The sequence below is a fragment of the Anoplopoma fimbria genome, chromosome 1, assembly GCF_027596085.1.
Source record: "Anoplopoma fimbria isolate UVic2021 breed Golden Eagle Sablefish chromosome 1, Afim_UVic_2022, whole genome shotgun sequence".
Lineage (NCBI taxonomy): Eukaryota > Metazoa > Chordata > Actinopteri > Perciformes > Anoplopomatidae > Anoplopoma > Anoplopoma fimbria.
The window spans coordinates 22,576,274-22,720,452 of NC_072449.1; the positions used below are offsets into that span (position 1 = coordinate 22,576,274).

At 41.0% G+C, this 144,179-nt stretch overlaps 7 protein-coding genes and 1 long non-coding RNA gene across 14 annotated transcripts; 3 read left to right on the forward strand and 5 right to left on the reverse strand.

The window, feature by feature from the left end:
• Positions 1–24,976: 24,976 nt before the first annotated feature.
• On the reverse strand, positions 24,977–28,629 carry socs9 (suppressor of cytokine signaling 9). 2 transcript variants are annotated; one of them, XM_054605700.1, is made up of 2 exons: positions 28,485–28,629; positions 24,977–27,244 (listed from the first exon to the last, which is right to left on the reverse strand). In XM_054605700.1, the coding sequence occupies exon 2, from the start codon at positions 27,079–27,081 to the stop codon at positions 25,399–25,401; it is 1,683 nt and encodes a 560-aa protein (XP_054461675.1). In that variant the 5' UTR covers positions 27,082–27,244; positions 28,485–28,629; the 3' UTR covers positions 24,977–25,398. The 2 variants fall into 2 exon arrangements, with proteins under 2 accessions (XP_054461675.1, XP_054461758.1); XM_054605783.1 differs by lacking the exon at positions 28,485–28,629 and adding an exon at positions 28,248–28,456.
• A 177-nt stretch (positions 28,630–28,806) lies between these two features.
• LOC129096828 (protein Smaug homolog 2) lies at positions 28,807–43,080 on the reverse strand. Of its 2 annotated transcripts, none has more exons than XM_054605540.1 (13): positions 42,744–43,080; positions 40,530–41,046; positions 39,901–40,371; positions 39,450–39,692; positions 39,197–39,306; positions 38,786–38,872; positions 38,202–38,475; positions 37,820–37,905; positions 37,393–37,508; positions 36,936–37,134; positions 36,304–36,430; positions 32,745–32,828; positions 28,807–31,753 (listed from the first exon to the last, which is right to left on the reverse strand). In XM_054605540.1, the coding sequence occupies exons 2-13, from the start codon at positions 40,723–40,725 to the stop codon at positions 31,725–31,727; spliced, it is 2,022 nt and encodes a 673-aa protein (XP_054461515.1). In that variant the 5' UTR covers positions 40,726–41,046; positions 42,744–43,080; the 3' UTR covers positions 28,807–31,724. The 2 variants fall into 2 exon arrangements, with proteins under 2 accessions (XP_054461515.1, XP_054461591.1); XM_054605616.1 differs by lacking the exon at positions 42,744–43,080 and adding an exon at positions 42,077–42,165.
• A 470-nt stretch (positions 43,081–43,550) lies between these two features.
• On the forward strand, positions 43,551–46,029 carry gmfg (glia maturation factor, gamma). Of its 2 annotated transcripts, XM_054606107.1 has the most exons (8): positions 43,551–43,863; positions 44,107–44,223; positions 44,639–44,735; positions 44,872–44,921; positions 45,010–45,059; positions 45,170–45,252; positions 45,483–45,556; positions 45,847–46,025. In XM_054606107.1, the coding sequence occupies exons 2-8, from the start codon at positions 44,221–44,223 to the stop codon at positions 45,916–45,918; spliced, it is 429 nt and encodes a 142-aa protein (XP_054462082.1). In that variant the 5' UTR covers positions 43,551–43,863; positions 44,107–44,220; the 3' UTR covers positions 45,919–46,025. The 2 variants fall into 2 exon arrangements, with proteins under 2 accessions (XP_054462082.1, XP_054462003.1); XM_054606028.1 differs by lacking the exons at positions 43,551–43,863; positions 44,107–44,223 and adding an exon at positions 44,296–44,503 and having other exon boundaries at positions 45,847–46,029.
• A 114-nt stretch (positions 46,030–46,143) lies between these two features.
• Positions 46,144–51,111, reverse strand: paf1 (PAF1 homolog, Paf1/RNA polymerase II complex component). The gene is made up of 14 exons (XM_054605907.1): positions 50,881–51,111; positions 50,147–50,179; positions 49,933–50,025; positions 49,723–49,844; positions 49,542–49,608; positions 49,354–49,455; positions 49,159–49,264; positions 48,932–49,000; positions 48,561–48,664; positions 48,352–48,468; positions 48,113–48,241; positions 47,777–47,882; positions 47,140–47,224; positions 46,144–46,980 (listed from the first exon to the last, which is right to left on the reverse strand). Exons 1-14 carry the CDS (start codon positions 50,925–50,927, stop codon positions 46,553–46,555), a joined length of 1,608 nt encoding a protein of 535 aa, XP_054461882.1. The 5' UTR covers positions 50,928–51,111; the 3' UTR covers positions 46,144–46,552.
• A 151-nt stretch (positions 51,112–51,262) lies between these two features.
• On the reverse strand, positions 51,263–54,817 carry LOC129097356 (uncharacterized). Of its 2 annotated transcripts, none has more exons than XR_008531514.1 (4): positions 54,745–54,817; positions 53,387–53,523; positions 52,842–52,886; positions 51,263–52,738 (listed from the first exon to the last, which is right to left on the reverse strand). It is a non-coding gene; the product is annotated as an uncharacterized LOC129097356 (long non-coding RNA). The 2 variants fall into 2 exon arrangements; XR_008531513.1 differs by having other exon boundaries at positions 54,716–54,806.
• Positions 54,818–55,215: 398 nt separating this feature from the next.
• Positions 55,216–69,340, reverse strand: taok1a (TAO kinase 1a). The gene is made up of 20 exons (XM_054605175.1): positions 68,800–69,340; positions 65,817–66,066; positions 65,226–65,297; positions 64,994–65,095; positions 64,842–64,887; positions 64,634–64,730; positions 64,416–64,529; positions 64,228–64,319; positions 63,898–63,991; positions 63,705–63,786; positions 63,445–63,612; positions 63,082–63,282; positions 62,699–62,827; positions 62,111–62,347; positions 61,887–62,015; positions 61,556–61,759; positions 61,197–61,436; positions 60,642–60,854; positions 60,226–60,408; positions 55,216–59,233 (listed from the first exon to the last, which is right to left on the reverse strand). The coding sequence occupies exons 2-20, from the start codon at positions 65,946–65,948 to the stop codon at positions 58,703–58,705; spliced, it is 3,066 nt and encodes a 1,021-aa protein (XP_054461150.1). The 5' UTR covers positions 65,949–66,066; positions 68,800–69,340; the 3' UTR covers positions 55,216–58,702.
• A 2,023-nt stretch (positions 69,341–71,363) lies between these two features.
• Positions 71,364–79,833, forward strand: tsr1 (TSR1 ribosome maturation factor). The gene is made up of 15 exons (XM_054605288.1): positions 71,364–71,556; positions 72,608–72,711; positions 72,795–73,023; positions 73,227–73,361; positions 73,519–73,973; positions 74,403–74,547; positions 74,883–75,070; positions 77,193–77,410; positions 77,526–77,685; positions 77,783–77,893; positions 78,021–78,153; positions 78,865–78,981; positions 79,135–79,275; positions 79,390–79,464; positions 79,558–79,833. Exons 1-15 carry the CDS (start codon positions 71,430–71,432, stop codon positions 79,734–79,736), a joined length of 2,517 nt encoding a protein of 838 aa, XP_054461263.1. The 5' UTR covers positions 71,364–71,429; the 3' UTR covers positions 79,737–79,833.
• Positions 79,834–89,312: 9,479 nt separating this feature from the next.
• Positions 89,313–99,564, forward strand: hic1 (hypermethylated in cancer 1). 3 transcript variants are annotated; one of them, XM_054605347.1, is made up of 2 exons: positions 89,313–89,574; positions 95,563–99,564. In XM_054605347.1, exons 1-2 carry the CDS (start codon positions 89,368–89,370, stop codon positions 97,804–97,806), a joined length of 2,451 nt encoding a protein of 816 aa, XP_054461322.1. In that variant the 5' UTR covers positions 89,313–89,367; the 3' UTR covers positions 97,807–99,564. The 3 variants fall into 3 exon arrangements, with proteins under 3 accessions (XP_054461322.1, XP_054461394.1, XP_054461331.1); XM_054605419.1 differs by having other exon boundaries at positions 95,579–99,564; XM_054605356.1 differs by lacking the exon at positions 89,313–89,574 and adding an exon at positions 90,916–91,042 and having other exon boundaries at positions 95,579–99,564.
• Positions 99,565–144,179: the final 44,615 nt, after the last annotated feature.

The window sequence follows — 144,179 nt, forward strand, 5'->3', positions numbered from 1 at the left end:
AATTAACAATGCTGCAGGTAATCAGTGGAGACAGGATCCTATGGTCACAAATTCCAGATGTTGTCTGTTGGGATATGACCTGAATTTTAAAACGATCATCATCATTGCACTGTCGCCACGAAACAACACAACTGTTTGCTTTCGGGATACCATGTGTTTAACGCGAAGAGGAACTGATTCAATTTTGTTTGTTGGGGAAAAAGCAGAATGTAGTGCCTGCATTTCCTCTCGACACCAGAGTCATTTTTGCCAAGTGAAATCAAATCTATTTCTCATTACAGAGGCACTGTTTGAAAAGCACAATGTTACATATCCATGGGATAATGTTGGTCTGTCTTGAATAAAAGCAATTGTCTGATATTTGCTTTCCAAGATAATAAAAGAAACGAAAAAAACTAAAAACTTTTTAAATACCAAGCTGCACATCCTCGCTGTAATAAACATATTTTTCTTGGGTTAAATGATGTGACCAATCACACAAGTTAAAGGCTTTGGATACTTCTGTTTCAACAGCAGTTAAATCCTCAAATGCAAAAATAGAACATAATAATTGCAGTGTTATCAGTCTGAAGATCTCAGAAATTCTTCCCAGCGGACTTGAGTCTTTGGGAGATTTGTTCAGGATTTAAATAGGTCAGAGGAATATTGGAATCGTGTCTTTTCCCCTTTTTTGATGGGTGTTATATTCAGTCTAGACAAGAGCCACTCTCAAGTGCCTCTTGCTGAGCCATGAGGAAGGTAACCTGCGGAAAACGAGCCCTCCATTCCTCCCAAAATAGAAGATTTGTGGTTGCTGCAGATTAAGGTGTCACCCACTGAAAACAACGCACTCAATTTTGTTTCCATGGAGGCCCTGTATCCTCAGATAGAAACGATTTAGAGCCACTTCTGTTAACATCACATTTATTTATCCGTTGACCTTTCTTGTAGAAGGGACTACTTCTTGAGAGTAACTTTTGCTCTTCCAACTCTAAATGTTTCTAGATGCTACACGGTGTTATCCATTAACTGCTTTTGTAGTAAATGTTTAGTGCAGACATCCCATCAGCCTCAAACCTAAAATGAAACCTATGGCCTCGTCAATGTCATTATTGAAATGCAGACACATCTGTATTTGTGTTTTTTTAACGATTCCACACAGCAAATACCTTTTAGGTCATTTAACTGTGAATGCAGATGAGATGACAGAATTTATGAAGCAAAGTGCTTTGATCTTGTTGTGTTGTCCTCATTTTCCAGGAAACACCTGCCTCAAACACATTTACAGAGATTAGGAGTGAGCTTGTTATCTTTCCACTCCACGTTTGTGTCTTTTACAGGACTGGAATTTCAATGCAGGACCAGACACTGTGAAACTGTTTCCACAACCGGCAGAACACAGACGTCGTTCATTTGTTGCTGAAATGTTCACGTTGATAAAATCCCAGCAGGGCTTTTTTCTTAAAGAAATCTAATATAACAGGTCATCAGTAGTGACACTGCAATTAAAAAAATCTATATTATCTTTAACCTAACAGGAGTATATACAAAAAACTCAACCCTGATAAAGGGGTATTTTCTAAGTAAGAAGATTGATTTCTATGAAAATCAAGTCAAAAATGTAGCTACAACTACATACTACATTTTGTGATTCTAGCATTCATGCCTCAAAAAATTTAAATCATAATAAACATGCTTCTCTATTTTCATCTTCCAGAGATTTTCTCGAATGCCCAAGATTTCTTGAGAGCCATTTTTCATTGGAAAAGGGCATTATTGCCTCACAATCCTAAAGTTTACACTAAATAAATACTTGAAGCACTCAACATTGTTTTATTGATGTGCAGAATATACATGAGTCGGTGGAAAATACCAAACCCAATTTCAGAGAGACGGATTGTAATCTCATCATCAGGGAAAGGCGATGGCGTGGATTGATTGTGCTGCATCTTTTACAAAAAAGGAAAGAAAAAAATTGGCAGCCCACATTGTGGATTTCTCATAGGAAAATCTCTGTTTGCTCTGAAAATATTACATCTGTGGCTGTGTACATTTGCTCCAGGCTAGTGTGTTATCCAACAATCTTAAAAGCGTATGGCGTTGTGTTATGGTGACAGATCAACAGTGATGTAGTTAAACTCTCTAAATTCGCTGATCTACAAAGCACCCTGCCTGTATGTTAATGTGATTTGTCATTTATTTCATGTCTAATACACACACACTCCTACCTTTGTCACCATGCAAAGCGTGAGGGAGGTGAAACAAATCTAAATGAAAGGGATAAAGTACAAGAAGGACATAAACAATCAGCTATCTCATCTCTCAGTCCTATCGGTCCCTTCACACTACAACGCTGTTAAGGATATCTCACTGGACCCTGCCAGTGGTTAGAGCACATCAGCCCAACTAGGCCCGTGCTTTGTAGATCTCATTTGATTTTCACTGCTGATAGTGGATGCGGCAATTTATGCCAGTGCTCATTCAAGTAGATGGAGATCAAAGAGCCTCGTCCTACCCCTCCCTTCACTCCCATCTCTAGTTTCATCAGATCTACAACAGGACTCTTTACTGAGGCCTCCTGATTCACCCAATGAATCTCTAGAGTGAAAAAATCCATTCCTGCAGAGTGTGTACTGATAATCTAAAGTTTAACAGAAGCATTTGAGAAAATCTGCATGTATTTACATGTTTATCAGGCATGGCAAAAATTTGCTCTTCGTATCTTTTCTGATCAGATCCGCCTGGATTGACAAAAAGATGCAGTGTGTGTTGCGTGTTATTTTCCTCTCCAAAACAAGAAAAGACAGACTGAGTATTTTTCAGGTGTTGCTACGCTGAATGAATGATTGCATCACTTTATACTGACAAACACTCATCAACAGTGCAACTCTGGAAAGGGTTATCTAGCCTTAAAAATCAGTTTAGGTCAACACCTAATGCATTAAAAATCCTCAGGGAAGAAGAACTCGTTTTATATGCAATTTCTGTTTTCCATTTCATTCATGAGTAACACGTATGTATAATGTATAAGATATCAACCAATTTGTTTTGCAGTTTCCCTGACAGTCCATTCATTATTATCCATTTGCTTTATCTATCCAGCGGCACAATAAGGAATTAAGAACATTACTACAAACAGCTTTTACTAAGTAGTTAAAAACACGCACATTCAAATAATGGAAGTGAAGCATATTTAATAGTCAGTATGACTCGTATATACTTTTTTTACTTTAAACTTATATTCCTTTTTGACCAAGAATGTGATGCTTTCCCATTATTAACGTCAGTCGTAAGTCACAAGACAAGACTTAGAACAGATATTTTAATATATGAAATAGGTTTGAAATGAAAAGGCAATGTCAGATGAACTATGTAGTACTGTATGTAGCACGTAATACACTGTACAACGTTTGAAATCAGTGGTGAAACCAACTTTGGCTTGTTAACCTTTAAAAATAAAGGTAACTTGTGGTCACTAGTTTCACGTTAATGAGCTTCAAGCATCTTAGCATTTGAAGAATGAATTTGTGGTTGAATTAAATATAGTCAGAGGAGATTTAACAATTCTTCAGAAGAAACATTTATCCGAGCAGACTTGCTGTGTCATTTCAACAAGAGCTCATTACAGCTTCACCATGACAAACCTGATTCCCTGAAGAGAGGAAATACCCTCCAGAGCCTGAGCTGCCAAGAGCAAACACTGACTGGTTGTTGTCAAGCCCCCAGGAACAGCGCTGGGCTTTGAGGCCAATATTCGTACTGGCCAAAGGGTGGAAACACAACTTCCTGGTCCGTCACGTGATGCCTTTGGGCACAAGAAAGACTTTTCCCCCTAGATTAACAATCGGAGAGACACATTTGTAAATCAGTGGATCATTCTTTTGAGGGAAAACTATTTCCCAGTACGAACACTTAAATAGCCCTTACATTAAAGTTTACAAATTCACTAATAGCCAAATCCATGGGCTCATGGTTTCAGAAGATCAGGGTAATTTCAAACTCGGCAGTCAAACGATTTTGGCTTCATGCGCATCAGCTTTCTTGGTCATTACAGCGTGTACTGAGGCATTTATTGCTCCAATTAGCTACGTCTAACATCAACACTGATTAGACATCCACATATTAGTTGCCAAATTAAACCTCTAAAAAATGCAAAAAACATTGCATTTAATTAATAAAATTGTATTCATTTTTTTTTTCTGTTTGTATGACGGTAACAGTGAAAGACAAACAGTGAAGTTCTTGCACTTTTAATCAATTATTTTATGCAACCAAGGAATAAAACAAATGGTCTATAACAGCATTCATGGAGGTTCCATTAAATCCACACTAATACAAACAAAACAAAGCCAAAAATGCAGAAAGAGGATGTTCAGCATCACCCTAATTACTGAAAGTATTGCTTATGGTGACTGCTGCTGTAAATTATTAATGACTGTCAAAATATGCAGATGAATATTCATTAATGCCTTTGTGATGAAACACTAATAACAGCTGTTAAGTCTTTTACAGTTGGGCTAGTTAGTCTTTAGAGCAGATGCCCAAGCAGTTTTGTCAACAAAGCACACCTCAGGAAAGAAGAAAAACAAAAACAAAACAAACAAATGTGCCAAATGTTTATCAGATATTCAATAGGAGAGCATATAGAAAGCAGCAGGGGTCTTTACCAGACAAAGTGCAGCCAAAGAGTCTCATTGGACAGCAGAAAGGCTCCAAAACTACCATCTGCTGAGGTAATTCACAGAGCAGTGATGAAGACAAGGCACCATGATTTAGCTTCCCATTAGCACACACATGCACACACCCACGCCTCTGCACACATCCATGGTTCAGCATTGAAGAAAATGCACCTTACCCACGGTACAAAATGTGCTCTTTTTGATCTCTGTAAATGTGGCCGTTTATGGCAGGTAATAGCATTGTTATTCAACTCTTTGCCGACACTAAATGGAGCAGCTCTATCATAATTTCCTTGATTTCTAAAGAATACAATGTGCCTCTATTAGAGGAAACCAAATTCCAACCCACACTATGAACAGTTAACTGACAACCTTAGCAGAGCTTCTCTGTTGTTTTCCAATTTCAACTGATGCCTCAGACTTATTTTTCTTCTAGATACAAACTTTTCCATCTCGCACCTACTTCAAACAATATCGCAATGAAGATAGACGTTAAACCTTACTTTAAGCTACGTGGCATGATGGAAACAACAAACAATATGGTGGGAAGATTTATCTGTTTCTCTTTTTTTTAAAGTGTGAAGAAAAGCCTGCGTTTGACTTTTAGGTCTCTCTCTCTCTCTCTCTCTCTTACTTGTTCTGAGGTGTCATATACAACTCAACCTTTTTCAAATGTCAGGTGTATGCTGCAGGCCACAGTCAAATTAGAATTCATCAGCTGTTTTTCTCATACACAATTAGTATTTTTTTGCCTCTGGTTCATCTTGAATAAATGAGAGGTTCTTATGATTAAAGTTGCATACAAAGTAAAAATTTTAGATTTGTCATGATCATTTTTTGCGAGGACATTACACACGGATCAACATTATCTGAGCCAGTGTTGGCTTCCTGCTAATTTTCATCTGTTGTCCGTGAGCAAATAACAGAAATAGTAAAAAACATATATAACACTTATCAGGGGAAAGTAGATCTATTCAAAAGAATAAGAGCTTAGCAATAGAGAGTTTTAATTGATTTTCTAATTATGTTGTTCTAGATTTATTTAACAACAGTACATATGTCTTGGGCTGAATTGAAACACGCGTTTACTTTTTTTTTCCATTAACTAACAATAACCTGGGCGTTCCGTAACCTTTGCACTTTCCAAACCAGACCCAGTATTACCACCACTGACTATTGGCCTAGAAATTTGTTGGCTGCCATATTCAAAATTTTTATCATTATAGGAATTGTTTTTTTTTCATTGCTGTCAAAATGAATTCATTGAAAAACAGACTACTTTGGCTCTGTTGCAGTCCCTTCTCTCTCTGTCTTGAGTCACCACTCTGTGGGCTCATCATAAACATTATAGTTTATAAAAATCCAGTACTGTGAAAATAGACATTTCATACACAAGATGTACATTCAACCCCCTCTGGAGCCGTACATATGAGTCAGCTGACACTCTGTCACAGTTAGCAGCAAAACCAGTGTGCAGTGTAGTTCAAACACTTCACTGCTGATAAACCAAAGAATCTTACAGTAACTATCGGCTTCATGATCAAAGAAAGTTTTTGGTATCACGTCTACACTTCAGTCCGTTCAACTAGCATTTGAGGTCTGTGAAAATCCTGTCCTACCCTGTCCTATCATCTCACCTGCTGGAGGGCATTTTGCAGCTGCAGTGCCGAGAGACTCCAACTGTGTGCTACATTTTAAAGCAGGATACAAAGCAGCTCAATGAAGGGGTGGTCTGTGCTCTCACTGTCAACGTGTGGTGACCTGTAAAACATGTATCATAACTGATTTCCCTTTTTTATCCCTCTGGTTATCCTTTCCTGAAAGCTGTAAATGATGTGCGGGACCAAGCTTATCCAGATCCACATCTAGGAACCGACCAATGCAACAGGGCTTATGGAGATAGTCAAGGGTTTTGATTCCATTAAACCACCTAAACTAAGCTTATCTGGCTCTGCAGATGCTGCTATTAAAAAGCTATCATTCTTACTTTGGTTCTGTATCCTTAGCAGGTTCTAAAGGGTGATGTAGTAATGAGAAGGTATATGTGACAGTCCAGGTTACACTAGTTTATTTTGGAGTTTTCAGAAAAAGGTAAATGTGACCATAGCCCGCCCACCCTCCATGATTCCAACATAGCAGGTGCAGGACTGGATTTTAAATAATACATTCTGTACCGTGCGGTAAAGGAACAAACAATTATTATTATAGATACAAGACGTCACACTATAAAATATGGTTACATCCATGCAGTGTATAATAGAGGTTATTATTCAATTAACTGCGGTTGCATCCTTAAATGCACAATTAAGAGCAAAATTCCTAATGCATGTATACATTTATCTAAATCACCCTGTCAGATAGCTTTCCACATAGGATTTAGACTGTGGATAGTTAATGGTTAGTCTACACTACTAATAACTCAACAGCAATTTGCAGTAAAACGGTTTCATGTGCTGTTGACATCCACAGTAATGAACCTCCTGCATTTATGTAGACGAATTGATAACAGCTGTTTTCACAAAACATTCACTGGCAAAGGTACAAAGACATTTTAAGTGATTATGGTGCAAGATGATTAAAATAATAAACCTGCTTCTTTTACTCTTCTTTTGCAATCTAATAGCCAAAGGCCATTCTTAACCATTGATTCCCTTTCAGCCCATTAAGTGTCCAGTCCGACCAATTTGTTTTTCTTTGGCGACACTGTCTCCTCGGTTAATACTGCAATCATTTTCTTTTAAACTTTGTTGTGACTTTACAGGAAGGGACGAAACACTGAATTAGCTACCAAAGTGCTAAAGTAACGGCCCCCACAAATTTAGATTGTGCATGGTGGTTGCTCATTAATGACCAGGTTTAACTATTAGAAAAAAATGGTATCTATGATGCCAGTCCATGATAGGCTAACTTTTATATAACATGTTACTGTATCTTATTGATTAAAAACCTATTTTGCATAAGAAGCCCAATTACTTAATGTTCTTAACATTTATAAATAATGTTGTATTTTTTTTTCAGGGTAGAAGCACACAAACATTAAGATAAGATAAGATAAGATAATCCTTTATTAGTCCCGCAGCGGGGAAATTTGCAATTTTTATTAAGTAAAATAATAATAATTAATTAAAAATAATTAAATTCCTCCAATAAAATCAAACAATTCTGAAAATCAGGCAAGGAGGAGATTGAGGCGACTGTGATTATATCGCCCGTTAACTGAGCAAAGTGGTGATTATAAACATCATATTGCTGGTTTCAAAGTGTCTCAGAACTTCCTTTCTGATTCGACTGGTCTCAAATCAAAACACAGCATTTGATATTCCAGCTGGGGACACGCCGTGGGCACTCGCAGTAGGTTGTGATGTGAAAGGGTAGAGAGAACAGAGAGAGAGGTAATGGATGTGCACAGCAGAGACCTAACTGCAATATTGTTTTACTATTTAAGCACCACTGAAGCATGATACAACAGTTTATTCCATTTCAGTACGGTGGTGTCCTCATGAAAAGAAGTAGCTCCCGAGTCTGGGATTTATCTTGATCACACCAAAGGTTAACATCACCCGGTTCATTTCCTCCGGGCAGAGAGTTAAAATTGTTACAACAATGACGTGAGTTTTACAAAAGGGTTCTGGGTGTAATCACTTTAATGAAAATATTAAATGGGAATGACATGAGGTCTAAAACTGGAGGCTCAGATGCCTCTGACTCACCGATGTAGACCAGGGCTCTGAGTCCCTGAAGCTGTTTTGGTTCTGTCAGAGTACAAAGTTTGGGAAGCAAACACTGTTTTCCTGTTTAGGTTTTTATTTGCATCATGAAGTTAAAATGGTAGCTTGGACACTTCAATGATGTAAAATAGACTTTCTATATTTGGTTCCTTCTCATGTAACAGTTTACCCTGATTACTGAACTCTGAATTACTTCTCAGATTATTTTGCAGAGTCAGAAGTTAATTCATAAGTAAAAATGGGTGTGGTAAAAAGAGGTAAAAAACACTTTGAAATAATAAAACAACCGTAAATATGTTAATATATATATATTATTTATTGCTGAGATCCAGGTGACTCAAAAATACAGTTCACTCTCAACTCAAAACAATAGCATGTCTATTTCTAAGCTAGTAACTGTGATTGAATCACACTAAATTTAAATTATTGGGCAGGCTACTAGTTCCAAAACACTTGTAGGTCTATACAAAAAACAAAAACATTGTGATATCTTAGGTCCCCGACTGCACTGCCTGTAGGATATTTAGTCAGGTTCAAATTATTCCAGCAGTCACCAAGTGACACGTGCAGAAATGAATTGCAAGACAGGACTGAAAAATTTAAATATCATACATTTGTAGTCTAGTTCTGTACTGGTGTTAGGTGTGTTATTTGAGCACAGTGTGCTTATGAATTTAAATAGTATGAATATTCACTTCTAGAGAATACTAATCACTGCAAACGCTGATTCTGAGGGATTAGCAGCGCCCCATCATGAGTTATTTCCCACTGACAGCAAGCTGATCAAAGTAAAAAAAACATGAGTATCAAGTGAAACGGGGCAAAAAATGATTCTACACATAAGACGGGGTGGAGTCTTACTGGGAGTGAATTATCACTTCAAGAAATCCTGCAGCTATTCTGAGCAATCTGAACTACATTCATTAACGCAGTGCATGACAACAACCCAGTAGAAAGATCATGTTAACTACTGCATATGCAATGCAACATACTGTATATAACTCTGATACTGACAGAGGACATAAAGGAAAGTCTGAAATGTATTCTAGATATTTTGCTCCACACAATGACACAGAATCAATATGCTAACCCAGATAAGGATTGACCTTGCACCGTAGGAGATGACTGGACAGAATTCACACAAGAAGGGCACCGAACAAAGGGAATCTGTTATGCAAGTCCTTCTGATATTCTGCTATACAGTATGAAGCCTATATGCTGTAGCTGGGCAGCACCAAACCTGATTTTAGTGTTTAGGTTTTGTGCGAGAGGCACTCTCCGATTGCTGTGATTTCATCTCTTCTCTGCACCAAACAGTACAATGGAAATGCTGAGACAAGGATGAATGACCTGATCTCATTTTATTTTAAAAGGTTAGCCTTATCCCCATCTCTTTGGCCCTCGGCCAGCCCTGGACCACCAGGTGTCCCATCTCCCCTTTCAAAGACAGGCAATGTGCCCTATTTTACAAGACATTTAGAAATGTCACAGTCATTAACAGTCGAAAATCCCAACCCAACCCATAGTAGTCGTGTGTGTGTGTGTGTGTGTGTGTGTGTGTGTGTGTGTGTGTGTGTGTGTGTGTGTGTGTGTGTGTGTGTGTGTGTGTGTGTGTGTGTGTGTGTGTTAGCAGAGGGTGCACATTTCGAGTGATTTTACAGTACATTACTCAACAACCTCTTAATCCAGAATATTCCAATTTCTTCTGTAACAGCCTTAATTAGCCATCTTTATACAGCATAAGCCATATTGAATCCAGCTTGGATAACATTGTAATTTGGCACAAGCAAGATTTACTTAGTGTTTTGGCAGATGGCCAGTTTAGACCTTTTTCTTTTGCTAAAGAATTCAGTTTTTGGCGTTATGCCCCATGTGAACAATGCTCGTGATTTACGGTGTCCTTCCCTAGGGCGCATGTTTGAACACAATCATTTATACCTGCAAATGGCTTGCTGGTGAGACCCATTTCTGACCATTAATTTTTGCTGCGCTGCTGTAGTCTAATCCTGTTATCCTGCAAGACAACTATTTCACACTAAAACTATCAAATATAAATTTGTTACAGTGCCTTCCATGCTATCGGACTCAGGACTAATGTGTAGTGGGACACCTGTATAAATTCTAGCCCTAGCCACGACTAACATAGACACAGGTGACATATCCATTAAGTCTGCGTCTGAGGTAGCGAGGTGACCTTTGAAATTCATTCTGCTTCTGCTCACAGATTAGAACGGGAAGTACAAATTCCTCCATTTATCAATCAGATGTCCTCCGTGTTTGTGAGGTCTCACTCACCTGAATAATTGGACAACAGGATTAATGTTATACTGCAATGCTAAAAACAAAAGAAGCAAATGTTTGAGCGAAACCTTGCAACCACAACCCATTCTCACAACGCTTCAAATAACTCATTTTTACCAGTGACTGTTTGCTTATTCACAGGCATGCAGTGGTCTAAATCATATTCTATCCAGAGGAGTGTGGGGGACAGATACAGACCTCATGTGCATGCCAGACAGAGTAAAACCAATCAAAGTGAAACAGTCAAATCCCTGCATGAAGCTGCAGTGTGGATATGCTAACTCAAACGAAGTCAAGTGAGCTGTTGCGCTGCCCCAAAAAAAAAACAGTTTACCTTCTTTATTTGCAACCGCTTTCAAATTTTACCATTTAAATCCAAAACTCTCTATATTAATAAGATCCCCGGTGAGGTGAAATATGGTGAGTGTTAAATGGGAATCACATGAATGATATTTCAATGTGAACTTGGCTTGAGGTTTTCACCACCAATTAAGAGGAAATCAGCCACGCACGGGTTTGCTGCATCTAATCAGCTGACTTGAAGGGCTGGTTGTTTTGAGAAGTGGCAGCAAGGCAAAGAGGTAATTTGACTAGACACACATAGGGCATGCTAATGACGCTCTGCGCTTCATTACCCTAGCCTGGGACTACACTGTTGAAAAGAGGATTACTTAACAGATCTTTCTATCGCGCTACCTTTTGAATGAAGCTCTGTCCTGCATTGACTTTCTCTTGAGTTTGATGCACAATATTGTTTGCACGTCTGAGGCCATGCAAATTTAATTTCCCCGATATGATTCTGAGAATGCCATCGCAATGTCATTACTGCTGCCTTCCCACTTCATTTACCAAGCCCTGACTCGACAGTGATACGTTTGGAATGAAAGTCCCTCCCGCCGCAGAGATGGAGATAACAGGATGATTCATAGTCTTTCAAAAGAGGTCACAGCTTCCTGTGCTTTTTACGACGGGAGTTTGGGATTCCCTCGGTGCACGCGGCGAAGGGCAGCAAGCCAAGCAGCCCAGTTGGCATACAGAATTAGTCCCGGTGTGGATAAGGAGCAAACACCTCACAACTCATTATCCTGAACTCCAATTGCAAAGTCTTTTTGATAAGCATAAGTGGAACGAGAAAGTGCCCAAATCCAAATGCAATTTTAAGGAGGACCTTGACTGTGTAAGGGAAAATTGCACAAAGCAAGACATAAGTTGTGAAGGAGGATTACACAAATAGGATGTGGACATTTACTTCTAATAGAACAGGGGAGATGTGAAGGTTAAATGCAAGCTCTTCCCTCCATCCTCCCTGTTTGTAATTACTGGGCAAGAGCCGCGCTCCTGATTGCAGCTGCCTGGTGACTGCAGCAGAAACCAAATATGCTCTGCTGTCTATTATAATGAAAGTGACCAGAGCCTCAGGCACTCTGTCAGTATTTCTGTGAGGAGAGTTGGGCTCCTTGACGGCTTCTAACTTTAACCTACCCTTCCCGATGAATTAAATGCAGTCTGGATTTCTGGATCATAACCAAAGATAGCCCATCAGGATGTATTGTCATGTTGACAATGTGTCAATGTGCAGGGGTTGCACCCACGCTCATCATGACACATGTAATAAACAGACATGATCGTTAATTAAAGCCCTATTTTAATGAGACTGCCATTGCCTCCTGGCTAACAGTCTACGCAATGACGTGCAGCATAATAGTATAAAAACCTTTATCATTGGAAACTGTTGGCCAATGAAACCCTAATGTTTCTGGTAATGATTGCTGGTTACTTGTACTTTCATTTACTCAATCAAATGTATACATCGTAAAACAACAGCAGCTGTTCAGTGGCAATTGTATTGAGTGATGCAGCTTTTGGCTAGATATGAGAAATATGTCTTTATATATTTCATCTATAATACAATGCCTTTTCAAAGCATCACAGCAAAGTGACATAACACAGCAGCTATATTTTCTTGCCCTGAATGACACAAAATTGTTATTAAACAAGGATTTCAAAAGGCAGATGCAAATCAAAAGCTTGCAAATCAGAATTGAAACTGCTGTGTTGAAATGTAATCTTATCAGAGTGTCGGGTTCATGCATCACAAAGTTTTTCAGTAGATGTAATCAGTTTGTAACTCTTGAGATTATTGTGACACCACACACACAATTCCTTTTCTTAAAAATATGACATCTAGTTTTAGTTTAGTTAGAAGCACTGGGCCTCTGTTTACAAGGCGGAATTTCCTTTTTTGATTTAATTGTTATAAAGTGTAAAATATTAAAATTTGAATCAAATTAAACTGATCTAAACTGTTATGAAACAGTAAAGGAATTCCATAAAGGAGCACAAACTCCAATCAGCATTAATTTCCCCTTCAAGTTTATTTATTTTCTCTTCAATAAAACCTAGTAGGTTCACCTTGCAAGACACAGCAAGTCCAGTGTGTAGCTGAGATGCAACAGATAATCATTCAAACATTTATATCTATGGAGCAATTCTAATCAAATCCACCAGATAACAGTATTGTTAGGAAACAACAACATGCAAATTCCACACAAAAGAGGTCAGAGATAAGTACCAAACCTGCCCCGAGGCAGCTAAACACTGAGTCACACTGCCACTATCCCATTAAATGTTACCTTTTATCTGCAAACACCCTGTCCCTCTAATTATCTGCAGTTTGGAGCTCAAACAAAAACAGCTTAGCATCCAGTGTTGGCAAACAAAATTAAATCTCAATAACACATAATAACGAAACATAATTGAATTTACACATTTCAGATAATTATTCCCCAAAAAATACATTATGAGCTTTATTATGAGCTGTTATGGCAAGGCTGGTGTATTGTATTGCATTAGATCGTACCGGTGAACCTAATAAAGTGGCCACTGAGTGTGCAACACTGCTTTGTAGCTCGTTGCAGCTTTCAGCCTCTTTAAGCGTATTGTTTTTGTTCCTGGACAGACAAACTTTGGTTGAACAGGAGCTCAGAGGAGTTCATCTCATGCCATATGTCCTTTGCAGAATGTCAGACGGCCACAGAAAGTCCAAGATTTATCAAGAAAAAAAAGCGGCATTTACCACACTTGTAGCCTTACTTAAGCACAGGTACACACACACACTCACGTTTAGTTGTATTGCTCAAAATCACATTTTGTAGAAGCAAATTCAACCCCATTCCGACGCATATCTATGATGCATTTAACAAACTTCTCACTCTGTCTACGTTTGGCGAAGCATGCAGAAAAGGTCTGCTACTCTTATCACAATACACAAAGAATTATGTGTCACTCTTATCTAATGAATAAAATATTTATCCACTATTCAACATGATTCCAAATGAATTGTTTAATCCAGTCAACCACTGACTTGAGCTTTGACATACCAAAGTGAATGAAAACCTCTCTCTATTCTCTCACTCTAACACAAACAAAAATGTCCAATAAAATGAACGACTGAAGAAGGTGTCCATCAGCTGAATTGAATTTTTTCTGTTGGTGCTGTCGAAAAAGTTAAAGTGTGGGACTGGGTCGTACAACCAAAATCAATATCTCAATATTAATATGAATACTATAAAAGCAATGAACCGTGCTCCGCTGTAATGCATAACATTATAAAACTCTTCGCTCTCCATTTCTTCCAGAGATGTCTACACCTCACACGGTCTCCATCACCACTCACACTACACAACACACTGCACATCTGTATCTTCCCAACTCATATGAAATAACAGTTTCCCTGAAATCACTTTGTTTGGACGATACTTTTTTTTGACACACTGTGGTCGATATATATTTTATCTCATATTTCTCATATATTATGTATGATCATATGATTTGGTTTCCTGCTTTGTTAGCGGTTCTCAGTCCCTGTTGGATTTCATTGTTAGTGAATCTGTATGTTGCCCTTCAATGACAGATTACTGATGAGAACTCACTCACAAGTTGAAGCTCTTGAAACTCACAAACCATTAAATCTCACTCGAATCATTATTTCTTCCACAACACAAATGTAGATCTCCTAGCTTCCTTGTCAAACATGAGGAAAAACAGGTTCAGCTCCTCATTTCTTGGCAGTTGTGTAGTCAGACACACAATGTGCTGACTTTGCTTTGGTTCCTAGCTTGGGGGCAAGATGCCCAACTGTGTGCAACTGTGTGTGATTCAGCTCTTTCAGGATGGAGTCTCGCCATGGATGGCTGGAACATGCAAATGAGTTTCCAGTTCTCTTAGCAGGTAAGGGATTTCTCAGACAGGCTTATGTTTGAAATCATATCTTTCAATATGGATTTTCATAAGTAGACTTTGGGCACATTTTCTCTCAGGATGAAACTGAACAGGCAAAACCTTATTCATTCTTCCCCCCCCTCTTACTCCATATGTTTTCCCATCAGAACAGTGTCAAAAGGAAAACTCAAGTTTGTTATTATTCATTATATTTGTGTGGAATTTGTTATGTTTCTCACTTCTTTGACCTCAAAATAAATACTGCTTGGCATGCTGTCCAGGAAAAAAAAAATCCTTGGACACAGTATTCCTTTACTTGAAAGAAATTCAACATGCAAACATGATGGCAATTCATTAAGTCTTGCATTGCATATGGCTGCATATAACATTTGATATAACAAAGAATTCTGTTTTGATAAAATGAGCTAGCCCTCTATTTTGCTTCTACATCTCACAGGGACATATTATACAGTAGATGGACATGGACTGTCACTGCTCCTCCATTGATATGACATGGGACAGTCAGACATTGGCTACCCTTCAGCTACATTGTGTCAAGTCAATGTGAGCCTCAACTGAACAGGACGTCTGGCTGACTAGAGTCATTTCTTTGGCAATATTGTGGTTAAATACTGTGTTTACTGAACATAGAGGGGTGAATTACTCCCACTTGGATGTTTTTACTGTAAGAAGGTTCTCGGGACAAATTTGCAGTTCTTTAAACAAATGCTCAGTTGTCTTTCAACAGTGAAGCCTCTTAGTCTGTCGACGGGGAATGAGTTATTAATACAAACACTTTATAGTTGTATTCCCTTTAGTTCAAACAGACAGAGAAGGGCTAACAGCAGGCTTCAGCACAAGTGCACTGTGGGACTTAACTTCATCAATGTTTAATACAAATTGTATAAAATCAAAATACAACAAAGCAACTTACAACATACAGTGCTGGGTAAAATCCTTGTTTGAACTTATTGCTGAAAGTGTATGTTCAGGTCGCCTACAAAGGAACCAGATGTGTTCTACATGTTTGAGACAATAGCCTCGACCCAGTCTTACAACATAAGATATCAAGAGTACCCCAAAACATAAAGCACATTGTGGCACGTCCTGGAGCAAGGGAAATAATCTATAAAAAAAATAATAATTTTGATAATATTAATCACTTTGACAAATAGGCTTTTTTTTAAAACTTTTTTTACTTTTACTATCTGAACTCTGTTGCAGGCTGTATTTTCTGAACAGGTAAATATGAAAAGCAGAGCTGTGACAGCTATGCTACACCACACCTACAAATAAAACATAATAGCCTACATCATTGTTAAATTCTCTTTTTTGTTTACATGAAACAAAACACGTCGTTTGTGCCAGGAACATTTGCTGCCACTGGTCCTGTCTGACCACAGGAGCAAGATATCGGCAGCTGGATTGGACTTGTGTTTGTGCCAGAGACATGCCATCATGCCAGACCATGTGATCAAATCTGCCTTTCTTTGCTTTGCCACAACTACTCCGCAGAGCCACTGTACCATTTATCCGTCTCCACCCATCTGGGCATTAGTGCAGTTCCCAAAGTTTTGTATGCCAAAGAACTACAAATTGCTGCCTTGCAGCCGCTGCCCCCCCCAACAAACAAGTCATCAGCTATTTTCCAATTTTGTTTAGAGTGGAGCGCATTCTGTTATGCAAGATTGGTGTTAAATAACAAAAACAGTGACATTGCCTTATAATCTACTTATTATTCAATTAGAATATTCATTTTGGGAGTATTTTACTCTGCCAAAAATTCAGTTTCCTCAACAAAAACCGGCAATAGTCCAGTTCAGCTTTTTTTCCTAATTAATTCTTTGAATCATTTTGTTCTTCCCCATATGCTCAGTATTCGCTGTAGTTACTTCAATCACTGAAAGGTCACTACTATTATAACAGAATTGAATTATGCCATAATGCAGCATTGGCTTCGTCTGGGCTCAACCATATTGCTTTGAATTGGAGGCAAAGGATACCGATAAAAGCCATGCAGGAGAGGCAGTAAAATAACAAGCAAGCAGCCTATTTAGTTATCCTTAAACATAGTCAAACCCTGCTCTTAAATTTAACATTAGCTGTCAATTTTTAGTGAGGCCCTGCTTTGAATGACAAGAAAAGATGTGAGGGAGAAATGCCTCGGTGTCACAACTCTCCCGCCCTCAATTATGTGCTTCAGACATGATGATGATTTATATCACCTTCTTTGGTATTCTGTAAGGCGGGTGAGAATAACATTCTGGCTTTTGTCATTATTTTATGCACTGAAACTACAGAGCCGCATTCCTGTCCTTACTTAGTGTCCGAATGTGATCCTGGATGCTGACCTGAACCTTCACCGCACGTTAAAGGTAGTTGGAAAAAAATGACTTATATAGCAACCCCAGGAACTATTCTAAAATTCACCAACTCTAAACTTCATTAAGATTTTATTGCGATATTTGTTGGTGTCAGACATTCATCAAAAGTTGAATTTGGTTGAAATATACCTGACAGACTCTGACCCGAAAGGATCTAATTGATTAAATCAACTGAATCCTGTGGACTCTGCACCAGCTTCCAATTAAATATTACACAGAATGCAAATACACCGTGTTTATACAGCACAGCATGGCATTGCCTAGGCATAAATTATATGCACCCGTAGTCCCCCACAAGCCTGTATGTACTGTAAGGTCCCACATTATTGATCTATTTGCCATTTCAAGATTAAGAAAAAAACTAATGCCAAACTTCTCTCCCAAGGAGCTCCCTTTTTGTGAAACAGTCTGTCTTCAAAGTTCACCATTTGGCCTTTTTCAACGGCCTTTAAACCTTTTTTATTGTATTCTCCAGCGTCTGTGTCCACAGTGTCTCCACACACACTCTTTTATGATTTTATATTAGGAAAATAGAGACATCTAGGTGACATCCTGCCACTATAGGAGCACAAGTTCATGCCCTAACTTGCCCACCAATCTAAGTGATTCCCCATCCTTAGTATTTATGTTATTTACTATACTTACCCAAAAACACCAACATTGGAATTAAACAAGTAGTGTCCATGTCATTCTGACTACTATGATAAAATAAAATTATGATGATCCATAAATGAATTACTGCTAACTATGAACTACTGAGTGTTTGGTATTTAGGGTGCAGTGAAGGAGTGATTTCAGAGACAATGCCAGATTCCTGCTGGTTTTCATTGTGGGCATAATTAGAGACCATTTCACACATGCTATGCCCAGTGAATGTAATTAATTGGAAGAACTCTGATCTACAGTACATATTCATGAAGACCCTTTACGCTGTGTTGCTGTCGCAAACATAGTTGAGCTGTTTGTAAAAAATAATAAGAAAACTCCAATGACAGGATTATGACAGGGCCATACTGTTTATCTACAAAGTTTACTGAGCCATGCTGTGCCTTTGCATCTGTAGTCTTTTCCACTTCAAGTGAAATTGAAAGTGGTTGAGTCGGCAAACTCTTACATCTGTTTTCTCAGCATGCTGGGATCTTGATTTGATAGAATAAGCTTCAGTTATATATTATCTGGAACACAGAGGTGTAAAATGCTTTCCATAGGGGGACCGTGGTAGTTCACTGTGTAGAGTGAGTACCATGAAGGCTGAGACCCAGGTTCAAGTCTGACGATGGACCCTTTGCTGCACATCATCCCCTCTAAGTCCCTGTCTTTCGGTATCCCTATCTCCGCCACTGATTGACAAGTGTGATGCAAAAAAACATCTATCACTGAAAGAAAAAACTTGACATGCTACACATGTCAGCGGGCAACGGTTTGCTTCGAGGCACAAGTGCATGGTTAGACCTTCCCCCTCCCTTCCGCCCCGCAGTCCCCTGCAAGCCCATTTCCCAACATATGTCACTCATGTCTCATGCCTAACGGAATGGGGCCTACTTTGAGAAACTAACTTTGCCTAAAGCTACCACGGGCACCGAGGAAGAAGACAGATAATACAGGCAATCTACATTCAAAAGCACAGCTGACATTTACCTGTCAGGTCTGCTGCATGTCACGACACCATGGCTGCCATTAATAGTTGTGTAGTGATCTATAAAAAATGAGGGGTGCTTTTATGACATTTCCATTGCATTTTCTACACATTTTGATGGCAGTGCAGCTGAATATATTAAGAACTCTTCATTTTTACACATATTGTGTACCAGTCTAGTAAACAAAAGCTAATCACACGGAATCTGTAGCTTAAACAACTTGCTGCCGGCACACACAGCTTTAGTATGAGGCAGATGTACTACGAACAACTAAAACTCACTCCAAACAGCAATCCATAACCCAAACAAGCTGAATCCAATCCAAAATGTGATGTTGCTCTTCAATCAATAACTACATTTATGATGCTGATGACGAACCAAACCAAGCAAATGCCACACACACATACACACTGTACTCTTAATACTCAACACAGGGATAAAAACAACAAGGTATAAGTTTAATGTAATCATTTACTTTGTCGTTTGAATTCTTCACAGATGTTGCCAAAGGGGGGTCTGAAGGATCTAAGTGGGCCTCTGTTGCAGAAGCATCCTCTTCAGTGTCCCATTATATATATATAGTCAATAATGGGCTCTGAAGCTTTGAGAGTACCTCTCTGTTTGTGCTGATTGTTATTATTTTCCTGTGAGGCTTCTCCACAGTGGCGTTTATATGAAAATCCAGTCCATTAATATCTCGGCTGAGCAAAATGTACAACTGTTACTCAAGCCGGAAGAAAACTCTCATTATTACTTCCGGCTGGTCCAAAGTTCTGCGCCTCAGAGAAGCTACGTCCATTGGTTAGCTGTCCATGCTAACATCCGCATGCTGCTTTTAGCTAGCAGCCTAGGTGTGTTTTCTTGCTGCTTCCAATGTCCTTTAAAATAGAAAAATATTATTATTATTATCAGTTTGTAACTCTTTGTCCAACGGAACTAACGTTAATTATCGCTTTTTTTCATGCATAATAAGCATTCATAACTTTAGTTCAAGTCACAGAGCTAACCCAACAATTCGAAAACCTTAGCAAAAAACATTATCTAACACTTAACTTAACATTTAACGACACCTAAAACGTCAAGTTTGTAACGTTACTAGAAAATTCCCTGGGAAGAATTCGGCTTTTCACCTGTTTTGCCAAACAAAGATGACAGTGCGAAAAATCATATCTCGAGATATGAGCTCTTTGCTCATCTTGTAAGTTAACGTTACCATCATTGAAACACCTAAGCAGACTTTTTTTAATTATCAAGTTAATAAAGCAGGTCATGTATTATACCTTATTGTATTGGGGTTTTTTTCATTTCTAATTATTCATATAATACATAATGTCTTCATGTTTTTCTAGCAGCGTGCGAGATGACAGGTGATATTACATTTCCGGCCTCTCGACAAATAACGGAAATACTATTTTAGATACTTCAAGAACATAGTGTCATCATTTACATTTTGTTACAAAAAAAATGCTAAATGAGAAAATAAATATTGTAGATAAACATATGAAAAGAAGAATCGCTAGAATATCATACTCACTTGATTTATCTGTGACTAAATAACAATTAACAAATATTTTTCCTACTGTGACAATGACATTTTGTGATGAATTATTACAATAATGAGACTCACAAAAAAAAAAACACATCTCAACAAGGTTACCAAATAAAATGTCCTAATTTTAATGAAGTAAAATGGCATGTTATCAAACAACTGTTTTATAGCATACCGCGTTATGCTAAGGACTAAGGGCAGTTATTTAGCAAAATAATTGTGTGCATGATGGGAACAGAGCTTATACGAGTCATGGTTTGAGTGATTCACTTAGAGTCCAGATAATTATTGTGCCTGAGCTCCACCAACATGTTTCCCTGTAAATTAAAGTGTCCACTTTGTGACAAAATGTTGGAAAGTGATTACCTGAAAATATCACTGGGTTTAAAAGGTGCCCTTTGTGAGGAATGACTCTTGCATTAACTAGCTGGAGAGGTCTACACATTCCTCTCTCATTTGTAGTCTTCATTGTAACACTGGTCAATGCAACTGTTGTGCAACTGAATAAATAGTCACAGCAAGCAGGAGTTGTATGCAATTCGATTCATCATTAATGCAATTATACATTTTCCCCTACCTTTTATCAATGATGCATGGGCCCTTTTTAGCAGTCATTGTGAATACGTATATCAATTAACCATACTCCTCAGAACAAACAGTGCTTATCTATAATTATATCCGTTATCTGTAGCTCCATTAAAGTCCGTTTATACAAACACATTATGACACACAGCTACATTTTGGCGTCAAATTACAAGATATGCTGATTTTCACAGCTTCATATACAACCAAACACCATCATTTGTCCATGGTATATCCCTTCATTATTTTACAATAAAGTCCATGGACTGTTGCGAGTCATTTATACTGCAATCCCATCAATCAAGTATCCAATGGCTTAGCTGTAGCATGCCCAACACCCCCATTATTCCATCAACAACCTGTCAGTGCAGAGGAGAGCAAAAAACAGAGGCGGCAAGAGATTGTCCAGGAAAAAACACAAGCATAAAATACTGATGTTTTTCTGTAACTAAGGCCTCATATGAGTTCCTACATGCCTGAGAGAACGGAAGTGCATTTGGATTTTAAATAGGAGGGAAAGAAAATATTGTGTTGTCAGAGGCTTGCTTCCAGGGAAACAAACATCAAACCTAAGCGTGTCACTGTGTGACAATGTACCGCCTAGGGGGGGGAATTGTGGGACTATTAAGAACTGAAACTTTAATAACTCAGGAATTACATACTTGGTTTCGGCAAGAAGTGCGCTGTTTGAAAAGGTGTGACTCAAAATAGGCAAGAATGTTCCTAATCATGTTCAAGGTTGAAATTCAGCTGGATTCATCTACTGACCAAAAATAACTCTCTCTCTCTGTCACAGAAATGTATTCCTGCTCTCTGGGTGGATGAGAAGAATCATATCTAGGTGTATGCATCTTGCAAGAATTTGAAATCAGTTTGATGGGCCCTCCTCTGAATTAATGGCCTAGATACACACTGCATGTCATGGTAGTTGAGTTCACAATCTATATGGGTCTACCTACGGCAGCCGAAAGCATAGACCTGCAAAAAGACTCAGTCACTGAGGCCGATTTCAGTCTCAAATAAGCCAAGTTTGGGCCGTGTCGAGCCCTTTCAGGGCATTTGTTAAGATTATGACCGGCAGATTATTTGAAGAAGTAATTGTCCCCAGGTGTTCTGAACATTCCAAGCTTATTCTCCACCCCCATGATGCTCAACTGTAGAGATTAGGTTCAGAGTAAAAGCTCTTCCCTCCATGGAAGGAAGGGGGAAAAAGAAGACCAAACAGGCACAAACGCACTAAGTATGTGTAGCCAATCAGCTTTCGGCTTTGCTTGAGCATGCTGTCCCTCTGGGCACCTTGATCCAGGGAAAGAAAAGTCCTCTATTTTCCCCCAGGACCTGTAATACCTGGGTGATGAGTGCCACGGCGCTGCCAGCAGCACACACACACACACACACACACACACACACACACACACACACCCCATCTCTAAGTACCACACACAGAGAACACACAAGTCTGAGAGCAGCCAGTGTAAAACGCACTGAAGCTCTTTGCAGCCACCTGCTGTGCTTGATGTAACACAGCATTTTCACATTGATGTAAACGCTTTATAATATGAATGTATTAATAATCTGCATGTGCTGTTTTGTGAAGATAATGTGCATATTGAGCTATATAATTGTTTATTGAATTAATACCACTTTATTTTACAAGTCTGTAATTTACTAATGATGTCCTATTCATTTCACGAAAAGAACTATGTAATTTAGTACTAGGCACAGTGCAAATAGAGACAGAAAACTGACTGTTTAGGTAATTTTGTTGAGTTTATAATTGCAATATAATTTGCAATTCATCTTCTGGAGAAAGATAATGCTATTTAAACAAAACTAAGTATATATTCATTATTAATTATTCATAATTTGACACGTATGTCGATTTGAAAACCTGCCTGCCTAGACTCTAGGTTATACTAGCAATTCATTATAAATTGTTGATCGGAAGAGTAACAGCTGAACCAATAACTAGTGCCAAATCACGCAGTGAATTACAGATACATACCTTGACTTATTTATCAAGGAAATTATGGGAAACTGTGGGACCTGTAGAACAAAGAGTTAAAAGTCTTAAAATGCAGAGCACTGTATTGTGCTGGGAAAAACAAGACAAAAGCTTTGAGCTGTCGAGGGTCTAAAATTGCTTGTGCAGAGGGTTCAAAGTGAGGCCCGCACTTGTGTATGCATGACAGGTCAAATGTCTTCCAACACAGTAAATCTGATTTTATAGCCTAGTTTTTATAGTGACTTAATTAGGTATACAAAGTTCAGGGGTCCTGACTTTGCATTCTGAATGCAGACTTCAATGCTGCCTTGGCAGCGATGTTTAAATTATAGCTGCCTCATTAGTGGATGAGTGCTTGTCATGGATGATTTGCATTCTGCATATCAAATGGCCCATCTCAAGGAGAAAACAGCATCACAGTGGTTAAGAAGATGATCTGGGATCCATTCTCCACGCTTCTCCATTAATACTGGGACGGTTGTCTTTTGTGATTATTACTTAGTGCACACACCAATTAGCAGTGTGGTCTCTCGCCTGTGTTTTAATTAATACAAAATGCTGTTCACAGACAGCAGTAGATGACTCCATCGCATAGGTAAAATTTGCAATTAATCTTTGAATAAGTCCAAGATAATGGGCAAATTAAAGTCTCTCTAGCATGAAATGCATTTTACGTTGTGTTGCTATGGGGATTCTGTGTTTAATTTGTACATTCAAACATGCAGATGTTTCTTGTCTGCCATTGTAGAGATTTATAGTACTATAGTAGACTTGCCACATTTATACCGTCCAAAGATAGTTTTTATTCTATTAAGGTGTATATTTTTAAATTTCAATAATAATAAAATTATTTTATCGTTGCATTTGTTCAACATAACGGATAAGAGTTTGCAGTCTATTGGTGAGTCTTCATGTATATTCTTAGTTTATTTATCAGTACGTTTTAGCTTTGATTTTATCCTGTACTCCTATTAACTGAACTTTAAGCATTTGCTTAAGTGACTTGACTTAGGTTCATATTCTGTATTTTCAGCTTGACTTCTCCTCAGAGTCTTTGGGTTTTTTGGCCTAGGACTGATTCCTTTTTCAGAACGAGTAGCTCTTTGTCTTTGTAACGGACTCAATGTCAAGCTCCAGAAAACAAAAGCTAAAATCACATAATTTCTCCCATCATTCTTTTTGATAATTAGGTTTCATCAGGGCTAATTCATTATGGTAATTTTGTCATTGAACTGCATGAATGGATTAGTGTGTAGACACCCCATCTTTAAAATATGCACAGCAGGAGGTTTAGCAACGAGAGGATTTCTTTTTTCTATAACGATCTTAGTCTTCATCACAATCATTGAAAAAGAAAAGACGGACCAACCCTCTGGACTAAGGAAAGACTAGATATAGAATTGGAAAAAAAACAACAGACAGATTTTGGGCAACATAGGGTCCATAAATGTCTAGGCTTCATCATTTGTATTCCGTGAATACAGCTGCTTCACCTGTTGCTGACAAGTTCATAAAGGCTCCATTGATCCTTTACTTCAAAACTAATGAAGACCGCTGGCACTCGCTGCATGCCTCATAGCAGAAACCACAGATGGTTACATCACGTAAGCTGAAAACAACGCAGCTGGATGATGAAGAATCAGACCATAAGATGTTCATTTACTGCTAGTTGTGCAACATTGCACGTCGCATCTTTACCTGCATTTAAACCACAACGCTGAAAACGAATGCGAGCATTATCATACCTACAATGTGTGATGAATATCTAGAGCAATCCTTCCACTTTTTAATAACAAAAGGTTGCATATGCACCTACCTCTCAACTCTTATAATCAGCCCGGGGCTCAATGTGGGAGACAATGATTCATTCTTCAAACGTGCTGCACTCCAACGCCTCAATAACAAGACGTGAACCGTGTCAGTATGTATTCCACCTTCTCAGCACGTGACTGATGAACAGCTCTATTATAATCATCTCAATTCACACTAGGACACTTTCTCCCGATCGTTAGATAATTAAGCTGATTTAGTCACACTTGGAAACACAGAGGATGTGTGAGGGTAGTTCTCTGAACACCACAGATCTAAATAACTTTGTTTAATTTGAGCATAAAGAACTTTAAGTGTGCAAGATCAGTGAGATTACATATTGTCTCATCAGTGTAGTTTAGTACAATTGTTAAGACATGTACAGCAGGAGTAAAATAAATAACTATATTGCAGTGTAGGTTAACACAGCCAGATAGAGTGATGACTCGTTCAGTTCAGTTCGTGGAGTGTTAAAAAAATGTGTTTAGTAGTTTCTATTAGTCTTTTTTTTTTTTTGTTGTTCTTCATTCCCACCAGGTGTCCATTCGCCGTACACGTACTCTCTGCTTATAGTGGTATTCTTTCAGGTGCTTTTTCAGAGCATTTGGAATGGGAAGCATGTTTATGCCATCATAGGTGGTGCAGCTGCTTATGACCGCTCGGCAGATGTGTTGCAGGGTGAAGGGCTGGGTGCGATGGATGGGGTTGGAGAGCAAGGGCTCGAAGAACATGCAGGAGTTGGGGTCCTTGTAGTGTTCCAGCAATCCCGTGACCGTGGGAGCGTGGAAGACACTGGGGTCGTGCACGTCAAAGCTGAAATTGTGGTTCCATTGTTCAATGCGTGCGTGCAGCGAGCGGCCATAGCGGCGGAAGCTAACGGAGAAGAGGTAGTCTTCCTGGGCGGAGTCACGCAGGAGGAAGGTGCCTTCAGGCTTTCCCTCCAACAGAGTCTCTGCCTCGTAGCGGTCCATCACGCCCCAGTAACAAGGGAGGTTGGTGATCTGCAGCAGGTCTGGAACTAAGCAGTGAATGTAATCAATCTGAGTGTGAATGCGGTAGCCGTCGTGAGATTTTTCATCCTCAGTCGGAGGAAGTGCGGCTCTAGAGGGCACGTTGGTCGCTGTAACCTCTGGGTCAACCACAGGGTCGGGGATGGGGTCACAGGGGTGGACGGAGGATGAGGATGAGGCTGAGGCTGAGGCTGAGGCTGAGGCTGAGGCTGAGGCTGAGGCCGAGGCTGAGGCCACCACCTCATCCAGAGTGTCCAAACAGCTCTGTAGAAGAAGCTGGTGCTGTTCCTGTCTTTGGAGAAGAAGCTGCTGCTGCTGAATAACGGAGGCTCTGTCAGCCCCCGTTAACTCATTCATACCATGAGCCAGCTTAGGGCCATGCTTGTAGAGGGGGTTAATTTGGGCTGTCACCTCAAACGTGTGGATCTCTGCATTGGGTGGTGGCTCAACCCCTTGTTCGATGCTGATGCGCCTGCGCTCTCTCAACCGGTCATCTACGTCCTCCACCACAGTAGCCATGGCTGAAGTAGGGGCGATGCACACTACTGCAGAATCCAGCAAGGGAGGCTGGGTAATGGGGGCTGTGTGTTGCTTAATGAGATACCACTTCTGAGCCAGCTCTGATCCTACAGGGAAGGGGCAGTCGTCCAACATCAGCTCACTGAGATGGATCTTGCGCTTCGAGGAGGCACAGGCGGTTGAGGAAAGAGCCTGTGGAGATGGTGCCGGTACCGTCGCACTGTGTGTCTTTATTGGGAAACACTGCCCCATTGCATCTTGGATTTTTTGCCGGAGAGTGCGACTGCTGCTTGACCCTCTGCCCTCACCTTCCCCAGATGCAGGTATCTCTGTAGCAGAGCTGACTGTTCCCAGTCCTGGCCTGGAAGTGACCCGTTCTTGTCCTAGAAATGAGGAAGCAGCTTCCAACCCCTGCCATCTCCAACTCTCCCTCAGAGGCGAGGAGGAAGATTGGTCCCTGGACTCTAGGTCGCTCAACAGCTCACCATACTCAAAGCCATCGCTGACGGGCCTCTCAGCTGCTAGTTCGTGGGAAGCAAGGCCTTTCTTCTTCCCCTTTACACCTTTCCGTCCACTGCCTGGCTCTCGTCTCTCCTCTGACCGGCTTTGTCTCACCTTTGGACGGGCCCCCCTCTCTCGATCTTTACCACGGTTCCCTGACTCCTTTGGTAATGACATGATGAATTATGTGGTGAAATAGCAACAGCTGTGCCAGTCCAGGGAGTTGCCAATGGATGATTTGTAATTGCAGTTAGCTTTTGGCAGGTAGTTTCCCGTCCAAGTCCCTTGTTAGAGACGTCATTATCATTGTCCCTGCATTCTGGTCATAGAGTTAGAAAACCTGCAAAACAAAATGAGAGTTCCGAATAAATTAACTTTTTCAGATTACATATTGCCATAATAATAGTGAAACGCATTTCTGAAACTGATACAATCCAATCCAACAGCCCTTCTCAAATTTGTTCCTTCTTGAAGGTAATTTTTTTTACAAAAACTGTTTCAGAGAGGTCTACGTTTTAGAGCTGCAACTGATGCGTATAATCCTCATGGTGTAATTTGTTGTTTATTTTCTTTATCAATTAATCTGTAGGCCTAGAAATAGCCAAAAATAACAATCAAAAATTCATTGAAGATTAAGAAAAAACTGTTAATTCACACATGAATGAGCTGGTGTATATTTTTTGACATTTGATCAATCTGTACTCAAAATAGTCAAAGATGAATTGTCTGTTGAAATGCTGCTTAATTTATCAGCGCCAATTGAATCAACTTTATTGTCATTTTGGAGGCCGTCTGTGGTTTAATGTTGCCTGAATTAGTCTTTAGATACTTTGAGTAGTCTCTGTGATGAGGAGAGTTCAAGCGCATACTTTGAATGAAGGAATATTGGAACATATTGAAAACTAAAAAAGGAGCAAACAACTTCAGATACAATTTTAAACATTTGATGCATAACACCCACTGTATTGATTATATGGATGCAACTGTAGAAGAAAGATGTCCGTGCTGTAAAGTTATCCAAGACTGCAAGTTTGCCTATTTTTTTTTTTACTAGAGTCCTATTACACATTACATCATGCCCTAACCAATAAATAGATATAAAAAGTTCTGAAAGTATCATAAGCTGTGACGCTCAGCTCTTCGCTCTCATGAGCTAAAGTTTTCTCGATATGAACCCAGTGGGTTTTGTCACCCAAACATTGTTTCTTTACATTGATGAGGGATATTGATCCCCAGTCACCGGGGTGGAGCGCTGCCACCCTCAAACAACGACCACTAAGAAAGTGAACAGTCGATTAAAAATGTCCAACTTTTACCACTCAACTTGAGCTAACGTCAAATACCTTTGCGACGTCAAATAAATCCACGACTCAAACCCTGCCTTTACGGTGGAAAACACAAAGAGAAAACATTAAGGTTAGCCACGAAGCTAAACTCGTGAGCTGTTTATGTTCGGCAGGCTACGTAAGCAGCTAACGCTAGCTACCGGCTAACTTGGGTTTCACTTTGCAGCAGGTTAAGTTGTATTTATGGCAACTTATATCTAGTTCTCTCAACCAAAACACACACTGTGAACATACCGAGCAGTTGTTATGAAGTTACACGACGAAATAGCTCCCGTTTTCTCTTAGATAAACTAATGGCCTAGAACAAAACGCGGCTAGCTCACATTAGCTCGATAAATTAACTGCTAACATCGCACAACCCGGAAGTAAAAAGTAATTACGAGTAATTTTTTTCTTTTTTCAGGGACGTAAAGGGCGTCTGTAACACGACAGATGAGATGCGATATAAAAAAGCGGATATCGAGTTGTTTCAGCTACTAAATAACATGTTTGATGTGTAGCAAAGTAAATGGACACAAACACAAACCACGAGTGAAGTTGCAAAAGAACTGAACCTCTTTATTTGGGCTGTCAATGATCCGGCGGACGCTGCACTTCAGACCATTCACACATATGGGTGACAGTAAAAAAGTAGAGTAAGCATGGGATGCAAAAGGTTCATAAAATATTAGAAAAATGTCTGGGGAGTCATTAGAATTAAATATAAACTTGTACAAGACAAATATATGCAATGTAGCCTACAGCTGGCAGCATTAATTCAATAATTAAGCCTGGCAGGGACATTGACATGACCGTGGGACCACTTGGTAGACCTCTACATATGACACAGGCTCTGTACCTCCTAAAGGATGCTTGGTATGTGAAAAAACACCAGGCTGAACTTGTGAAGTGCATTTCCCTACTCATTTCATGCCTCGCTGGAATGTAAACATGGAGTAAACATATTCCTTGGCCTGTTATTAGTGTTCTGTTTACTCATAATCACATGATTTGTGGCTCAGATAAGCATTTGTCATCCCCCTGCTGCATCTTCACTATGCACAGACACTTGCAGAAATATGCTGCACTGTACCTCAGTGTCTATTTGCAGTATTATGTAAGCTGTCCAAAGCTAGAGGCTATGAAAAGGATAATCTGAGCCATTTGTAACATAACAGATGTGGTATACAATAATAGTGAATAGTTTTAAAAAAAAAAAAAAAAAAAAAAAAAAAGGATAGCCAGGCCTTAAAGCTGTCTGCATTGTTAACTCTCTGAAGTCCTTTGCGGGCATGAGTGTGATGCTTTTAGCAAGTCAGATCTATCCAAGAGCCTGCTCTGAAGAAATCCATGACTAGAATAGTACTCAAGACCATTAATTCAACATATTGAGGATGCTGGAGCTGTGCATTTCAGGCACCACATGAACAGTTTATCAGGACATGACAGTTAACAGTTCAATAACAAGGCCAGGAAAGATAATTCTCTCACGTCACTGCATTACCAGAGAAGTAGGCGTCACATGCCTCAGATCTCACTTGGAAAAAAACCTACTGAGTCCATGGATTATTTAAGGGGGTAGAAGGCTTTCGTTTTCAGGCTCTACCCAGCCAGCTCATGTGCGAGAAGGCGTCAGTTCTTTAATGCGTTACATAGTGAGACAATGGAGTATTCATGACATCACATAACATGAATCGGGCATTATCCCAGAGAGATGTAAACAGTGACATTTAGGCGGTATAGACATACAACATTAGTTGCAAGATTTCTGCTCTCTAGCTGTTGGCGACTCTGGTCACCATCAACCACCATGTCCTCTATCTACAACAGTGCTGTATTAGTGTGGCAAAACATGCGATTATAGAAAATAAGCATAAGTTATCAATATCAAGGGAGAGTAAAAAATACAATTGGAAAAGATATCTGTAAATAACCATCTTTACTTGACAGACCTCCTATGGCTCTGCTGAAATAAAAAGTGAATGGTTATCCCTGCCTTATGGTGCAACTGAAAGTGATCCAAAAGTTAAGACCATATTACACATACATGCACCTCCGCTCTGCCACATTCAAAGACAGAGGCTGTATAAAGACAAGTTTTTGATTCAACACTGATACCACATGATAATGTTAGGGTTCTGAGACTGAAACACATTGAGACACAAACAGAAAAATATGGACACCGTCAAGCACCTTGAAAAGTATGAATCATCAAATCATCACATTGGCTGTCTGAGGAAGAGGGCACAGAGATGGGTGAGGCGCTGCGCTTTGGAGCATTTATTACAAGATCAAGCTTCATTTTCCAGAGCCAATCATAAGGAGGCCAGAGGGTTGAGATGGGTTTCATTTAGTTTTTCTCACCCAGCATTAGAGCGAGTAAATTGAAAACACTCTACCCTCCCCGCTTTTATCAATTCAATATCAAATCAGCTCTCGCATAGCACATACCTCACCAGCCCTTATTTCTCCCCTCTGGGGTTTCCTCGGCACAAAATGAGATTCATCATCATTTTTGTAGTAGGGCATTAAATAACAGAGACAATTTGCAGCTGGCATAAATTATTCAGACTGCTGTTCTTTAAAAAAAAATAAAAAAAATTATACCATTCTGTTGCAGTTCACTACAACTATCCTTCTCAAATAAACAATCGCACAACCCTTCTCTTTGGCTTTGTAGACGTTTAGAGGAGGACAGTCACTTCTCTTTTGACTATGTGTTCAGGAAAAACAAGCAAGGCGAAGGGCATGTCTGTGGTTGAATTACAAGCTTTTCCTCAATCCTTTTGGTCCTCTCTTTTCTCCTTTTGCCACAAAACATGTCCTCAAGAGCGGATAAAAAGAACCAAGAAAAGCCGTCAAAGTTTCAACCGACACAAACCCTCCCTAGCACTGGTTAAAGAACAATCAGGGTGGTTAGGAAGTGTATTGGTATCTGTGTACAATAGCTGTCTACAAGTAGAACCTCAGTGACTGTATCCTAGGGCCAATTACAGTTTGGTGGCTGATATCAGAGATCATTTAATAAAAGTGCCTTACTTCTGGCTGGACATTTTCTGAATCTACATGTTATGTGGTGCAGGGGCTGTGGCTGTCAGCGTGTTCTGGAAAGAAGCCTTGCTCCAAGGCAGGAGGAAAAGAAGAGTAACTCATAGGGCAGAACCCCTTTAAGACAGCACCAATCCACCGTTTTTTCTCTCAGACCACAGCAAACTGAGCCTCTGCACATCATGTCACAGTCCTGCAGGTGACATGGAGCAGTTTGCTTTTAGTTTTTTTCTGTCCTGCAATATAATAATCATCTGTATTCCATTTTTTAATAAACTTAGTTGTATATAATAAAGTACAAAAATATTAGAGAACATATACACAGTTTTTTTGTCATTTTGTAGTGACTGCTTTGCCTGGTTTTCTTAAGCATACGTATATCTTTGTGCTGGGTGATGAGGAACTGAACAGGCCTCAACTGAAGTGTATTTTTTTCCTTTCTTCTTTTCATATTGTTGATGTCCGGTCTGTTCCATCTGAGGAAAAGATTGGAATAAATATGTTTCAAGACATTTACAATCACAAAATATACTACACCATTCACATTTCGTCCTTTAAAGAGTAGCTCTTCTCCCAAGGCCAGAAAAAGTTATTGATGCCTTTTTATGTGTCAAAGGATTTTTTGCATATATTTTTATGGTGCGTCATTGAAGCCATTGAAGTATATCTTATATTTATTAGATATGTTTCTAGTAAATAGCAGCACTATGCGGAGTTAAAGTACATACAATATCCTCCCAATTACTTTGGATCACAGTCTCCAAAATATGCATTTGTTCATCTGCCAGCACTGTGTATCTTAAAGAAAAGGTGTTAGTTGTAGTGACTTTGTAATAATGAAATAGTCAATAGTGTATATAGCGAAACATTTCAATTAAAACCTCTAATTTAGTGTCAACAGTAATCTGTGGATGAATTCAATTGTGTGCATCCCTACTTTTTAATCTTGGATTGGCTGAAAGTAAGACAAACTAGGCCTAAACGTACGAAAGGAGGGAAAATTGTTTAAATGCCTTGAATTTCATCCAACTCCGGAAAGAATCATGCCCTTCCTTAATCAGTCGCAGAGAACTCTGCAAGTGTTTGACACAAAGATGCAAATTTTGTCATTCAAGAACACCATATGATGCTCAAAGTGAAGCCTGTGTCTTTCTCTCTCTGCAACAGCATCCTAGCTGTGACTTGACTAATGATATTGTATAATTTAGATGTTATTAAATATTAATACCCAAATATAACTCATTAAATATGAATTATAAAAGTCAACACAGTTATTCATCTCCGTTTGCATAGGAGAACTTGTGTGTGAACAGATTAGTGTGTATTGCTTTCCCTGATGTTTGTTAAATCCTTTTCTCTCATGCGCTGGTAATAAAACATAAAAATGTGTTGCTGTCTAGTTGATAGTTTAGTGTGAGGTTTGCAGGCCAGTGGCCTATTTAGTTACGGGCTGCTGAGGACACTTACCCCCTAAGGCATGCTCTGTCATACTGAGGCACAGTGACTCCAGCGTGGGGTTGATCTCCAGGTCAGCACCCGGAACTTGGCATTCTGTGGGAATGAGTAAGATCAGTCTTAGTCCACAGGAAGTAGAAGTGAAATGTTTATTACAGTCAGGGTTGACAGAAGAGTCCATTTATTTCACACTCTAAATTTACAAAAAGCATATATGTCTTTTTTCCCCCCAAATAAAATAATGTTTAACCACAATTTATTTGCCAATTATCTATCATCATTGCACAAGTACACTGTATCTGGTTTAAGGGGAAAATACCCAGTTTATGTGTGCTGATAAACAACTGTTAGTATGCGTGTATCATTTTCATAATTCTTTGACCTGATAATAATAATCAGAACCAGGTGATTGTAACTGCATCGAGTAGTTCTGTTGTCAGCCACACAAACCAAAACAGATTTATCGTACTGTATCTGCCGCATATAAGGAGCAACTGGAGGCGACAGTACTGACACACTAAAAACTGCATGCAACGGCTGTACACAAGTTGTAAAGTTGGTTAACAGTATAACCATATTATTTCAAACAATTAAATGGAAGTGAAAATATTGGTGAATGTTGCTTTATTATTCAAACTGTCTGTTACTAATGTCTATTAGAGTTTGAGGTAACTTGCAAATGTAGGTATAATTTGGCACACACATAGCTTTACCATACAGTTGATCATTATAGCATACCTTCATGGTATGTTTATTATTATTTTATTTAAATAAAGTGGGTGATGGTAGAATTAGTTTGAAAAACTAAACGAAACTACAAAATATAAGACCCCTGAAAAAATATCCTATTTTTTTTTAATAGTGTCGGCCTCAGCGGGGCAAATGGAATCCTCTTAAAATTATTTTTAATAAAACATATTTCTTAATGTTCACTGACATTGATTTTGTGATGATTTGAGCTGACCGTACTATAAACAGCACACCAGCACATATACGACACTTCATTAATCACCATGTTTTCCTCACGTCACAAAAGTGTGATTTAGTGCGAGATGCATTATTGTACTATTCACACATTTCCCGACAATAAACTGCCAGATACGCCTACTATGATGCATAACGACCGCTGAAACATGCTTTTCACCAATGAATAACATGATCATCAGTTGGATCACACTGGGACAAAATAACATGCACCATGTGACATAACGCTTTCTGATGTAAATATAGTCTGAACACATAAGTGGGAGATTATGTCCCCCTGAGGTGAGGCGCTCTAGCTGTATGGCTTAAGTCAAGAGTGTATTCTGTGATAGCATGAGTCACAGTTTACGTATCACTTGCTTACAAACCAAGATTTAATCACAGGCGGTCACTGAAGACCCACTTGAGATGTATTATGATGTCCGGTGTAAACTGTCCCGAGTGGATGCAGACATGATATACAACACTGATCTAAGGAGGGACAGAGCATGAGTAAGCTTGAAAGTGAAACCTCAGTACACAGGGCAGCGATGACCAAGAGGAACCCTTGACTGATAATTATACTCAGTTGCAAGACAGTGATGAGTTATGCCTAGACAGGTTTAAATGGGATCATTTTGAGTTTCCAATAGAACACACAGTTTAACTCTTTTGTCTCTTTTTTGAGGATCACTTATGTAATAAAATAAAGATTAAGGAAGACACTGGAACATTGTTCCAGTATGTCAGTTTGTCTCCATTCGTGCTCTCTCTACACGTGTGTCTACTCCATTCCTTGGTTCACTGAGGGTGAGGGTCTATGATGGTTTTATTAAACTCCATATTACTATTAAATATTTATTTAAAATAGATATTAACAAAGCATTCAAAGTATAAATTAAAAGCCAGAAAGACAGCAAAGTATTCCGTGTTTGCAGGGGATCATTTTAAGTTAAGACAAATGTCAAGGGTCATCCTGATGTCCGAATGGTGGGGGCGCATGCCAGATGGATCTGACACCCCTTCTTAAGTCCAGCCGAGGACCTGTCCCATGTCATGCCCTCCTCTGTCCCCTTGTTTCCTTATTTTTCTATACTGCCCAGTAAAGGCAAAAACACCCCTAAATAATCTTAAAAAACAAACACCATCTTTACATTAATGGTCTTGTGGACGCTGGACATGTCAGTTCTAGTAACTGAAGCAAGGTTTTACACGTGTAATAAACAAAAAACAAACCCAGGCAGAAATGTGGTTAGAATTGTGTTTTTCATATTTGAAAAAATTGCAACGGTACTAAGTAGCTACAACCCCGAGCTGTAGACATGGAAAGTATAACATTGGTGGTTTCATGCATCTGTTTAAGTTGGGAATTTTTTGCTTTCACACAGGATGCTCCGTTATGGAAACATCCTATGTTGACTGAAACATGACAGGACAGATGAATCTACAAAGCTCATGTGTGGCGTGTGGCATCTGGCACACGACACGCAGAAATCCAAATTGATGTGTATTGTACGAGGTGACAGATTGTTTACTGCAACATGCCGCCAAGCTGTCTTGTCAATTTGTTCCTTGGCACAGAGAAACAGCAGCTCCCTGGTTTGGCATCATTATTATTATTGCAAAAACTCACCAACAGAGTCAAATCTGCCGATTCCAAATTATTTATATTCCAATAACCGTTTACAGTTAAGCTTAAAAAAAAGAATATTTTACGTAAAAAAAATGTGTGGAGTTCTAAATAAGCAACATGTTGTCAAATGTAAACAGCTGATTTAGGCTGAATTCACACTCGTCCAAGTGTTGCCGCACTAAGCGCAGTGTTATGCGGCGATGTGGTTGTGTCATTTCTTGGCCCGTTTACACCAAGCAACAGCAACAACAATCAAAGTCTTATTTTCTCTCTTGGCATGGTCGTGAACTTTTGGACCGCCGGTTACGTGATTGGCCAACCCAGCGTGACATCTGGTTGCATTTCACCAAAAGTTTAAACTTTTCATCTGAGGTCGCAGCATTTTTTTTTTCTATGCCACCACCTGCGTCCCCACCGTCGCATTTAAATGTATGGGAGGACTGCCGTTGTCACCACAACGCCTAATTTGGTGTGAATGCAGTCTAAGGGGACGTTCACAAGTCGCTTTTTTTGCGTCCTCAAATCCTTGTTGTCAATATAGATGCAAGGAAGTCGCAGTCAAAGACGAGAGCAACTCGGTTGAGGTGCACGAGCGTCCCAGGGTGCCTATTTTTCAGGGCTTAACAGCTGTGGCCCAAGATAAAAATAGGGCTTTTAGACTTGGCTACAGTGCACACAGCATGTCATGTGACAAGGAAAACCGAATCACAGCTGTCAGATATTGTTTCTTTCTTCCTGAGATATAAGTCTACTTTAAATATATGGAGGAAAAGTCACAACATCAGCTAAATTGACGCAGACAAACTTCCATGTGTTTTTAGACACAACATGCGAACGACCCCTGACTGACAGTTGTTGTAAGGTTTTTACCAAATAATACAGTATATCAAAATGTGAACAAGGACAGGAATAGACTGTTGGTAAGAGCATACACCATGCTAAGGAAGAATGAAAGAGGCTTGACCTCATACATACCTTGCTGCTGGAACATGAGCATGGTTTGCGGGGAAGTGTGAACAGGGAGTGAGTGCGTCCGCTGCACAGAGCTGCGACTCTGACTTGGCATGCTGTTACTGCCCCCAGGGTTGGCAAACCACAGGTTCTATAGTGGAAAACACAAATTCTCATTACGCAAACGCCACTCTTCCTGGTAGGTTGAAATGGTTTGCTTATCTTTCACCTCAGGCATCAAACAGAGGCGCTTCAAGCTATGATAATAAATCAATTCATATCAAAAATGTGATTCCTAACCCCTTGTACTGTCGTGTGTGTACTGATTAAACTGCCAAAGTCCCTCGATTTTTTTCCACTTGTTTTCCTTTGAGAACAAATGTTTACCAAGGCCTTTTACGACTCCTTGGGCATGTCATCAAGCAGGTGAATACATTCAGACATAGTGAACGGACATAATGAAGAAAAACTAAAAAGCACAAACACAAACAAATATAATTGAGACCGTTTCAAACACAAACAAAAAAATCTCCAAAACAATGTAAGAAAACATGACATGACTGACAAATTTGATCATTTTTTCCCCACAATTTAAGGCAAGCTACACGTGTCACAAACTGGTGTTAAAATGCTCATCCAATGACAAGAATACTGACTTGTCTACCCTGGCCTGCCAGCGCAGGACTAGTTAGTGTGTGGCGTGGAGATGCTCCCCCGATGCCAGCGGGACTCAGAAGTCCGATGCGTCCGGCTGGGAGGCCGCGAGGAGTCATCTGGAACGGTCTTGTTCCCCGCCGCCCTACAACTCCACTCACAGAGCCTGCTGTGGGGAGGGAGTTGGACCCATAGGTCCAGCTGGAATAAAAAGAAAACAAACAGTTAGGAACAAACATCATAATTCAATGATAGTTACCAAACTGAATGTTACTTCATACTATGAAAGGGTAGTTATTATTTGAAAGAGAAAGAGAGAATGAAAGAGAAAGGGAAAGAGAATCAAAGTAAAAGTGAGACAGTAGGGACGAGTTCAGGGAGAATGTAACATTCAGCTGGTCTGACATCTCTCCTGCTGCAGACGGAGATCAAAGGTAACGAGGGCCAGCAGAGTCTCACCCTTTCTGTCGGTACACAGGCATGTCCAGCATAGCTTTCCGAGGGAACAGGCGGAGCAGTTTGAGGACCTGCTGCTTCCAGGAGACCAGCCTTTTCTTATGAGTTTCTGTGAAGGCCTGTCACAGACAAAGAGACAGCAGGAGAATACAGGCATTCAATATTCCGAGAGCGTTAACAGATGCTTCTGGAATTTTTGATTTCTAAAAAGGAAAAACCCAGCTTTATTCTTCATTTCAAGAGAAAAAAAAAAAAACTTTAAAGTATTACAAGATTCTCTATTACTAAGAATTCATGTACATTTTTCTTTGTCGTATTGTCATTATTTACTATTTTTGAGGGATGACCTATTGTACTGTTGGACTAACATTAGGTGCACAAATTACTTATATATATTAAGCAAATGCAAACTTAATCTTCAGGTTCTCACCTCATGTGTCAGACACTTCTCAATGAGCTGAAGGTAACAGCTGATATTCTCCTCATCTGGCCTTGACACCAGCAACTGGGTGCACACTGAAACAAAAAGAAGCAAGGGTTTACATATTAATATCTATTAAGTAAATATGAATCTGAGAGATATATGTTCTTATGAGGGTTGATATGGATAATAATTAAGTATCTAGAAGTTTTATGTTGAATGCTGACAAGGGCATAAAATGCCTTAATAGCATTAATACAGTATTTTGATAAGCTGCCAGCTTTAGTGTGAGTCTAAAAAGTTTTATAAAGCAAGGACAAAACACATAAGTACCTCTGTAGTCGATCTACCTGTAATCAATTTTAATCTTGGAAGAAAATCTTACTCTTACCTTTACCCATGACACGGGTGAACTGTCCAGCAATGTCGCCGTCTGAGATGGGTGTGGCTGGGGAGTCTCCGTCACAGGGAGGTGGGTTGTGGGACTGGAAGCCCTCTGAGGCCGGCTCTTTGTCTGCTCCTGTTTTTGTGGCGTCTGAAGGGGAGGTGGCTGTGTCTGGGGCAATCTGTGCTGCACTGGGAGGGCTGTAGGCCTTAATGGGTGTGGTGATGATCTGTTGCAGCTCTTGGAGGGCATTGCGCAGGTTGCCCCCTTCCAAAATATCCTGCCATGAGATGACAACATCATTTTATAAGCTATTCAAAGGTGGCTTTGGGTTTAAGGTTGGTGTCGTGAGCACACAGGAAAATATCAAAGCTGGAGATCTGCGTTAAAGCCGGAGGGAATGCAAATCATTTTCTATGCCTACGAGCAGAAAGGGAATTTCTCAATGCAACTAAATGTGTCACATGATCATCAACGCGGACATACTCAAGTACTTTTCTTGATCAGTACAAGCAAAAACTTCATCAAGACAAAACATTATTGCCCCCTTTTGAAGCATTAGAATGAACAACATAATCCCATTGAATTACCTTTTCTAAAGACTTGAGCACGCTCTGCCTCTCTCGCAGTTTCTGGATACTCAAGGCGATCTTATGCCGTGCTCCTTTAGTGACATTCTAAATAGGAGAGAGAGAGAAACACGATGCCTTGAGAAGCAGACGAGTAATTTCTCGTGAGAACACTGTGCAGTTCATACAGCTACTAAATAACAAACCTAATCACCATTTGTTTCATTAAAGCCAAGGGGCAGAGGCAAGATCGCACTATTTGTATGTGTGACTGGCTCAATATAACTGTAGGGTGCGTCGCTTAATTTCATGCCTCATTGAGAGCTGATGTATCATCAGGTTTGAGGACAGTGATGTTCACAATTGATAAGGAGGGTGGAGTAATCAAAGCCGGGACCCGGTGTACAGTACGTTATAAGGAGGTTTAAAAACCTGCGACTCCAGGTGGTGCTCTGTGAGAATCATCATCTCCTCATAGGTCATCTGGGAAAATAGTGATGCATATTTATGAAGGCGGAGACTCTTCAACCATGCGGGAACATCTAGAACAAATACACACCAAGGGGGGCAGAAAAAAGTAATGTTACATTTTGGCTTACATCACCACAGCTGTCGGCTGTAAGCAGCTTTTACCAGAGCAAAATGCTGTGAGCGCCCTGGGCTCCATTAGGTTATGAACTCTGACCTTTCATGCCACTGCCATCCTCCTGGAAGGTGTTGCGAGTGGAGCCTTGTTCTTCTGTCTGTTCACTGCCGGAGGATGCTACGCTGCTCTGGGGTGAAAGGGGTGCGTGGTCTGTAAGAATGAAGGTCTGCCGGCCCCCTATGTCATCCTGGCTAACCCACTCAGAGACACAAGCCTGGGGGCTGGAAGGAATAATGGACATGGACTTCTTCAGAGGGCTTGGCTGCATTTGGCCACCCATACCTGGCCAGAGAAACAATGAACATATGAGGAAAAAGAGAAATTCGGAGGAATTTGTATGAAAGAAATTTAAAAACATGTGAACACTTTAAGACCTTTAACAATAGGCACACTTTGCACAATATGGGGGATGTCTACAATGGTCTCATATGCCCTTAACAAACTATTTTTTTTAACCCAATGTAAAAAATGAGTCGATGGCAAACATTACCGGTGTTATTGCTGTTGATGGGAGAGGACATCCCGCCTGGGAAAGGCATGTGTCCGTTCTGGCCTGCAGGAGACGTGCTGGATGAGTGGGACTGGTCGTGCCAGGCGTGGCCGGGGTCCAGAGCCTCAGCAGAGCTGGGCCATTCATCTGAGCCCTGGCGTGGGTGGTAGGGGCTAGATGGGGGCCGGGGGGCGTAGCCACTGGAAAGGTGTTCCTCCAGGTGGTTTAGCCACATGGCCAGAGAGGTGCGGTCATCCAGTGTTGTGGCGGGGTGGATGAGTGCGTAGGACAGCAGCTGCCTGCTTTCTTCCACGAACAGGCTACTCTCAATAGTGTGACTCAACACCTTCTGCAGCAGCTTCATGTACTCACATTTGGCCTCACTGTTGCGTGGCTGCAGCAGAGGCAGGTGGGACAGCAGCAAGGACACAACCTTCTCCTTTGGCTCCTGATGCCACTGGCTGACAATTGCTAATGACAAAGGGCAAACAGGGCAATTCATTTTTAGTTACTGGTTTAGAGTTAGGCCTTCTTCAGTTTTAGGAAATGATAGAACTTATAGTGTTTTATAATTAGAGATAATCAATCATATCTACTAAAATACTAAAAAAAAAAAACTTCTCAGCTACCTGCATTGTTGGCCTCAGCTTCTAGGATGTGGATCTCTGTGCAGTCTGCCAGCCAGTGTTCAAGGCAGATGTGTAAGAAGCGAGCCTGGGTGCGGGACACCCTCTTCAGGAGGGACAACAGTGCCACCGTCTGTTCACACTCATTCCAGCCCTTGAACCAATCTGTGAGGATACCTACCTGGTCTCGGAACATCATGGCGCGTCTCCTTGGTAAGGAGGACAGGAATGTGTTGTTGGGGAGGGGGGTACGGGAAAGACTGCTCTCACAGACAGGATCAGTCTCACCCCGCAAAGCGGGGTCGTATTTGCAACAGTCCTGGGATCCCCTCAGACTGGACCGAGGGGCCCTCACATGATTCAGGTGCAGAAGGAGCTGCAGACAGGGATGCCGTGTAGGTTATTGGGAAGATGTCTTTTGAAGTGAGGCCTTTAGTGTGTCAACCGTAGTTGGTAAGGACACAAACAGGAAAAGCTTTGTTTTTCACTGTGGCATGTTCAGGATCACATCATCTGTGCCCTATCAAAATAGAGAAAGATCTTAAATTACAATACAACCAATGTCTACTTCAAATTAAAAATATCAACCAACCCAATATTTAGTCAGTATATATCCATTCCAACTTAGTTTATATATTTTCTAATTTTACTGCATTCAGCATGACAACAACCACGCGGTTATATACAAACATGAACATGAGTGCTTTGACAGATTAAGTTCATCTATTCATCCCACAAACAGATGTTTTTTTCTGCCTGGAGGCTGCAAGCAAGAGTCGTAATTTGCTTAAATGATGCCGTGGATCATCATCTTCAGTGAGTGGCAAACTGAATTTACAGTGAAGGCTTGTAAAATCATTAATAAATAAGAGATTATAGCACACACACCAATATAGGGCAGAGACACTGCTTATGATATCCAAAGAATGGCATTGACCAGGAATATGACATCAAATTGGAGTTTTAGAACTTTTCCCAACAAAAATGAGATATGAAAAAAATCCAGTCAAGTCTCAGTCATAACTGTGACCCTAAGTGTTATTTGAGGTAAGCCCACTATTAAGCGCACCACTTCATAGAGACTCTTGTCAGTCTTTCCCACGCTGCTTGATTCATATCATAATGATAAGGGAGAAAGTCAATAACAAAAGTTGTGCCACACACTTAATCCAAAAGATAAGGATCCAGGTCATCAAAGTTAAGAGCCATGCTTAACACAAACCACTGAAATAGGCTTCTATCAAAAGAATAAGGACTGTCATCTGTGCACTGCATTTACAACAGATTGGCCAATTAGAAGTCACTTTTTATGAAGAAAAGTAGACCACTAGAACTTAATTTAAATCCCATCAACACAAACTGTTGCACCTGTAACATTATGAGATTACTTGATGGAAGAACAACCCTGTGTCTGACTAAAGCCTTTGGTCTGAAGACAGTTGTTATGATTATCCATGCGAGGTTAATGCAATTGACACAGGTTAACGTTAAACCCGGGAGCCCGGCATTAGATAGCGGATAGCCAGAGTTACATGATCCAGTTATCCTACCCTTGAAGCAGACTGCCAAACACAATACTGAAACAAAACAAATGCACCCAGCAGTTTAACAGCAACATGTGTCGATGCTTGGCTCCAGCACGCCAACCATCACGTGACCACCCCAAATGAGGCCTCGTAAAGTGAGGTGTCGAGCCCGTTGTTTGCGTCACTCTGCCTCAGTGTCCCGCTGTGCACTGTGTGTAGAAGTAATCCCTTTGATAAAACATGCGTTACTGACAACATAATAAAAAAAATGCAAACTGTAAATCCCTAACTAACTAACTGTTTCATCATGTTCTCCTATGTAATCCTCCCATAGGGGTGCAGTGCGCCTCTCGTCCAGCAGGGGTCGCCGCTGTGTAATGTATCAAATGCTTCTAGACAGTGAACCATTTTAGCACAGAATGGCTTCATAGTGATTCTGTGCTTAAGAAAGCTTCGTGTCCCCCTCTCCACCAGCCAGGTGATGTGATGGCTGCCTCGGGTATGTCCAGTGTCTCCGTGGACGCTGGGGCTCCCTCCTCTACGTTTCGTAACCATACTTCAGTCTCAGCGGTGTAAACAGGGACGTCAAAACGCAGTTTAATCGACAGCAGGCTGTAGCTAGCTAGTGAACTGGGTACAGTGGTGTTAGTTGTGATCGACAATAAACACACTCAAGGGGTTCGTTGTTTACCTTTGTCAGTTGTCACTGGTTAGCGAGCTAGGCTAACGTGCTACTGCATAGCTAGCTCGACGGTAGGGTAGGGACAGCTAAGTGCTAACGCTAGCTTCTTAGCTAGCAAGTTTTTTTTTGCTAACAGATGCAATAACGTTAGCTTAGCTGGAGGAAGCGTAGACGTCGATCCCACGCGAGGTATTTCCTAGGGATGGTCCTTTCCAGCGGCCAGCTCCCGTGCTCTCAAACAGGCCATGTTAAAGAGTTTATGTACAAAATGTTTATTGCAGTGCAGAAAATAAAGAGTGTACGCCTGGAGAAATCTACTTCGATTTTTGAGTTGACGCACGACGTAAGCACTACGTCACACGTCTGCACGGCACGCAGTGTTTTGTTCCGCCCACCGTCTAGTAAATATAAACGCTCCCTGCCTGATGTGTAAACACTTGAGACCCAAGCACTGAGCTTTGTACGGTGTTTATGAAATAACTGGTAAACACATAAAGTTGGCACTATGGGATTGGTCGAATAGAAGAAGAAAAAAACATGATAACCAAAATACGTCAACAAAAAAAAAACGCTGACACTGAATTTTCCCAAAGCCCAGGAAGATGCTCTCAAATTGCCCATTTTTCTTAACCGAAATATGCTTAATTTAGATCATATAAAGCAGCAAAACATCACTTTGGAGAAGCTACAAGAGTTAATGTTTGGCCAAGGAATTTGAACCACCAGCAAGGGTTGTTTGACACCACGTGACTGCTGTTGCATAAGTCTGAATGAGTTGAAAGCATAATGTCTTGTGGATACAATCGGTTGTCACATCAGATGTTTGCTTTCAGCTGTCAGAGGTAAAACACACCAAAGGACACAGAGGTAAAGAGACTTGCTTAGACATCACTGATTGGGGTGGGGCCTGAGCTGCAACATTCCTAAAGTTTCTACCAGTAGAGAGCAGTAAGAGTAACATGATACCTTGACAGGAACCTTTTTTATGAAGCGGTTTTACTTTTGATGAGCATTTCTATACGTTTACTTACATTTAAATTGTACAATCATTCTACTGTGGTGTCAGTTTAAAGGATCTGAGGAAGTATTCGAGCACTGCAAGTTTCTGTTTGATGCCCATCCCTGTATGGTAATGTAAAGTGCAATGAACCCTAATCACACCAGTGATATAACACTAATGACTGTGATAGACAACATAGAGTTAAATTGAGCTTCTTCAACTTCAAACTGTTTTTGATACATTTAACACAATCTCATCTGTCATACTAAGATTCATAGGTTATACATATTATTTTCCTTAAAGCAATACATACTAGAAAATGTGATAAGCCTGTTTTGTGCAACACCCGGCTGAGCAGTGCTGTTAAAACAGGAAGCAGGAGGTTCTTGCTAGTCTGAGAGTAGCTGTCAGTTTGTTGCAAGTCTGCCTGTTTCAACAAGACACCCTCACCTTAAAGACAGGAAGGCAGAAAGGAATCCTCTGAGAATGGTACGTGAATCTGATGCAATTGCTTGAAATGTTTGGCTTTTCTTTTGAAATGTACTAGATTTGATGAACTGTCATTCATACATGTTTGTGTGTTTTTTTTTACGTGAACCATTGTGACACAAGTCGCCCATCCCCCACACTCTTTCGCAGAGGAAACTATATTCTTGCATGTCGCAGCAAAAACATTTCCTGCCTCAATATGTCAGAATAGTTTTATGAATGTTTAATGCATACATGCAAGGTGGAAAGAGGCTTCAACGTCAGAACAGATGGAGCCATGGTCTCTTACCCTCTTTCTTTGTTTCTATTTCTGGCCTGTAGACCATTGCACTTTACTTTATCAGGAGCAGGACATATTTTAATATTTCTTAGACTGACCCATTTGGACTGATATATTTTTTACACCATTTTGCAGTCAAGCTCTCTGGTTGTGTGTGAGGTGGACGAAAGCCTGAAGGAAAAACTGAGAAAGTTTAGATTTCGAAAAGAGACCAGCAATGCTGCCATACTAAGTAAGTATCACATACGGATGATGAATGTTGACACATTTTTAAGTTGATCAACACAAATTTAAATCCCTGACACATACTAATGCATCAACAAATATGAAAGAGAACCAAAAAGCCTGAGTTATCATTTTTATTTCAGTGAAAATAGACATGAAGAAACAGCTTGTTATCCTTGAAGAGGAATATGATGTAAGTCAAACATTTTTTTGAGGGGATGGGGTTGGGGTGGGGGTTTATTCTGCATTAAAAGTCACTTATAATCATGCTTGTCTTTTAGGACATCTCACTGGATGACTTAAGAGAAGAACTCCCAGAGCGGCAACCCAGATATCCTTCTCATCCCGTTTAATGAATATAGCAAAATCCTTAAATTCACACAGAGTATATCAGTGTTTTAAACAAAACAAAAGGTCTTACATTTCTTGACAGTATGGCACGTTCATGGTCTACAGCTACAAATATGTCCATGACGATGGAAGGGTGTCTTACCCTCTGTGTTTCATATTCTCCAGTCCAATTGGTAAGTAATAACAGTATCTTAAATCAAAAGTAATCTTTTAACTTTGATTAATATTGTTCTGCTTCGTAGAATGACTTAACTGTCAAATGAACAGGTGTCTCCTCTCGACTGAAATCCACTTTATTCAAAATAATTGTCGCAATGACGGTACCATTTATTGGATTTGAGGAATGTTTGACTGGTTAAATTACAGAGAATTGCTTGGAAAAATGTCAATTTCATTTGAACAGGATGTAAACCAGCTCAACAGATGATGTATGCAGGCAGCAAGAGTCAACTGGTAAAAGAGGCAGAGCTCACAAAGGTAATGATTTCTCTAAATTATGACATGTAGTCTATAGGAGTCCAGAGGTACGACAATCAGATTAAAATGGGACAATTATTGAAATTAAACCAAACCCTGATTATTTTTGAAGTTGAGTATAAACATGTTTATCAGGTTATTTGTACTTTTAGATATTAGTTTGTATTCATTCTTCAACCCCATATATTAGCAGCTAGCCTGAGTATCGATGAGTTAATATCTCTGAACTACCTTAAATCTTTATGGTGTTGTAGCATTCACGTTTTGAATTCTCTCCTTTACTCTATGAGGTCTTTGAAACAAGAAACGCTGAGGAATTGACAGAAGACTGGCTGAAGAAGCAGTTGGGATTTTTCGGCTGAATATATGATTCTTTGTGAAATATGCCAGTGGATCTTCATTTTCAATTTCTGTATATGTTGTTATTAAATGACATACTGTATTAAAAGGTTTGATTTGTCAGCTTTACATTGAAAATCATTTTAGACATGAATAATCCTGTAAATGTTAAATTGAGTGTGCACGACAGTCCTCTACTTCTTTGGGCAGATTACAAAACAAATTTAAACATTAATGGGATTACTTACAGGTTCCCTGAATCCGTTAAAGAGAAAAAAACAACAACAACCGTAACCGCAGTTTCTTACAAAACATCACCTGCATTTTATTACCAGTTTTAAAGCTGTAAAATGACAAGTCAAAAGCAAAGAGAACAAATACATTTTTACATGATCCTTTATGGAATATCTGACAGACAAAACTAGAATAATGGTGGACAAATAGCTACTGATGCAAGAGTTAAATCTACAATTAAAAACTGGATTGAAGAGAGATGTCCCCAGGCCAAAACCAATGAGCATCTCACAGGCAATTTTCATTTGATATTTGCAATCGTAAGAAACTACCTCCCCAGACTGAGCTAATATTAAGGTCTGTGACAGAGTAACACTGCCATGTGTGAACATCCAGGTAAGAAAGGTGTCCGTACCACAGGTTTTATTCACTGTCACTGGCGTCACTGGAGTCTGAGCCTCTCTCGCTTCCACTCCCGCTCTGGGCCCGGGTCTCGGAGTGGTCACTGCTGCGGTCGCTGTGTGCTGGAGAGGCACTGCGACTCCTGCTGCCTCCTCTGTTCCCTCTTTCATCCTCACTTCCACTGCCCTCCTCCCCGCTGCTCCTGGCTGAGTTCTCTTTGTTTTCGTTGTCTTCGCTGTCGTCGTCGCTGCCGAAGATCTCTTCCTCGTCTCGCAATTCTCTGGTCCTGTCCTCGCCGCTCTCACTTCCGCTGCCGCTTGGTTTCCTCTTCCTCTTTTCTCGGTCCTCTTCCTCCTCCTCTGGCTTTTGTTCCTGCTCTTCATCTTCCCTCTCGGATTCACTGCCGGAGTTCTCTGCCTCACTGCCGCTGCCCTTCTCTTTATCGTCACCTGGAGAAAACAATTCAAAAATATCACAGACAGAAATAGAAACCGATATAAACCCGTCATCATTTAGCAGACCTGCTGTCACTACAGTGCACCAGGTAGCCAAATAAGTAGAAACACAGTGATGAGAATTGCACATGTAGAGAATATAAGAAAACTGACCAGAGTCCTGCAAGTCCTTATCCAAGTCCATGTCTTCCTCTTCATCTTCTGGCTCATGGTTCTCCAGCTGAGCTTTACGTGCATCCTGAGAGTTACAATGACAGAGCATTCGTCATCAGTAAACTTCTAGTGCTTAATAACTCAAGCTTATAGATAATGCCATAAACACTTCCAGTCATTAGTTAAGATTAGTCGAGTCAGGTTGGAAAGACAAATAGGGCCTCCACGGCAATAAATCTAAATATTAGTGGTTTAAAAAAAAAATAAATAAAAAAATAAAAAATCAACTCCCTTAAACGGCAACGACATTGTTAAGATAATGTTGAAAAACCAATTGAATGTAATCAATATTACATCTTTATTCTGTAAATGTTTTTTTCCTTTATTTTGTGTTTTTTTTTTTAATGAATATTGAGGTATTAAACAAAACAGTAAGTTTTAATTAAATAAGAAAAATAATCATAATTCAATCACTGATGTTAATTCAAAGTTTTCCTTATAAAAACTAAGCACTGTCCAAATAAGTGGTACAAACACATTTAAAAAAAAAAAGAAAAAAAAAAAAAAAAAAAAAAAAAAAAAAAAAGGTGTTCAGTCTAACATCAAGAAAAATCAGGAAAGTAAAAAGTACACTTACCTGGGCTTCGAGTTCCTTCTCGTTCATGTCTCTGTGCTTACACACCAGCACTGCGTTAGTGGTCGACTGTGCTCCAGCCTTTGCTCTCCTCTTGCTCAGACGCACACTACAGGACAGAAGAAAGGCTGTCAGTGGACAAGGCCGAACCGTTTCTCAAGAAACCCCCAGTAATCATGGTCGTGGTGCCGTTTGTTTTGTGCGTTTATGCCCAATTTACAACAAACGCTCTAAAACATCTACATTTGTGCTTGATCTAAAACACAGCAACTACATAACTTCATTTCTTCAGGTTTTTGTGCAACAACAAACAAGTCTCTACTCTGATCAACGACTTACCGTGTCTCAAGCTCATTGTAGTAAACACCATCTCCATCTCTGAAGATGAAGAAGTAGTTCTCTTCATAACCCTTGCTGGCTTTGTTCTTGACATTCCAGTTGTACTCCCTGGCTATCTTGTAATCATACCTGCAAAACAGAATATAAAAAGCATTATTATTATTACTTCCTGGTGTACAAGCAAAGCCACAAAGTGATTTTCAAATGTATATTTTTCTTAATATTTTATCTTCACATACAAGTCCTCAGGCATATAATCCATCCCCTCATCGCAGTCTCTCTTCCGCTTGCGAATTGTTTCTTCATGGGGCAAGAAGTAAGCCACGAACTGGTTTCCTTCCTCATCCATCATACCTCTGTATTGAAGAGACATGGAATGTAAATTAGTGTTTATGCAAAAGTTTTACTGTTTAAACAAAAATCCAGGCAACAGATATTTTGTATATACCTGATCATGGCCTGAGACATCATTTCCACTCCTGCTGGACCTGAAAAGTCTTTAGGTGCAGGATCAGAGTCAAAGATGACCTGAGCACAGGGGTTGATCCACATCTGGGGAAAGAGAGCAAAGAGTACAAAATGTTATTAAATAAATCTGTAAATGGCCAGTTTGTCAGTCAAAGTATCTTATACTGACAACAAAAGCAACTCTAGAAACATTGTTTTTTAACAGTTGCATGTAAATTTCCTGTATATTATTGTGAAATGTTACTTTTATTTTCCCTCCCTGCACTTCTCCTACTACAGTGCCTGTGGCATTTCATTTTAAATCATACACAAAAACTCAAAGTAAATAAACAGAAGGAAATTTAAGCGCACCTTGAAGTCGGGGAACACAGGTAGTACCTCCACAGGAGTAACTCTGGGTTTACTGTAGTGCTGTGCAATCTGGAGAGAAACAACAACACGTTTACAAACCAAAGCATATTTGTTCAGTGACCAAAATACTTCTTCAATTCATTTTGGGTTAATGGTCTGATTTGAATCTGACAGCTGGACATCACAAACCGTCCTCTACTTCTGCAGACTCGTCATAGCTCACTCACCGATTTCTGTGCATCCTCAAATGTTTTCTCAATAGCAGAAATCTGGCTGTCTCTGTCCTTGTAGATTTCTTCTTCTGTAAACTGCTGTTTGACAGATACACCAATCCTAAACACAAAACATTCTAGATGTTACACACCGACAAAACCCCATCTACTACTAGGTCATTTCAACGTGAATACATTTAGCCAACTTACTTGACTTCCACTTTCTCGTTGGAAACGCCATATCTGTTAAACTCCGTAGAAATATATTCTGTCTTTCTCATCCATGGAACCACCTTGGCATGCTGCTGTGACCTTAAAAAGGTAAGATAAAAATGTTTAATTGAAATAGCTCCACATGAATCTATAAGACCATAAAGCTGCCTATTCAGCAGCCTTACCTCTTCGAACTGGATGGAGCCTGGATGTCCTCTTCCAACAGTTTTTCATCAGCAGGATCCAACAGTACTGTGAATTTGAAAGAGCGGTTCAGTATACGCAGACATTTGACAAAGCACAGTAATGTCTGGAAAAAAATAAAGAATAGTTTGTTATACGCAACAACAACAACTAGAGACTTACTATTTGGGTCTATGCGGTAGGTGTCTGGGTTGATGAGATCAATGGTGACCCCAAGGTCTGGCTCGGTCAGGAGCTCATGTTTGTGTTGCTTCTCTAGAGAAGTGGCTTTATATTGTACGAACCTGCCATAACAGAAAAAAACAGATGTCAAGCTGTTCCCATGTACATCAGTTTGTACTCCACCCATGTATGGAGAAGCTGGGTGTTTACCTGTGCTGATCGAATGGATATGTGATGAATTTGGGGTCAAAAGGGATGTCAGGAAGGCTGTTGCAGTACTTCACTCGACAGACCACCCCCGACCTGTCATGGGCACGAATGTACAGGACATACACAGTTAAGGTTACTCATAAACACTTTTAAAAGAGACACTCGAAAATACTGCACGCAATAATAAATACTTATGACTGCTAAATCTTCTTACCTCTCTGGAACAGTTCTATGAGAGGATGGCCTACTGGAAGAGAAAACAGAAAAAATGTCAGACTATCTCTCAAACAATGCTAAAGTGCAACATTGAAATGTTTCTGTAAAAAGGGGAATTGAATATGCCTGCAGCGTCACTCATTGTTCTCTTTAACCTTCTCTCCATTAATGCTTTGGTGGACTGATGCATGTTGTTTACATATTTTTTTCTTCCGAGAATCACTTCATGTCATTTCTAAATTGTGTAGACCTCTTAAGAACTGCGCAATGCTCTGTGTTACCTTTAAGTGAAGGCTCTCCATTAAGTTAGTAGCTGATACATTATGTTCTGCCTGACGTCACTAACTTCACCTCACTGTTAGCATAAGAAGTGGCTAACTTTAGCAATCTTAAAAAACACACTTATTATTTTTCATTCACACAATGTTGGCCTGTTGATTTGCGTCTGCATTACGTTATTAAGACTGACAGGGTGGATAAATACACACGTAACGCAGTCTAAAGTATTGAATTATTGCTGAATGATACTGTTAGCGCGCTAAATGACGCTAACCTTCCTTCTTAGTTCTAACTAGGCTAACTAGCATTGTTAGCTAATGTTACACACAGCTGACCAGTGTCGCCTACTGGTAGCTGCTTTAGCATTAACTGTGTCACATTAACATAAATGACCCAATGCAGACGAACAGCTAGTTTAACAACCTTGATGAGTATATGTATGTTTCTACTTGCCTGTGGCCGTCTTCTCGTTGAGATTGTGTCTGAATCGTTGGAGCCATGTTTATGAGAAACTGCTCACAACTGAGAAGTTATTTGTTTGCACAAATAATCAACTATAATACGCCGGATGACTAACAAAGTCCTGGATGCACGTAAAACTACAAACAGCTTTTTAAGTCTGGCGTTAATCAGACTGTAAAAGGCATTTTTATTTCGACCCGGCAGGATAGCAGGATTCCCCGGTGGTGTATTGACTTCCACACTTCTAACAAAAAAGGATCTGCTTTTTTGTGAGCGACCCCTACTGGTCTGGCATGTGAGGTGTTAGGCTGCATAATGTTGCACTCAGAAAAAAAAACTTGCAATTAAAAATACTTACTTTTATTTAGCATATTATTACAAAACAATGTTGACACTTTTTTTTCTCTCAAAATGAGACCAAAACTATCTGCTGTTTTTTTTTTGTTCAAAAGCAAACCTCTAGTCGACAGAGAAGGAATTCAAAAATACCACGGCAGATCAATAATCTCAAACGCTTGCAAAGAGTTGTGTATTTAAAATGTATAATTTCACTTTTATTTGATTAACTAGATATTATACTGACATATTGCTTTAAGAGAGGATTCCTAAAATGGGGCATACTCCCCCCACCACTAGCTTCCTGTCTTTAGATACACAAATCAGGGCTGTGTTACAAATCACACACTTTTTATTTTTTACTTTTAGTACATTGCAGCTGCCATTACAAAGTACTGTTGCATGCAGTATGCATTGAATTGGGACAGAATACTTTGTCATAATATTGCACCTTGACTTTGACCCTATTGCTTATATCCGCTGCGCAGAGTGTGGGTTTTGAGGGTAAACTTGTCAGAGAAGCATGCTGGCTTGCATACTGCAAAATGTGAACAGATGTAGTCGTACATCTGGATAGTTTTGGCATATTGCATTTGACAAATAATGTATACAGAATATGTTGCTCCTTTTTGAAAAAAATATATTAAATATATTGGATCTTCAACAGCAGATGGAGCTTTTGCAGTTGCCAAAGAAATGTTACCATGTAACCTCAGTATGAAATTTCAGTCATGTAATAAGTGGTAATATATCGAGATACACATGACAACTAAGCAAAATCTATCCACAGATAAAGGCAACAAGATGTTGTTTAAGCGGACAAAGTAATGCCAAGGTTTATAATCAGGCTTTAAGCTCAAATGTTAACCTACTGACAGGTTGTTTACTCCTTGAGCAAATTGTGAACTCTTAAATCTTCTTTCCATTGTGTTCAGACTTGTTTCTAAACTCAAGTACATGGCTCCATCATCTCCAATATTAAAAGCTAAGTTTGCTCTTTCTTGATGGTTGTGGCATCAAACATACACCAACATATCTGACAATTGTTATTAACATTCACATACCTATCGTATCACAGATTATAGCTGCAGACGACAACAGCTGTAGTTGCATAGAAGAGCAGTATTATAAAAATACCATTTTCTCAAAATGGAGTTAATAGAAAGACAAAACAAACCAAGCATTTTCTGCTACATTCATTCTGCTTCCCCAAAACGTTAAAGTGAAAATATAAATCTGACATATGGGGGTATGATGCACACCTCCCTCTACCTTCACTCATGCAGCAACTCTCCACCACCTACTATTAAAAGGGGGCCTACATTTAATGCGGTTAACAAGGACTATGCACAACAGTGTGCAAGGCAGTCAATGCAAAGCAAAAACTGCTACTGCTTTCCATCATTTGTTCTTCAGTCAAAAACTGCACCAGCCTCTTTTGAGTCCTTTAAATGGAGTTCTTGATCTTTTTCCATCTCAGGTCTGCATCTCCGTCTGAATATTGGTATCAACTCTGTGAAGAGAGACAAAAGATTAAACCTTGCAAACAAATACACATGGCTCATATTTCACGTTGTTATAAACTCAGTTATTCAGGATACAAATACAGTTCTTACCTGCTCAACATGTATATCATCTGTCCAGGATCATCTGCAAATACCCTGTACCATAAAAAAAACAATACTTCTATTAAAAACATTGAGTTCACTGACACAAGAACCCAGTACACACAACACTGATTCTATAACTGACATTGTCCATTAGGTCTCAAGTGTTTTTCCCTCCATCAGTTCAGGAAGGGCTTGAGGACTCTTAAGGTCTAAATTTTGGTCCCATCAAGAAATTGGAGATGAAGTTTTAACTTTTTACTTATGTCATTCTGACTTTTCTTCTCTCCCTCTACTTCGGAGTAAGTTGACAAATAAGTGTTTGAGGGGAAAACAAAGTCATAGATAAGGGGCCCATACCACAAAACAATCTGGCTCTCTATTGGTTACATGGCTTTTCTGATAGTAAGGCTAAGGGTATAAATAAGTGTAGGACTTTCTATGTCTTCAGTATAGAGTGAGAATTTGTTTTACTCTTTTGTCTAATGTTGAACAAACTATTATTAAAATATAATGCACATAAAAAAAGTTAACCACGGAAACACATCTCTTACCCATCTCCCCAGTGGTAAAAAGCCTGGTCCTGGTAGAACATTGACAGAAACAGCCAAACACTTATCGTCTCCACCCAGAAGATAACAAACAGGAACCAAAGTGAGGACAGGACGACCTCACACAACATCCTGGAGCTCTGTGAGGAAACCAGACATATAGTTAAAAATAGGTGACACCGTCAGGGTACATACAGTTTATGTCAGGTTTTATATGCAATGTGCATATGTCAAGTCAGCATACAATACATTTATTTTCATAAATGATTCAATTGTACAGCATATTTCATGTATTATTGGTGGTCTAATATGTAAAGGCTTATCTATCAAAAATATTTTTGTAAATGATACCTACAGTATGTCATAAGGTACCCTATAGGTAAACTAGAACTATACAAAACATACTGTTAAATCATCATATTGTATTCAATTAAGATTATTAACTTGGGCACAATAATGTGAAAAAAAAACAATTAAGTGTCATACGTTTATAACATAATTATAATAATACATTATATTTGTATAGCGCTTTAAAAAGGTACTCAAAGGCACTTAACATAGTAAAGACCGAAACAATAAAAGCAATAACAGTAATAAACAAAAGAACAATAAGAAAATCATAATCAGCAACACAGGTTGTAAGCAGGTTTTTAAGTGAAGTGCAGTTTTGAAAGTGTAATATATACATTATAAAAAAAAAGTTTGAGAACATTACCAAGATAAAAACACTACAAACACGGATGTTGCCAATTCAATGTCTAACCTCACACTTAAACTTATTCCATTTAGCTGTTTAAAGTAAAGATAGTAAATCAGTGTCCACACATTTCACCTGAGTTAGTTAGATGTCTATTCTTAGGCCTAACTTGTGCATTGTACAAGGCATAAGTTCACGTTAGCTGCAACAGTCAACGTTACTAAACATTGTGAAACGTTACTATAATTCATACGAAGTTACACGGTATATATATAATCAATGCATGGACTATAATAAAGCTACTTTAGCGTTAGAGGTGCTCCCGTTGGCTTGGCACTTAAAAGTCGTGACACAACCAGCTAGCTTTCCTGTGATAGCCAGTTAGCGAGGCACTTGTTTAAAACCCCCCTTTTTTGTGTGTAACGTTTCAGCGAATGATAAATCACATTTTGACAGTAACAGCTCAGACTTTCGCTAATGATTAACGTTACATGTCAACGCAAGGATTTCACATGTGACGTTGAACACGACAAAGTTCACGGGGAACCAGCTGCAGCTTACAGCTACCGTCATGTTACATTTGTCACATGTCCACTTTGTTAACCGGGCAAAAGATCGTTGGACTATTTACTCACTCAATTAAACGACTCTTGTACCGGCATACCTTTTAAGGGCTAGCAAAACACCAACATTTGTTTACAAAACTCGTCACGTATCACGTTGCATGTATTTCCGCTTCTAGGACAAGGACATTGAAAGAAGGATTGGAGCGTTTGAGTACTGCACATGCGCAGTTCAACCGTAGTAACTGATGTTGGATTTACTGCGCTTGAGGAAAAAAGGGACGGAGTCTGCTCAGGTGCTATTTGGTTGCGTTTGGCCGCCTGAACGTTTTGGTTGTGCTCATGTGGAAGCAAGTGAGTCTTTCGGAAAGTTCAGGCCAGATTTAACTGCGCATGTGTCGTACCTCAATGATGTGACGTAAGACATCACCTCCTTTAACGCTCCTTGCTCTGGGAGCAGTGATATCATTGGTTGATTGAATCCTAAACTGTGGTCTTGCAATTCCATCAAATGTCATGCTACAGCAACCCAAAGTAATAAATAATAAATCAAATAAAAACACATGGCCAGTTATACTAAAATTACTTTATTACAGCTGATTTCTGTTCAATATCCCTCTGCCAACACAAAGCTAAATATAATACAAACAAAATAGTAAATTTGATCCTATTTTTATTCTGTTTTATGAATCTTTTTACACAATTTAAATCCACTTTTAGTACTTTACCATCTCTTATGTAGTATCTTTATAATCTCTCTGACATTCAATAACATGTTCCACCGTCTATACATTTTAATACAGGTTATGAGTTGTAGTGGTAATGTGCCAAAGAAGAATACTGACATCTTCAAAGAAATGCAATCTCTTTTCATAATTTGCCTGTCGCCACATCATCTTTTCAAGCCTTTTAACTTTGGCCACTAGACCAGAACCATGTTGTTTTTCTATGTTTCATTCATTTCATGCCATCAGCCCTCTGATAGGTAAAAACATGGTGATGAGACAATGCAGTGGTATCTGGGCTTGGCAACTCAGGTATGGCACAGTGTTTTTGACCATAGATAGGATCGCCATTCTTGTTGCCTATTCTCATTCTGTTTCCGATAAGCTTTCAGTCAGTATGACAAAATTTGACATCAAAGTTAAAGTAAAAAAAAAAATAATAATAAAATCCAGGTTTGTGGAGACAATGATTGACAACAATATCCAGACTCCCTCACACACAACATTGACATAAAAGTGAACAAAAGTTGTGCATACAAACTTAAGGTTGGCATGTATGTGAGGTTTGATTGGCCTAACATTCAAACTCTTGGCCTTGGCTTTTGACTTAAGGTAAGATTCAGATCACGATAAATACATTCTCCTTTTCTTTACCAAATATCAATAAACCAGAAACAAAATGATGAAAATAACCTGCTGTCTCACAGTAGCTGGAACTAGTCACTCAGCATTAAAAATAAAATAAAAAAAATAATTGTGTTTTGGGACCAAACCATTTGCAGCTCGATATAATGCGTACTTTCAAGGATAGAATATATACACGTTTTTAAGAAAAGCACCCCAGCATTTTTGTGTCCTCAAATGTGATAGGAATCTATCGCAGCATGACATTCAGAAAGAGCCGGCATCTGAACAGGTGGCTCTGAATCAGAGTGGAAGGGGACAAATGATCAAACGTGTGCGATGGGGGAGAACAAACACTTCAGTGATGATGCTCAGATATGGCTGCTTGACTGAAGAAGTGGCATTTGAAAGGAGATGACAGCAAATACATGCATACGAGGCATTCTGTCTGTGTACACAAAACTAAGAAAATCTTCCGATGAGCTATGTCCAGACAACTCAAAACCACTTTAAGAGCGAAAGGTTTTGCTAATATCAGTGTGGTCTGTCAGTTAAATAAAGTTAGTTTTAGAAATAATTTTCTTAAAATGTGAGTTAAGTCTTTAAATGTTTTCTTTAATAAAATATACACATATGAACATTTAACTCCAGCTTTGTGATTCAAGGGAACATATATCCTTATCATCTCTGGATCATTATCTTTAATGGCCTTTTTCAACAAAAGTTTTTAAACTCTGTATGGAATTGGAAAGCTTAACTTGTACAGAGAGGTTGTTAAAATGTTTAAAGGGCACCGGCTTCTCTAATCATATTTCCACCACCAACCAGAGATAAGGCAGTGAGCAGAAACAGATATTATTAGAGGAACTACTAGAGCTATCAAAGGACTACCTAAGTGCTTTTTGCCACATGTATTTTGTATTTGGCTATTTTCAGAGTGTGAATTGACTCTTTACAGTGACATTTAAATGTATGTGATACAATGTCATCATGCGAGCATGTGCTTGATTCAGTCCCCCTTGTTCTTGGGTTCTGATGAGATGGTGTAGCATTTATAACTTAGCACCTTTCACATTTTTAGTGTTACCTAACTGAGCCCCGACATTTTTTAACAGTGTTGTAGTTTTCTTAGTAGTGCCAAGCCTGCTGTCATGGTCATGACAATTATCTTAAGCTTTCTGCCTTCCACATAATGGACTCTGTTCAGTTAACCAAGTTCAGTTTGTTTTATGAAACTGTAGCCAAAACATATCTAAAAAGCCTGCAGCATCCTCACATCCTCTATTCAATCAAACCTCAGCATAAACACACCTAGGCGGTAACCAACAACAGCTACAGGTTCTAAAACACAGTTGAAGCTGCAGAAAGGGGGGGAAATGTTTTCACTCACATGCAGCATATTGCCATTCTCTAGGTCTTGTCTGTACTTCGGGGAAATTGCTCCTAAAAATTACAGCAGGGGTTAGCGCCACTTCTCAACCTAACAACATGCGTACCGACGACACACTCATCCACCAGGTGCTTAGCGAAAAGAAGTCAAATTTTACACATATTCCGCTGTTTAAAGTGCTTTGAAAAAGGCAGCAGTTTAAAAAGGCACTAATAAAAATCAACAGATCGATACTAGGATTGTTATTGAAGGCAATGGAGTCTACTTTTTTTTTTTTTTTCTATCTCTTCACTATTCCTCCTGTGAATGTGTGCAATGACATTCTATGCAACGCTGGGGTTTCCAAGTTCACCCCTAGAGTACCACCACTCTAAAGACCAAAAAATATAGATACTGATATAAGTATTTTTCTATTTCTCACTATTTATAAGACTTTTACCAACTTTACTGCATACACAGTAAGTATAATAATCTGAGAAAAGTATTTAAGACCTCTGGAGCTAAAATAAAAATAATCTTAACATACTCTGGCACCGATTATAAACTGATGATGAAATTTAAAATATCAAACTATAAACATCTGAGATCGACTACTATAATCACGGATTAAAAGGCACTGTAGTAGTGTTGTAACGTAAGCCGGAAACGGTTAAGATTTGTTTATTTGGCTCTGAATTTGTCTCATTTTGTCAGCTGACCAGGAAATCAGGTGAAATAAAAGTACTGAATGAAAGGAGGCATCTGATTTATATCAATGACCATTACAGCAGGCTGGTATCACAACAGCAAAGCATCTTAAGTTAGATTTGCTGCATTTTTAACCACCGTCAGAATCGGGAGAGTGAAGCGGGGGGGGGGGGGGGGCTAAATAAAATTAGTTCAATGTGATCGTTTGAAGACATTGTTAACACATGTCAAAAATCTTTTTTAACAGTGTTTCATGTGCAAAATGAGAGCAATGGCTGTGAATAGCATGAAACATACATTTTTAAAAAAATTCTGGAGGAGAGAGCTGTAAATAAAAACAAATGGGAGCATTATGTGTTGACACTCAAATTTCTTATGTAACATAAATTTAAGGATCTGTGTGTGCCGATAAACTGCCGTGAGGACGGGCTGGGTCTCTTCCAGCCCTTTTGACCTGAGCAACATTTATTTTCATCGCACTTCCACATCTGTACACGGGAGAAACGCAGAGAGAGAGACACAGAGAGAGAGAGAGAGACAGAGCAGCAGAGCTCTGCCAATATTCTGTCCTGCTTTGTTTGTTGGATTCTACATCTCCACGCCTAAACTCTGACTCCAAGGCCGACAGGGGATCTATGTGTAGGAGAGGTGTGACCCGTTAGATATCTGAGAGGTGACACTGGTACTCCTGCTCATGTTCTGCTCACTGCGCCCTCCTGAGGGTGTCCTCCCCATTGCTTGGGGGCTGTTCTGTACACCTCCACTGCTGCGGGAGACCAGGGCCGCTGTTGATGGGTGGCCCCACGGTGATGGAGCCCCGCCTCCCTGGCCCCAGGCTTGCTGCATAGGTGCCCCTCCCGGACTGGAGTGATAGTGGTGATGACTGCCGTGGTGGCTGGACCCTGCGCTTGAACCGCCACTGCCCCATGGCGACCCTGGAGAGCTTCCGGGTGGGTGCTGTTGCTGATGGTGACTCCAACTTGCTGGAGCCCCGGGAAAGCTATTGCTGAGAGCCTCTGGGGAGATGTTTGCTAGCACCATGTTGCCGAAGCCCAGGCGCATGCTCTCCGAATCAAAAGCCTCAACTTCTCGGGCTTGACGTTCCAGCAGGCTCCGGGTTCGCTCCGAGCGTTCATTCTCCAAGGACATCATCTCCTCCTCAATCTACAGAAAAATGTAAAATAATGACAATGTTAATATACAGCATATTTGCTTCACAGTTAGCAGTTTGACTTAACTCCACTGTGTTCTACCAGCATCCATCCATTGACCGTGCATATTTAGCAACTAAAACCATAATGTAAAAGGTAGGGGAAAAATAATGTTTCACACCTACTGGAAATCTGTTATAGAAACACAAAGGTGTAAATAACAAAATGAAGGATGGCTGAATCCCATTTAGCTGCTTCACATTCAGGGTGCTTGTATTGTGTCCCGCCGTCATGACATACTGAGACAGTTGAATAGAACCGAGCCATCATTCTTTTTATTTAGTTACGCCTGTGATTTTCCTACTATGAAGAGTTAAAATGTCTGCTGCGAAAAAAAAATAGTTCAGTTACTCTTCAAAGGTCCAGCATATTATGGTACATATCCACAGGTGTTTTTACTTATTTTACCACATAAAAACTTCTCCAGGACTTAGTGGAAGCCCACAGACTGTGTTTGACTGAAATCTCCCACAGGTTAACAAAGGGGATATTTGTGCTAATGTGGACAGTGCAACCAGAGTAGGGTCAACCAGGCAGGTCATTGCTATTGGGTGAGGCTGCAAATTTGCAGGGCAACTTTCCCCAAAATTTTAATCCATGCGAGGTGAATTTGCTTTGCCACTGGAAGTGAATGTTTTAATTGCCCCTTTGCTCGCATAGAATGGAAGTAAATGGTAAAGTGAATTCATGCTCATTTTGCGCATGTGTGACATTGCCCTTACTCTCCGTTTAATGTTGTCATTTTTCACCTATATCATCTTTCTTGGTAAATTCTCATGTAAATCCAAGAATGCGTCAACCAGAGCAGGTCTAATACACCAGGACAACCTGTGTGAGTGTGTTGGCCTTTTAGGTTTAAAGTAGCTCTTAAACTATAATCTTCCCAATAATCATGGAGTCAGACCAATGTAAATCTCTACATGAGAAAACTGTATAGAGGAGGACCTTTTGTTCCAGCAGGGCCCTCCGGAGTGACACCCTCTGCTCCAGGTCCTTCCTTTCACGGTCATGTTGGGCATCTGTCTGCATCTTGATCTTGCTCTGGTAGGCGTTGAGAAGCTCCAGCTCCTGCTGTAGCTGCATTCGTAGTCCTTGGCACTGAGCCTCCTGAGTCTCATCCAGACGGAGCTAAAGACAAAGAATAAATCAGGATCCAATGAGTAAAAACACACACACACACACGCACACGCACACGCACACACACACACACACGCACACGCACACACACACGCACACGCACACGCACACTACTGATTTGGACACGTCCTCTAAAAGGTTGCAAAATGTAAAATTGGGTGGCACCTTCATGGTCTTATTTTAAAGCTTTAGGATTCTAAATTCCTGGCCTTTCCCAGACTCACCGCCTGAGTGGAAAGCATCTCATTGATGGAGTGGTCATACTGCTCTGCCAAGATGGCAAGTTTGCGGTGCTGCTCCTGCTTCAGACGTTTAAGGACAGCCTTGTGCTCTGACTTTGGTGTGGTCTCCAACAGATGGTTCCTCAGCGCTTTGTACTGCCTGGTCTGGATCTTACACGTGTCCTGGAACTGCTTCTTGATCTGTAGCTCTTTGGACTATGTTACAGAGTGGAAAAAAATTATGCATTTCCTTATTTAAAAGCAAACATTAAGACAATGCAGGAACAGAACATTGTCACTTCCATTAAGGCTGTAAAATCACAATATTTGTGGGATCAGACAAAGTAGAACCGGAAAACAAGGCATTACATGAACAAGAAACGTGGGTCAGCTGCTCTTCTCAATTTCATTAAAAACGGTTTACCTTACCAAAGAGGATGGTAAAATCTCCACAATCACACTTAATGCAATGTTCACCAGCAGTGTTTCATTAGAATTGGAAATAAAGTATCTACTGAATATTCAGTTGCCATGCATGCTCACAAGCTGAGTTCTCACCTTGAGGCTCTTGGGCTGCTGGCGAACCTCCATGACGTGTTTGCGTCGAAGTTCCCTCTCCCTCCTCTTGTTGTACTCCTGCTGATTGGTGAGCTCCGTCTGGTGCTGCAGGCGGGTGAGCTCGGCCCTCGTCTTTTGGATGTTGTTGAGCTGGCGGAACTCCAGTTCTTGCATGGACTCATGGTGCCGGAGAAGCATGGCGTGTTCCAAGTCCTTCTGGGTCTGACGCTTGTTCAGCTCCTAATTATGTGCACATGGAGAGACAGGGAGGGAAAGCTCAATTTTAGCATGCAAATCAATTCATTAATATTTGCAACATTTCGGACCCAGAAGAACAATGTAGGAGACAGAGTTCTGACCTCACGCACTAAGTCCCGTTCAATATTGTGGCGAGCAATCAAGATCCTCCGTTTGAACCTGCGGCACTCCAGGTCCAGGTACTGCCTCTGTCTGCGCTGCAAGTTGGCCTCTTCCTCAGCTTGGAAGTGTTGGAAGTTCTCCTTCTGCTTGGACAACCACTCCTGCTTTTCTTTCTTGGGTGTTGACTGGTTTTCATTCAACTCCTTAACAGATGGAAGAAACAGGTCACTGGTAGAACAGACTTCATGCTGCTGATTGATGTCCATTTTCTGAGAGTAAGTCAAATGTAGGATACTATTGTAAGAAGCAATAAGGCCTGGATCCCCCTACCTCTTTAAGTTGTTCCTTTCGAAGTTTGTACTCCCGTTTCTGGGATTCCAGGAAGCTGTTGAGCTCTTTCTTCTGCTGACTCTGAATATGTTGTTGGAACTTCTTCTCATCATTGGTAAAAGTTTTTGCCTAACGGAAAAAAAGCAAACCATAATCAGTTGGCTCCATGTTAAATAACAGTGTTTTGTGAATCTTCAGTGAACACAGATGAGCTGAAAACCTACATCTTTCTCCATGGACGCCTGGTGCTTCTTGATCAGTTTCTCCATCTCCTGGGCGAAGCTATTCCTCTGGTTCTCCAGCTCCTTGTCCAGGCGGAGCCGGTGCTCATCCATTTCAGCCTTCAGCTTGTTTTCCAGAGCCATCAGCTGTTTCTGGTGCTGCCGCCTCATGCGCTTGTAGCCCAATATCTGCTCCCTTAACTCTGAATCCTGCTCGTGCTCCTTCATCTGGCGAGTAAGCTGGAAAACACAAGACACAGATTCCCTTTATATTGTTGATAATGTATATGCAATATGAATGCGGGGCAAAAATATGTATCATGTTAAAGTGAGGTATTTAAGAGAATATGGGTAACATTGACATTTCTTTTTTAAACGTTCATATCCAAGGGCATTACGTTTTCAAGCTGGAACATGACACGCCCTTTTTAGCCTTAAAGCAAAAGCATTAAATGATCGCGAGGGCAATATGTCAAAAGATGTCTGCCTGTGAAGAACCCATGGATGTGACATTTTTTCCCAGCAGCTATACAAGCAGTTATAATAGCTAACTTCTTATTTGATCTTCAAATTCCCTAAATGACTTATTACCACTGAGGCTGTGCGTATGGTAGCAAAGTGTTCGCGGTTCCGTTTGGGCCGTGGAGTGTGTGCAGGCGGCGACTGAGGCTCAGTTGGCCGGGTGTTGGGCTCCGACTCTTCATTATATGTCTCCTCATCCTGAAAGGCAAGCAACAATACACACAGAAGGCGTAATGATGTCTGAATCATTTAAAGCTAGGGTGGGCGAAAACAGCCGTTGAGATTCCGTCGCGCAACAATACACACAGAGCATGTAAACAGCAGAACAAAATACTACAGCGTAATGATGTCTGAATCATTTAATGATAACGCATTACTATTATCAATATGAAACAGTGAACACCACAAAACAACACATGGCTGCAGGTCAGACTGGAACCTGATCTTCCTACCGGTTTAAGGTGTATCACAGAGCTGTTGGACATGACCGTGTGATCTCCCTCAATGTCCACCTCACTCTTGTCATCGCCTGCATCTGTGAGACTGTTGACAGAGCTGCTCTGGGAACTGGCACTGATTGACATACTGGGTATGGATTGGTTGCTCCCCACGCTGTTCACTGTACCCGTCCTACCCACGCTGTGCTCTGGATCCTAAAAAATAAACACATGCGACAGATAGTAACAAGGTTACAACAAAGCTTTCTTATAACTAATAAGATGACATCATACTACGAAATGCAACCTCTGGTCTGACAGAGACAGAGAAAGAGAGAAATGCAGGCTAATAGAAGTTAAAAGAGTCAAGTGACAGACCTCATCTTCATCTTGTGCCTCTGTTGTGGGGCCATTGTGGGCTTCCTGAAACAAGATCTTCTTCATCTTACGATACTGCAGATTGTCCAGCTCTCGCACCGCATCCTTAGTCCGACTTATCAGGTCTATTAGAACGGATTCTGGCCGCTCGCGCTGGACAAATGCATGCTGGAGAAACAACATTAAAATCCATACCTTTAGTAGGGTTATAGGGATTAAACATGAAACATAATCTGCCGTAACCATTTTGAGATTCTTACCTTTAAGAGCTCCTCAGAGTTGGGCCTGTCCTGGGGAAATTTCTGAAGGCAAGAATCTACAAAATTTCGGAAATAGTCCGTCCTAAAGTGGAAAAATGAAATGTAGAAAAATGATGGATTTGTAGTTATTTTATGGCCTCAGTTTATTTAAGAAGCAACAGACGAGCTTATACTAATTCAATTCTAAACTCACCATTCACTGGACAGCAGCGTGGGACTCTCATTCTGTGCTATATGGTATAAGGCACTCATTGCATTCATGTTGAACAGTGGAGGCTTCCTCTCAGCTACAGGCCAAGTAGCAGGGTGCACCAATGATTCAGATGTTCCAAAGGAAAATTAAATTATGAGAGGAACAAAGAGCAACATTATTCAGCTATTGACTGACTAAGTGAGCGAAATCAATGCTGGCCATGAGATGTTTGTAAAACTGAGAAAAAGAGATTGATGTGGATGCAAGCAATGAAACAGTTGTGATCTAAATCCAAGATGTAGATAAGGCAATATACAACAGTGACCGTACCTAATTCAATGCAGGTAATTCCCAAGGACCAAATGTCCACCTTTCCGTCATACTGGCCTTCATCCATAGCTAAAATGACTTCTGGGGCCATCCTGAGAAAACAAACACATTTAGGACAACACAAATGTGCAAATAACCATTAAAATGGAAACTTTGTGAAACTTTTAATGAAATGTTTTGTAGCGTACCAATATGGAGTCCCAACAAAGGAGTTGGCAGGACAGGCAATGGAGGCAGAACCAAAATCTGCTAGTTTTACCTGCCCTGGCTCCGTCAGCAAGACATTTCCTGCCTTGATATCTCTGTCAAACACATAAGAGGAAATGATTACAGCGCCACACAGAAGACAGAGCGCCACAGGGCATAAGCAGTGTCCAGCATGCTCCCAGACACTTGAAACACTCACCGGTGAATCATGTTGTGGGAGTGAAGATAAGCCAAGCCTTGAAGAGCACCATGGGTAATTGCAGCTATTTCAACTTCTTGCAGAGGTTTCTTGTGAACTGGAAGGGATAAATTCACCAACACCGATGTTAATCAATGAAAACCGAGACTACTGTCTCCGTTTGTTGTCATGCAGCCTCTTGCATTAAGCACAAAGCTTTTCAACTCACCTTCCAACAAATCTGAAGCAGAGCCTAGACAATACTCCATTACCAGCTGCAATGAAATAAAGAGTATTTTGTGTGAATATGTGACTTTGCAAGTCAGTGGGTCATACATTTTAGTCGTCATCATCATCATTGACTCTCATGAAGGGGCTTACCCAGGCAGTGTGCTCTCGCAGGTAACATCCTTTGTACTCTATGCTGTTTGGGTGCTGTATTCTCTGCAGGAATTTCACCTCCTTGATTATGTCTTGCCATTTCTAAGAAATGATAACCAATAGAGAATTATGAAAACCAACAATAAATAAACCAAACAAAAAAACCCACTCACGACAAAATGTGATTCACATTTGCCTGTTAACATGATGTAGTGAATAAAAGCTGTTATACCTCAGTGGACTGCTTTCCACTGTAAGACATCTTCTTGATGGCCACCACCTCATTTGTCCGCACATCCCGTGCCTGAATGGAAAATTAAAAAAAAAATAGGTTCTTACTGTAAAGTCTGCTCAATAATTTGCTGGAGGTCAATGCTGACACAAAAAGGTGTGCCATTTTTAGAATCATTCTGAAATATTCTAAAATGTTTAAAAGGGTCTAAAGGTCTTTGTTGTTGATAGGACAATGCTTTCAAATTGCTGAATATTGAAATAAAACATACAATTTATCAATGTCATCCCAAAGACCTTCAAGGCTACAAAGCCCCAATCTTCAAGCCGGCTCTGTATTGACTTGACAGGCTGAAAAACAATATTGTTACGCCATTCTTGTTACACAGTGCAATACCAGAAATGTGCACTTGAATAAATCTGATAAACTGAGCCAGACCTAACTTTTCTGCTCGGACAACCCTTTATCTTTGGGCCAGACCTCTAAGTGACCCAATGTACCAACACAGACCGCATTTTTTGCCGCAGTTCAGATGTCAGACTGAACATGGCTTCCGGCTTGGACCATAACCTTGTATTGTAAAATACTCACAAAATATACAGCACCAAAGCTGCCATGTCCGATCTCGCGCAGATCTGAGTAGAGCTTTTCTGGGTCCTCCTTGAAGAAGAGCTCAGCGACTTCGGGGTCCTTCAGGCTCCCCGCCCGACTGCTGTTGGGCATAATGGGGAGTTGGGGGGCAATGCCGCTGTCGCCAGGAACTATCTGGGTCTGCGACAGCGCCTTGAAAGCCCCCACCGATGACTCATCTGCAGGACAGTGGTCTCATATGTGTTCAGAGCTATAAAAGTACAAGAAAAAACAAGAAAACAGTGAAAATAAAGACAACAGCAGAAGATTGGTATAACAACTCCCCATTATAAATTACAGGTTTTCATCATAGATTTAAATGGACAGCAGGAACATACAATATTCTCCAAGTGGGGTTTAAGTTAATTTGGATAAAATATACACATATTCTCTATTTTAACTCTATTTAACCTTTACATTGTTAATGTTATGCAACAATATAATTGCTATAAAAGTTGCAGTGTGAGGCGGTGTGAAACAACAGGTGAGTAAAACATCACACGGCTCTCTGGGTGTCCATGTGTGCTCTAGCAGAGCCTATTAACCTGAACAAGAGAGGGCTACGCAAAACACAAACTGAACCATGATGTCAGGTGCAAATGTGGAGAACGGCCAGTCGGAAATCCTGAGAGAGCAAGAGATAGGTCTTCTGTTTCCATAGCAACAGCAACCACAGTACGGAAATCAGTGGGCCGTGTCCTAACAAACTCCTCTCACACCTTCAGTGACTGGTATGAAGACGGACAGATGTGAGGAGGATACAAAGAACCATCTCGCAGATGACAATTTCCAGCACGAACAAAGAAAACCTAGATAAAAACACGCCGCATGACTCGCTGCTGGATAGATGACTGAACTGAAACAAAAGCATTCCAGTGATAGGACTACTTGTTAAACCTGTAGGTACTCGGTAAACACATGTTCTCAAACATACCAAACATTTTCCATGTAACCTCCGTACAAGTGATTAAAGGACCAGTACACCAACATCGCAAAAAAAAACCTATTGTCAATTATCTTTAGTGGTTTCTAGCCATGATTTGGGTTCTGGTTGAATTTGCCCTACTTTTAAAAAAGGTATCCAAAGCTGCAACCTACCTATACAAAGAGGATTGATTGTTTGTGTTGATCACTTTTTTTGTGCCATTAGAAAAAAATATCCTGGATAAACAGGATTACCCGTCTTTTTTCCTACATACATAAAATATTTACAGTGGGGTGTGTGGATTAAACCAGATTTTTGTTTCTTTGTTTTTATTTTAGATAAAGTCAAGACACCCTTTAAAATGACAGATATGGACAAAATATAGCATAATGTCCACAACTCCACCATCTGCCTTAAACTATGTAGTAAATAGCTTGTTATACAGCTTCACTGCTGCAATACAGATGTAGACTGTAAAAGACAACTGAGGAAAGTTTACTGAGTCCATGCGGCTCAGATGATCAGCTGCAAACAGATGCAGAGCTGACGCTAGAGTCACAAGACTTCTTTCCCAGCCTGGGAGAAACAGCCCCCAGTTCAAGCAGACATCTTTTGTCTAACAACAACACTGAACAACTTCACTATTCCACACAGATGCAGCCACAGCCCTGAAATAAAGCCTCATTACTATGCAGGACTGTGCCTCTTTATTGCCATTGTTCTTTACTACAGTGTTGCTCATGAATGAGCTCTGCTGTCACATCTCACAGTGGCAATTTCAACTGTGGACACATGAGCACAAAAAGTGTGTGATGATAACTGATACCTTCATGAAACACCCTTGCGTTCTAACAAGCACAGCACACACATATGCACAAGAATGCAGCAGGACAGGACAACAAAGCTAGAGGGCTGGAATTCCCAATGTATGCCCTCACTGCGCTGCATTTCCTGTTCGCACAGCTATAGGGAGGTAGGAAGGGGGCCCTGGTGAGCATTTTGACTGGTGATTATCTCTCTCTCTCTTGACTCAACAGCAACGGCATGCTCACAGACATGGATTGCCATTTCAAACACAGTTAAAGAACGTTTTTAAAAGCTGTCATACCGTGCAGTTTATCAATCTCTACAAAATGCAATTGCCAGCACTTTCTTATAAAAAAAAATCACTGCACAGGTTTAACTTATCAGTAATGTTGGTGAGTTAGGTCATTTCCGAACCATAGCCCAAAAAAAAACACATAATCACACAGTGTCAACCACTAGGGTTTCCTTTTATCTTTACCATCTATGTCAAAGAACCAAACAAACAACACAAAGGCGTATGGTTATGTCTCATGTACAGGCCTACGTCACAGTAAACCAATTGAGTAACATGGCAATTGGGGCTGATCAGAGTACATCTGTGGGGAAGTAGACACTTGTGTTGTAGCTCTGACAAGTTAAATAAACCACAATCAGACGAGCAAGGTTTGCCCAAAACGATCACACACACACACACACACACTAGGTAAACAAGTATCCCAGCCTTACCTGCTGCCTTGTATCCTCAGTCACCTGTGTGGCTGTCCAATGCCTTGATGGAGTTTCAACACGAGCGGATTTAGCGAGAGCACCTAGTGGGGGCTTTTCTGAAAGTTGTCACTTTCACACAAGTCAATCAAACTAACAAAACTCGGGATGTTAAAAAAAACAAAACCCAAAAAAACAACCAAACACACTCTCAAGCTGTGCAAATCAAGATGTTTCCTGAGCTCCCACAGCAGCCAGCGTTGACTGCAGCGTTAGTTAGCCGCTCACCAAACTTCACGCTAGCGCCGCTAAGTTATACGTGTCATACGAGCAGACTATCCGAGCAACATCCGCGACGTGCGAGCAACGAGAGCAGCTCAACGACGAGCCCGGGTACGTGGAGTCACACCGGCGTTACGACAGAGCCACCGCACGGCGCTCACCACATCAGCAGGCTAACCTATGTGGTGTTTGCTAACTTAGCTTAGCCAGTTAGCTGAAACTCACCCTCTCCTGACAGGCCAGGCTTCAGCTCTGTGGAGGATGTCGTGTGATTCAAAACAGTTTGGGATTATAAAAGTCTGCTTCCCGTTTCATCCCCCGACACGCTGACGTCGTGCGTTACATCCGTCTGCTTCTTAACGCTGTCAGTCGATGATAAGTCGCAGATTTGTGATTTACTGGAGGCTCAAATCCCCACCCTCGAAGTAACTGGGGGTGCCAGAGTAGTCGAGTCCCACTCCCAGGCAGCTCCAAAGATGGCTGCCGAGCTGCTCCACCGCCGCCTCCCTTCGTGGAAACACGTTAGGGGAGAATGTGAGGGAAGTTCAAACACCTCCTAAACACCCAGAACAGATCCGTGATGGTACCGCCAGAAGACCGAGGGGGTTTGATCTAGCACCCCGGCGTGTTAACTTCTTACTTGGCTGTTTATTTAAGCTGTTACTCTGCCTGACTGTCCGTCTTCCTTCGACTCACTGCAAACTACAGTTCCGCCCTGCCTTGTTGTAGTTGCAGTAAACTCTCTCTGACCCAAAAACTTCCAGAGGCGGAGACATCATTTAAAAAACAATATAAATATTGTAATAAATTGGAGAACATACTCTTGCAAAACTTTTTATTTCAATGTGACATAGCATTTCATCATATTGGTTTTTTTTTTATTATTACTTAAATGACCACACCATGGAATGGGTCATTTAAAAATGAATTATCTTGTCATAAAAAAAATGCTGCTTTCTGAAAAAGATAATTGATTTTGATTATAAGAGTTAACTGCTTTATTACATGTAAAAAAAAAAAAAAAAAAAAAATGTATTGAGTCTGTTGAAGGTGACTAAAGTTCATGGCAAGTGCTAAATACTTTTTATCTTCTGGCTTCAAGAAATATGGACATGGTCAGTAGGCTGGTATTACATGGTTTGCCAATTACATTCTTGGCTTTATTATTTCCTATGTAAAAGTGGACATTTGAGGCTTGATGGTGGCGCAAGAGAAAGAGTCAACATAATATATGATCATAATAATCAATTTGTTCCTAGACATATTGTTCAAGAGGTTCCAGAAGGAAAAAAAAAAGTCCAGGGCACTACAAAAATCTTTAGGTAGGTACATCGTACTTACATCATACTTAGGAATCCTTGGTCAGCAGACGGAGAGTATGCAATTTTTTGTCTTCGGGCAGTGCATGATAGTCAGCTATTGTTCATTTTTTCTCTGTATTTGGTTGGTCTCCGCATGATGTAACAGTGTACAGTAGAAACCCCTGTAGCTTCTCCTTCAAGTTCAACCCCCCTCCCTTCTCTCTCTCTCTCTCTCTCTCTCTAACCATCACTATCTGCATGGTAACTCAGTCTGTACAATAACCTGCCGGTTTGAAAGCCAACAAATGGCAAAGTTCTACTCAAGTTGGCTTTTGGATCTGCTTCAACGCGAGTGGAGGATGCTCAATTACTCTGACATGCTTCCTCTTCAAGAGGTTGCCAAAAGATAAACAACAATGATCATCATGTTGTTGATCGTGACCGTTGAAATAAGTGGATGTAAAATATTTCAAAGGACACATTATTCATCTAGAACACTGTGTCATTACACTTGCGGTATATATACCAACAATGTAATTACATACAGAAATTGTGATGGTTTTTGTTTCGTTCTCTAATTTTTTTTTTTGTGCTAAACAAAGGGCATGACACACAGAACATGCTACTTACTTTAAGAAGTAAGCCAATGATCTGTAATTCATTACACTGTATTTCTAAGTGGGAACAGTAATTCTGTCAACATATATTGATCAGAAACCCAGTCATTTTAGATAACTGCCATTAATAGTAACTGTATGATGTGCTAATAAATTAATTAGACTTGTTTTTTTCACTTAACTGCTGAAAGTAATGATGGTGGTTTGTTAGGCAGGTGGTACTTGACAGATATAGCAGGCTTCCTTACAACAAAAAGGGGTTAAAAAGTGCATGAAAGCAACCAAGGAGACAGTAATTTAAGATTGACAGGTACCTCTGAATGAAAAGGCGAGAGAGCTGCAAGCCCAATTTTGACTGAGGTAATAGTATCAGAGTCTCTTTATTGTTTTCTATTGCCTCCATCTCTACATGTCATTCTTTTTTGTCCTCACTCCTCTACTTCCAGGTCAAAAATTGTTTAAATAGAGCCTGGAGAGATGTTAAATCACTATAGAGTGACAAGAAAAAGGATTGGATATCTGAGGATGATGACAGAGAGGGGGGGATGCATCTTTGCAGTGGTAGTAAAGTATTTTTGATCATGTTTATTTACATTTGTATAGATCATTTTGATTAGATTTTTTTTTTTTAAACGTTTTTCTTCTCAACAGTAACTTTTCTGTGAATGTAAGCTTTAGTAGACTAATACTTTGTAGGATTTTGTAATTTAATTTATCTTATATTTAGAATAGGTTACGTTTCGTTTTACTTTGTTTAGATGTAATACAGTAATCTAATTGTTGTATTAATTCATGCAAATTTATGTAGGAAATGAATCCTACAAACCACATGATCTACGCTTTTATTTTGAAAAGAAAACCTCTCCGGATGTTCTGAGGACACGCCTCTGTCGTGACGCCAGTGCGTGTGCGGAAGTAAATTGCCTGCCTTTCCCACATGGTGAAAATGGCTGCGAATGAGGAAAAACAACAGGGCCACAGACCCGGCATACACAAACAGAAAAATAAAGGCCACAAACATGGCAAGCACCGGACGAAAGGTGAAGTTGAGAGAGAAAACAAAGGTAAGCCATATTTAGTTATATACTGTAACTGCTACGGGTACCCTGTGGCTGTGGCCACGGCACTGCCAACACACGTGTTTTCCAGAGGATTTTGGATGGTATCAGTTCAGTAGAAAATGTGTACATGTAACTCAACTCTATACTTGTATTTGTAAGAAATTGAGTATAAACGCCCGACCGCATGATACTGGTAGTAACGAGCAGCCGGTGTTTGCCTCATGACCTTTTTATAAGCACAGGGGACCAATCAGGGCCCCCAGATATATCAGGACAGCAGTTGTCATACTCTGTCAATCGGCGAGTTTTCCATACCTCACAACTTTACATGCATATATATTTTATTTGTATATAATTATCCATCAAAAATATTTTGATTATTAGTATTTGATTAAAAAACAACAACAACATTAAATCAATACTTTTCTGACATAATAAGCAAGCCTCACAAAGTCAATACAGTCTTTTTTCAGAGCTTTTGTATTGGATTGCACAGAATCAAACGTGTTTTTGTTGTTCATGTTGTCCATCTAGATGCAAAGATATTGCGGACATCAATCATGGCTTCAATAGTCGACAGACAGCCATGTGAATAGCTTCTTCACACAGTATTCTGATATCTACTGCAGATTTATTGGCCTTTTTTAAAGTTACAGTTCAAATTTTTAATTATAAAACTATGAAACTCTGACTGCTCAACATAGTGAATTTGCAGTGATTGACGCAAACAGAATGTATGCAAACCAACACATGTGTTCACTTGCATGCATAAACGTGTTGCAGCAGGGTGGTGCTTGATGCACAACGAGAGGAGATGGATGGCAATATATAGTGTACGAAAAAATATTTTCAAAGCGGCAAGGTTTTGGTTTGTTTGTAGTGTGATCATTTGAAAAAATAAATTGCACTTTGTTTTTCATAGAGTGCAAATACTATGACGTTTGCTCAATATCCAAATCAGCTTTTGAAAAGTGTGCAACGCATGTGTACTAACGACTTGACTTTGAATCTTCCACAACATCATGATAATTCCTTGTGTTGACCTGTCTCTCAGGGAGAGTGTCAGTGACGGCACTTACCAAGAAGCAGAGGAAGGAGCAAAAGAGGATGGACAGAAGGCACAAAGCCAACCAGCTACGCAGGAATAAGAAAGACTTGGTAATTCTTTTTTCTTCACATAAAGAACAGTCTTTGAATTCCTGATTGGTGCTGCAGAGTTTTCATGTCTGTTGTCTTTTTAGGTCCTGACAGAGAAGCGACGTCTAGGCACCAGAGACGGTCCTCCGCATTTGGTCGCTGTGCTGTCACTCCATGCCGGAGTTGATGCTGGTGCTATTACCAAACTGCTACGTGCGGAGGGTGCTGGGGGGGTCGTACATCAGGAGCGGTGCGTCAGTGGTGTCAGTGATAGTTTTGGGCTGCTGCTGCCTCGTTTTAAGCAAAGGTTCACCTTTCTAAGCCACAGCACGGGTAAGAATTGAAGGATGCAGAACAGTTGCTTCTTATATGAAAATCATTGTTTTTAAAACAAAACAACATAGACGTAAAACCAAATTTAGAACAAGTATTTATAGACGGTTCCATGTTATTGGCCTTTGCTGTACTATTGTGTCTTTTGTTTTTGGCATTATGTTGTCCCATTCTTAAACTTCTCTAATGGTTTCTTTGGACAGCTGACATACACTCCCTGCTGGATGTGGCAAAGATTGCAGATAGCCTTGTATTTGTGCTGGACTCTGCGGAAGGTTGGGACAGCTATGGAGACTACTGTCTCTCCTGCCTCTTTGCCCAGGGCCTCCCCAGCCATGGTGGGTATACACCTTAACACATTACTGGAGCTTTTTGTCTCCTTCATTCACATTGGGATAGATTGTTGTTTGCACTAGATTTATGCATAATTTCAGAATGTTGTGGTGTACATTTTCTAAACATTTTCCTCCCCTGTTCTTATTTCCCCCCTTGTAGCACTGGTGTGTCAGGGTGTGTCTGATCTTCCTGTGAAAAAGAGGGTCGAGTCCAGGAGAACTCTGGCAAAGATCACAGAGATCCGTTTCCCCGACGCCCGTCTCTTCCCTCTGGATTCGGACCAGGATGCCACATTGCTTCTCAGACACCTGGGCACTCAGAGACAGAGAAAGCTCGGTTTCCGCTCCAGACGTTCCCATCTTTTGGCTCAGCATGTCACTTTTGCGCCCAACAGCCCTGCTGAGGGGACGGGTGGTGGACCCACCGGCCTGGGCACCCTCTGCGTCTCTGGGTACGTCCGGGGCCGTCCTCTACAAGTTGACAGGCTGGTGCACATCAGCGGACATGGAGACTTTCAGCTCAGTCAGATTGATGCTCCATCAGACCCTCTCCCCCTCAACGTAACAACAGCCAGACCAACAAAGCCTGGAAAGGGAGGAGATGTTGACATGCTGGTAGGTGCAGAGACTTGAGACAGCCCAGGGAATATCAAGTCAGCAAACTATTTTTGTCAAGGTCGTGTTTCTGTTGTATAATAGTAAAGTGCACACACACTTACTATGCAGCGCTTAGGTAATTTGGCTAAAATAAAATAAAAAGTCATGATACTGATTACTTGGATATTCCAGTATCGGATTTCCAAGTTGTTTAATGAATGAGAATAGTGGCAGACTGGAACAATCCAAGAATGCAAACATGCTCTGCTGTTCTTAAAAATTATAACATATGTAAATGTCACACAATATGAGTGATGGAACATGCAAAAACACTGGTATGGTCCTGGAATGGATGAGTTGACTTTTAACAGTTTGCTTGGATTGTTTGTGCGTTTAGTTTAATCTTAACTTTTCCGTTTACCTCGGTCATCTGTTTTTTTCCCACAGGATGGAGGTAACGATGAGGCTCCAGTGAGGGTGCTCATGAAAGCAGACCCATCCTGCAGGGAGACTCTGCATGCAGAAGCCGAGGTGGACCCCATGGAAGGAGAGCAGACATGGCCAACAGAAACGGAGCTTTTGGAAGCTGAAGGTGCAGAAACGGAGCGCACACATGATAGAATTTTGAGATGATACAACTGGTAAAATGAGGACTAGATATTGTTCAGTGTATGGAGTTGAGGCCTCATTCGCTGGAGTTGGAGCAATCCTGTTGCGCTGGGATCTAAATCAAGTTATAACTGGGAGAGGTGTCACACTGGCAGCCTTCAAGCGGCCAAAAGATTATTTCTGGCAACCAGAAATGACTTGTCTACTAAAATGCGTTTCTTGATAAAGATGTTGTTAGTTTTCATATACAATCAAACCTGCCACAATAAGACGGATCTCTTCATGTTTTTTTTTTTTATGTATCCCTCTGCTGTTTAGAGGCCAGGAAGCACAAACGTGTGATGAAGGTCCCTAAAGGAACATCAGACTACCAGGCCTCGTGGATTGTTGATGAAGACGAGGAGGAGAATGGAGAGATAGACGAAGAAAGCAGTGAAGAGGATGATGATGACGACGACATGTTGGATGAGGCCATGGATGGAGAGGATGAGGACCATATCTCTCAGGTACTGATTTACTCATTTGAAGAATTTTTGCGCATTTTAAGCTTTTATCACACACAGTGGAGAGTAGACTGGCATCCAAGGAGAGAAATGCAACAACGGTCTCCATACGACTTGTATTGGGGATGTGAGGTTTCCGGTCAGTAACTTAACCTCTAAGCCATGGATCCCTACAGTAACACCCATATACAAAAAAACCTTATGCTCCATTATCGGTCATTTTTTTTTGTCCATAAATGTAAAGATAAAAACTAGAATTACCACCTTGCAGGTGTTGCCATCCTCTGCCAATCAGTCATGTCGCAGTTTATATCCATGTCTGTCCAAAATGTCATCACTTTTTCATTTCATCCCTTTAGACATCTGTGTAAAATTGTCATAATTGGCATAAAGATTATTGAGTTATGGCCCAAAACATGTTTTGTGGGGTCACAGTGACCTTTTGGCCACCAAATTCCAATCAGTTCATCCTTGAGTGCCAAATTTGAAGAAATTCCCTCCCTGAGCTATCACGTTCACGAGCATGGACCTGATGCATAATAACTCCAGCCACTGCTGTCGCAGGGGCATAATAAGGGCAAATGTCCACATTTTCAAATTGTCAATTTTCTTTAAACAAGTAAAACACAAAACGATAGGGATTTAGTTTATATGATACGAGTTAGAAAATTATGCTCAAACCTGGTTGAAGCTGAAGTGTACATTGTTGACAGTTTAATTTGTATATTTATAAAAATATCACTCAACTATTAAAATAGTTGTGGATTAAATTGCATTTTTCTTAATTGATTAATCAATTAATTATTTCAGCACAAGAGGGCTAGTTTGTTCAGCTGCTTCTTGTTGTCATAGCAACGGTGTGTCAGCAGTCAAGCAGTGTAAATCTCCTGGAGGATGATGAGGACAGTTATTTGTGAGGAGAAGCTACGATGTCTGAGTGTCAGTGGTTCGGGTGCTGCAGCGGTGCATACGTGACCCACAGTCAGTGCACCTGGCACTGTTTGTTTTCTCAATGTCTGTCTCTGGCCTGCAGTGCCAGGCTGCTCACCACAACAATAGTGTTTGGAGCAGGAGTCCCGAGAGAAGCCTCCTGTCTTCCTGTCCTGTGAACAGAACTTCCCGTCTGGACGAAGGGAGGGGTCAACCATTTATTTATTTCCAGCTCTGCTTGAAAAGAAGTCGGGGAAACTCTCCTTATGCAATGGTTTTCATTCCGATCAGTGATTGTTATTAGCATGTGTTTGATGTCACAGTTAACGCACAGGGATACGTATTTAGGAGAGGGTAACAATGGGGGAATGGGTACTTCAAATGATTATTATTATTATTATTATTGCAGCAGGGATGTTGGAAAGGTTTTGAATCAACCCCATGCTGAGTGCTTTCCCCTCATGTGTCTGGCTTTGCCTGTCATTTGCCAGTTGAGGGAGCACTTTAAAGGATGTCCTCTTTTGATAATTAATTTCCTCATACAAATATATTGCCAACGGAAGTTGAATATCTAGATATTTTAAGAGTCAGTCTATTTTAAATATATTCAAACCAGGTGTTCCCATAGTTTGAATTCTGGCAACTCCTTATCACATTCCCACATACCGACTCGAAACACTGTTCTTATTGTAGCTGGGTGAGCCTTGTTTACGTTTGGCTAGAATACAATTTCTATTCTTAGAATCTCTTTGACTGCACTTGTTCCCTACATGTGCGTCGGGTCATTGTTTGTAAAATATTAAGGCTGCACATTAGAAAATGGGTTGGCACAGAACAGCGTGATGAGTAAGAACAAAGTTATGTATGTATGTATGTATGTATGTATGTATGTATGTATGTATGTATGTATGTATGTATGTATGTATGTATGTATGAAAATGGGTTTGTAATAGAGGACAACAATATTATTACTGATAGTCTCTAGCAGTGCTGGTCAACATCTCCTTTTCATTGTAGCTCCTAGATTTGTCTGCCTCCACCCGAAAACATTGGGTTATGAGCATCCTGTCTTTTCTAAACCCTCGTTATCTTTTGAACCATTGATATCTTTTTGAATTTTAGTATTAGTGACATATAGGGGGACAGGGAAGCTATTTCATATTGAAGCAATTTGTACTGTTTGCTTTCTGCTCAGGAGCCAGGTTCAGGCTGTGCCTCAGAAGAAGAAGAAGAAGAGGAGGAGGAAGAGGAAGAGGTGTGCTCCACAGAGCGAACTGGAGCAGATCAACGCTACGATGAGCACATTGATGTGGCCGCAGAAGAAGAAGGCCTGAAACGCTACCGCGATGCTCGAGCCAATGAAATGTTTCCAGACGAGGTGGACACACCCCTCGACATGGCGGCTAGAATCAGGTAAGTTCTGACCTTTTTAATAGATATTTAAGTGTTGTGATTGTGAGTTTAGGTTAGACGGGAAATGGGTTCTGCAGATTAATCATTGCCACACTTCATTCTGTCCTCTGTCTAGGTTCCAGCGCTATAGAGGCCTAAAAAGTTTCCGATCCTCGCCCTGGGACCCCATGGAGAACTTGCCCCTCAACTACTCGCGCATCTTCCAGTTCCAGAGCTTTGACCGCACTCGCCGCCGCATACTGGCCGAGGCTGCTGCTGAGGAAGAGGGAGCCATGGTAAAGAAAGAAGAATGTGTCTGTCTTTATTTGTAAATGCTCTTCTGTTGATCTTAGATTTGTGGCTTCACTGACTCTGCTGTCCCTTGTGTTTCAGGTTGGCTGGTATGTTACACTGCACATCACCGATGTGCCTCATTCTGTGATGGAGAGTGTCCAGTCAGGCAGACCTCTGATGATGGCGTCTCTCCTGCCCCATGAACAGAAGGTCTGATCCCCAGTTTTGACATCCAAAAGCCTTTCTGTCTGTCCTTTTGAAACAAAGTCACACTGACAGTACAGTATTATTGTTATTGATTTTTTTTGACCTCATCATTTTCCCCTTCTGTGCACAGATGTCAGTGATGCACCTCTTGGTGAGGAGACATCCTAGCAATACAGAGCCGATCAAATCTAAAGAGGAGCTGGTGTTCCACTGTGGATTTAGGAGGTTTAGGGCATCTCCTATCTTCTCTCAGCACACTTCAGGTAGAACACTTGTTAATCGATCCAACATACCCCTAAGCATACTCCTATTTCAATCTTAATGAAACAATATATTTTTTTTAATTGCCCAGAGACATGCATCAGAACAACTGAGAGCTCTAAATGGCTCCATTTACACGAAGTAAATAAAAACATGACTGACTTCTAAATATTAAGGGTTCACTAACACCAGCATTAACAAACATTACCGTTACATTTTGTACCACAAATCAATGAAATTTAATGGAACTTATGCGACAGAGGCAACTAGCAACAACCAGCAGTAGCAGCCACTGCACAACTATCATGTTTTCACTACGTCACCAAGCACCAACAATTGTGCTAAAACACATACATTTTGTTGTTGTGACTGGGTTTCAACATTTAATTGTAATGATTTCCATTTTGATAGGCCGTCAAACCCCCAAGACGCTGGGGAGGATGAACATGATTTTGGTATAATAGGAATGTAGTGATGCCCTTGTCCAAAGCAGCATACAGTCACTTAGAAGGCAGTAGGTGCAGTGGCTTGCTTGATTTTCTGGTTGTAGGACATTGTCCTTGTGTAAAGACAATAATTTGTCTTTTGATGGCATTAAATATGTTTATTAGCAAAAGGATTTTAGAAGCAGGCGGTCTGAAACGGATTTATCTGCTGGATATACAGTAGTAAATGAATTATTGAGTGTTGAACTCCGCTCTGCTCTTCTCTAGCCGACAAGCATAAGATGGAGCGCTTCCTCAGGCCAGATGCCCCCACCGTGGTGTCGGTGTACGCTCCCATTACTTTCCCCCCTGCTGGAGTCCTGCTCTTCAAACAAAGGGATGATGGTGAGATGAAAAGTTGAAAATAAGTAGATTTCCTTTTGTGGTTTGGCCTTAATTTCAAACTTTTGACTATCCATTCTGTTGTCTGTTTTACTTGATTATCCCCTTGAGCTAATTCTGTACTGGTATTGTGTTCTTGTTACTGTGTCTCTCCAGGCATCCAGGACTTGGTGGCTACAGGCAGCCTGCTCAGTTGTGACCCTCAGCGTGTTATGCTGAAGAGGATTGTGCTGAGCGGACACCCGTTCAAAATTAACCGGCGCTCTGCAGTTGTCCGTTACATGTTCTTCAACCGGGGTTAGAAAATATTCACATGCTTTTTTTTTTTAACTTTGACAACAGAATATTACATACTTTGCTGTGGCTTAAAGCATTGTGGTTTACTGTCCTTTTTGTTTCTTTCTGTGACAGACGATATCATGTGGTTCAAGCCGGTGGAGCTGCGCACAAAGTGGGGTCGAAGAGGCCACATCAAGGAGGCTTTAGGTGAGAAACAAACAAACAAACAAAAAACTCAGTGTTAACAGCGTCGATGTCTGTTATCTGTACAATTCTGACTGCCACGTTCTATCTTCTCAGGAACACACGGTCACATGAAGTGTGTCTTTGACAATCAGCTGCCCTCACAGGACTCTGTCCTCATGAATTTGTACAAGAGAGTGTATCCTCGCTGGACATATGACCCCTATGTGCCCTTGTCTTTACCCTGGGTCAAGAGAGAGGTCACGGTGGACATGGACGACTTGGACATGGAATAGAGGAGGAACTACATGACAAAGACACAGGAGATGTATTGACAGAAATACTTTACATCATTGTGATCACATGACTAAATATTAAACGTAACTATTTTGATCCAAAATATCTATTTGATCCTTTTTGTTATCTTGAGCCATCTTGTTCCAATTTGCTGCTGAGTCTGTTTTGGCCACTAGATGGCAGTGATGAATAAGTATCCATAGAGTTACTTCACTACTTTGTTGAGCAACTCTATCGTCTTTTTTTCAATTTTTTTAAATAGATCAAATATGAGTGACTGCCACTGAACATACTATGCATGTGTTCAGTACTTTAAGGTTTAATGAGTTGCTAGTGCAACTGGGTCAATAATAGTTTCTACATTGGTCATGTATCAAGCTCTTTACAATGGCAACTCTTTGAAGTCATGCAGATGTGGCTTAAGCCTGCAGTCACAGTAAAATGCACTTACTGGGACCAAAATCATTATAAAGACAATGTTATCTGAGGGAAACTATGGCCATTTTCAAAAACAATACATGTTATTCCTGTTTTCTAGGACAGTCCAAAAATCTGAGTAAACACAAAGAACTCTAAATCTAAGTGCTACAACTCTAATCTAAAAGCTCTAGTCTCTAAAACTCCAGGGGGATTTTCCTCACAACTTTACGACTTTAAAGGCAATGACATCACACATTTGAGACACTTCTCTGGTTTCTGGCTTTGAGAGCGAGGGGTTCATGTTCACAGATATTGATTGAACTTTCCTATGCCATGGAAATAACATTGGAATTCCTAATTTAGGTGGTGTTCCCCTTTCATCGTCGCAAAAAAGAACTCCCAAGTTGCACTTTAAAGCAAAACTCCTTTTACATAATACCTCTATGAATGACTTGTAGCCTTTTAAGATTTTGACAAATAGCAGCTGGCACGTTCATTTGTTTATATAATCTTTTATCAAAAACATGCCTCAGTGGACTTAATGAAAAAAAAACAACTAATTAATCACCAGTCTCGGCATGAATGTACTACAGTATGAAACCACATTAAGCACAAAATACCAGACATCGTAACCCCTTTTTAAACTACATGGCACTATCGTAACAACATCAGTTTGAGGGCAAGAGAGCTGTTTAACAACAATTATGCTCCAAACACAATCATGATACACTTTCCGGTACCCGGTAAGTATTTCATAGAATTTACAAGTGGTGTGGCAAATTTGTAGGATTATCTGTATCTCTCTCTCAGTGGCCCTGACTTGAAGCCTCTTTTTCCGCTGTTGTCAACACACACACACACACACACACACACACACACACACACACACACACACACACACTCAGACCATGACCTCTCTGTTGCTTTCAAACTGAAGCTGAAATTCTTTGTGTCCTTCCCTGCCCCGTGCTTTCTTGCGTAGGAAAACACTGATTTATGAATTGCAGCATTTATCATTAAACTGAGCTCTTGCATGCTTGCAGCAACATGATTCATCCTTGGGCTGTGTTGGGACTGCACAACAGAGGCATGCCAATATGTCTGGGAAACCTGAAGGTGAAGACTTTGGGATGGAGAGGAGAACATGATCCAAGAAACGCAGGGGAGCAAAAGTTCACGGTGTGCAAAAGTTGTAGAAAAAAGATAATACAATCGAGAAAGACTAATGTCTCTATTGCCCATGGGGGGCAAGCTGTGAGCTCTGGACAGTTTTGTGGTAACACTCAATTTATTTCATGCTTTACTATTCTTTTTCTTTTTTGTACATGTATTAAGGCAAGGGCACAGTTACAGTGATGTGTTGAACACATCTTGTTAAGGCTGAGGGGAGGGGTGTTCTGCTGGCCAGCAGTTCATGGCAAGGGGAGGGGGAATTCAATACCCCCTTGATGGAGAACGCTCTTAAAGTAAATCATGAACAAAAGAGTTTAGATGCGCACACTTCATTTTTTCCCCGACACTATCAATTTGAAACAGATAAACATTTAGCTGTTTGGGGACCAACTGCGACGTGGTAAGGCTGAATCCAGCCCATAAGTGAAGTGTGTGTTTGGCACAGGCCACCGTCAGAAGACATGAATGCTGGTGACTTAGCGCTGTTCGGATCAGGAATGTCTTGTGGTTCCCAGTTCACTGCCACCACACTTAGTTGGCTCCCACTGAAGATATAATGGGTGAGAGATTTTTCCGTTGGATGTGGATAAAGAAACGGAAGGAGAGAAAAGGAGGCAGTGAGTGAGGGAGAGAGAGAGAGAGAGAGAGAGAGGGAGATAAGGGAAGAGCCAGTAGATGTTCGGCATGAAGAAAAACCAGAAGTGGTGGGAGGAAGTCAGTCAAAGGAATGTAAAAAGGGGGATGCATAGAATTTGGAAATTAAAATAAAAAGTTAGTGGGTGAGAGAGAGACGGAGTGAAATGGAACAGTGTGAGAGTCGAAGGCGGTGTGGGCGAGGGAATAGGAGAGCGAGAGTGGCTGGCGTTTATGGATTGCAGATGTGGCGCTATGGGGTTTTGGCAGGGGCCATGCGCGCCTGAATCCTGCACCGGCTGGGTGGCACCGGGGTGAGAGGGAGGTCAATGCACCGCAGCACACAGCCCATAAAACACTGGGAGTAGTGGGGGAGAGGAGAGAGAGAATAGGCCTCAAACACACACTAACACAGGACTTCAGGGCAGCGAGGGTGAGCGGATCACACTTTGGATTCAAGCACGCACAGGCATACCAAAACACCCCGAATATGTTGAGTCAGGCTACCGACAAAGCCAAAGGTTAATGCCTACGAGTTAAGTGGAGAGTGGATGAGCTTATCTCATTTTTAATAAGGATGAACCCTCTGTAAACTACTCCCCCAACCATGAAAAATCACACCGTCTTCACTGTTAAAAGGACTTTCTTTTTTTACCCCTGTGCGCATACATCCTGAAATTATTACAAGAGCTTTTGACAAGATTACAAAAGAGAAAAAAGGCGGTCACGCATAAAGCTAAATGTTTAAATAGTGCCTGTTCTCTTTCCTATCTCATCATTTCACATTTTCCTTGGGAAGTAGCAGTGAATTTTGGAATAACGTTACACTAAATGTTCTTGGTCAAACGCACAGATTCCCTACATCCTCTGAGAAAATCCCTTTCTTTCCCATTTAATAGCAAGTATGGCAGTGTTCTGATGCTGGAGGATGAACTAATTCACTGCAGCAATTTGCAATCAACTTCTCGGAGGGCAGTGACAGTTTGATTGTTGACAATGTCTGCGCACAAAGGGATTTGAATAGCCAAACTTCTGCTTCTAATCATATTTCTTACATTTAATGTAACAATGGCGCTGGCCAGCATCTTTAGATGGCATCATGCACACAAGGGAAATGCTAATCTCTTTGTTTGTCTGTTTAAAAGAAGTACTTGAAGTAGAATTCCCTGCAAAAACAATGCAGTTATAAAACTCAATGCTTGCAGGTGGAAGGTGTGACTGTAAACTGTAGCAGTTTCTACTTTACTAGTCTGTAGGGGGGCCACATTGACATGTAGACTCTCGCGTCCTGTATGTGGCACATATTGGCATGTACTTTCAGAGGGAGTGCTTGTTTCAAATTAGTTCTATCCAGTGCTTTGGACATAAAAAGTAAGATGCAATAGAAATACTTTTTCAGATAACTATTGGTTTTGTTGCAACATAAAACCAAATGACAGCACCAGTATCATATAGTAAAACAAACTTTAAAAGGCTCAACATTTCTGGAAATATGATGCCTCGTACTGTTTTGCCCGTAAAAAACCTTTGAGGAACATCCCATGCACTCTCCTATTTATGTAGGTGCTGCTTGACAGTACTTTCGTATTAGGTCAGCTCTGTTTTTCTCTTTCTTTTGTGATATCCTTCCTTCCCTCTCTTGTTCCCCCTTCTCTCCCCCCTTAGCCTGGTCCTGACTCCCTGGTTCCTGGGGCCTGGCCAAGGCGTGTGTCCCTGGAGGAGCCAGAGAGGAGATGGAGAGAGGGGGCAGCAAGGGGGCGCAGAGACCGGCTCCAAAACCACAGCTGCAGCAGCCTCTCCTCTCTCTCCTCTCCTCACTCCCCCTCTCCTACTCCCCTCTCCTTTAATGCCTTCCCTCTTTTGCCTGGCACCCTCCCCAGCTCTGCCATTAATCAGAGGAGATGGGTATTTTGGTGCATGTGCGTTTGTGTGTGAAGGAGAGAGATGCTGACTGTGTGACTGACTAACTGAGTGTTTATGCGTATCTCTGCCTGTGCTGATAGAGAGCTGGATGGGTTGCTAGTGATGGTATGGAGACCAGGATCTCACACAAAGCTGCAGAGTTCACCCAGAGAACAAAAGCAGGAGGGAGGGAGGGAGGTTGACAGACATAAAGCCTGGTGAGCAGATTGGGACTGCCAGTGACTAAAAGGAAGGTAGACAGATGAGCTGCAGACGTTTTTTTTAGCACCACAGGATGAGACCAAGACATCTAAAGATGGCCCAAACCTAATTTAACGTACTGAAATTCATCTGATATGACATCTAAAAAAGAAAATGTTTCAACAGCACCTGCACACAAGTGTCAACTGAGCACAATCGGGGAAAGTTCATGACTTGACATGTTAACATATAACCTCCAGGTTTGCTTCTAGGTGTATGCTGCCTCTCTACTTGCCCTCCTTTAGCTGCTGATTATCCAGGTGGCAATGAGATCTGAGAAATAAAAATAAAAAGTTCCAAATTTCCAACCTGCTCTGCTCTCAACCCCCCAATGGGCCTCCCAGAGTGCTTTTCTGCTGACATCACTGCACAGAGACCTGGCAAGCCAATCTCTCCCCTGCTCTACCATTCCCCTCTCCCTGCTTCCTGCCCTGATGATGTCACACACCATATGGTTTTCAGCAGTATCAAGCCGGAAAAGAGATTTAGTCAGTGGAGAGGAGAAGGAGAGAAAAGGAGGAGGGCTGGAATGGGGCGCAGGTCGGACACAGAAAACAAAAGCTTTCGCTCTTCCCCTTGTGTGTGCTGTGAGTGGAAGGTGGAGAGGGAGGCGAGGGGGCGAGAGGGGAACGGCTGCACTGTGTGAGGCTAATGAGGAGAGATCGGGGAGCAGAGACCGTGCATTGGACGGCCATGTGCTGCACAGACGCTCGTTGGACCAGTCTACACACATTCAAACAGAGTCACAAACCCACACTGTAGTGCAAGAGAAGGGAGGACTAAGTTAACAAGGCCATGCTGGTAAATACGGTTGACCTGTGCATTCTGAGTTTCTCCAATTAAACATCAATAAAATGCACTTTTGGCTAGAGAGTCATTTTGTTGTCTAATTTCATGTTATTGCAGATATTTGAGCTGCGATCAGTTGCCAAAAACTTAAAGCGGCTATAAGCAATATTTTCATCTCGACAATGGATGACGTATCCATAAAAGGGATCGCTGGAAGTCATCAACCGACAAAGAGTTATCATCTGACTCTCTTGCAGCTTTACGAAGCATTTTAGCATCTTTCAACAATTTCCTTTTGCTTTTGGTTCAGTCTTGCTGCTTTCACCAGGATCTTTTTTGGACGCAGTAAGAAGTTGTTTTCAGCAAAAAAGCTCTACAAACCAACTATAGGCTACCTGCTCAGCACCAAACAGTACACAGACAAAGTTGACGACTGGCTTGAGAACATAGTGGAGCATTTAGCTGCTGATGAGGCAGATGTTTCCCTCAGGAGGTGATGGAGATCAAACCACAGTTAGAAGGAGAGTGAATATTGGACTTACATTCAACAGGTGGCCGGGAAATGTGAATCCAGCTCACCATATAAACTCAAAAGGTGATAACATCAGTCAGTGTTGTGTTTACAGCTTCTTATAGTCAGGAGTTTGTTACAGTCAAAGGCAAAAGTTCATTTGTGACCTTGGAAACAGCAGTTGACACAACAATCTCAACACACCTAGGCAATTTCCATTAGCTGAGGAAGATTCTGTGATACGTTCAAAAGCTCCAGAGCAGCTTCTATTGGACCTTGTAAGATTGTTTTGTCAGCTGATTACAGTATTCTCTATAGGAACAGTAACCTTAAGAGTGAGTCAGAATCCCATCCTGTAGTCACCCTTTTTTATTTCACTTATTTTATATTCCATTTCATCCAAATTAAAGTTAAGTTACACAACGTCAGCATGATATTACTGTTCCTCAAAAACAGATTTTGCATTTATACATGTTTTACTGTGTAAGAAAAAAGAAATCAAGTATTTTTGATCTGGCTCTAATCATAGCCCGAGGATTGTCCATCACCAGCAGATGGGCGAACTAGAATAGCAAGCAAACGCACAAAACAGCTCTGCACATTCAAATGACATGCCTTGCACGCCTGTGCTCTAAAGCTGTCGCAAAACTGCTCATTACAATGAATTAGGAGAAGTCTGTGTGTAAATGTTGAGCCTACCGTTCAATTTTTGGTGGTGAACGGAATTCGAAGTTGGAGGGGTGTGAGTCTGGTATGGTGGGGCGGTCACGGCAAGCATCTGGAGATATGTGTGACCATGTCCACTGGAAGGGAAGACAGAGAAAGGAGAGAGGGATGATTGATGTGAATGAAAGTAAGAAAAGGGAGAGCAAAAGGCCTTGTGGGAGTAGTTGAGAAAAGTGTGGGACATTACACCCAGAGGGTCTGTTCCGAGGTGCTAAAATGACTTTTCGTCTATTGTTCAGTCTCGCTGTATCTCTGTTCTGGCAGACGGAAACGGAGCGACGCTAAGGTGATTGCAATACTCGGCAGCTGAAACCTAAATTGAAACGAGGTGGTTGGGGCCTCGGAGACACGATGACCCTGCAGCATATCTGCTCACAGATGTCTGAAAAAGTTGGCTAGAGTCATTCAGAATATCCACCGCCTCATTGTGTTTCCATATCCGACCCACAAAGCCTCTGCGAGACATATATCACATGTAAAACCTGCAATACTTACACTTGGAGAAATGGTGGGAAAGGTGTGTGATTTAGAGGGTGACAGCAGACTGTTAAGGGATTTAGCTGTCCAGCCTGCCTTATCTCCAGCTCTGGTTCCTCACTGAGTGTTGGTCTTTGGGGAAGCAGACACGTCTCTGGGATGAGCTTCCTCCGGCTGTGTTTGGAGCTCAGCTCTCGCAGCTTTAATTGAATCATTGCTTACAACCAGCAATTTGGAGGCTTTTTTTTCCAGTTCATTAAAAGTTCAGCATTTCAGGTTTGCTGTGCGCCAGATTACGGTATGTTAAATTGTGTTTTGACAGGCTGGAAGTTTAATGTCCAGCGCAGGCCTCTGGAGGCTGATTGATTAGTGAGATAAAGTTTGTCTGGGAAGACAGCAGCTGTACCCAGAGAAAAACAAAGAAACTTAAATTAAGATTTTATAGTATCATATTTATAAAAAAAAACTTTCATCCTCTCCTATAAAGTAATATAAATTATATAAAATATGCTTTACACTTTACATATCAAAATTATTTAATCTGCTTTTAACCCATACATATGTATCCCAGCTGAGTGCTGGTTTTGCTATCAAACACCACGTCAATATGTTTTTCGTCCTCGGGAGCTACCATTCTTGGCTGTAACTCCTCCTTTCGTGTTGTTATGGAGGTCCAAGCAACGTGTGGCCTGAAGGTTTATTATTCATTGGTCATGATGCTTTTGTAAACTACTCACAGGCCAAGCTTTGACCCTTAGCCCCTGTGAAGTAAGAATGTCATGTGACATTGTTTAATTTGAGGAAGACCTAAGTAAAGGGTTGTTGTAGCAACTAATCCCTTTTTTTCCTTTTATTTTGAGGCTTTTGCAGGTGCATACAGCGCCAATTACATCATAAAACTCACAGATTTCACAATTATTTTTAATCTTTCTTCCGTTACGAGCTATTATCTTGATTAAATGCAAACTTTTAACAACCTCAAGTCTGCATTTGTGTAATCCGTCATATATCTTGAATGCAATTATTCACATCAAATATTTCTTCCTTTTCAAATAGCCTTTGTGATCTTGAAAAAGGAAACATGCCAATAAGATGGAAAGATAATCATCAGAAGTAGTATAAAAATGAAGTAATTGGCATAGGGCAGCAGGAGTTGATTAAGAACAACAGTCATAGTTATAATGTTTTTTATAGTGTGTCAATTAAAACAGAAAGAAATCAACCTATGCGCAGACATAACCTGACACGCAGCATAATGATCTCACTTTGTGTTCCCTTAAGTGGAAAAAACTATTTTGGACCATGAATCGAAACACGCTGTCACATCCTTGATAGAACGTATCTATTCTCCCGCATAGCTCTGCTTACCTCTGTCTGTGAGGTTATCAACAGTTCATCAAGGGAACATGGAAGTGAGAGACAATACCTTCCTCCACTCTGACGGGCTCTTGGGGTGGCTCGGATCACTTTAATGAAACCCCACCACCATGAACTTGGATAATTTCAAGAGGAAGAGACCCAACATGCTTTATGAGATTGTCAGCTGCTGTTGTGATCAAAACAAACATAAATAGGCCTCAGTCCGGTTAGTGTTTTCACTGGATAGCATCCGCTGTCTGTTAACGACCTAAGCGATGGTGAAATAAGTAGTTTCATCAATTTCAATCTGCGGTCTTTCAAACACATCGGGACGACTCTGCAAAGACTTGAAGGGATAATAACAGACAGGCCTGTCTGACATAATCCGTCCAAATACTGCAGATTGAAGATGTGTTAGAATTAATGTTTATAGAAAGTAAATGACTGCTGCCACAGTGTACACCTGAATCAATGAAATGTACTTTTTTGGAAACACTGAATTTTTAGCAGCAATATACACACTCAGCATTTTTCTGTTGATGCGTTCTCAATTCATTTTATTATATAAACGAAACATCCATCCTTAAGTGAAAGTTTAACCAAAAAAAGGGCATTCACGGTATCAAAGCACATCTTTTCTTTAGCGTGAAAGGTTGGAGTGCAATTTAATTAGTCCAGTCCTTTTTTATTAGGCTACAACTTTGTTAGACTTTGTCACTGTAAGTACATTTACTCGAGTACTGTACTTAAGTAAAATGATTGAGGTACTTGTAATTTGCTTAGACATTTCATGGTGCTCTACTCAGCTACATGTCTGAGGGAAATATTTTACGACACTACATCTATCCAACAGCTTGAGTTCAATTGCTTTGTTTAGTTAAAATTACAATTTTACATCCAAAAAATATAATCAGCCTATAAGATATGATACAACAGCGCAGTGTATTAATCAGCCAACCTCAGCTAAGTGCAATATTAAACACACAGCTGACATGTAAATGCATTAATAATATAAAAAAATACAATTAAATAACATTTTAAGGGCTAAATGCCTTATAGTTTACTGTGTGTTTTTCCCCATATGGTGATCACTAAATAACTGTCATAGCGTTGCTACATTTAAATCCCCCCCCACAACACACACACACACACACACACACACACACACACACACACACACACACACACACACACACACACACACACACACACACACATGCATGTTCTCCTTGGTCAGACCAGCAGGATTCGCTACCTCCGAGTTCCCCCATTGGGTGTCGCTGTGCGCGTGAAGTCTCCTCCGGCAGGTTTTGGTCCGACCGGACCCCGGATCGTCTGAAATGTCAGATAGTCTTGTTAACACGTGAGATAGCCAGTGTATGGAAGAGAGTGAAAACAGGGTAAAAGCGGGAGACGGAGGGGCTGCAAAATTAGGCGGAAGAGAGTTTTTTGAGAGAGAGAGACACAGAGAGAGAGAGAGAGAGAGAGAGAGAGAGCTGGACTCGGCGGAAGCTGCGGACGTCCCAATGAGGGAATGCCGAAAAGGAGCGCAGACATACGGCCAGAGCACCAGACATGAGTCCGAGGTAAGGCTGCGATCAGGGATGGCAGACATGCAGACGTGTGACTGACACTGTGACACTCCGAGCAGCCTTTTCAGGAGGACTACTATGATGACTTTACCCTAGTTTCAGTTTGATGCATGTCGTTTTCGTTATGAGCCGATGGTCCTGATGAAGCCTTCAGTAACGTTACAGACAAAGCTTGAGCATCTGGATCAGATGAGGCCTCACGATCATCTGATTTACACTTCGGTTATATTAGAATTTCTTAGTTTTTTTTAATTTTGACATATTAAAATGATCCAATCCCTTTTAAGTATTGGGAAGACGATTTTAAGCATACGATGAAGGGCTTAAAGTAATAGAAAGACATATAAATAAAATTTTAATAACTCTTAAGTGGGCTCTATGTTATGAAACAGAGCTGCTGTTTTTATTACTAATCATAAGAATATTTTGATACCAAAATCTTGTGGTAAAAAAAACAACAAAACCTTAGAAATGGGGGTGTGATACGTTTCCAAAGTGTTCTTTAAGTGAAGCTAAGGGGGGCTATTACACTGTCTGAGGGGAGGTCTGCAGGTGAGACACGCCTTCAATCCAACAGTTGTAGTATTTTTTTTTCTTAATTAAAAAGCAAACAATGAAAATATAATTGAGAATGGATTTTCTTAATTACACACACACAAAAAAAAAAAAGCAACAGGAATTGTTATCAATTAAATTTTTGGCCTAAGGGACATAATACAAATCAATATGGTGGTGGTGGTGTGCGCAGGGGAGGAGGGGGGGTAATTCCTTGAAGGTCCTTGACATGAAGAGCTCTAACAACTCTCGATGTAACCAGTTCTGTCCATTATTAAACTTATTAAGTTTAAGTGGGTTTCCTGATCATAAATGTGCAACATACGTGCGCGTGTGCGACGGCTGCCTGTCTCTTTAAGACGATGTGTTGAGAAGTTCAAGTCGGGGTCACTTGAAGTTCCTGCCCTCGATTTTACCTTTTAGTTTTATTATAGACTGACATCACACGGGGCGCTAAAACACTTAAGGCCCACAGAGGCTCCATTATCATCCCGGTGCGCGTTATTGCGCCGACTCAAAAATAGCTAAGGAAATTACTCGAAAAAAAAAAAAAAAAAAAAAAAAAAAAAAATAGGAGGAAACTGATGCTGGTTTAAGCACGTATTTTTTTTTTTTTTTTTATAGGAGGGGATGAGAAAGAGGGGAGAGGAGGGGCAGAGACAGAAAAAAAAAAAAAAAAAGAGGGAGAGGGAGGAAAGTGGGTGGGAGGACGGACCTAAGGAGCGACAAGAAATTCATATCAATTAATAATCATAAAAAAAAAGAGCTGGCAGACGCGCTCGGAAAACTGGCATGGTTTTTTGGAGGCTGGCAGTTCAAAGCTGAAACGTCAGATATGACTCCTAGACTGCTGAGATGATCATTAAGGGAGACTTAGATCGGATGGCAGAAGACATCGGGCATGCAGGTAAGAGCTGATATGCTGAACACGATCAGGCACCCAAACCAGAATAGGGGAAGCTTGACATGGAGGTTTTTTTATCCATCAAACGGTGCAGTGCATGGTGCAAGAGAGTATATATATGTTTTTTTTTTTTTTTTTATGAAATATTTGTATTTTATATTCTTTAGTTTTTAATTCTAGTATGATTTTAATATCGACAAGGGAGGCTCCGCTTATTCTCTTTTCCGCATTTAATTCTAGTCGGTTGAAAAGATGCATTTTTTCGAATAAATAATTATACATAGAACAGTCAATCATTTGTTTATATTCATTCAGGATCAGTCAAATGTAATGACACATTTAGATTACAGTATGCTTCAAAAATCACAAAATTTGTGTAAAACTTGAAACGCATCAATTGTTTTCTTTTTTTAAATATATCACTTTCGAGTTGAATTATTTTTTTTTAAATGTTTTTAACTCAAATTTAATGCAAAAGTTAAAAAAGAACATTGACCTCTGTTAAAAGGGAACTTCAACTTCTATAATAATAATTTTAAGAAGGAAGCAACAGAAAAATCATGATCATTTCTCTAATAGATAATATAAAACAGTCACTGCTGGGTTTTTAAGGCGAACACAGACACTCTGACGAATATTATAGGAATATTTCGGGGGAAATATTTAAGTTCATACATTTCTGGTGTCCTATATAAAAGCCAGTGTTTTATATACATGTAGCCTATGAAAGAGGCTCCAGCGCTGCTGACAGCTCTGAAGAAGAAACAGCTGTCTGATTCTCCCTGAAAACCCCCTTACACTGACCTGAAAACAGCTCTGCTTCTGGAGGTGATTTAAGGCTCTATGGTGCAGTTTTTAAGGGATAAAGGGCTGCAGCTCAGAGAGATGCAGTCATTCGTGATTCGGTTTACTGTACAATATGTGAGAAGTAAAGACTAAAACAGATCAGAGACACGGGGAGGAGGCGACACACACACAGTCAGCAGACAGCTTGATGTTTTGCTTGCGAAACGGGACGTGAAGCAGTCAAATGCTAAAAGGCAATGAACTTCAAATCTTGCTGATCGATGGATAAAACGCAAATAAAACTTTCATACCTTATATTTAATTTAAGTTTTTAATAAATGTATAATCTATCAGGAGAGGCTAGTAAAAATCAACAATCCAAGTAACGTTTATTAAAATTGAATTAATTCCCTGTAAATATACTTGTTGATGACTACATTATCATATTAATTTCATTAAACGTTATCTGCTCTCCAAATAAACGGGTAACTCGGTTCACATCAAGATAAAGACGCAGTCATACTTCCGACAGTATTTTATAAATGTTTGATGGTTTTTTAGATGCACGATTACAGCAATAACACAGGAAACTGTCTCTTACTCTTCATGATGTTTGCTGACCAGACTAAAACTTAACTTATTCATATATCATGAGTGCTGCTGCTCGATCTGCGTTCGGGATGCAGTTTTTCTAACCTAAATGTAAAACTCGGTCTTATATTTAATGTGTGTATTTACCTCTTGGGAGTCACGAAAAAATGACCAAAAAAAAAAATGAGTTGTATTAAAGTAGTATAAAACAACAGTGAAATATATTCTTGCTATTTTACACTGACGTTGTTATATAGTGTTGCCTCATAAATTGAACATGGGCTGTGTATGAACATGGTCAAATGGGTCCTAAAATAAACAAGGAGGCATGAGCATGGGCAGCAAATTGAAAATGAAAGATAACAAAATGTCAACACAATGTTTTAAGCAGATGTCTGGAGTGTTTATGTGACTCAGGCTGCATGTAGAGGTAGGAAGTTTAGTCTCCCGCTTCACCCCAAACCACAAAAGTGACAAAACAAGGAAAACACAGCGGCAATGAATATTAATCTAATGCAAATAACCGAATGTCATCGCTCCAAACTATATCACCTTCATCTAAGTTTCCAGCATGTTGACGGGCCATTCAAAATAATGCTATCAGATTGAAACAGCCATGCGTTGGAATGACTCAAGTAACCCTTTCCCAGAGTCTATGTGCAACCTAGATCAATGATTTAATTTAGCCCACACAACACAACAGACTCACAAAACAAGCTGTATTGCAGTTTTTGAATGTGCTTAAAAGAACATTATAGCTTGCTCTAAGATTTGTTCTCTGACTTAATATCATTGCGATCATAGATGGCTTCCTAACAGGATGCTATGGGCTTACACATGCCCTCCAGATCAAGAGTTTTATAAAACATGTTTTACTGTGATCTTTCACTTTTTGTCAGTAGGCTACATCAAATGGCAAGCTCAAATATTTTAAAAGGCAAGTTATAGCTTCTCACAAGACTCATTCTGATCACAACAAGAAAGAGAGACTCTTCTTGTCTTGATGGGAAACTCACAGCTACCTTGACTGTTTTTACCACAGGACGTTACCAAAAATAATAACTTGTACACACACATTGCAGGTGCACAGAATTGTTGCTTTGTGCATCAGATTTTTTTCTTCTCGCATCACAGAAGATTTAACAAATTTTGCAAGGATATATCAAATGTGGATTTAAAAGCTCTGTAAAAAAAAATCTGTCATCATAAATCAGGATATAAAAAAGCCTTTAATTTCTGTCATGCTCTGTGATGCAAGTGAACTGTGTCACATAATACAGCTCTGCAGACCACATACACACGAGAATGTACACAGATTGTGTGTGTGTGAGTACACAACATGTCACAGTGCGCCGCGCAGTAACCAGTCACAGTAACGGTAAGCTAAACAGCCCTTAATGCAATGGAGACTGCAAAAAGTTCGGCACATTGTGGAAAGTACTTGGTTTATTCCTCATATCACTCTTTCTATTTCTAAACACGTTTGATCTGACCGACGATGAAATTTATAGTAAAATATGACCGTTGAGTAATCAAAGCCAGAGAAAAACCAGAAGTGGAAACACTTTAGATGACAACTGGGGACATGATGAAGAGTAAACCCATCTTTGTCCAACCCACCTTTTTATTCATAGCCCTTTTTTATTATTCATGTTCACCAAATTGTAAATAATAAATAGCATACAAGTCATAAGTATAGAAATAAGGAAAGAACCTATTTAAAAAAAAAAAACCTTTTTATGAAAAGATATATTTTGACTTCAATATTGATGACTGTTCTTCGCATGATCACTAGCCGGACGTCATGATTGTTCTTTCTTTTAATTTTTTCATTTCATCAGTGATGAAATCAGAGTTTCCTTTTGACATTAACCGCCTGATGCTGAACATGCAAAAACAAAATTTCAGAGAAGATAATAATCATATGACTATTTGTTCAGGATTCTCCAGAATTCCTTATTAGCTCATTCGTCCTGGTCTATTTTACCCAATTTCATACTTCCCTATTCTTCTCCTGAGCGTGTACACTGAATGAAATAAACAAGAAGTGAATGAGCTGGTGTCAGGAAGACCATAATCAGACGGATGACATGATATTTATTTAGTAGCTTGTTTCCCATCAGTGAGACGAAGCCCTTTGGGACAGTTCGAGACGTTTAATCTCATATGTAAACTATCCTCAGATGCCACTGGTTGAACAATACACGGTGTTTCATGCATGCGGCTGATATAGTTTATTTTAGGCTTGATGGAACAATTAGTGTTGCTGTTTGAGTGTGTGTGTGTGTGTGTGAATCTGTGTGTGTGTGTGTGTGTGTGTGTATTAGATTCCTGCAGCTCATCTCAACGTAAAACATTGAACCATGTAATGGTGATTTACATCGCGTTCATTCGCTGTACCTTATATGATTAGACAGAAAGGGGAGCCGAAAGATCTATCTATTTTTGGATGTGTGCGTCCCTTCACAGGTTTATTATACCTGCTGTTCATCATACTTGTGAAACATTCACCCCTTGCTTTGTTTCAAACCCTGCACACAACTTCTGGAATACTTTATCAGGAAGCCAGTGGTTACAAAATATAGATCTGCCGTTCTCTAAATTTTGTTCTTTTCTTTTTTTCTTGCTCGCTGCAGAGGAAGTGAATGCGTTGACTTGAATTTCTGATAATGAGAAAACCATTGCAACAGCTCACCTTTAGCAAAAGTTCACTTCTACTAAGTAGTATGTGCACATTCACACATAAGTTCTGCTTTTGTGCATGTTTCATTGAGTGTAATCAATGAATTAAACATGATTATATAAACAGTAGCTGGTTCTATGATTAACATAGAAATGCAATCTAATTAAGGGATGTGTCGTTTTCATCAAGAGATCTGTAATTAATTAATTCCTCCTCATAGATGTATGCATATATTCTTGTTTCCAGATTTTTGCAAATTTTCTTTTTACTCTTATGAAGCCAATAAAACGTGTTGGCGCTGAAACCTCTCAAAGATATTTGAATTTAGTCTGATGAATTAATAATATATTTCAGAGAATCTTTTTGTATAATGTATCAATAATCATTTCCGTGGTGCAAAAAATGACACATTAACTGTTCTTTTGTGTATTGAAAATGCTGACTGCCGCATGACGTTTTACAGATATCTTTTGTTGCAGGTGGCGGACTGAAGACGATGCTGGGTGCCATGGAAGTTCCAAGTCATGCTAGGGATCTCCTCCTGCAGCTCAACAGCCAACGAACCAAAGGCTTCCTGTGTGATGTTATCATCGTGGTGCAGAACGCCCTCTTCAGAGCTCACAAGAACATTCTGGCTGCCAGCAGCCTCTACTTGAAATCTTTGGTGGTCCATGACAATCTCATCAACCTTGACCACGAGATGGTGAGTCCAGGGGTCTTCAGGGTCATTCTGGACTACATATACACAGGCCGCCTTAGTGAGGGGGACCCCACTTCTCCCACTGAACCAAATCTAGGGGCTGTTTTAGCAGCAGCCAGCTACCTTCAGCTGCTTGACTTAGTGGCTTTGTGCAAAAAGAAGCTGAAAAGAAATGGCAAGTACCCTCCCCGCCCAGGTCCTGCATTTCTGCCCTACCCAAAGATGGGGCCCAATAGCATGGGTTTAGGGAGTGGGGGCAGGTATAGGATTTCTACTCCTGTCATACAATCCTGCCCCACAGGAGGAATTTTGAACAGCCATGCAACCCGGGCATCACCACTAGAGGAGCTAGTTCCCCATCGACTAGCCATTCATGCTGGGGAGCTGTATGCTCCAACCTCCATCCAGGGCTCTCAGGTGTTCCCGTCCCTGCAGTCAGCTCTGCCCGCCCAGCTTTGTCGCTCAGCCCACACTGAGAGGAACTGCTCCCCCAACTACGGCCTTGATCTCTCCAAGAAAAGCCCCAACTCCCAGTCACAGCACACACCCTCCCAATCCCATCTGGCAAACACTCACAATGATGAGGAGCGAGACGGGACTCTGAGCGGCCGCGGCAGTCCCATGCAGGGGACGAATGGAAGGGCCTTCCCCTCAGAAAAAATGGAGTCAAATGACCAGGCAAGCTCCCTCACTCCTCCACATTTCCCCCATCTCAACCAGCCACTTGGCCCACATCTCCCCCACCTGCACCGCTCAGGCTCCCAGGCCAGAGATCGCTACCCATGCCCCCCCAGCCCTGACACCCCAACGGAAGCCGGAGAGGCAGGCAGAGATATGGGCAACATCTACCGCTGGGTGAAACATGAGCCACTATCATACACAGCTGAAGATGAGGATGACGATGAGGATGACGAGGAAGGGGGTGAAAATGGAGACCAGCATCATAACCACAACAAGGGTGGGGAGGAGAGTGAAGGAGCAGACGACAAGAGCGGGTCAGGCACAGAGGAGACAGGCAGTAGTGAAGGCCGCCCGTCCCCTTCTGGACCGATGGGGAGGTTCCACATGCCGTATGAGCCAGAGAGCTTCGGGGACAATCTGTATGTGTGCATCCCCTGTGACAAAGGCTTCCCGAGCTCGGAGCAGCTCAACGCACATGTGGAGACACACACGGAGGAAGAGCTGTATGGAAACTCTGGTGGGGAGATGGGAAACAGCAATAACAGCAGCACCAAAAACATAAGCAGTAATACAAACGGTTATGGGAGCCTGAACAGCAGCAACAGTTTGAACAGTCTGTCCCACCTGGAGAACAAGTCCAACCAGGGGCTGGGTTCAGGGGGCATCGGGGAGATGATGAGACCCTACCGCTGTTCCTCCTGCGAGAAGTCCTACAAAGACCCGGCTACTTTGCGGCAGCATGAGAAGACCCACTGGCTGACCCGGCCTTACCCCTGCAGCATCTGCGGCAAGAAGTTCACGCAGCGGGGCACCATGACGCGCCACATGCGCAGCCACCTGGGCCTTAAACCTTTCGCCTGCGACTCCTGTGGCATGCGCTTCACCCGCCAGTATCGCCTCACCGAGCACATGCGCATCCACTCCGGGGAGAAGCCCTACGAATGTCAGGTGTGCGGGGGAAAGTTCGCTCAGCAGCGCAACCTCATCAGCCACATGAAGATGCACAGCAGTGGAGGGTCTGCAGGGGGCCTGACCACAGATGGGAAGCTGAAGCTGGACTTTGCTGAGGGCATCTATCCTCTGAGTAAATATGCAGCAGAGCATCTGGGGCTGAAGCAGGAGAAGGCCAATGAGCTTCTCATCCAAGCCCAGCAGCAACTGGTTGCTGATGCAAAGGTCATAGAAAGCCTCTACCCCCTGTCCAAACTGGCCGCAGAGCACCTTGGCCTCTCCCACGACAAGATGGACGTCCTGGGCCAACCCCTCCCCCATCCCCAACAGGCACTCTCCGATGCCCGTACCATTGACCGCTACTCACCCAGCTAAGACCACAAGACCTGTACAAATGGCATTCACCAATAGGTCTGTGTGCACACACAACTTGCAGTATTCTAAAGCCATTCACCTCAACACCATATCTCCACTGCACCTCAGACTCAGGCCAAGAGGAATTGGTCTGTTCATGCACACCAAAATGTGTAGACTGTAAGTGCCTATCTATGCATCTAATGTATCTTAAAGTGCTCCTTCATAAAGGACTTTGTGCTATTCCGTGACCAAGAGACACTCAAACAAGTACAGTATTTATGTACAGTGTATGCAAACAAACATTTAAAAAATTACAGCCATTGAGCCAAAGTGATAAATTGAAAACCAAAATGAAATTGTTTTATTTATTTTTGTATAATGGTGAAATCCAAAGAGAAACTGTTGCAAGGAAATGTTGCAATCTGACCCTAAACCTGTGTACTATTAAGTATCATCTTTGTACAAAAAATGAAAAAAGCACATAAGGACAAGATTCAGGGTTTCAGTCCAAACCTGAGCGGAACTTTTACCAAAAGAATAAGCCAACTCTTCTGGACTTTAAAGTAATGGGATGATGTATATATATTTTTTTTTCTTCTGTTTTTGGGGTACTGGACAATTTATGTATCTCACTCTCCAGCTTCTCATGTTCCTGCTTCCCAAATGGAAAGGAAATGACTGAACTATAAGAGCAATTGCATCAGCATTTCGGTAAAGTCTCCTCTGTTTTATTTTTCTCCACATTTTAAAAAGTAACCCACTCCCCCACACGTTTTGTGTGGATAAAGGCCCCTACTATGTGACAGTAATAGTAGCTTAATCAGCCTTACACTCGTGTTAGCGTATAACCCTTCTTGAGCTAAAACTTCCTTCGCATTTTGACTAACATCCCTTAGCTTTCAGTTGTTATTGAGATGCAGTAAGCACAACCCTGTGATCTCATAACTGGGACATGAGTGCACATACCCGACTGGTGACACACTAATCCCTGTTCATGATGAGTGTAGCTTCATCTCATGGTGTAGACGAAGCTTGGGAGTTGCCTCGGTCATTGTGTAATATTTACAATTACCGATGCAGCCGATCAGAAAGGCTCGGAAAGAATTAATTGCACAGAAATTTGTCAGTTACTATTAAGAGCAATTACTCTATTCGCAGCAGCACAGTGATTCATCGCGTAGCGGCAGTAGTCAGATGTCGCGTTGTCCGACCTCCCATTTGACCTCCCTCCCCTGTAGTCTGTTGTCTGGGACCCCTGCTACTGTTGACAGGCCAAAGTGAGCGCCTTTGCCTTAAACGCGCTCCGCTCCACTCACCACACACGTACATACAACCCCCCTCCCTTCACTCACACACACATAGCAAGTTGCTAATCTGTCTGTGATATGAAAACAAGGGGTTTGTGGGTCTTCCCTGGAAGCCGACGGGTGAACAGCACATCCCAGCTGCTGTGCCTCAGTAATCCCTGTGAAATCTCACTTTCTCCTGGACAATTCCCACTGCTCGCCGGCATGCTGTCCCATTTCATGCCTGCCATCTTACCCCTCTGATTCACTTATTAACATCATATTCCAGCCTAGCAAATGTCTCCCGGCCTGGCCTCCCTTCCCCGCTGGTATCAAACGTGGAAACAAAGAATGACATGTTTCTTTGTTGGCTGACCAGCAGTTCCTCCAGCTTGAAAACAAAAGAGCACTTAAAGGTTGCGGGTTGACGGCACATTTTTGTCTTAAAATGCTTATTCCAAAGAACATGCTTTTTTTTTTTTTTTTTTTTTTTTTTTCATTTCTACTGGTCCTTGATTTAGATTACAAATGCCTGACCACTATAGTGCCAATGCCAACCTCAGTGGGTGAATGTGAAGACTAAAGCCATAAATACACTGTGATAGACTTGGTGAATCTTAAAGGCTAAAAAAAAAAAAAAAACTTTCTTTTTTTTTTTTTTTTTTTTTTTTTTTTTTAAATGTAACAATAATTTAAGGGCTTCTCTTTTCTGTAGCATATGATCATATCAAACATGTTGTTTTCTGTCACTTCTTTTTCTTTAAATTGTTTTGAACTGAAAGCAGCGCACGTGAAACTGGTGCTTACCTCAGGACTGAACCCAGCATGGGGACGCTAAGCTTTACTAAACCTTCGAATTATCAACACACATGATTACACAGACACACATGCACACACTCACACACACTTTTTTATTTTCCTATTAACAGGGCAGTTGTCCTGTGTTAAACCTGTGGTTATTTCTGTTTATAGATTTCTTGTTACAGTTTTATGGTGGAGCGATAACATGTGATATTAACATTTTTTTGTTGTTTTTAATTTTTACTATGCGGTATACATTTTCTATTGTGTCGTCCTCAAAGAGGCTTGTGCCGGTCTGACCAATTCCATTGTAACAACATAAGCCAAAAAAGTAATTTGTTATTATCTTAACTGGCTGTTTGTGAATTTCTGAACCTCACTTTAGTGAGCATCATTCTTTGGTTTCAACCACACATACAAGGTCTAGGTGACAAGTGTTGTGCTTGGAAATTTCTCCACAAGACAAAATGTATTCCCAGTTCTTCCCTCAACAGACGGGCAGATGCTCAAAGCGAGTATGAAAACTAGCCTCATATTGTGTGACCCCTTTTTCTCCAGAGGTTATTGAACTTTCAATGACGGGAGTCAGTCTGAGGCTGCACATGCACACAAACAAACAGGAAGTCAGCTTGTTACGGACGATGCTTCAAGTTTGGGATTTTTTGTTTAGCTCGGGGACAAATAAAAAGAAAGGATAGCTTAAATCAAACAGTAAGAGCTTGTTCCACAAGCATGTGCATACGTGCTAAAAATGTTGGGTGAAAAGGAAGTGTCAGTCGTGGGAATTTCAGTCCCCTCATTCACTAGTTTAAATGAAAGTCGGTCTCCTTTTCCCTGCCTTACACCATTAAAATAACACAAAGTGTTTCCACTGTCACTCCAAATCTGTGCAGGAGGGAAGAGCAAGATAATGGCTGAACATGTCTGTAGGATGTGCGCTGTTTGAAATTTGCCTGATTGCATTAATGTGTATGACAGACGGAGGGGGAGGGCTGTGTATCTATAGAGAGGGGAAGCTTTTGCTTGTCTGTTTGTATGTCCCGATGCCATTGGAGCGTTCGGAGGGCTGTTAATGCTTGTCCTGGGAATAGGGTCGGTGTGAAGGAGAAGAGCTGAGGAGCAGGAAGTGAACTTTTGGCTGGTGGGTTGTGTTGAGCAGGATGTGCCGTGTGTTTCTGCTCAGAGGCAGATAGAGAGACGGAGAATGGGGAGGGAGAGGAGCAGGCAGAGCGCAGCAGGGTGGACACGAGCCATTGTCTCAGTATGAAAGCCTGTTCGTACTTCTGAAACCCTCCATTCAGAAAACAAGTAGACTGTATCTTCTCTCTTCCTTCCCCTCTTTGCTCTTTGGGAATAGACCTCTGCTCAGTGTCACGGTGATACGACATCATGGGCTTTCAAGGGCTGCGAGGCGAAGAAGACATTTAGATATTTTGTTACAATTTGAGGATTAAATGGTTTGACATCCTTTTGGTCACATGAATTCATTACAATATTTTTCATATTTATGTCGATAAATAATAGTTAGAATTGGGGTAAGGTTGATCAATGTGAAGGGCCTAGAAATGACAATGTAAATCAGAATTTAAAAAAACGGGGAGTTTTTTTTATTGCTGTGTGGTTTATTCAATTATTGAAATTACAAAAGTCTTGTTTCAATTTAGTGGTGAGCCACTCGCCCCTTGGGGTTTTATGCCATATGCCTTTATTAATGTTATTTATTTAACACAACAAACCAGAAAACTTCTCATTGCCACCAACGTGGTTGAGATGAAGATGTTTTGAAAGTAATAAAATAAGTAATAAAAACTATTTACTCGTTACATTAATTGATATAATAAAGATTAATGAATGCAAATATATATGAGTGCAGTAAGACAAACCACCAACATTGTATTATTTAGGCCACTTCATTCCTCTCTAATGTTGTTATGGCAACAATCCGGGGCCCGTAACACTAACAATATAGAAGTAAAAACCTGGATTAGTTCCAATGGCCCTGCATAGACCCAAAAAGGGTTTAGGTTAAATGTTGAAAAATTCAAAGTATTTCCTTTAAGCTTTCTACCAGCGGCAGCGAGCCGAGGTCGTCTATGTGACTCTGACAGGCTGTATAGTCCTGATCTGCAATCATAGCGCTGTTTGACATTTATTGTATTTCACGATGTGTGCCAAAAGGACTGAAGCATTTAGCAGACATCGCAGATGCTCAAAGCAAAACTCAGCGACGATCATTGTAGTTTCCACGGGTTTCATTGTCGAGCTCAGCCTCTGACCAACTTTGCCTTATTATGAAAGCCATTCTCTGTGTGGCTAATGTGGCTTGAGAGGCATGAGACAGCGCAGACATGCCACTATTGTCCAGTGTACATATTTCTTTTTGTGAGGACTTATTTTAAATGTAAGCTAGAGCCAAATCATATCAATAATCAAGCATTGCTTTGGTGTTGAAACCAAAAACGGACTCTTAAGTCAACCAATACCAACGTGCCTTCAATATAAAAATCATTGATGATTCTGCAATAACCAAATATCTTGTATGTATGCCTGTATGACTGTGTGTGTAGGTGTTCTGATGTGACCACATAGTGCACCTGTACATCTACATGTCTGAACACTTTTCCCATAGTGTAGCAGTGTGAAGTACAAGAGAGAGATTTGACACTTTCAAGTCTTTATTACAAGCAGCTGCTTTAGATTTATTTCCCCAAACTGCACTTTTCTGGAAAAATCATTTTATTGTGATTTTTTTTTATTACTCTCATGATCCCCTAGAAGTCCCACAATTGCCTTTCTTCTGGCCCTTTGCTCTCTTTTGCTTTCCTCCTCTTCCTCCCTGTGCAGTGCTTGGCCACGCTCGTTCACCGCCCTTGTTACCTCGAAGCACAACTTCCCTCCTCACCTCTCTCTGTCCCTTCTCTCTTCTTACACTCAACACAAACCGCTGACCCACAGCGCTCGCTGCCTCCCTCCTCTCCCATGATCCACTTACTTCCAGCTGTTTTTCATGCTGCAGAAGACAGTTGTCTAAATGTTTATGTGAGGAGCTACTTTCTTTTTCTTTAAGCCCTGATCAATTTCCAAAACGAACTTTGTGGCATGTGTTAAAATACAGGAGATGACGGGCCAAATAATAAAAAAAAAAGAATTCCTGACGTTATTGTATTCTGATCCTCAAGCCAAGAAAGGGCTTACAAAGGGAGATTAAAGGCAGCATATCGTTGTAGAGGAAATGCAGAATAATGTGAGAGGAAATGTTCGGGGGAAAATATGCTCAGAAAGATGCCAGTAGAGTAAACATGTATGAAATTGCACAATTGAGCCGGGCCTCTGCTGCACCAGCCAAGTCATGCACTGAGATGGAGAGAACAAGTAAGGGAGAGCAGTTGGGAGGAAAAAGAAACAGAAATGGAGAGAAAAACTGCCTGTGCTTGATAGTCAAAACTTTCAGTAAATCACAAGGAAACTCTGGCTTCTTTGTGAGTCTCTTCACCTCTGTTTCCCCCCCGCTTTATTCTGTGAGTTTACTCCATTTCATTTCCCTCTTTTAGGACATATCTTGTGAGGAAATTTATTGTTAATTGCTGCAGGTCATTGTCAAGGTTTGTTTTGCTTCTAAAAGTTAATGTTCATGTCAGCGTGCCCTCAGAGATGCTATCCTCTTTCCAGACCTAACAATTATCACCCAATCAGCACACGACCCACAGTAGGTTCTTTGTAGTTGAATAGGAAAGGGGGTTCTGGCTGCCCGTGTCGTCTTCCATCTGTTTAGCTTGGACCTCTGTGTCTGTCTCTACCTTGAACACACACAAGACAAACTAAGTGGACTTTGGCTTGAATCTATTCGTTTACAGTGTACAACTTCTGCTCCAGAAGTTTAAATCCAAAGACAAACAAAGAGCAAGGACAAAAACAAGCAGGAATTTGGAAGAGCCAAAGTTGGTCAAGGAGAAAATTTGATTGTATATATTTCACACACACGCAGACACACACAGCTGGATGGCAGACTGCTGCTCCAGTCCAGATTAGATCAGATTTAATTAGGTTTCCCTGCTCCGTTTGGACTGTCGCTTCTTGTAGAAAAAGCCATTATTAAAGAAAAGGTGATTTCACTGACAGCTTCCACCCAACACACACTAAAACCTGTGCCAAAATGTTACAGAGCCTCAGGGTCTTTCCACACACATGTACTCACAGACACACACACGCAAAAAACATCTACTCTGGTTTTGGGAAATGGCTATGACTAGAAATGATGGATTATGGTCTAATGGAGATCAGTGTGACATTTCGAGGTGGTTGTACCCGACTGGTTGTGGTTCATGGATAAGAAAGTTCAGCAGTAACATAGACAGCCACGCAGACAGTAGAAGCTGTGGATAGATGGGGAAAAAATACAGGACAGAACATACATCAGTCATTTACAATGGAAACTACATTTTTTCAGTGGAAGATAGGATCTTATTTCAGCAGGCATGAAGCAAACGTCCATGAAACATCAATAATGTCCAGTGTTTCATATTTTGTGGTTTTACAAGAGTTTATACCATGAAAAAAATTCCAAGCAATACATTTAACCAAACAGTATTTTTGCATTTTCTGCATTTCATTGTCAATATTGATCTTACTTTGCTTAGAGAAATGAATGTATTTATTGCATGTCAAAATGTTTTATAATGAATTTTTGTGTAAATTTCAATTGTGGGTTTTTATAATTTCATTTAATTATGGTGTCTTGATAAAATCATGTTGATAAGGCTTTTATTTTTTTTAAAAGCCAATGTGAAAAATGTCATGTTTGTTTTGTTTGTTAGTATACTCAAAATCAACTTGGCAATAAAGTGAATTTCATTACGGATTTACAAGGAAATGTGTCATTATTTAATTAATTAAGTGTTTTTTTGCACATCCATTTCAAATACAAATAATTAATTTCTGTTAGACACCATTCCATTCAAATTTTCCAGATATGATTACATTAATATTATTACACTAGATTTATCCCAATTCAAAATCACATCAAACCTTAAGTTTAAGACCGACAGCAATAATTTGTGTTTTTGACACATTTAAAACAAATGATACAAAAGACCACGACCATGATGACCGCAAAAACGAACAACTTTTTTAACTTTTTCCTATAATGCATTCACATTCAAATCCATATTCTACAATACGGAGACATGTGAGTGCCTCATTTAAGACAGAGAATTTCAAATGAATCTCATACATCACACACAGTCCACATGCAACAATGAACAGATCCATTACTCTGTCAGCAGGAGCAAAACCAGCCAGCCAGGCAGGCACACACACACACACACACACACACACACACACACACACACACACACACACACACACACACACACACACACACACACACACACACACACGCACACATCCTTTTCCACTGTGTGAAAATAACCTTATTATCACCAGCACATAAGAAATCATAGTGCCTTCCAGATGTTTGATATGAATCAAGCAACTTGCTACAAATTATGTCTTGACATTAAACAAATTAGCATTATTTTTTCCCCTCATATGCTGTAAATCATCAACATTCATGAACTTGAGGTGCTTCCTGAGACATCAAATTCACCAGGTATAATGAAAGACATCATCTGCTTTATGCTGTTTGAACAGTGGGTGAAAACAAAAGGAACAGCATGACATTCATCACCTGTCTCAGTTAATTCTGTTTCCAGAAGCAGGAATGCAGAAACAGTTCTCTCTGAGTTAAAGGAAAAATTCAAATTTATTACATCCGATTTTGTGCCTCAATTTCTTCTCAACAAAACACAAGCGAGCATAGAAACTTTTTCTTGCAAATGGGGAACTTTTATCAAATTTTGACGCCTCCATACAGCTTTTCTAATGTGATACTTCAAAGATAGCATACAACTACATGAATGAAACATGGCTATATCTATGACGACACAGATGAAACTGCTTTTCTCGGTTCAAGGAATTTTTTTTTTTACCTTCCATAAAAAGTAGATTTTTTTTAAGTAGAAAGAATCATAATTTACCTTGTTTGTGGTTCAAGGTGTCCTGTCAACAGTTTTACAGTTGCCTCTTTTATAATGGTGGTCTATGGGGAAAATGCTTTTTGGGGCACAGGGGGATTTTGTGACTATTGAAATAAATTAGAACCAAGGCTGCGCAGTGACACAATATCCAGTTCTTATATTCATCCATGGCTTTTTTTTGCCAGAGCCCTCTGCTTCAATGTACTGGCCTCATTCAAATGAGTGAGGGAGCTGTGTTATTTCACGCAGGGCTAATGTTGGTCTGGACACAGTCTCAACCACAACTTTTGGTCATGGGTACCTGGTTATGTGTTCAGCAAGCTGACCAAAGGTGGGCTGGCTGGAAAAGTTGGCTAACTTTTGGTTGGAGTCAGTGAGCCAAACAGATTCTTTCAATTTACACTAGACAATCTGTTCCTGTATTCTGCTTTCAGTCCATGATCACAGTTATGCCAAGTAGCATGTTTCTTTCTTTTGTAAACAACCAGACTCCTGTGTGGATTGACAGACTGTGATTGACAGACTGTGATTGACAGCCAAACAATGCTGTGGCAAACAATCGGATTTAACTAATCCAACTCAAAGGGTGGTCCAAAAATGTGTGATTTTTTTTTTGGTCAGTTGATTAAATAATACATTGATCATTGTTATAGGCTGCTTAAATATAATCACCTGATTGGGGGGACGGTGTGGTGATAAACGTATTTCTTTAAGGACAGTGGAGTAGCAAAACTATAACTTTGCTCTCGCCCCTCTGCCACTCGGAGGCATCACATATTGAATGGCAAAGGTCAGAGGTGTCTGGTGTCGTTGGGCACTGGGTGCCCTGATTCATACTGGTAATGACACGGGGGACACAAGGCGGGTGCAAGCAATAGATTGAGACTTTTTCTATGTGGAGTACACATGTTATGCTTGTAAAAAGTCAGATAAAATTGTACAAAGGGGAAGCCTAAGTGATTTGTCTCTCTGTGTTTGCTCAGGGATGGAGCAATGAACTTTTCAGGATGTGAGCCATGTAAGCTGGGTGAAACCTTTTTCACCATGAAGGGTAATAATAACACATGCATCAATAGTAATCAGTGGGTTTCCAGGACTGGACTGGACTGGAAGTTTGCATAAGCTGGTGCTTCAGATGTAGAGTATGGGACATGAGAAGGGCAAAGGTGTTGACTGCAGAGTCATTAAAACTCTGAGGGACTCCAATGTCAGCACACAGACACCCTGCAGTGACTCTGCTGTCACCAAGAAAAGAGATTCAGGAATTGTGTGTTCATTTATGTGTCTGTGATTGAAACGTTGATTCAAAAAAACAAGTGGATCATTATTAAAGAAACAATTCCTGCATAATTTAGCTTTGCGCCTTTTTGTGACTTTAACAACTCCTCTCCAAGTAAAAATGGATTTTACACAATTATAATTTACAATTTGAATCCTCTGAATTTCTAAAACTTTACTGCATTGCTTCAAAAACCTGCCTACGCTTGTTACATGTGTACAGTCTTTTCAAAATAAACGTAAGTCTCCACAGGAAACAACTTAGTTAGGTTTAGGTAAAAAAAACAACTTGGTTAGGTTGAGGAATAGATTCTAGTTTGGGTTGTAATAACTACAAAAGTGTGATTACTGAAGAAACGTGATGAATAAATCAACGTTCACTTCTTGTTTCACAAGGGGAACGAACAACGGTCTTGTGACTGAATGATCGCTGTTTGTTGGAAAACACCCTGTGTTGTATGGCGTAAATTCAATTGGTGTTATTGGCTTTCTGCTGGATGCTTTCACAAAAACAGTTGGATCTGCTGCTGGTTATCTTGGCTGATGTATTTTGTTGGTTCACAACTTCTATGATTATAACAATAGTTTATTTTAACCATTACTTGACATATGTGTGTCCAAAGTTTTAGGTTTCAGTCTTGGATGAATCTGACCATGTAGCTGCTACAAATTATTTTATATTTTGATCGGCAATGTGTTTGCAAATTTCCCCGCTGCGGGACTAATAAAGGATCATCTTATCTTATCTTGTGGTTTGTGTCTATTCACTATTTAATAGTTGTAAAAATGTGTTGGTTAACATTACAGGCATACACTACACACATTTAGAAACAACTCATTCCTTTAAAGGGATTGTGTTTTGGTGCTGTACAAGCCCACAGTTCAATTTAGTTTGTGAGAGAAAGAGGAAACATAAAAAGAAAGAAAAGGACAAACTAGTCCACTTAAATGGTCATCTTTGTGACCTTTACACGTTGTGTCTCACGCCATGTTTTAAAGTCTCCCTCCTCCTCTTCTTCCTCTGCCTGTCTATCCCACCCCAGCTACATTTCACTGCTTGGATTCCGACTGAATGGAAAACAGCTGGGCCAGGGACTGCCAGAGCACATTATGCCCAATTCTTCAATGAATTCCCAACTACCTCTCGCCTCTCCTCCCCTGTCCAGTGTGCTCCCCTGCTCCCTGTCCTCATTTAAGGTGGGGCTGCACAGCTGAAACAAAAGAAAAACAGCCTGTATGAGAACATGTTTCTCACCCACATATGGTACTCTCTCCCTCTCCCACTTTCTGCAAATTTGTTTCCCAACCTTACTCCCTGGTGATACTCTGGTGTTATGGCTAGTTCTGCTTTTGACAAGTTGAAAAACATGGAGATATAATGCAGCTGAGCTGTACGGCCAAGTATGCATAGATTTAAGTCATGTGTCAGAGTTATTATTTTGCCCTCATACCCAGCTGGGTTCAACTGCTGGGCTAGATGTGAAGCAGCCATAAAAACTGTTCTTTTAAATTTCTTATGAACAAAGTGATTTTATAAGGTACAGTTTTACTTTTCTAGAGATATGTTTAGGTGTGATACATCAATACTGCTTGTATCCACCCACAACATGTGAGTTCATGGAGCTTTTGAAATAAGCGAAAACAATATCTTCCCTTTATTTAACAGTTTAAAGCTGAAAGATTGTTTTGCCCACTTAGGAACAGTGAAACAAGCCCAAAAAAATTGACATAGTATCTCTTTATGCAATTCTAAAGTGAATATGTTGGCAAGCATTTAAACATCCAGCAGATATGGAGCATTAGCAATCATTTGGCGTTGTGTCTTTGGCCTCCAACCTGTCTGCCGTTTGGTGCTGGAAAAATAGTGTCCAGGGGGTTATTCTGTGTTTTGTATATATATTTTTGATGTTGCCAAAAGCAGTTACCTTCTGTGGCTGGAAATGAGTGTTTTGCTAGCTGGAAAACTAAAAATAATAAGTTGATAGATGCTTAAACAATATGTAGCACTGTGGGGAAGTTAATTAAATTAGTTAAAAGTTATGATTGATGCAATGTAGCCTTGCTCTATTCACTCTACTGTTAAGTTTTGATGCTACAGCTCACCTAGATCTGTTATGACCAACAGCTTATCGTGGTTAATGGAAGCTAATGGAAGCTATTCAAATGTTGCTGTTTAACCGATTACTGATTTTATGATTCACCTCTTTTTTGGGAAATTAGAGGGAGTTCAATGTATCATCATCTGATCATTGCTATTGTGGCCATAGTGGCCACAATTCAAAGTGTACATATCTCATCCACATACTGTATCTCGTGAATATATCTCGGCCTCTAACTAGAGGGAGTGTAGGTTCACCTTTACCGGCAGCCAAAACTTTAGAGGAATAGTTAAATCACATATGTTATTGACTTGTGCAGTTGGTAATTTAGGCAAAGTGGAGTCAACTGCAAAGCGCCTTGTTGTTGTCGTGAGTGATTAAGAGGCTAAGGATAGTTCTGGCTGGTTTGGCTGTGTCACAAAGTTGAAATCCGATTTCATGAGAACTGAAGATTGAAGAGTGTGAGAAGCAGGGTCAAGAGAAGTATACAAGAAGGAAGTATTGCAAGGGGCCCGGGTGACAAATTGGGTGTATATTGCGGGCAATGTGTGTGTTTAAGTTTCTATGCCAGTGCAATTTCCTGCCTGCAGATTGGCTAACGTGTGGGCACCTGCCCTGACAAACCCACCCATCCTGTTTCTCTCAGCTCACACAATGCATATACTCTCTCTGCCACTGCACATACTCTATCAGGCAAGACACATGCAAATACAAGATTGAGGAAACATACATAAAAGTGTAAAAATAGCACAGTGTTTCCGCACCAGGACACCAAAACACCAATGAACTGATTTTGAGTATGAGCTAAACTTTCCAGAAATTGGTGTTTCATACCTGCACACGTGGCGATAATAGAAACTGGTGTAAGAGGTTCATGAATTTGTGATTCACAGTTGCTGGAAGCAACAAGGAGAGGCACACACAGTAAACGAAACAGGGACTTCACACCATAAAGTTTGCACATCCAGCACAGAGGAGTGCAGCGGCCAGGCAAGCCTGGACACAGTCTCGTGGCCTTGGGGGAGAGAGGCTGACGGCCAGCCTGGCTAGGTAACACACACATACACACACACACATATAAATACAGGCAGCCCAAACATTAGAAGTAATAATGAGATCGTTATCATTCAGGGGGAAGGTAGAGAGAGACTTGCAGGCCTGGAGGGTAAAAAGTTGAACAAACTAATGAGCTGGCATGGAAACAATTGCAGTTCAGAGGGTGAGAGTAAGTGTTACTGTCAGGTACACATATAGACTCTTGTGTGATAGGTCTATGGAAGTCGTGTGACCTTTCATTTATTGAGAGTGACTTCATGTGAAAGTGTTGGCAGTGAGATGTGTTCTGTGTATGACACAAAGTGTGAAGGTGAGACTGCCGGATCTGTTGCTGGAACTTCGACTCTATTGTGTTTGGTGACGCACTCTCAGGCAAAGACTGAGCCTGGGCACAGTGTGTGCGTATGTGTGTGTGTGTGTGTGTGTGTGTGTGTGTGTGTCACAGAACAGAGAAAGTCACTGAGCTGTTAAAAACAGAGTGTCCATTACCTTCTTAGCATGGAGTTACACACTTAAAAGCAGTCCATTAGCATTCTGTTCAGTTTGACAAGGGTAATAAATTACCAAGTGCTTTATCACTTTCACTTTGTGTGCATGTGTGTGTATATGCGTGTGTTTGAGCACAGTGGATGGGTGTAGACACCACTTTAAAGGTGAGAAGAAAGCAAGGGTGCGGTTTCTGTATGTTTGTGCATCTTTGTCTCTCTGTTAGTGAGCCTGTGAGAATATGTTTGTTTAGGTGCAACATTTAATATTCCAAATGTCTTATTTTCTTAGCTTAACATACAAAACCAGCAACAAATAGAAGGAAGCTGTAGCTCAGGTGGTAGAGTAGGTTGTCTACTAGTTTTTAAGATGGTGGTTTAATCCCTGGGTCCTCCTGTCCACATGTTGGTTGTATCCTCGAGCAAGGCATCGAGGCCCATATTTCTCTCGATGTGGGTGTAAAAAAGTAATTTGCATGGGAAAAAACTGAAAAAGATTTATTTTCCATGTCCGTCAACTGCCTTGCATACTGCAAACTGCATAAAAGAAACAGTTAGAGTATGTTGCAAATGCACACTGTGGCACGGAGAGGTTACTTGGTCTGTTTTGGGAAGCTCAGAAGACGACATGTGTGTGTCATCCAGCTCTAGATTAGAGCCCCATTAGCCTCAGTGGCTGGTCTGCTGTTTAGACTGACTGTAAACACGGTCCGACGTCTTCTGTCTCCATCTTCAACCTCCTGATAAAACTTTCAAAAACACACACTTACACAAATGTAGACACAAAAACATGTCTGGACAGTGAGGCTTCACCATGCCACAGATGTGTGTGTGTGTGTGTGTGTGTGTGTGTGTGTGTGTGTGTGTGTGTGTGTGTGTGTGTGTGTGTGTGTGTGTGTGTGTGTGTGTGTGTGTGTGTGTGTGAGTGTACTGAGCTCTGGTGACTCCTGTGAGAATGCTCTGCGGATTGCTCTCATGCCCTCGGCTGGCATCATCCTCACTTCCTGTACCAGCTGCAGCTTGTCTCCCCTCCCCTTTAAGTCTTTTTTTCTCTCTATAGCTCTCTTCAGCAAATCAGGTTCTTCTCTCATTCCCACGATCACATTTCAAAAAAGTGTTTTACGAGCAGAGCGCTATCAGCTATGAATATTGTTAATGATATAACGTGGAGAATATTAATTCAGTAAGTAAAGCTAAAAGCAACTGGACGCCATGTAAGGCAAAGTGGATAAATGTATATAATGAATTTGCAAAAGCATGTTGTTCTCCAATGAAGTTTGGTGGCATAATGGACATAACAGCTAATTACAGTATGTGTCAAAGAATGGTTTGGGAAAAGATGCTCGGTAACAAAGATGACACATCACAAGCTCTGCCAAATGGTCGTGGTCATGGCGTGTTTGGAACTATTGTAAACCTAGTGTGGAAAATCAAAGCACATTGGGTTGTATTAGCATTATGTATTTATATTTTATTTTGCTAACCTCAGGGTTCCCAGGAATAGCTGGAAAGCATTGCTTTGGAGAGAGACATCTGGAATACCCTCCTGAGCTCGCTGCCCCAGCGCCCCTGCCCCCACATAAGCCGAGGATGATGGATGGATGGATTTGCTGACATATTTACACAGTTAACAGACATATTTAGCATTACAAAAGCGTTTGGGCACTCATGAAGGTAAGATGCTGGATCTCGTGACAGTGTGTCCCCCCCAGGATTTCTTTGTTTTCATCAAGCTCCATTTTGTTGCTTTTTTGTGCACTCCGGCCCCTTATTAACATGCAAAGTAACCTATATGTCTTAACTATTGAAAATGTTAACCTACTTCTAATTATGAATTGTGATGTAAACTTATGTACGCTCAGCCATTTCTCTTTGTTATCACATGACCTTCCAGACCCACACACACTTAGTTTAGAGACCTGCAATTAGTTTTGACAGGCTTATTTTGACATATTATGTTTTTCGTCAAGCTTCACATTGGCTTGAATTGGATATTGGACACTCAAAACGTTGAGGATTAAGCCTCGGCAAACTGACCTGGTGACACCGATGCAAGTAACCATAGTAACTCACTCCTGCCTGGTTGAAAGCATCTGCAATTATTCTTCAGTCATTTATCCACATTTTTCCTTCAAAGAAATAATTTGACAATTTGGGAAAAGCACTTGTATAAGAAGTTCAGTGTCACATGTTGATCCCCTGTTTTCACAATCTGCATGTCCAAGTGTCCTTGAGCAAAACACTGAGTTTCTGCCTGGATCTACAGCAGTCCACTGTTCTTTATTTCTTAGGAAGGGTTAAATGCAGAGGTCAAATTTCGTGTATGTACCTGTATGTATTTGACACTTAAATAAGGTTAAGTTTAATATGAAACTAAAGCCGGTGGCTGGTTACTTTAGCATAGGATAAAACTGGATAGAATAAGATTGAATAGGATAAGGCTGGAAAACACGGGAAACAGCTTACCTTTTAAAGGAGGTTAATTGACCAATAATTGTTCGAAATATTTTCACTTTTATTCTTCAGCTAAACAAACAAGAAAAGGCTTGTTAAAAAGTGAGCTTCAGAGGTGCTGTTATGCAGACTTTGTCACCTTCAGACAGAGCCAGGCTTGCTGTGTCCCCTTCTTTCCAGTCTTTATGCTAAGCTTTAGTAACTATCCAGCTTTCTATTTAAAAGACAAAATAATCTGTATTTCAGTGAAAAAAGTTAGTAATGTTGACCTATTCCTTTATGTGTCACCCAAGCCATCTATACATGGGATGGCAGAAGCAAGGACACCAACTCTGAATCGTTGTGAACTACATCTGTCTGTGTGTCTGCTTGCGTATGTCACAGTCAGCCTTGAACATGGACACCACAGCGAGCGAGAGCACATCTTCAGCCAGTTCTGCCCCAGTTTACTGGCAGCGGCCCCACTGTCTGTGCTAAAAGTCACGTCGCGAAGAGAGAGAGAAGCCCGGAGAAGCAGGGTAGGAAGGAGGAGGGGGTGTAGGGGGCACACAGAGCAGGACACAGGAAGTGGAGAAAGATGAAGAGCCGGGAGACAATGTGATGCACAGGGGTGCTGAACCGGAGGGGAGGAGGGGCGGGGGGGAGGAAAAGCAAGCATAGGAGAGAGAGGAGGCAGAGGAGGAATTTTGGAAGAGGAGGAGAAGAGGGAGAGCACAGGGTGTGTGCATCTGGCACTAGGAGGCAGGGAAAGATAGCGTGGGCCAGGCTGGCCGGACGTGTGTGTTTGTGTTTGATTGAAGAGGGATGTGAGACAGAGACCCCTCGCTGGCTCAGTTTTACTGGAATGCTGCCACGGAGAGATGGACACAGACACACATGCTTTGGACACACATACACACTATACACATTTTTTCAGTGCAGAACATGGAGGAATAGGAAGTGAGAGGGAATGAGAGAGTAACAAGAATGGTTATGATTACAGAGGAGGGCATCCTTTTTTAAAAAAAAAAAACCTTAACAAGCAAAAGCTTGTTTTGGGGTCAGTTGTTACAAACCCATGCTGTGCAAACATTCAGATCTTTATTTTATAACGAGGGGAGATCCTAAGGTTCCAAAAGTTACAAAATATATCAGGCGAGATTTTGGAAGAAATCTGACCAAAGAGCAAAGAATCTCTGTACGTGTGTGTCCTTCGCATATCTTGAGAACCCTTCACCAGATCTACTTCACAATTGAAGGGTGTATTGCTGGGGAGCCAAAAACGTGCAATGTTGAAGTTGGTGTTGAGTTGGTCTTAACATAACACACGTTCAGTATTGCTAAACTTTGAATAAAGAAGCAGGTTTAGCAAGCAAGGATGTTGTCCGCAGCGGGCCTTTACAGGCCACGGCTCATTGTCTGCAGGTCACCTTTGCTGCTTGATGCTGGATATACTAGCATTACAACCAAACTCCTTTTCCTTTCTCTTGAGTCAATGAGCAATGAGCGGTGCTTATGAATGTTGCAATGTATTGTATGACAAGAGACTTTACAGGTGTGTAGATGACATTAAAATTGAACGCTGAGTCCAAAGGGCGTCGCAACTGGTGTGATCCCATTGCAACATGGTGCCTGTTACACTTTGGTTTTAAAGGGACTAAACAAACATGATGTATAATCACGTGCTGGTAAGTAGTTTTATTTTTTACCTTTGGATTGTCTCGATGTTTTGCCTGTTTTAAGTGGCTGTGCTAAGCTAAGCTAATTGGCTGCTGGCTCTATTTTTGCCATTCAGACATGAGCGAGGTGTCAAGTCTTATTCTCTGCAAGAAAGCAAATAAGCATATTTTCCTTAAATGTCAAACTATAGAGGACAGGAGAAGGGAGGAAAGAAAGGATGAACTAATGAGCTGCCAGCATGGCTTCCTCCCAAACCCAGATGATAACAACAACCTTTTTATTTAGCAAGACACTATGAAAAATGACAAGTTTCAAGGTTGCAACCAAAACAGGATGGACCTTAGATCACCCCATCAGCTCCTGTTTGTGTGCTACTGTAGACAATCATGCCCTTACAGAGTGGTGCAGGATGAAGACGCACAGATAGGCACACAACAGTGACGCACAGTGTCTTTGGTAATTCAGAGGGCTGTTACATAACTTGATATGTTAACTGACCAATCAGAGTAGACAAGAATTATGTCTGCTAATAGGTATCAAAATCTAAAAATATAATGCGTTCCGTTCTAATGGCATATTATTGCCCCCATAATTACAGTCAGGGCCATCCGTCTGAGAATTCCTACGCCCCCAAGAGTCACTTCCTGTCCAGAGAGGCAGTGTGTCCTTATCCCCACAGAAACGACATTGCAAAGTGAGCACAGGAGCTGCTAACCATTCTGCTCTTCCTTATGGGACTCCAGAGGCCAGATGGACTCCAGGCATACACACATGCACACACACCTAAATAGCAGAGGTAAAACATTCAATAATGGCACAAGAAGTGTGTGTGTGTGTGTGTGTGTGTGTGTGTGTGTGTGTGTGTGTGTGTGTGTGTGTGTGTGTGTGTGTGTTTGTGTGTGTGTGTGCTGGGTGGGGGGAGGATGGGGTAGTGACATAGGGGGTCCATTGTTTCAGACTGGAAGGCAGAAGTGTTGGGAGGGGGCGAGGGAAAGTCAAGGGGAAGCTAAATTTAGAGCACCTCCGCTCAAGTATTCCAAATATTCTTACGTGTGTTTGGGTGCTCACGTATACACTTTGTTACTTCATCCACTTCCAAGAATTATGTCATCATGCATTCATGATCTGATCATCATTGATTCAAATACATTTCTTTGGATAAATTCATACTTTACCCTCAGACTGACACAGCCACTGTACTTTTTACATCTGCAATTACAAAAACGGTCCTTTGACACTTTTGATAATTTTTGACAGCTATAAGACTACTTTTTAATTTAACTCTCCGCTGACAGTAGAAGTGATGATAGTTATCATCCAGACGAAAAGCTCAGATGAGAAGATGACATGGTACACATGGGGTTAATACTTCATCTGCATGTTTTAGGTCATTTCCTGCTGGCTGTACAGCCCTGACCTGCTGGTGTGGACCTGGCCACACAGACAGACAGACGCACGCACACACACACACACACACACACACACACACACACACACACACACACACACACACACACACACACACACACACACACACACACACACACACACACACACGTCCTGCACTGACCTACACTTCCTTTCAGACAGCGACACCCCCTTGGAGAGCAAGCTTGATCTGTCTCCACTACGTCCCCTGTAGAATCCTCTCATCCACTTCTGTCTCCCTCATTGTTCTTTTCATACTTGAACGTGATCACAAGGGACCACTCTGAAAAGACGGCAGCATCCTAAACAGGTGCTTCTTTACATAAATAACACATCATCTTTGTCATACATCAGACTCTGGACTCACTGCATTTTGTTTTCTACAGTTACTTTGGTTGTTCCACTCTACACCACTTTCCGCTACTGGGGACAGTAACTGCAAATAACTTACATTGATACTATTTGGTAACCGGGGATGGCTACTGATAGCTACCAGTGAAAACAAAAGCTCTATCCTCTTCCTGTTTTAGTTGCGCAATGGTTAACGAACTTCCCTTCTGCTGAAATTCAAACCTTATTTTTCTATAGCAGGGGTGTTCAATTAAATTCAAAGATGACCAGTTAGAGAAAATGTCTTCAACCAAAGGTCCGGAACATCATAATGTAACTTGCGTTATGATTCAGTGCCATATACATTGAAGTAGCTTGATTCGTATGTTTTTCTGTGCCCTCGGTTCAAAGTTGTGGGGGTAAATTGGGTCAGAATGCACAGATTTGACTGCACTGAGTAGCATCACGGGAGATGATTTTCAACGCATGCAATCGGCCTGTGCATTTCTAGTGCTGTAAAGGACTTCATAATGATAAGTTAAAGCAATAAAAAAGTTAAAGCTTGTCTATTTCCACTTTAATAAAAATATTAAAAAAACGACTGACCCCCTCTCGACCCTTTTTCAAGTAATATAAGTAATAAGTTAATGAGTGACAGTTATGGTGATGGCAATAATAAATACATTGAATTAGATGGGTTAACATATCAAATTACTACATAAATACACATTACAACATAACACAAGATACAATACATTCTAGATTATTTCTAATATCTACTATTGTATGCTATTAGACGAATGGTGATCTTACGCTACTCTGTATGACAAATCTGTCACTTCAAAATTTCTAAAAATAGGATGAACTTCTTGAAAACCTTAAGGATTACATACATAACATAGGCCTTTGATGTAGTAAAATGCATTTTTTAAAAGTTAAAAATCTAGTTTCTGTCGTCGCTCTTCAGCAGGACTTTAGCTGTGACGTATTATCTTTATTGTAACATGTAACATAATGTGTCTGGTATGTATGGATGTGTTTGTCTATGAGCGCATCTGGTTTACCCATCAGCGTCATGTCCCTGACCTGTTGAGGGGCACAGCGCGGTGAAGCTACGTGTGTTACGTGTTTCCACAAATTGCTGGAGTCGGATGTCACTCGGAGTGAGGAGTCAGTGTTGGAGCGAGGACCGGAAGACTGTCTGGGATGCTGGAAACAAGGTAAGAGCCCTGAGAAGGAGACATTAGAACCTGAGTCAGGACTGAGAGTCAGGACAGGCAAACCAGGTGGGAGAAAGTGTCTTTATAACGGTAGGGGAGCTTTATGAACAGATTTATCAAGGTTTTAATGACATGCTGCAAATGGCTCATGATCAAGAACACAACAGTGTATCACACACACCCAGTCTGTGTTGTCCTACATTGGTCAGCTGTTAAAAAAATAAACAATCTGTGTTGTAAATTAGCCTTGCGCCCCTCAGGCTCTCTCATTTCTACCTACAACACATGCATCTCCTCATCTCGTTGCGGTCATAGCGACCGCATGCTGTGGTCTATGATTACAACCGAGTGTTTACAGTCCACTCATATTAACACTTGTGTTAAAACAGCATGGGGTACCATCCTGTACCAGGTTTTTTTCTTTTTTCTTGAAAATGCACAAAATAAGGTTTTAGGTCAATGCCACCAGTTTAATAACACCTTCCAAACCATCTGCCCATCTGAGGCAGAGCTAGTAGAAATTAGATTTTCATAAGTGGAGAGGCCATTTTAGCTTAAATTATTGCTTTTGTTGGACAGAACAAAGTGCTGTAAAAAGAAATGAAGGAAACAGAGAATAGGGAGTGGATTTGAACTTGTTACTTGTCATGTATAGCCAAGAAAATCAGGAGAACACTGTTTAGTTAAACATGTATCCTTAATATTGTTTGAGAAGTGCGTCGTACTTTTTCTTGATAGTTCTGCTCTACTTTTTTGCCTTTCCACTCCTTTCGCTTTTGCTGCTTTCATCCAGGGCCAACTTCACAATATGTATGTAAATTAGGAAGGGCACTACATCTTTGAGATTGCACAAGTTTGCATCTGCATTTTTATGTGTGTGTGTGTGTGTGTGTGTGTGTGTGTGTGTGTGTGTGTGTGTGTGTGTGTGTGTGTGTGTGTGTGTGTGTGTGTGTGTGTGTGTGTGTGTGTGTGTGTGAGTTCTCAAGTGTGAGGGTGTGCGTGTGTTCTGGGTGTGCACGTACATGTGTGTAATGAGAACCAAATGGTGGGGTGTGTGATAGCATGGTTTCTCTCCCCCATCTCTAATCAGACAGCCCCGGGAGTATGTGAGCACGGACTCGGGGCTTAGAGCGCTGAGCTGCTACATAAATCAGCTCTGCCCATGGAGAAGCCTGGATACATGTGGACTCTTCTAACCTACGGACTGAAATACAAAATGTTGTAGGCTGTTTGGATTTGAAGGGTCTTGTTGTCATGTTGTTCTTCAGTGATAATTAAAGGTGTGAAAAAGAGGTGTGAAGCTGCAGAAACTAATGAGTTTGGCCATATTTGATGACAGGCCACACTGAGGTTTGGTGTGGTCTGGGTAGGTGGTCTTTAATAACAAGGCCACGTACTGTCTAAAGAGGAGTAATTCATGCTAAATGCATGCTCCTCACATTTGATTACCAGCTATGTTATTCCATCTTTCCCATTCTCTCTATCTCCTCTATTCTCTCCGCAACTTTCCCTCTCCTCCTTTTCTCCATACCTCCCTTCTCCACTCTCTCTGTTTCAATCCTCATTCCCCCGCAGGAGGTGGCCTCTCCTTGTCCTCCATCTCTTCTCCTCCTCCCATTCTTTCTCTTTCACATCTGGCCAGGCAGCTGTGGCTGGCCAGGGTTCAGTGGGGTGGGAAGGTGTGGAGGGAAGAAGAGGAGAAGGAGGAGGGTGGTGGTGGTGGTGGTGGTGGTTGAGTTTTGAGGAGGCTATCAATTGCAAAGCCCAGGGCACAGTAAAAGAAAAAAAAAAAGATTTGACACAAAATGTGCACTGTGAAAAAAATGTTTGAACCAAATCTCTTCAGTTTTTCTCAGTCTATCTATCACACTGTCTCCCTGTGCACTATTAAACTCTATTAAAGAGAGCAGCAGCGCAGGGAGGAAGGGGGGGTAAGGAAGGCTGGGGGTTTAGGGAGAAGCAGGGGAAGGAGGGGGAGGATGGCGAGGGCAAAGATTTGATATCTGATTTCCACATCTTAAATACATTAATGTATATTACCCCAGTGCTCTCTTAAACTCAGGAGAAAGGAGAGGAAGGGATGGGAGGAGGGAGAGGAAAAGGGGCGAGGGTACTTATGACGTTTCCATTGTGGAATCTCCTTTCTATTGTTTCTGTGGTCAACGTATTGCCCAAAGATTCCACATGCCATCATGGCCACACAGGCTGCTAAACGCTCACAGATGGTATAACAGGCTTTTGAACACATGCAGATGACTTGATTTCTGTCAGTTTTAGGTTTTTGTTTTTTTTTGCAATATGCCAATGTCAGCGAATGATTTACTGCTAACGAGTGAGTCATTGTGTTCCACATTACAGGATGTCATCGGTGCTATCGTTATGCCAACTAGTCGCCCCTTTGTCAGTTGTTCCTCTGCACTCCAGCTGAAGTTCACGACCCCTAAAAGTTCACGTTGGGACGAAGGTCGTTCTGAGGGAGAGTGAACTCTTCACTGTAGTCTCACGTGACTCTGAGCATATGGAAAAAGCTCCACTTTCAGTTGCTCGCAGTTCCTTCCAACTTATTTTATGGCCAGTTTCAGAGCGCGAGGAGCCAAACAAACAGAGGGATACATGGTAGGAGTGAGGGGCCAGAAACAGACACACAGTGATGGGCCTACAGTATTCAGGGGGGTGAGTAGGAAGGGTGAGGGAGCCAGTAGGATTGAAGGGGAGTGTGCACATGTATGTGCATGTGAGCGCCCTACTGTTGTGTGTTGTGTGTGCATGCATGTGTCTCATTTGTGTACATGTGTGTGTGGTTCTGGGGTACTCGGGAAGGTGAACTCATGCTCCTCTCGGTACAGGAAGCCCCTGATTAGTGCTAACGAGAATTGCAGACCATATTAATGCAACCACACACCTCTCCCTCCCTCCTCTCTCGCTCTCTCTCTCTCTCTCTCTCTCTCTCTCTCTCTCTCTGCCATCTGCACTCTGCACACTCTCTGCCAGACATCATAAACCCACTGCAGAGCCCCGAGACACTCACCAGAGCACCGAGGGGGGCAGGCCACGCACTCAGCCTCACTCTCGCACCTTGAAACCCCTGCAATAACACGTCTCTCTAACAAACACATGTTCTGGAACATACATGGTACACACACACACACACACACACACACACACACACACACACACACACACACACACACACACACACACACACACACACACACACACACACACACACAGGAGAAATCATACGGCAAATAGTAGAGTTCATAGCGCAAACATTTACACACCTAAACAAACACAGAAGGTACGGTGGAAAGCGAACACTACACAGGCGCAAACATTAACAACAGCACTGAAACCTACTTGTTTTTCAGTTTCCAGCAAACCTAATTTGCATAGAAAAGAATCTGAGCTTGGAGATCAAAGATAACGAGAGCATGAGGGTGGAGAGATGGAGCGAGAGAGGAAGGATGGAAAAAAGGTCTGCTGGTGTGCAAGTCTTATTAAATGTTCCTGCAGATGGACAGACAGGGCGTTTTCATATTGAGACATGGATACCCTCTCCTCTATTCTCTTGACTCCCACCCACACATTGACATGTGTTTCACATTCAAAGCGGAGATGTGCAAACCAACGGCAAACCACTCAGTGTGACTGGCAGCCAGCTCTTTCTCACTTGCTTTCTCTCTCTGTAGTCACAGAAATGGACTTACAGAGCAGTGTGTCTGTCTGTGTGTGTGTGTGTGTGTGAGCATTTTGAGCTTCATGTGAGTGTTTGAGTTTTCAATAAAAATTTGATCAACCTGCACAATTCTGTGCCAAAATGTTAAAAACAGGTCCCAGCTTGGGGATACTGATGCAAACTATGTGGTAATGGTGAAAATTATAAATAACTTTGCTGCTGCCTATTGTTTTGTTCAGTCCAGTTCACAGATTTGTATAGACCGGCTGTGTTTTTTGCATCTTTTGTTATGCTAACTAATTGCATCACCATTCAAACACACATCAACACCACGTCATTGTTCAGGACACCGCGATCTAACAACGTCTTTACTTCAGCTGTGAGTTTAGTCTGTTGCTGATTTTAATGGTTTTGTTCGGTTCAGTACAAAACTAAGAACTGATTGTAAACAGAAACCAGTCATTGCATCATGATTGTTTATTTGGCTTTCATGGATGGTTGGGTAGCGTTTAACAAGGAAGGAACATACTGTATATCATGACTCCACTGCAGATTCAATCGGTGACACTAATGATTCAGTTCAGCTCGAGGTTTTGGCGTAGATTTGTTTGTTCACCAACTAAACACTTCTTATCCAAACATGTTAAAACATGGCAAAATGAATGCTAATGCAACAGACATAAACACATCACTAATTTTCCTGCAGTTTTATTGCAAATGCCATGCACTCCTCAACACTGTTATTTTCATATCAGTCCAAAGTTGAATTTAGTTATATTAATTATTTTAGTTATATATATATAATCTATTTAATTATATTAATAATCCACAAATAAGATCTGGTAACCCCTCCAGGTTCTCTTTTATTTCTTCTGCAAGGTAGTGCAAGAAAATGTAATTTGTTACAATATCCAAATCTGGTTAAGTGGTGCAAAAATCTGCTGTTTTCATCAAATCAACTTCGACAAATTTGTAACACCTGAAAAATGCTTAAAATTTGCCTTAGCACTCACAAATGCGACATCCCAATAGTTTGTTGATCAATACTGGATATACAAAAAGCATTGTATTGTATTTCCAAATTCATAGATACTAAATAGTGACATCCAAACAAAATTTGTTTGGGGGGGGGGCCCGGTGGCCCCAACCAAATGCTTAGTTTCCTCGGGGGATCAGCTCTGTCCTTAGAAAGAAGAAGACAAACTCCTCATGTAGATGCACATGTAGGCCTAATGCATATATGTGTGTCTATGTGTATCCCAGCAGTAGGTTTGTTTGATCACATTCAACAGAGATGCGAGGTCAGAGTGAGCGGATGAGGAGCAGACATACACACAAACATAAATATACATATTCACACACTCACACACACACACACACACACACACACACACACACACACACACACACACACACACACACACACACACACACACACACACACACACACACACACACACACACACACACACACACAAAAAAGAGAGTTAGATAAAGGGGCGACGGCATGAGGAAACACATGGCATCATAAGTCTGTGAGTCAGAGGAGGCAGGTAGTGACTATGAACATAAACGTAGACACGGACAAGAAGAATGGGTGCTGGCCTGCAGACAAAGGCGGAGATGGAGTGTTCGGCGGATGGGAGCGGGGTCTTTCTCTGTCTAGTTTACCCAGCTGGAGGACTAAGAGACCCAGACAAAGCCCTGATGTCACCTACTGTACCCTACCCTCCCAAATCCCCTGCTTCCTGTCCCCGCTGGAGTGATGTCACAGGCCAGCTGGAGATGTCACGTCCACCCCCCCCTATCCCCTCCGTCAGTTGCCTCTCTCCCCTCTCTCAAGTCCCCTTCAATCAGCGGCGTCCCACTGCGACCCCGGGACAGTCAATGGAGCACGTACCAAACACAGACAGAAACACACAAACAGGGCTGATCATGTTTGCAAACACAAATATATCAAACATAAATCATTTCTATTATGTAATGTAAGCAGAGTGAGTCAATTAAATGCCAATAAATACAACAACATAACCAGCTGTGTGATCCCGAAACACAGTTTCATTGGTTTATTGTTTTATATACGAAAGCAAAAAAGGAAATAACACAATTCCTGGGGGGGAGCAGCCACCAAACACCACAAAACGTTTATAGGCACTGCACCGGATCCGGTAACCTCACTAACCTTGACTCTGAAAACTGCTCCTCAAAGTGAACAAATTCGCTAAACCAGTCATGACTGCTGATTTGATTACAATGGCTCACAAAAACAGGTGTATTGCAACTAAGCCAAGATGTGAAAGTAAAGCTAAGTTCTGCTCATATCAGGTTTCATCACTTATAACTCCATTTTGGCTCATAAACAACTGATTTACTTACAAGCCTTTTGTTAAAAACTCACATTTCAGGCCAGATAACAAGAGCTGGATTATGAACACCATTCAATCCTGTCATAAAAAGCTGCATCACTACTGGGAGGATGTAAGTGACAGATTTATGGCCTAATATGACCATAAAGAGATCTCAAGCATGTTCAAAGTCTTAGGGCCACCTCAAACTAATGAAATGGCAGTGAGTTCCTTTTAAAGAAAAAAAAGGCAGGACAGCATTTTCCATATTCTAAAGGACTGTAGTGTTTGCTGTAAGATAAATATAAAGGTGTAATTTCCATACTGTGCATTCTTCTTTCACACACTCAGCCCACACTACTGTACTCATTGTACATAAATGACTGGGTTTCCAACTCCCAGTCTGTTATATTTTTTTAAATTCTATGATGACACCACAGTTGGTTTGATCCCAAACAACAATGAAACAGTTTATGGAAGTGAGGTTTTATCCCAGCTTGTCTGGAGAACAACTTGGAATAAACTTTTTCCAAAACCAAGGAATTAGTGGTGGACTTTCACCGGAACTGTGGGGATCACCCACCCCTGGTCATCAACAACGAAATGCGACAAGTGGACAGCTACAAATTCCTGGGAGTGACAATCGACTCCGCCTTAAATGGGGGTGGGAACATATCCAGACATATCCAAGGATGGTGTGGTTGAGTTTTACGGGCTGTTCATATTTCCTCTCTTTTGCAACCCTCAAATCCATCGTGGTCAATGTAGATGGTGGGAAGGCTTGCTCAAAAGCGAGAGCGACGCCGTCGTGGTGCGCCCCGAGTCTACACAGACAGCAGCCGAGCGAGGAAGAAAGAGATTTATTAAAAATATTTGCACATATGTACGGATAAAACAACTCATGAATCTCTGCTGAGACTCCTGCACACATTTCAAAGACCAGCCAACAGGCCTGAAAAACAACAATAGCTATCTAAATAAAAGGCTACAATATAGCAAGAAGCACCATAGGCCCTTTGGCTACGGATGTTTTAAAAGCCCTTTTCCCCTTCACAAAATGCCGAAGGAACATTCATTCATCTTCCTCCATCAATGGAGAGCAACAAATAGTAAATGGCTTGTCCTCAATCAGTAAAAATAGAATAGAACATAAAACTCTAAATAAAATATATATTTCTATCTCTTTTAGTTTGTTGGCTAATCCGAGTCCTCATTAAAAACATTTAGGCATACAGTAATTAATACACAATTCAACACATACCACACATCCCCACACAAATTCATAGCGACTACTTTTGATTTCTAAATCAACATTAGAATGCTGCGCAGTTTTTTTTTTTTGCATGTCAATTGATTATGCTGTAAAATGAAAATGTAATTCATTAAAAAAATCATTCCATATTTGTTGGCTTTTAGCCTTTCAAAAACAAGATTTTCGCGTCCAGTTTCAGCTGTCCAAACCAATGTGCAATAAAAGTCGGCATTATGCACAAAAGCAACTTATTCCCTCATTTAGCAGCATCATCTTTAGAATAGTTAGGCAGTAACAAAAAAATGAAACAGCATTTTTCTTCTACAGGATTACAGATGCTCAATGTCTTTCATTCATAAAAAGTCATAGATGTTCAATTTTAGATCTTAAAAACTAATTAAGAGACTAAATTACTACTATGAATGATGCCTATTCAGAGAATTTCACAAGATGAGAAATTTTCGGCTGAATTTCTTTTGGCATTTTTTTATGCTTTGAATGATTGACCATGGCTTTTGTCATTAATGTGTAGAGGATTAATGCAATAGAAACATGTCTATTTGTCAAAGTGTCTCATTCACTTGTAAAACCATTCAAAAATACCATTAGAGGATACAATTTCCCGCTTTCATTTTCTTGCTAATTTACAGTGAAACACTGCTAAAACACTTGCTGTATGTGTGTGGGTGCGTTCGGTGTGTGTGTGTGTGTGTGTGTGTGTGTGTGTGTGTGTGTGTGTGTGTGTGTGTGTGTGAGAGAGAGAGAGAGAGAGAGAGAGGAGGGCCATGCCCCCCACCCACATACACATTGTGTTACGTGCAGGCTGACAGGACCCCCCATGTAGAAACTGAACACCACAATCTTCCTCCCTTTAGGCATCCCCTTTCCCCTTTCCCCTTTCCCCCCCCTCTCTCTCCCCCTCCCCTCTCCCATCTCCCCTCTCCCCTGCCCTGAACCCACCCTGTCCCCTGCTGGCCACTGTCCTTAACCAAACAGACAACACACAAACGCATCCACGTACACATGCAAACACACACAGAGAGTACCCGGCATTCTCACACACCCACACACACTGTACAAACACTCTCTGAACTTTAATATCGGATTATGTTTCAGCAAAGCACATGCGCCTGTGACACACACACACACACACACACACACACACACACACACACACACACACACACACACACGCTCTCCTTCTGAAAACACACACATCCTTTCACTTTCTTTGAAGGATGAGGAAATGCTCACACAAACATATAAACAAGACCTCCATCCCAAACCCCATAACATCTGTATGCTTTTCCTAGAGCTTCAGTTGAGCCTTTCAGGACCTGACGTATCCAGCGGCTCCGCCTCCCCTCCTATCCTCTCTTTCTCTCTCCCGGCTCAGGCCCTACCTGATTGTCTGCTTGTTTTCCCTGGCGGCTCCCAGCTTCCGTTCCCAGGCTGGGAGGTGGGAGGTGGGAGCGCAGCCTACGACACATACTTTCCACCCCTGAAGGCTGAGGGCCAGCGGCGGTTCCTCCTGTCCACAGGCCCTACAGGAAGCACTTAAGCCCTGCTGCTGCCCACCAGATCAACTCTTCTGGCTCAGGCCTGGGGTTGGAAGGAGGCAAGAGATGGGATGAGTGCAAAAGATAGGGAAGAGGGAAGTGCATAAGAGATAGAAGTGTGAGGATGCACAATGTCCACTCTAAACCAAATCGGGAAAAAAACATATTTTTCTCTCATCTTAATATACCGGCCTTATTCTGTAGTGCGGACAGGGAAAATTGAGAGTTGGTGAGCACAAGCCTGCAAAGTCACATCTGTCTGCTGCTTCTAAGCTTTCCTGTGATCACTCATTTAAGTGTCATTCATAATTGCAATCATAGAGAATACATCATCTGGGAACCATGAATGTCTGTACTGAATTTTATGCCAATCCATTTGGTAGATGTTGAGATATTTGTCTGATAAATCAAAAACTCTGACCTGCTAGTGGCACTAAAGAAAATCTCGGATTAATCCTCCTGACACTAATTACACGAATATCTGTAATGGAAATCCAATCAATAGCTGTTGAGGCATTTTACTGAAAACAAAAATAGGGTGTTAGAAGAAAAGTCAGGGGATCACCCAAGTCTGTAGGAATTATCCTTTGGGGACCACGATTGCCTAGGCAAAATTTGAAATGGCAGTCCATCAAAACGCTGTTGAGATATTTTGGTCTGGACCATTGCCATTTATAGAGTCACACTGCAAGCATGCCTAAAAGCAGATTAAGTCAGTACTTAGAGCCGCGTGGACAGAGCGGAGACCCAGAAAAGAAAACTGGCAGTCACCCTCGAAAAAGATCTTTAAAAAAAATTCTGAAAACACTCCTGTGGACACACATTGTTTTAAGATTTAGCCATCTTAATGTTGACGTAGTCTGAGTGATTCAGTTAACCAGGTACATTCAAACATTTAGTGAGAAACAGAGGAGTAAAGGGGCTAAAGCAAGAGCAGCAGAGAGGAAAGACGAGACATCGATGGGACAGTCATTGGTTATAGGTGTACTGCAGTAAACAGGATTGGTTTGCAACTGCTCTGATGGCACACCTGCAGGTCTCTATTTTTCAGCTTTTACCAGTTTGACTTCCTGCTTATAGAGGCTCTTCTTAGAGTCAACATGGCCCCTGTGATTAGCAGAAATGACTCTCATTATGTGGTAATGCTGTAATTACATGACCTAAAGTGCTGCCCTGCTGTAGAGCGCTGCAACTTATATCACTGTAAGCGACAGCATTCACACACCCACCAGTCTGTCTGTGAAATTTATAAAGAGATGCATTTTTTCCCCTCAGTTGTTTGCCTGTCGACTTTTTCATGCTGGAGTGCTTTGAGCTGAGCCATTCTGTCACTGTTGAATGTTTGATATAGCCAGACATGGAGGTGAACCCCAACAATGACTGTGAGGCTCTCAAGTTAGATTAGTTCTGTTTTATATGAACTGAGTGCTACGGTAATCCACCCAGATCACATAATGGTAATTTGGTACCCATTTCCTCGTTCAACAAGCTTTTATGTAGGCCCAGTAATCATTTGTAGAGAACTTGAACTGAACGTTATACCACTAAAGCTCAAAACCAGCCACATGGGCCAATAAAAAGACAAGTAAGGATGTGTTATTAGACATTAGGACTTCTCTGCTGTGCACTGGATAGAAGCACCACACTGGAAAAGCAGATTTCTCCAAAATCTGACTGCCGGTTTGCCTCAAAGCTTGGATCTGTTTTTAGTGGTAAATTTGGAGGAAACGCAGACACTTACTGTTTTTTGCAGACACTGCTTAAAAGCAAGAGTGGCTTTTGTAAAACATGGGTCAGTAATAACACACTTGTTCCGAATGACATAATTTGGCAAGTAACAAATCAACAAAAAAAAAACTGGAAACTGTAACTTTTATTTTTTTGCAACTGGATGATTAACTGCAGATAAATGTAAACCACGCATGAATTTGATGGTGAGAGGAAAAATGTTATGATAAGGTTATGACTCTTATAAATGCTAATTATGGTTAGCCAGATAAGATACCACTCATCACACGCCATAGCTATGCTGACAGAGGTGCAGAAGAGCAACAGTTGTGACACTTCCTCTCTGAATGCCTTACTAATAAACATACCCACAGAGCCAACGTGATCAGTGGGTTGGATAGTATGAAGAGATACAGTATACGGTGAGATGATTGAGATTTGTCAACCACTAAAGATTTTACTTTTCCATTTCTTCTAAAGTAGCTATGCCTTACTATCTCTTTTTTTTTCTCCATTTAAAACAGACAGATCTGGTTAATTGGTTTGTTATGTTGACACTGGTAGTGTAATTTGGCTCAAGAAATACTTGAAAGGAATGACTAAAAATGTAACAACTGTAGGCAGAAGTTTTATTAATAAATGTTAAATGCAACTGTAGCCCAGTAAACAAACCTTGAGAAAGCTCAACTAAAACAACATAAAGCTGAAGTCAAACCAACAATTTAAACCCGCAGCCTCACAGGAAGTTGGCACTATGGTTGGGAAATGCCACACAATTGTTTTCAACACAATGCCGAGTTAAACCATGGCCCAAATCATCAAAATTCATGCTGATCCAAATGCCACCATCTTTTATCAATAAAGCTGCTGAGGGTGTAATGATTTTGAAGTGTATGCATAAAAATAAATCCACCTCTGAATACTAATTGATCTGCCAAACATTTCTTTTGAATATTTAGTGCAGTTTCTCATAGTAAACTACAAATGTTTGTGTATTCTATTAACCAAGGTGATTATTGCATGCATGCACGCAGTGGTGGAAACAATTATTCAGTTCCTTAAGTAAAAGTAGCAATACCACAATGTCAATACAGGCTACAATGTTACAAGTAAATGTCCAGCATTCAAAATTCTACTTGAGTAAAAGTACAAGTATATCCAGCAAAATGTAACATAATGTTACGCCAATGTCATAAAAGACAGCAAAATACCAGTTTCTTTTTTTAGAATATATCTGGGTCTTTACGGTTTAGACACTCACTTTCAATGGCCTCCGTTCCGTCAACATTGTATTTTTTAGCCAACTTAAAATATTTGGTTGATATACATTACATTACATTACAGTCATTTAGCAGACGCTTTTATCCAAAGCGACTTACAATAAGTGTATTCAACATAGGTATTCAAGAGAACTACTAGTCACCAGAAGTCATAAGTGCATCTCCTTTCTTAAACAAGCATCTAAAAGCATAAACCAGAGCAAAAGTACAGTGCAGAGGCAAATTACTACGAAAACAATAATTGCAACAAGCTAATACGAATACAATAAGTGTTACAAACTAATACGAATAGGATAAGTGCAATAAACTAATACAAATAGGATAAGTGCAACAAACTAATACGAATGCAATAAGTGCCTTTAATATAATATATCATACTGTATATATAAATCCACCATTCATCTCGTAAATAACATCAATGTAACTTTAATTATTGTGGTTAAATAAATATGTTGGAAGAAAAAGTACAATATTTCTCTCTGAAATGTTGTGGAATAGAAGTAAAAAGTGCAAGCATTGGATATTCTTAGGAAAAGTATCTTTAAACGTTACTTGCACAGTTATGGTTTTCCAGATAAGATACCACTCATCACACGACATAGCTATGCTGACAGAAATGAAGAAGAGCAACAGCTGTGACACTTCCGCTCTAAATGGAGTCAACGTGATCAGTGGGTCGGATGGTGTGACCAGATACAGTATATGGGGAGATGATGGAGATTTGTCAACCACTAAAGATTTTACTTTTCCATTTCTTTCAAAGCAGCTATGCCTGAGTATCTCTTTTTGTATTTTTTGTCATTAGAAACAGACATAGATCTGGTTAATTGGTTTGTTATGTTGACACTCAGAGGCTGGTAGATGTATTTTGGCACAAGAAATACTTGAAAGGAAACCTGACAAATGTAATAACTCTAGGCAGAAGTTTGATTAATCAATGTTATAATGCAACTGTAGCCCAGTAAACAAACCTTGGGAAAGTTCAACAAAAACAATTTAAAGCTGGGATTATCTAATTTTTCAAAATACAAAAATGTTCTGCACGCTAATTATGGTTAACCAGATAAGATACCACTTATGTACTGCATGAATGGTATCTCACCACTCATGTACTGCATGAGTGGTATCTTGCATGGATATTGCAAAAAACAATTAATGAAAAAACCCTGGCATTGAACGTTTAAAAATGTCATAACTGAACATTCCAGGGTTTCTCAGAATTGTCCCATATGAATGTTTAGTCTGGTTGCATTCACTCTCTGACACATGGGGTTCATCCAAAGTGCTGCAACCCATCTAGTCATGTCTAGCCCCAACTTCTCTAAATTCTTACATGTACCCCAACCGTTACCCAACACTGGTTTGTAATCAACCCTACATACTTGCAGGCCATGACTGAAAAATGCAATGAGAATTACATTTGGCTACTACTGACAATCTAGTCATCTCTGTGTCTACTCTGAATGGACTCCTGCACGTCAGTTGTTGAACCATCCTCCTCCCAGTTTAGATACAACTAGAGAGTCTCTCTCTCACCACATCCTGATACAGATTGAAAAGCTATCTCCCTGGACTCCACCTCTGATCCTGACCTCCATCCTCCAACCAGACCCTGACCCCTCAGCCTTGAACCGAGGTTCATATCCTGCAAATCCTCAAACACACACAAGATGAACACACACATATACATACACAAATGAAATGGTTGTTGTTGTTCTTATTTTATTAGCCTGTTGATAGAAAGAACATTTTTCTTGATTTCATAGTTCTAAGGATTCTGTCTGCTTACTCAAACGGATATACAAGACTTGTGTCACTGATTATTGCTTATTTCCTGAAAGTTACGTTGGCTAGTTAGTGAGCTAGAATCCCTGTGTATGGTTTGTTGTTTCTTACCTATTTGGAGTCATATATAATAATTAACAAGTTCACAACAGAGTCCCACGCACTGAGCTGGATCATTTGAACGCATTCATTTTGAGGTGTTTTAAAGTACACTTGGAGAACCAGAAATTTACAATGAGGAAATACAGAGTCTGATATGGCGCTGTTGAGAGTTTTTTTTGTATTTGTGGAAGTATTTTCTGAGCAGCGCTCACCACAAGAAGACCAAGTTTACTTTAAGCTCCAGTACAACAGTGTCTTCCTTTGTACAACACATCTGTGATGGGTAAAATTACGTCTGCACGTTTCTTTCAATCAACTACCTTATAAAAAACATATATGTTTACATATGCTAAAAAACAAAAAAGAGTTAAGAGAATGGTTGTAAAAATTAAACATTTTCTGGACAAGTTTGGAGGAATTTCTAACAAAATAAAACCTTGTCAAATCACTTTTTCAAATGTTGAAATTAAAAAGTCAATTTTATCTCAGTTATGCTTACAAGAAATTACATGGGAAGAACATTCCATGGCGAGACCAAAAAAGAACCATGTCTGGATGTAAAATCAGGTTGAGGAGATGCTGATTTAAAGCTCAGTCTGGCCCCCACCCTTTTACTATTATTAGAGGGCATGAGTGAGTGGACTAATCCTGATTGAATTACATAGTAAAGTCACTAGCTGGGTATCCAGAGCTAAGACAGTGTCCTCTGTGTACCCTGCACTCAGAACAGGAAGCTGCCAGCCTCTCTGAGATTAGGCCTGTTTCCTCTCTCCACTGTGCACTCCCAGCGACCCCGTGGCCCTGCGACCCTGTAACCTTCCTCTCAGTTATGTATGGCATACACACCATCAGCCAAGGAGTGTGCCAGCTGGCGTGTGACACACACACACACACCCACACACACACACACACACATGCAAACACAAACACAGCACTAAATCATTCCTCAGAAAATGACACTTAAGTTCAATTCAAAAACAATATGGCCTTTCCTGGCACAGGATTGGAATGCTGAAGCGTTCAGCAGACACAACACAGTCACGTATGTCAATACTGTATCCATATACAGCACTACTTCAACCCCACGCCTCCCTCTCTAACAAATTGTGGCAGTCATTTTTCCCTCTCGCTGAGTTTTACGAGCCGTAATGTGAAGCACCTGTAGCCACAGAGAGGCTAAACGAGGGCTGCAGGAGTCCGTCTGTGACCCGACTTTAGCTAAGAAAGACACACACATTTTGGAAATTCAAAACTCAAGTTTCATTTGGGCCTCTTTTCTTTGACGTTGATTCTGAAGCTGCTATTATCATCTTTATTCTAATGGAGATCAAAAGCTAAAGACAAGCTAAACGACACGACTCTATGGATGGCAATGTTTGTCGGTCAGTCAGTTTACCACATTGGTCCAGACTGAAATATCTCAACATCTTCCAAACGGATTGGCAAAAAAATTGGGAGAGGAAAATTCCTATTAGTGATCCCCTGACTTTTTCTCTCGCGCCATCAGTAGGGTTGATATTTGTGGTTCTGAGTGAATTTGGGTGACCTTTTGGATGGATCACCGTGCAATTTGGTACAACATTCACTTCACTTTGTGAACTTTGGTGCCTCACTCTCTTTCCATCTTACACCATCATCAGGACAGAATTTATTTTGGTTTATCTACCTGAATCTTTTTTTACTTAAAGCCTCACAGAGCAGCAATGCTTACCTCGACAGATAAACCAGCAGAAATAAACATTCATATTAGAATTTCTTTGGGGTCGTAACCACCCACTGGAATTGAAGAGATAAACGGAGGGAGGAAGGAATGGACTTATAAAGAAACCTCAGTATGTCTCATCAGTGTATTTGTGTCACAGTCCCAAACCTGACTGGGGTATAGGATGCTGCACCTAAAAATGACTGTACACAGTGCATCGACTCACAGTGACTTTGGACAACTGAGGTCACATTTAACACCCTCCAAAGTTCATCGCACTTGCTGTTAAATGGAGGGTGAGATTCCTTTCATCTGACCGTGTGTGTTTGTGTGTGTGTGTGTGTGGGTGTGTGGGTGTGTGTGAACATGTGACACCCAGGCACTCAGCTTGCTATGAAAACAAGGGGTCATTAGTCAGAGCACAAGGCTGTAACCTGCAGTTCTCTGAGGTTTGAGGTCAGCTGCTTTCTATTACCTCAGAGGGTTAACTTGGTGCAGGCTGAAAGCCTGTTATCCATGGCAGAGTCACCAAGTTTGGATACAAACACTGATGCTATTGACGGCCTTTTGCTCCTTGTCACTCAAGAGAAAACCCTCAGATGAGAGGTTGTGTATGTGTGCGTCTGAACACACTTAAACACACATAACAAGCTAACCCTTTGACTGGGTCACTGCTGCGGTATCCACATCCATAAAAACTACTAAAATCTCTCACTGTTCTAATATTGGCTCATGCTACTATTATTAGTCAACCATGCAGTAGGCTTATATATGTGGTTTCTGGACACATCTCCTTTAATTATCAGTAAGGAGTCAAGAGCAAAGTGAGCACAAACTCCTATTTAATTTGGCTAATTAAAGCAGGACTGTCAATTGACTCGATTGCAGCAAGGGTATAATTGTCATGAGCAGCCTGTCACCACAGCTGTACCGCAAACGATACATTAACCAGCACTGACTTTAGCACAGTGTGCGTTATGACTCTGTTGCAAAGTTTACGGAGGTTTGTGTCTATTTGTGCATGTTCTCTGTTCTGTGCTGTTTTTCATGCTGGTTCCTCAGAAGACTTTATTGTTTAAGTCACAGTTATTTTACTCCCACATGGCACTAGTCCCCTAGTGTGAGTAAAAGTCATCCATTTAAGACTGCACCAGCCTGTTAACCAAATGTCAAATGGGAATGAAGAAAATATGAATGAAGCAAGAAAGGGGGAAGGGGCGATAGGCGGTCTGCAGTAAAAGATTCAAAAAGAGAATAAAACATAAAGGGAAAAAGGACATGACATCCTATAAACTTTATTAGCCATACCAGCATTCCTACCATGCTATATAATTATGTTTACAGTTCATTTACATGTTCTTTCATTTTCAGTGTAGGGACTGGAGAGAATTTACAATACTGTGAAAGAAGGCATAATAGGAGTGTTGTTTGAATATGTTTTAGCAATTCATACTTTTTAAACAAATTGAAAAGCTAGCAGGCTACTGACAACTTAAATTTGTGCTTGCATTTGTATTTAATAGTCGGTGGTTATATTTCCTCTTGCAGTCATTTCAGACATCTGACTAGAGTTTGTGTACGTGATTCTTTGACTCAGTATGCTCCCTTTTAGTGCTTTTACGCACACATTTTTCCACTGACATGTACCTTTCACTTAGTGACTGTTACAAACATTTTCCCTTCCCTTGCTCATTTTTACTCTACTGGTAGAACAACCTACAGTGTTGCACACTCACACATCTCCTTTCCCTTTCCCTTTCACACCTGGTCCAATACTTTGCTCTGTGGGTTCTTTGGCCCTCAGTAGCTCAGGTCCTGGGCCTTGGATCGTGTTAAATCAAAGAGTTGTTTTGATCCAGGTCCAGTTTACTGAGTTAGGAACATGTTCAGTCAATGAAGATATGTCTGCAGGGCAATGCAGCTTGTTTGAAATGGAAATGAACGCTGTTCTTCCTCTCCTAGCTACCAACAAGACTCACAATGGTAATTCCCCTCCTGATTTATCAGTGTGAATCAATTCCAAATGAATTTTTCTTTTTTTTTTGCGGAAGGATGCCATCTGTAGTGGATCAGAGGTTTGTGAGGAGCTGCAGAAAGTGTGTTACAATGAAGTCTGAGTGTAAACCTGCGCTCACTAGAAACACTTAAAGCCTTTGATAAACATTCTTATCTAGAGGTGAAATGTTGAAATATGATCTGCTCAGACAGAGCAGAGAGCCAAAGCCCAAGGGGTGTGTGTTTGTGTGTGAGTATGTGTGTCTATTAGTGTAAAGGAGGTTGTCCCCACATTGCCTCTATTTCCCTTCATCTGCAGCGCTGAGGGCCGGTTTTATCAGCTCCATCTCTGGAGCTGACAGTAATGTGTGCCCACCCATGTAGTCAACTCTCTGCGTGTTGATGTGCTTTGTCTGCGTGACTTTATCTCCCTGTGTGTTTGTGTGAGCGCATTTATGTGTGTGTGTGTGTGTGTGTGTGTGTGTGTGTGTGTGTGTGTGTGTGTGTGTGTGTGTGTGTGTGTGTGTGTGTGTGTGTGTGTGTGTGTGTCAGCAGGCCGGGACAATGCTCAAAATATCTCTGGCTGATTTATAGTGTCTCCTCAGGCTTTGGACTGATCCCCTTTATGACTAAAGACAGCGAGGGGTCTGTACTGGGACAGCCAAGCCTAATGACTTGACACACACACACACACACACACACACACACACACACACACACACACACACACACACACACACACACACACACACACACACACACACACACACACACACACACACACACACACACACATACACAGACAAGTATGTATGTTATGTAAACACACAACCAAGCACACAACAAAATATTAGTCCTATCTATGTGACAGAATGTAAACACAAAAATAAATAAATCAAATCAAAACAACAACTCACCTCAACCAACTCACTGAATGCACAATGAATAGATAATTAGAATCTGACTGCTTTTAACTGAGAAACATTAAATCCTTTAGGCACTCAAAAACGCACGCAGTCGGCCACAAATTTTGGCTACTCACTTGTCTAATTTCTATTTCTAAGAACACACACACGGTGAAGGGCAGACTAGTATGAGCATGAACATAAGCATTGAGAGTCCGTTTAAAGCAGACTGTTCACCAGGACTTGTCTAATCAAGTTGGAGGAAAACAGTTGATGATTTAAGGAATATGAAATTGGAAAGAACCTGTCTGCTTACTGTAATGTATCACATGCAAAATAGCACAAGTTTCATACCTAAATGACAAAATAAGCGTTTTACAATATCCTTACAAATCAATCTATGCAGTGGTATAGAAGTGTGCTGCTGGTGTGGTCGGTGAAACAACACTTATCAGCTTGATATTAAGTTTCTCTATAAGGCATGGTTGAGATTAGACAACCAAAATTGCTTTGTTGATGTTTGGGGAAAATCGCTTCCAGAGTAACATATTAAATAGATTTGACACCAAAATTCTGCGCAATGGTTTTTAATACTCAAAGACCGGATTTTACAACTATATATAATATTTTGGATCACTCAAGGTCCACTTAATAGATCTTTTCCCCTGACCTCTTAAAAGCATGTTACGTCCTTTATCAGTTTTGCTGGTTTAAAGATCACAAGAAGTTAGTAAGTTGGCCATTGTTTGAGATTGTTTTTAAATAATATCTTTGTAGTTTTTCCAGTTGATAGGGGGCACAGAGAGAAAACAAGAAAGAGAGAGGGGGATACGACAGACCACAGAGGTTCCTGCCCAGAGTAGAACCAACAATATTGTGGTTAAAGGTTACGCGTCTTCACCAATAGGCTACCAGGATTCCACAACTTGTCAAACAAACTTATCAGAGGTGAAAAATTGACTTCCATACTCACAGTTAAAATTGATATAACTGGAAGGGTTCAAGAAGTTGAAAACATGAGTTGTTTTTTAAGCTGGTTGGGCAGTTTCAAAATGTTTTTATATTGTTGTCTGTCATAATTTTACAATGCATCAGAATGTGATCTCATCCACAGCTCATGTTTCCTTTGCCTGCTCATGGCCAGTTGAATCTTTAATCAGTTATTTAGTCATTGAATTTTTATCATAGCTTCAAATTGGGCCATTTATTGTCCCACCCAGGCGTTTCAGAGTGACCACAGGGCACTAATGTGATTCACAAACAGGACGATTTACTGTAGAGATTCGTCTATGGAGATAATCTGCCTCGCGAGGCCACCAGCTCCCCTTATGTGGTGCTTTACTGGAGCCACGTCGGTTCTTGAGGAGGGAAGTCTACCCAGCCAGATATGAGAGCACCATGACCAGGACACGGGGGTGACGAGAGGCCGGCCGAGGGATGGAGGGAGGTAAGAGGAGGGGGATGTTTGAAGTGGAAAGAGATCCTAGGACTGTTTTATAGCTTTTTCTTTTGCCCTTCTGCAGGGAGAAAGCTAAGGGGTGTTGTTTTTTTCTCAAACACATAAAGTTTGAGATTTTGATGATTTATGGAGAAAGGAAGAGAGAGAGAGAGGGAGAGAGGGGGAGAGAAGAGGGGTGATGGCAGGGGGGTTTAAACATGATGCAAACCATTTGGAGCTGGGAGCGGAGGTTGCCAGCACAGCCTGCTCTGTTTAAACTGGAGAGGAAGTGACCATATATACAGCATGCCAGCAAACTCCCTCTCCCTCACTGTCTTTCTTTATCTCTTCTTTTTCTTCAGCACTCTCTCTCACACACACACACAAATCTGAGTTTCAGAAGCTCAAGGGTGTACATACACATACGCACACACTCACATCCACAGAGGTCAAATGATGACCATTGGTTAGAGAGTGTGTTTGTTATTCTAATATTATGTTTCTTTACATCACCGTCACCAGGCCCATCACCATTATTTTCATTATTACTATTATTACAATCTGGAAGGCTGGGGGGTACGCGAGAGAGTGAGAATAAAGGAGCGCAGAGGGGAGAAAAGAGCCAAGAAAGAGAGACTGAAAAATGAAAGACGGAGCAAGAGGGAGGAGAAGAGGTCAGCGTTTTCCCTCAACACCCGTCCATGACTTAATCTGATTCCGGTCTATTGAGACCTTCCCAGGAATGAGGATTTGTTGTAAGAAGTGAGAGACACAAGGAATGAAAAAGATGAACAGTGAGACGATGGAGACAAGAGTGAAGAGGAGCAGAAGGAGAAGAGGAGCAGACAGAAGAAGAGAGAGGTTTAGAGAAAAAATGTATACGATGATGATGTTACATGATAAACCTATTGAATTAAAGAATGCAACTACACTACAAAATAAAGTGCATTAAATGTATAGTTTGCAGAGCCTCTATGTCATTAAATTAATATGGTGCACACGGCAAAGTTTTGAAATTAATTTACCGGTCGTTTGAATATTTTTGGTGGTATTTTTGGTGAAAATATGATCATTTTAAAGTCAGTCAGTAATTGCTTTTTACCATCTGGGAACACTGTGTTACGGTGTCTTTGACACTTGCTCTTCTTTCTGTTCAAAATGAAAAAAACAAAACATATCCTGACGTTGTCCTTACATCTTTCTTTTTCCCTGCTGAACCAAACTTGCCTCGGACAGAGAATCCTAAACCAAATTATGAACCATGAACCGTTTCATCCCTGCTTGTGTCAGATTGCTTTCAGCCACGGATTTAGTGTCCTAGCCAGTAATCATGCCAACAGTATGCCAGTTCAAACTGATGGTTAGATTGGTTCCCTGTCCCAAAGGAGCTCTTAAATGTTGCCATTTGACCAAATTTGCTATTATGATTACAACAAAAATTACAAGAACATAATAACAAATAATGCCTTAATTGCAATTATCCTTTAAGCACAAGGGCATGCTTCCCTCATGTGCATTTGCCGTTGCATATCTGTACTGTGATGGTTCCCAATCAAGCGTGAATCAAACTAAAATAGAACTAATAGTCCCCGCGCTCTTGTTGGGGATTTTTACACAGCAGACACACAGGCCACCTATTTCTGTGGTGTCTGCCTCTGATGTGGCGTGCCAGTCTAGACCTCACTAAACCGAAACACTGTGGTCTGGTGATGTCATCCTAAAAAAACACTCCACAGCTAATTGGGTTATGATCACCTCCAAATTGGCTCCCAGTGGACTTTATCAAATGGAGAGGCTAACATGAGTGGAAAGGTTGCTTGGCAGTTCAGAGGTTTGACAAGCTGCCCTGCTCTTCCATTTTTAGTTCAGACAGAAAATAAAAACCAAGCGCTAATATACCAAGTGCTCCTTTTAACTGGTACTATTTCTTTTTTTCCAAATTAATTCTTATAAAGAGGGTCATAAAATTAAACCCAATAAATGGCAACAGACAGGATCTGTCATCCCAAAGACTGCCAACTAAAATAATAACAAAGGAAGATTCTACCATGAGCCCTTGGGTTTGACATCAAATTACCAAAGAGAACATACGGTGGATTTTGACTGAGGAACAATACACCGATGCCATCAAAGCATGGTGTTTCTTTTCAACTTAAAGAAAAACTGACTCATGATTAAGGATTCAATGCTTTATTGCCATTTCAATGTGGTTGATAGGAATTTGCTTTAGTGAGCTAAAATAAAGCAAAACAAAAACCTCAAGACATCACATAACCACACTGAGGACATAAAACAAGTGGTGAAAACATAAAATTACTATTAAATGCTATAATGTATCCCTGTTCTCTCGGTCTTTATATGTAGGGTAACATTTAATCACTACATGTACATTCTTCCCTCAGAGTTCACTACACAGGGACGCACAACACAAGCTGTAAATGCTTCAGAGTGTGCAAACACACGCCCACACGTGTGTGCGCCTGTGCGTTTGAGTGTGTTCGTGAGTGCGCACTGTGCCGTTGTGTTGCTGGTGGCTCGGCTTCAGGATTGTGTCGAGGCTGTCTATAATAAATGTGCCCAGGCGAGTGGGCCCAAAAAGATATATCACAAACAGGAGGGGAGGCAGAGTGCACAGGGGAAGGAAGAGGACGGAGCAAGTGGGGGCGAGAGGGGCTCAGAGTGGGAAAAGAAATGCAGAAGAGTAGAAAAGGAGATGGGGAGAAAGGGGAGGATCGATTGGTGAGGGAAAAGAAAAAAGGGGGGCAGGGGCTGCTTTCTCCTGGGTCCTGCTATGTTTCCCATTATGTAAGCCCTGGTCACCGGCAGCATGCCAGCAGGCAAAATAAAAGAGTCTCTCTGGCTTGGCACGGCTCGTATTTTCCTATCCTCGGCACGGGGTCAGGAAGGGGTCAGGCAGCTGGATGGGGCGCTGGGGGGATTGTGGGGTCTGGGCTGGCCTCCAAAACCCAAAGGCCCAGGGTTCAAGTACCAGCTGAAAGCAATCAGGGGGAAATCTGGGAGTGCCACAGCTGCTCGCAGCAGCGTTGTTCTGTGGCTCAACTCTCTCTCTGACTCTCTCATGTCCCATTTTTCCCTTCGTCGTTGCCTGTTACCCCCTCCCCTTACGTCTTTTGACAGACAGACACACAAACGCAAAACTGCATACTTTTAACATGAAACCGTTTATACATGTACGCTGGTATGTGCATCAGTCTCATGTTTGTGTGTCAGTCATGTGTTTGCATGTGTGTTCTGGTATGTGTTTGTGAGCATGTGTAAGCGGGGTCACTGAAAAGACAAAGATAATACAAACAATTATAGCGGTTCAGTCTGCTTAGACCAAAGCAAATCTTACACTGCGGCTTTGTATGTGTGTTTGACCGCAGAGCCTGAGCATCTCTTTGAATTTGCGTGGCTGCTGCTGCTGTATTTTACATCAGTGTGTGAGTGCGTTTGTGGATGGTTTGAAACACAGCACAGCAATGTAATGGTTCTTTAAAAGATGCTTAGCTGCAGTGTTTTTATGTGTCATGACGTTTAACTTTAAATTTACCCATTAAGCTGCAATATAAAAAGTGCCAGCATAAAATGAAGAATAAAAAGTACAGGTGTTGTGAATATTCCTGCTCTGGTTTTAGACTATTCTTAGCCTCAGAGGCTATGATAAATGCCAACAAATACAATAACATTCTCATTAGTTACTTCTTTGCTTTTGGGATGTTTAGTAGTCTACAGTAGTTTTTTTTCTCTCCAAGATGACAGTCCACAAGGCACGAGAGGTCGCTTAACAGTTTGATGAACCTGAAAACAATTTAAAACAGCTCAGAAACAGCTGAAGTATGATTGACTTGAAAGGTCTATTTAGGAACATTCCCAGTAACCTGTTGTTACACAGACTTTTAATTTGTGCAGATAACTGAATAGAGAACCCAGAAAAAATTGCATATTGCAATAATGTTTTAATGTTTTGCTCAGGAGAAAAGTAGCATACTGACAAGAAGAAGATGCAATAAAGGCTGATGGTAATTTTTCATATATACCTTGACATTGTCATACTACCTGATTCTGCCTGCCTCTCTCTGTTACATCCCGCCACTCTATCAGCAAGTTTTCCTCCCCTTAAAAAATAAATATATAAAAATCATCTTTCTCTGTCCGAATGTAAATAAATGTGCACAGGTGACGTTCTGAGACATTTGACTGTTTAATACTTTTAGGGCTGCACGGTGGTGTAGTGGTTAGCACTGTCGCCTCACAGCAAGAGGGGCCCGGGTTCAATTCCCGGGCCAGACAACCTTCTGTGTGGAGTTTGCATGTTCTCCCCGTGTCAGCGTGGGTTCTCTCCGGGTTCTCCGGCTTCCTCCCACAGTCCAAAGACATGCAGGTTAGGTTAATTGATGACTCTGAAATTGCCCGTAGGTGTGAATGTGAGCGTGAATGGTTGTCTGTCTCTATGTGTCAGCCCTGTGATAGGCTGGCGACCTGTCCAGGGTGTACCCTGCCTTCGCCCATTGACAGCTGAGATCGGCTCCAGCACCCCCGCGACCCTTAACTGGATAAACGGTTACGGAAGATGGATGGATGGATGGAATACTTTTAGGCGTTAGGGATGTATAGCTAACAATTCAGTTTCAGTGTTCTTTTTCCAACCAACCTCCCAAAAGGAAGCTGGATAAAACAAGTTTGTTAAGGACCACAATTGCATTGTTTCCATTCCATTTGGTAATGGGTGCTTTGGCTCCTCTGTGACCATCTGCTACCCATGGTTACCTGTAACCCCCTAGATCAGTAGAGACCTTTCCTATTAGTAATAATGAAATGCCATGATGTATTTATTTTAGTAATATTAGTAATATATTTTCCTGAAGGTCGATGATGGAAACAAACCCAGATCATATTTTGTCCTGCCATGCTTTAAGAAATTTTCCTAAAACGTGTGCCACCTTTATGGAAACCAAACTATTGAAACATATAAACAGCAGTGTTGATCATGTTGCCCATTGTTTCAAGCATAAAGAGAACGATATGCAGCATTGAGGGACTTGATTATTCCTATGACCGTTTCTCAGCGGCGCATGAAACAAAAAAGTTAGAGCATGCACACTAGTGTTTTCTTTAATTCGCCTCAGAGCCCTCGGTCCAGCCTCTGCCTCGGGTTTATTCATAGAGGAAGGAAAATAACTCTGGATTGGGCTAATAGTGCATTTTACAACTTTGATTGAAACAAGGGCTATTCAAGTATTCGTAGTGGGAAGTTGGTGTACCTCTAAAAAAGCAATAAATTGGCTGATTTACAGACATTTCTTTGCTTATGTAAGGTCCAAAAAGTATTTCTGGGCCCAATGGCAACACATGAAGTATCAGAAAGTTGTTATTCCACCATTTGGCCACTATGTAAAATGTGTTCAAAAGCCCGGCGCTCTTCCTGGGGGCTTGGTATCAAGACTAAGAACCTGCACCTGAGACGACATTTTCCAACAACATCATAAAACACAGAGTCACTGGATTTATAGAAGAATAGTAACGTTGTATCCCTCTTAAAGTGTTACCGACAAATGCAAATTTTCCCCAAATGTGCAATGAAGCTGTTTTGGCAGGCTGCAGGAGCTAGACACCGCATTAAGACAACTTATGTTGTAAGAGCTTACTTATTAACAGTCTCTTTTGAAACACTTGCTGTGAAACCTCTCATCAGTTGAGAGATTAGTAGCTACAGCACCATTAAACTTACTCCAGAGCCATTCATCTAATAATGGGCCAGAGATAGTGCAGAGCATCCAACAGGGGCCATTACGCTTTGCATAATGTTTAATAGGGGCCATGGATCTCTGTTATGTCTCGTTTAATGTGCAGAGTAGATTGTCTCCTGGCCTGCTGTGTATCCAACGAGCTGGCACCGCTGCTCCTGCCAGAGCAAGAACCGTCCTCGCACATGAGCCAGGCTTGCAACCTCTGTTATCATCTGTATTCCCTACGCTTGTCTCTGGACTCCCTCAACTGATGCCCCCCATCCAGACACCTGGGAGGGAGGAGGGAGGCTGGGAGGCTGGGAGGGAGGAATGGAGGGGGAGGCAGACGGATAGAGCAGCAGTGTGACAGAGAGTGGCAAAAACAGAGGAAGTCATAGAGACAGTGAGCCAGCCAGCTGAGCAAGACCCTAGACACAAAGGGCTGGGATGACACACACACCCACCCACATGCACCCACCCACACACACACACACACACACACACACACACACACACACACACACACACACACACACACACACACACACACACACACACACACTGACATTTGCTAACTTGTGGTCCAAGAAAAGGGGGGACTGACAGATAAGACTTGTGCCTGAGGCATGTGCTGGAGGAGTCACCCACAGTCGTTTCGCCGAGTTGTTCCCTCGCTCGGAGTGACGGAAGGAGCAGGGCTGGCTGTCGTCAGCCTGGCCCAGAGCAGGAAGTGTGCTCGGGATAAGGCGGCCATGTGGCAGGAT

Coding starts and splice junctions, on each gene's coding strand:
- socs9 (XM_054605700.1), bottom strand. CDS start 27,081: ATGTCATTACCAAAGGAGTCAGGGAACCGTGGTAAAGATCGAGAGAGG.
- LOC129096828 (XM_054605540.1), bottom strand. CDS start 40,725: ATGATGTTCCGAGACCAGGTAGGTATCCTCACAGATTGGTTCAAGGGC. Junction 38,873..39,196: donor AGCACCACCTGGAGTCGCAG/GTTTTTAAACCT, acceptor TCTCCTATTTAG/AATGTCACTAAAGGAGCACG. Junction 37,906..38,201: donor CACCCGTGTCATGGGTAAAG/GTAAGAGTAAGA, acceptor TTTTTGTTTCAG/TGTGCACCCAGTTGCTGGTG.
- gmfg (XM_054606028.1), top strand. CDS start 44,450: ATGCATACATGCAAGGTGGAAAGAGGCTTCAACGTCAGAACAGATGGA. Junction 44,504..44,638: donor TCAGAACAGATGGAGCCATG/GTCTCTTACCCT, acceptor ACCATTTTGCAG/TCAAGCTCTCTGGTTGTGTG. Junction 45,557..45,846: donor AAGAGGCAGAGCTCACAAAG/GTAATGATTTCT, acceptor TTACTCTATGAG/GTCTTTGAAACAAGAAACGC.
- paf1 (XM_054605907.1), bottom strand. CDS start 50,927: ATGGCTCCAACGATTCAGACACAATCTCAACGAGAAGACGGCCACAG. Junction 49,265..49,353: donor AACGAGAAAGTGGAAGTCAA/GTAAGTTGGCTA, acceptor TTTTGTGTTTAG/GATTGGTGTATCTGTCAAAC. Junction 47,883..48,112: donor TACAATGAGCTTGAGACACG/GTAAGTCGTTGA, acceptor TCTGTCCTGTAG/TGTGCGTCTGAGCAAGAGGA.
- taok1a (XM_054605175.1), bottom strand. CDS start 65,948: ATGCCCAACAGCAGTCGGGCGGGGAGCCTGAAGGACCCCGAAGTCGCT. Junction 65,298..65,816: donor GCTTTGGTGCTGTATATTTT/GTGAGTATTTTA, acceptor TTTTCCATTCAG/GCACGGGATGTGCGGACAAA. Junction 64,320..64,415: donor TTTGTTGGGACTCCATATTG/GTACGCTACAAA, acceptor TTGTTTTCTCAG/GATGGCCCCAGAAGTCATTT.
- tsr1 (XM_054605288.1), top strand. CDS start 71,430: ATGGTGAAAATGGCTGCGAATGAGGAAAAACAACAGGGCCACAGACCC. Junction 72,712..72,794: donor GCAGGAATAAGAAAGACTTG/GTAATTCTTTTT, acceptor TTGTCTTTTTAG/GTCCTGACAGAGAAGCGACG. Junction 78,982..79,134: donor CTTCAAACAAAGGGATGATG/GTGAGATGAAAA, acceptor GTGTCTCTCCAG/GCATCCAGGACTTGGTGGCT.
- hic1 (XM_054605347.1), top strand. CDS start 89,368: ATGGAAGAGAGTGAAAACAGGGTAAAAGCGGGAGACGGAGGGGCTGCA. Junction 89,575..95,562: donor GCACCAGACATGAGTCCGAG/GTAAGGCTGCGA, acceptor GACGTTTTACAG/ATATCTTTTGTTGCAGGTGG.